This window comes from Oryza sativa, chromosome 4 (genome assembly GCF_034140825.1).
Source record: "Oryza sativa Japonica Group chromosome 4, ASM3414082v1".
NCBI lineage: Eukaryota > Viridiplantae > Streptophyta > Magnoliopsida > Poales > Poaceae > Oryza > Oryza sativa.
Window position 1 is genome coordinate 13,789,534 of NC_089038.1, and position 142,413 is coordinate 13,931,946.

The following is a 142,413-nucleotide window of genomic DNA, read 5'->3' on the forward strand; positions in this document are numbered from 1 at the left end:
CCCTTTACTCCCAGGTAGCGAATCGGAAGGGAGAATCCGGGACTAAAGATGACAGTCTTTAGTCCCGGTTTAAATACCCGGGAGTAAAGCTTCATCTTTAGTTCCGGTTGGTAACGACTTAGCCACGTGGCTGGCACAACCATCTTTAGTCCCGGTTACCAACCGGGACTAAAGATTTTGTTTTATTTTTTTTAATTTGGTTGTGCTGCCTACTGTAGAAATGTATAGTATAGAAATGTATATATTACACATATGTACACTATATGTATCTATACATATCTATACATATATATATAGTGTACACATATATATGCAATGTCAATATATACATATGTAGAAATTCATATGTATATACAAATATTATACACTTAAGAGGCCATATACATATATTAACAAAATATGAGTTTGCAAGTAAGTAAATATACACATATATTACCAAAATAAGTACACAAAAGTAAATGCATGTGTGCATATATAAATATATACATGTATTACAATTCCTTCGGACTTTGTAATCTTTGTTTCTGTTACTACGACTTCCTGGCATTGGAAGAAGAAGGACCGGCTTGATGAATAGGCTTTCTGAACGTGCAGAGATGTAGCCTAGAGGGGGGGGTGAATAGGCTTTCCTGAAATTTTCTCAACAATCGCAGCGGTTAAATTGACAGGGCCCGGAACCTCCTGGTGATGAACACCGGAACTTCTGGGCAGGATGAGTAGCCCGGAACTTCCGGAGTTCTTGAGCCAGGAACTTCCGGGCAGCAGAGATAAATTAAAACTGAGATGAAAAACAGGTCCTAGCAAGGGAAGTTTAGGCACACAGAGGAACAAGATGAAGATCACAAGATATCAGCAGATTCAAACAAAGAACATGCACAAGAGAGACAAAGACGATTTTTTCCCGAAGTTCGGATCACACGAATCCTACTCTCCGTTGAGGTGCTCCAAAGAGCCGGGTCTCGATTAACCCCTTGCCTCACTTATGCAAAGATCTCAGAAGAGGTCCACGACCTTCAACTCAACACTTCTAGGTCATTTTCTAGAATTGAGTGACCACCAAGATCAAACTCAAAATTCCTTCTAGAAAAGGCCACAAGTGCACGTTGCTCTACCTAGGATAACCTCTGAAAACTCAGCACAAGAATCTTTACTCACTTACCTCGTTTCCTTGCGGAGGTGAGGAAAACCTTCACAAACTTTCCCGGGACATCCACAAGATCTTTGGAAGCTCACGGGCAACACATAACTGTCTAGGAGAAGATCTCAAAGAGTAATAAGCCTAAGTGACAGCCCACAAGGTATCCAAAGTGCTCAATCAAGCCTAATCTTCAAGCCATCTCTAAAATACTCCTACACTCTCATCTAATCTCTCAATCTCACAAGATAGGCTCTAGATTTCAGTGGAGGAAGCAAAGGAAGCTTGGGAATGGCTAGAAAATCCTAGAACATAAAAGAACTGAAGTGGAATGGCCAAAGGGTGACCTGGGGACGAAATCCATATATATAATGGCTAGGTGACGTCATCTAGCCGTTACTCACAAGTTTGAACTGGAAACCTGCCAGGAGGTTCCGGGCAAAAGTGCCAACTTCCGGGCAGCACTTAGGAACTTTTTTGCAATTAAACAGCGCCCGGAAGTTTCGGCCAGAACCTCCGGGTAGCCCTCTCTGTCCCGGGGAGAAAATCATTTTTCAAAAATGATTCCAAAAATCTTTTGACTCATGGATATGACTAAGAGCACTTTGTATACCCTAGATCCACACTTGAAACCCCTCTTAATAGTACGGTTTTTCCTAAACTCAATTTCGAAAGTGAAAAACCTAGTCTAATCACCTTTGGTGATTTTTGCACATAGGAACATTCCTATTGGGGGGGGGGTCTCCTTGCATTCTTAGCCATCACAACTTGCTTTTGGACTAAACTCCTGTGAATAAACTTGATAAACACGTTAGTCCCCTTTAACCACCTTGTCATTAATCACCAAAACCCACTAGGGGGTTTAAGTGCATCTTCACTTTCCATCGTAATAGAATTCTCCTGTGGGATCGAGAATCTGCCCGTTGATGAATCTCATCATCTGTTCTTGAACAGCCCTTATGAAATCATCGTGGGTGAGGCTATATATCATGTAAATCATCTGTCATTTGGAAAAAAAATAGGATTATACATATGAAACCAGTAAACAATAATTGACGGATGAATAATTTTACGTACTTCCAGGTCCTGGCCAATCCTGATTTGGTGTGCTAAGCAGTGCATGTAATAGCAGACGTAGTAGCCGCACAAGTTAGTCCCCTATTCCTGCTTTGCACACTGAAAGAGAAACAACGAGAGATTTAATATGCATATCTAATTTATAACAAAGAAGTAATTCAATATAATATTGGAGCATGTACTAACCGGAAAATTGAACCTCTGTGTGAGTTTTTCATTCCAAATCCCGCGGACCAATGTACAGAACCGAATCCATGCCCTATTTACAGTTGTTAGGAAGGATTAATTTATTATCCGAGATCCGTATAGTACTTGTAGAATGATTCATAATGACAGTGCAATATATGACAATACCTATCTATCACTTCGAAAATATGTGCGAAAGTTTTCTCCGGTTTATCCATTGATTCGTAGACATAGATTTTGGATTTCTCAAGGTTGAAAAGAATAAGGACCCAGTGGAATCTGCAATTTGCATTAGATGATACATGTGTGTGTGTCTATATATATATATATATATATATATAGAGAGAGAGAGAGGAAGGAACAAAATTGAAGTTATGATTGTAGGAACTCACGATGTGTTGTAGGGAAGTAGTATGAACATCTTATAATGCTGCTGCACCGGGAAATGGAGGATATTGTCCTCGGTTTGTTTCTCATAGTTTTGTAGCATCAGCGTGTTCACTTTGCGGGGGTCCATGAATCCTGTATTGAATTTGTTGTGCCGACGGCACAACTGAATCTCTATTCTACAACGGGTACAAGGAATTTGTATAAGCTACGTTCAAAGGAGGAACAAAATTGAACTATAAACAATACTTACAAAGTCCACGTGCTGAGAATAGAGACGTCGAGGGCGTCGCGGTGGTATAAGTCGAAGACTTCTTTGTAACGGATCCAAAGAACATCATCTCCTTGATAATAATCTGAGTTTCGCACCCTCGCTCCGAACATCTCTCTGCCCATCCCTGATTTGTCCAAGTACCATTGATGAAACCGGTACATCTGTGTAGGTAGCTTTCTCTTATCTTATCAGGCGTGACTAGCGGTTCACCATGTTTAAACATGTACTTTTACCGGAGCTGTTTCGATAGGTGCGTCCTCTAGCAACTCTGCTCCATCTTTAGTCCAGTTTCTTTCAAGAACTTGCGTATCTCAAGTTGTTCCGGATCTACGAACGGTTCAACCTCTTGTTGTGGCTACAGCCCCAGCTGAGGGACTTCCATTCCGCACTTCACTGCTGCAGGCTTGGCTTTAAGAGCCTTCCTCAATGTTCGATCATAATCAGAAACTACGACCGGTTTGCTCAGTTCAGCCATCTTAATAAAGTGATCCTGAACCACTGGGGATATAGGGATCTTCTTTTCCGGACTCCATGGCTTCAACTGCTCCCTAACTTCCACTCTAACGGCTTCATCGAGCTCCTCCGGAGTCAAGTCATACGCCCTTTTCTTGAGAGCGGGGAGCCTTGGCTCGTCAGATTTGGCTTTCTTCTTTGGTCTTGATGGCATGGGCTCATATGGGCAGGACCTTGACGGTGTAGACTTGGCAGTTGGTGTAGGCTGAGGAGTCGTTGCCCGCGGACCCGACGGTGCAGACTTGGCAGCAGGTACACACGGAGGAGGTGGTGGAGGCAGAGGAGCGGGAGGAGCCGGTGTAGCCGAAGGAGACGGAGGAGGCGGAGGAGACGGTGCTTGCGGCGGGGAAGGAGGAACGGACTAATAAACCACTTTAGTCCCGGTTCTTTTTGGAACCGGGACTATTGTGGAAATCGCCCGACCCTCTAAAGATCACTTCTCCAGTAGTGTGATACCTGACTGGTCGCGTGCATGCGAGGCCACATGATCAGCTACATATGTATATACTATCTACATGTATAATGAGTATGTATATATTGTATATACATACATATATATAAATATATATATAAATATAGTTTTTTATATGTATACATTTTAATGTATAAAAATATACATTTTTAATGTATAAATATATATATACACATATATGAAATTTGTATACATATATATACAAACTTGGTATATGTATGTACATAAAATATACCAACTTTTTATACGTATATATACAAAGTTTATATACGCACGTATAGAAATACCAAAAATACACGTATATACATGTACATAAACTTTGTATACACGTATAAAAAGTTTATATATGTACGTCTTTAAATAACCGGAAAAAGAAGGAAAGAAATAACAGAAAAAAACCAAAAAAGATGGGGACGCCTACGCGTCGGGCGCCCGATGGTGTGGGGGAAAATCGAGCGTGCAAAACCACTTTAAACTATTTTTTCTCTTAAATTATTTATCCAAATCATGATCCGATTGCACCATTAAATTCATTGCAATTAAATCTTTAAAACAAGACCATACATGGATATATTCCAATGAAAAATGTTTTTAGCTTATTATTGAATTATTTTTTAATGTTGCACGATGTTCCGCCAAGTATATCGGATTTGTTTCACTAAGTAGATCGAAAATGTTTCAATTGTTTAAATCGGGTGTTGTTTCACCTTATATAAAATCAATGTTTCAGTTTGTTGCAAAAGAATGTTTCAGTTCACTGCAACATTAGATCTATACATAGTGAAACATTGTGAGTATACTAGGTAAAACATTTTTGGTGGAACAAACAATGAAACGAAATCCCTTAATAGAGAGTTTCTAAAATATGTGGGTAATTTGTTGCAATGGAGTTGTGTGTGTGGACACGTGGTGGGCCCAGGGGGCACCTGCACGCACGCACACGCGCCCCTTGGCATGCACGCGCGCGGGGGTTGGGGGAGCGTCCGATTTTTGCTCCCCCCGCCGGTCGACCGAGCAGAATCATTTTTGAAAAAAGACGGAAAGAAAAAAATGAAGGTACCAAAAAATGACCTTGTGCCATTCGCCGCCCTCCCCCTCTCCGCACGCGCTATGTGTCCATCCGTGCGGGGTAAGGGGCACGCAGATGTCCGAGAAATAGCATTTTCACTGTTGGATCTCAAGAATTCAAATGGATTTTGCAAAATTTCCACACAAAATAGAAAGACACTACTATACGTGTCTTTCGACACATTTATCAGCCTAAATCTGTCAAATTCTGAGACCATATAAGTAACAATAGATTACTAAGATTAATACGATACCAAGCACAAAAATTGTTATAAAAGTTAGTTGATTGAACAAAACGATGACTAACCTTGATCAATTCAGTCATTGATCACCTAAGACATATCAGATGACAACACAGGAACAGACAATATTTATTAACGAAGTTCAGCCGAAGCCTACATGTCTGGGACTTTGATTATGGACGCTCCAACCCAATCAATATAGCACGCTTTTATTCTACAAAATATTTAGTAATACTATTAGGAGTGCAGCGCGCTCCTTAGTATTCCGAGCGCCAAACATGTATTAGTCCAGGCGCACTTCACCCCACGTCCCGTCATCCCGCTCCCATCGTTATCAGAGTAAACGATTTACTTCGATAATAAAAACAACTTCCCTACTCCCGATCCCATCCCATGTCCCGTCATCCTGCGTCCACTATTATCGGAGTAAATGGTTTACTTCGATAAAGACAACTTCCCTGATTCCTGTATATATTTTATTTTTCCCATACCCAACCAACCACTCTCGTCCCCACTTCAATTTTTTTCCCTTTTTTTCGGATCTGAATTGATCCACCATCCCAGCCCACAGATCGGTGACGCACCATGGAGTAGGACGGCGACACCGTGGCGGTTGAGGGCTATTGATGGTAGTTAGCGATCAGGTTTGACCGTCAATATTACCAAAATAGAGGAGAACTAGTTATGCTTGCATTGCATATCCATGTTAGAATAATAATATTCCATTAGTATTTGGTTCACTAACATTTTGCAGAGAATAATCATTAAGTGGAGGAGAATCGACATCAAATCAGATGATAAATCAATCGGACGATGTCGAGAATCAGACTTATGTATGAATGGGCCAAGAACTCAGAATTGACACGATGAATTGGGCCAAAATTCACAAGTCTGCGTATGAGAGCAACGGAGGAGGCCACCTGCCAATTTTGGGCTAGGCCGGCCCGACCCATGGTTCGGCCGAACCCCCCGCAGCGCCATTCAATCCAGGTTTCTCCTGGACGGCATAGATGACTCCCCAATAACGGTTGGTGGGTATTACCGATCTTTCCAACCGTCATAACCGTCATTCTCAAGCTATAAAAGGAGCTCTCATCCTCATTTTACTCACACACCTCAAGCAAGAGTTCTCTCATATTTTCTCAAGTTAGTTTAGTGTTCTCAAGCTAGTGGAATAGGAATAGAGTAGAAATCGGAATCCGGAAGCCTTCGGAAGTGTTCGGGTATGGCTCTAGTAGCTCTTCTCTTCTCTTTTGTAAGCTTTGTACTTTTATTAGAATACTCTTCTATATACATTTATGGTATTGAAATACTTTCCGAGTATATGGATGCCAACTTTACATTATGTTCATGTCATACTGATTATACCGCTAGCTTATCTGGGAGATGCATTGGTACGGGTATAGTGTTTGCTTATGCAATTACTCTATATCATGACGATGATATTAGAGTAGTATCTGATAGTTTAGGCGTAGTGTCTACATTACGGGATATCATTATTTGGGGTTATATGCTGCGGATGACAGGTGGGATGCTGATGGTGACAGCTCATTACGGGTATTCCTCCGCGCGTGTATATAGTTCTAAGTTAATTTTCTGGGGAGGGTACTCCTCCGTATTTAGCCCCGATTGTATGGTCATGACGGGCTGTCGTAAGGAACTCGACAGTTAAGGGTGGCTTCTCGAAGTATCAGGAGGACATCGGATATAGGGAATTAGCTAGTATGTCAGATAACTAGGATGTATGTATACTATGTATACTAGAAGTATAGGAATAGATTCTCTTTCTATTTTGTTTCCACTTAGCTTACATCCTAGCCACGCCTGACATACGTACATCTATACAACCGGTATAGATGTATAGATAGATAGATTAGCAGAAGTGGAAAACGTGAGAACTCATAATTAAAAAGTACTATTAGTATAGGTATAGATAGATAGATTAGCACCATACCATTTCTGTCACGTTTTCCATCCATCTCCCTCATTTTCCGTCTTCTTCCTTCTCTCTTCCTCAAGAAATGGCACCACCCGCACCTGTTGTGACGGCAGCGGCAGACATCCCCACCGGTGTGGCCGCCCTTGCCTCCGCCGGACGACGACAACCTCATCCAGGAGATCCTCCTCCACCTCCCCTCACAGCTGTCGACCATTCGGCCCTCGCGCCTCCCTCGTCTGCAAGCAGTTGCGCCGCCTCGTCTCCCGGATTCCTTCGCCGCTTCTGAGCCCACCACCGGGATTCTTTCCTCCTCGGCGTTTTCAAGAACGAGCTCTGCTACCCCATCTTCAGATCCGTCCTCGATCGCGAGATCTTATCTCGCTCAACCATTTCGCCCTGCGGCTCAACGGCGACCACGTCGCAAGCCTCCTCGGTTGCCACCACAGCATCTTCTCATCTTCAACTACAACACCCGTGAGTTCCTCGTGTGGAATCTCGTTCGGCAATCGCCATAGCCGTTCCGTCGAAGCTCACCAGGGAGGGGTGGAGGGAGAAATTCGTCATGAACGGCGTGATGCTTTGTGTTGCTGCTGTCATCGGCGACGGCAGCCATGTGCACGGCAGCGGCTTCTAGTCCTGCCGCTTCAAGGTGGTCTCTTGATCCCGCACCCGCCGCCGCCATCTTCGCACCTACTGTTACAGCGGCAGGTGCGGTTGGCGCCACCGTTCTTGGGGAAGAGAGAAGGAAGAAGACAGATTGATAGAAAACGTAACAGGAGTGGCACTGTCCCAATTTTATAAAAGTCCAGTGACATTCATCTAAATAGCTGCATATACCATGGCACGGACCTAATTGTTTTTTTAAAAAAAAACGGAGCAATGGCCTAAGTTCACAGATGGCCCACACAGGCCCATGTTCATACATGGCCCACGCTGGCCCATGTGGCGCTGCGTGGAACAGTTGGCCCAATTTCCATCCCCATCCGTGTCAATATCGATACACCCTTCGCGGCGGCGGCGGCGGCGGAACGACGGCGACCGGCGGTCGAGCCGATCGAAAGCATCACCACGATGATGGCCGCATCGAGAACGGCGTTCGCCTCCGGCGACCTACTTCTACTCACTGTCTCCTCCTCGGCGTCAATCCTCACCCTGGCAAAAACCCAAGGTATCATCAAATCCATCTCGTTCAGTTCTGGGCGCCGTCGTCGGCCGCGAGATCCACAGTCCATACCTACACCCGGCAAGCTTCCTCTGATATCTAGTGATTTTTTCGGCATATAGAAAAACATCATCCAAAAAATCCAACATATGTATTGTTCAGGTTTAGTGATAATATTGATATGCAGTTCAGATAGCTAGTAGTAGTTTGTTTTCCAGGATAGGCAATTCAAACATGAAACATATTTGCAGTTTAAAGAAAATGTTATTAGTAAATTATTCTTCCAGTGCATTGTGAAACATACTTCTCACAAGAAGAAATATGATAGATTACCAAAGTAGTTACAAAATATGATGTGCATAGATCGGTGGATTTTCTTGTGCTCAGTAGCCGCCTATTTCATCTTGGACCAGATAGAATCGATGCAGAAAGTGGAGCTGAATATGTGGATGAGTTGTCTTGAGTAGATATCACTGAATTTGCATTGACAAAGCTGTAATCCAGGCAATTTTCCACGCTCACTGCGCCTTCCAATACCTTGACAACCATCGACATCGAAGGCCTTCTGCTGCTCTCATTTTGCAAGCACCACATTGCGAGCTTCAACATTTTAATCACTTCCTCCTGGTGGTGTGAGACCATATCAGTACTTTTCTTATCAATTATATCATTCAATTCATTGTCTTTAGCCTTCTCTCGCAATAAATTGATGAGCTGAACGCTTTCCTCTGGCTGTGAAATATCGATATTTTTCCTTCCACATATTATTTCCAAGAGAACAACTCCAAAGCTGTAGACGTCAACTTTTTCAGTGATCTGTGATGTTAGCCATTCAGGTGCCAGATATCCAGGTGTGCCTCTCATCACGGTCACTACTTTACTTTGATCCCTGTCTATTAGTTTGGAAAGTCCAAAATCAGCCAGTTTGGCATTGAATTTCTCGTCTAAGAGAATATTTTGTGGTTTGATATCCAAATGAGCAATTTTTCGCCTGCATTCCTCATGAAGATAACATAAACCCTTGGTAATATCCAGAATGATTCTGCACCTTGTGCACCAATCAAGAGGAGCATTGTTATGGCGGTAATAGATCCACATATCGAGTGACCCTCTTGGCATATATTCGTATACCAGAAGCCTATTTGACTTCTCGGCACAAAATCCAATCACTTTGACAAGATTGATGTGCTCAATGCTGCCAATAGTCTCAACCTCTGCCAAGAATTCCTTCTTTCCCTGTCTGGCACCTTCCAGACGTTTCACTGCAACTCTCTTTTCACCTATTTTTCCTTCAAAGACTGATCCAAATCCACCTTCGCCGAGCTTTTTACTGAAATCTTCAGTGCGTTCTCTTAACTTTTCAAATGAAAACCGCATTGGCATTCCAGGCAATATATCGAAATCTAATTCTTCATCTAGTTTTTGATACTTCCTCCTCCTTCGTACATAAATGCCAACAATAATAACTAAAACAAGGCTACTAATTGCTGCAAGTGTAGCCCCTAAACTTACCTTGATACGTTTTTGTGTAGGGGCAGAAGCGGAGGGAGGAAGTTGCACTTTGAGGTAAACAGAAGAGTTGTAATGGAGCTTTTCAGGTTGTATTGATTGCAAGGAGAAGACCTCTGTCACAGACTTACATTCTCCATCGGAATCATTATGGTAATACCTGAAGAGTACAGCCCTGCAGGAGCAATTCTTTAAGCAGGCTTGCTTGCAGTCATCTCTACTTTTTGCATTGGTTATAATGCTGCCATCAAAGTAATAAACATCAGTAAGAGTTAAGAATTGATGGTTTTTCATTTCTTGACAAGATATTGGAGTCACTGGTGCACAACCAAGATTAGCCTTCCGCTCGTCAACTGGCTGGAAGTAGCTTGAACTAGAATTAGTCTGAAGAGGACAGATGCATTGCCCACCTGTGCATATCGCGTACTCCCCGCATACTGTGGGGAAAGCACAGTTATCCACGTCGATTACATCATCCATGTGGATTACATCAGATACCATGGTCCACTCAAATCCAGACCACTCATACAACCTCAAATGGCCATCATACTCTAACCTTATGTACTGGGTGGACTTAGCTTCTGGCAGTGCAATTCTTTTATCTGGCTTTCCTGCCTGTGTCGACTGCAGAAAGATGCTGAGGCTTCCATTCGTAAAGGTAACCCTCGTTGGGTCTTTTCTGCTCTTGTTTGTGTCCACCAAATATTTATAGTATAGCTGTGGTGGTTTGGATCCAACATAGGCATATAAACCATCTGGGAGAACAGTCATATACAACTTACTCTCAGTCCAATTTGTGGTAGATGTATTTGCTCTGAGCTTCATGCCCTGCAGCAATGACTGCCCAGGGACCAATACATCGGTTGGATGATCAAATGACTGCCACACTGTCGCATTCCTCTGATCAAACAGCACCAGATTGCCATGCTCAGTGATCTGCATGCCTGCCACGGATTGGCCTGAAGTGTTGCTCGACCAGACGAGTCTCCCGTCGATTTCACGGAGGACAAGATCGCCATCTCCAGTTAACTCAAGGGTAGCATTCTCTCCCAAAGGACTTGCCCGGTTGGCCGACCAGATAACCCGTGCCATATTGTTTTCCTCTAAGGGTAAGCCATAACCGCTATTGAAGTTGGCGATGAAGACAGCGAAGAGGAATGCTTGGCAGGGTGGAGCGCAGAAGAACCCTGCGGCAAAGGAGGGGCCATATAAAGTTTGTGTTGACCGGAGGATGATTGCGCGCACGGCTGACCCGTCGGTGTAGGTGATACTGTGCGGGAGCACCGCGGCGTTGTTGACCTACCGCGTCGAGAGGTTGGCCGTGGGATAGTCAGGGAGCTGCCCGGAGACGGACGGTGCTGCAGTTGCAAGTACCACTGCAACCACTGCCATCGTCGTCACGTCTAAGCAAAAGAGATTTGCTGGACGCATGGTGCTTGAATTGCAGAGGGGACTGCAAGAAGAATCTCTTCTTAATTTGGTTACATACAAGAAGCCAGGCAGCAAGGAGCTGTGGACATTGGAGAGGCTGGCAAAGATGTCCTGACCTGAATCCTGATGATACTGAATCTATGAACTGATGTGCTCTCCGGAAAGATGGCCTCGTCGTCGCAGGCAGAGGGTGGCCGGATTCCGAAGTGGTCAACTACTAAGTCTTCTCTCTCTCTGTCTGAATACAAGCCAAAAGACTACCAGTCTTCCTGGTGCTTTAATTTGGTTTAGGTTCTCTTGGGAAGATGGATTGGCTTGACCACTTCAAAAAGGCTAATACTTGGCATTGCCGACATTGCCATGTGATCGATTTTGCGTGTCAATGTCAATATCGAACAAGTTTCCTTTGTGCTGTCTCGTCGATTTTTCATCCTAAAAAGAAAAAAAAGAGAAGTCGTGCCGATTATATTCAAGCATTCTTAGTCGAAAAAAGATTATATTCAAGCATTGTCAGAGTAGATATTGGCATGGTAGGCATGGTAGTAAGAAGCTTCATAATTAAGCATTGCCACGGCATTCCCTGATTCCCTTGTGCCATTTTCGTTCTGGGAGAGCATGACAAATAGTAGCTAGCTAATGAGGTAAGATCAGTTAGAAAACACCTGAATAATATTGGTTAATGTAAAATTTACATGTTCGGAGAGGGACGGATAATTTGCTTATACTTCAATATGTACTCCCTTCATGCGTAAGCTCTCCTATATACATGAGTGCTTATTATTATTATTATTATTATTATTATTATTATTATTATTATTATTATTATTATTATTATTATTATTATTATTATTATTATTATTATTATTATTATTATTATTATTATTATTATTATTATTATTATTATTATTATTATTATTATTATTATTATTATTATTATTATTCAGATTAGTAAAATGTCCATACGAGTAAAGTGAATTTAATTACCTAAAGAGACTAGTCTCCGACGTTCGAAATTTTTGCTAGCGTCTATTGAGTTCCTCTAGCTGTCATAATTTCCTTTGTGGAGGATCCTGTTTGCGAGTAAATGCTTGTATATCTGAAGACAATATTTTCTCCTCTATCATCCAGCCAGTGAATAACAAGTGCATTCTGCAAGTAAGGGCCCTTTTAAATATTAGGAAGGTAAAAAACAGAGAAATAGAAAAAACATGGGTCCTCTTAAATAGCAGGAATAGAAAAAACAGGGAATAGAAAAAACAGAGGAGTAGAAAAAACATGGGATTCTAATAGAAATGCAAGTGTAGGGAAAACATAGAAAAAATACAGAAATGATCGTTTGATTGAACCACAGCAAAAACGTAAGAATCGGATGAAAGAGATAGACTCGAAGGAATTTTTTCAAGATATTGGACTTCTTACTAATTTTTCTCTAAAATCTCTATAGGATTATCCATTCCATATGAATTTTAAAAGATGGGATATGATTCAATCCTTTGTTTCAAATGTTTTCATAGGATTTTTTTTTCATAGAATTGAAATTCTCCAAAATTTCTATATTTTTCGTATAAATCGAAAGGACCCTAAAGGTTAGAATGGTGAGGTCACTGAACCAATTTGTGAAAGTGATTGGCAGAGTAAGAGTTAAGACAAGTGCAGGTTGGTGATCACGAGGGCTTCTTCCTGTTAACGGGGACAAACTACAAGCATTGCCAGAAAAAGAATGAACCATTGTACTCGAATTTTTTAGCGGATTCAGATTCGGACACTGACAGTATTGGGTGTTCATTTAATTTTCATTTATGTATGCTTCGAGTTGGACAGCCAAGCGGGAAATATCCATCACATTTTCCTCCGTGATGATGTATAGAAGTATTGCTACTCTCATCTCCTTACTGCAAGTATATGTAAGGATGTGTGAATAAATTTCAGTAAATAAACTGCTTTAACAAGCTATTTCAACTGCCAGTTCGTTAGACAATGATTTAAATACGAGAGTACAACATCATATACAAAACATGATATCCAACTACATTACTTTATGGGTGAAAATAAAGCCACATTACAACTTCTCAAAGATAACATCGAATGTATAACTTGCATATATACAAAACTGCACCATGTCACATGTGTATATCAGTATATGCCATGCAATAATCTATATACATTCCATACAAAACTGCACTATGTCACATGTGTATATGCAATGCAATAATTTGACTATTTCCTTCGCACCCAACAAACACTGGTGGAGAAAGCGTCTGTAGTCCCGGTTCGTAACCCCCCTTTAGTTCCGGTTGATCGATCTTTAGTCTCGGTTGGTGTTCGAGCTGACATTTTTTTTTTTTTGCATGGCCCTGTTGCTGCATGGTTTATATATATATATATATATATATATATATATATATATATATATATATATATATATATATATATATATATATATATATATATATATATATATATATATATATATATATATATATATATATGACCAAAATATATATTTACATTAAAGAAAATGTGTACACATGCATATAGAAAAATAGACATGTATTAATTACAATCCATTATGTCCTAGCTAGCTACGATTTTGACGTAGTAGTAGTCGCTATCTCAGAAGCTAAGGACCTATGAATTGTATTTCCGTCGTAGTAGAATTCACCCTTGGGATCAAGGATTTGTTCGTTGATGAATCCCATGAGTTGTTCTTGAACCGCCGCGATAAATTCCTTGTGTGTGATCAGGTTATCCCTCATGCGAATAAACTATATGAATGTATGAAATTAATTAGTAATTAAACAACAAATCGATACGTAATGAAATTTTGAATTTATTTGTACGTACATCGAGCTCTCTTGTGGTGATGATTTGGTCTGCAAGGCAGTGGCAATACTCGCACACATAGTAGCCTCACAAGTTAGTTCCCTGCTTTTGCTTTGCGCACTATAAATAAATGACAAACGGCGAGAGATGTAATTAATATACACTTGTATATATTTGAATCAGAGATTCAATATAAATGTAGAGCATGTGTACTCACAGGAAAATTGAACTTCGGCCTTTCTCTCCATTTGCCGCGAACCAAATGATGGAACCGATACCAAGCCCTACATGGAGTTTAAAGATATGATTCGTAGTAGCAATTAATTAACATAAGAATTTATGACAGTACCTATCTATAAGTTCAAAAACCTTATCAAACGTAGACTCTTTTTTATCCATTGATTCATATACGTTGACGGTGCAGGCCTCCAGGTCAAAGAGTAAAAGCACCCAGTAGAATCTGCAATGTGTGTGGGATGCATTACATATGAAACAGTTAGCATGTTCGTACGGGAATGAAATTTGGTATAGGAAGACAGTAAAATTAAACTAACTCTGTGTTGTACGGCAACAGTATGAACGTCTTATAATGCTGCTCCTTCAAGAGATGGACGAGATCGTCCTCTGTTTCTTGCGGATACTGGTCGAGCATTGCGACGTTTACTTTTCGAGAGTCGATGAATCCAGTATCGAAAACCCCCCGCCGTCGGGCCCTTTGAATCTCCATTCTACAACGATAAAAGGAAGTATATATTATATATAGTCTACTTATATACAAGGACCTATTTAATTAAAGGAAACGTAATAAGAAATCTAACTGAAAGATACTTACAAAATCCAGCAACTCATAATAGAAGCGTCGAGGGCGTCCAGCTGGTATAGTTCGTAGATACCCTTGAAATTGATCCAGAGAATGTCATCTCCTTGCAAGAAGTTCGTGTCCTTGATCCTCGCTCTGATCATCTCTCTACCGGTGGCGCTCATCTCCATGTACAGTTGATGGAACTTGTATATTTGTGTGGTTAGGGACTGCAGCTGCTCAGGCTTGACAAGCGGTTTACCGAGTTCGTACATGTATTTCACTTCCGCCTTTTCGATTGGTGCGCCTTGTAGCAATTGATCCGTAGTTAGCCCGGTGTCATTAATAAAGTCTTGTATTCCAAAATCTTCACCGGTCACCAACGGCTCGATCTCCTGATTTGGTTGCTCTTTAAGCTGAGGGACTGGTTTGGATTTTCCAGAAGATGCTTTCTTGAGTGTTCGCTCATAGTCCGATAGCTCTATGGCCTCCTTGGCAGGTGCAGACATACCCCTAAAGAAGTTCCTGACACTCAGGTCTATAGGAATCTTCTTTTCTGGACTTCGAGGCTTCAATTGTCTCCTGACTTCTGATGCCACAAAAGCGTCAAGCTCATCTTGCGTGCAATCGTACCCCAGGTCCTTGTTCTTGGCGGCATCAACTTCCGCCTTCTTTGTTGCCCTTGTGGGGGCAGGCGGTGGAGCTTGGGGGGCCCTTGACTTGGAAGGTGCCGGACAAGGAGATTGCGGAGGAGTCGGTGTAGGAGCCTAAGGAGGAGTCGGTGTAGGAGCCTGAGGAGGAGTCGGTGCAGGAGCCTGAGGTGGAGACGGTGCTGGAGCATGAGGAGGAGACGGTGCAGGAGCCTGAGGAGGAGATGGCGGAGCCGGAGGAGATGGTGCACGAGACGCCGCTTGTCGCCCAGGGAGGATGATGTACCGCTTGCGCCATAGAATAATGGCGTGGCTTGTGTCTCGTAGATGCGTCTCACCGTCTCCTCCAGGGTAATCCAGCTCGAGGTCCTCGTACGCGCCTTCGACCAACTCAACTTCGACCTTGGAGTATCCTGCTGGAATCGGCCTGCAGTGGTAAGTACCTGAAGGGTCCGTTGGGATGGCCATGCCCGACGCCACCTTCACATGGTGAGAGGTTATTTATTAGTAATCAACATATATAAGCAGCAACTAGCGGAATGGCCAAATCTAAAATCTATAAACTACGAGCTTACATTTATTGATAAGTTCTTGAAGGGAATATGCAGCTCACATGGTGTCCGCTGAGTGATGTCATCAATGGGGCAGGTGGTTTCGTCCTGGGTTTGCATGGTGTCCATACTCTATGATCCTACCTGCCCCGTTGAGGCGCAGCTGCTACGATTTCCTGAAGGGCTCACCATTGTAGGAGGAATGGTCGGCTGGGGATCATGGGACCGATATGCGGCCATGCATTCATCAACCTTCCTTGCCACCTCCTCTTGCATGCTGAGCTCGTAGCTCGATACCCTGAACTCAAGATCTGCAATCTTCGCCTCGGTATCTCTCTTGCTCCTCATCCGACTCCTATACGTGTGGATGTCCTCCTTGAACCCAATCTTCCAAGGAATCACCCCTTTCCCTCGTGTTCGTCCTGAATGCTCTGGAGTCTGCATGGCGAGTGACAGCTCGTCCTTCTCTCTGTCGGGTTGGAACGTGCCCTGAGAAGAGGCTTCCACTGCGTCCGTTAGTCGACGCGCAGCCTCGCGTATCTGATCGCCGAAGACCAGGGAGCCATCAGCTGGGTTGAGCGTTCCACCGTGAGCATAGTACCAGAACTTCGATCGTTCCGGCCAATTAGCGGTGACCGGTTCGATACCCCTCTCCAGCAAGCTAGCCTCCATCTCCTCCCACTTCGGCATCGCGACGCTATAGCCGCCTGACCCCAAGTGGTGATGGTACTTCTTCTTGGCGGCATTTTCTTTGTTTCTTTCCATCATCGCCTGCCCTTGTTGACCTGTCTTATATGCAACGAACTCGTCCCAGTGATCCCTTAGCTTTGGGAATGTGTCGAAGTTCGGTGTCTGCCCCTTCAGGATGTATTTCTGGTACAGATCTCCCTTGAAGCTCTGAAATTGTTCTGCCATTTTCTTCAGAGTCCACCTTTTCACTTTGTCCTCTGTACCTGTGGGAAGGGTGAATGTCTCGAGCATTGTGGTCCACAGCATCTCTTTCCACGAATCTGGGACAAAGCTCTCATGATCTCCGCATGCCCTTGTTCTGTGCCAGTACACCGTACTGACAAGCACGTTATCCTGCACAACCCAACCGCTGTGACGTACGTAGTTCTTAGCGGCTTCCGCCGGGGCACTAGGTCGGCCGTCTTCGTCCACTTCCGTTATGATGTGCCGACCCTCAAGCTTCTTCGCGGCACCTCGTTGCCCGCGTGCCCTCTTCTGTCCAGCGGAGGGTTGACTGCCACTAGCCTCCTCCTCCTGGTTCTCCTCCACATCCCTCTCCACGTGCCCCTCCTGGTTCCCCTCCGCATCCCTCTCCACGTTCCCTTCCTCGTTCAAATACTGGTATGGATCCTCGTTCCCCTCTTCTTCGTTCCAGTATTGGCTGCTTCCCTCCGCGATTGTATCGTACAATATCTGTTCCTCATCGCGATCAGCCATCTGTTCATACAGGAAACAGTTGCTAAGTCATGAGACATTTTTGCTTTAACAATCTTATATGCTAACAATCATATATGCTAAGTCATATATGCTACGTCTAACTATCGTATATGCGAAGTCATATATGCTAAGTCTAACTATCGTATATGCTAAGTCTAATTACAAATCTAATAATCGTATATTAAAACTATAATAATCTTATATTAAAACTATAATAATCTTATATTAAAACTCAAATAGTCATATATGCTAAGTCTAGGTGACGTATATTAGGACCCTAGCTAGTCAATAATTATATACTAAGTCTAATTACAAATATAATAATCTTATATTAAAACTCAAATAATATTATACTAAAACTCAAATAGTGATTATATATGCTAAGTCTAATTGTCGTATATTAGAACCCTACACAATCTTATATGCTAAGTCTAATTACAAATCTAATAATCTTATATTAAAACTATAATAATCTTATATTAAAACTCAAATAATATTGTATTAAAACTCTAACTATAATGCTAAGTCTAAGTGTCGTATATTAAATCTAATAGTCCTAATTGCATTAAAAATTTAACAATCATATATATATATATTTACGTCACTTGCCTGCGCGAATTCCTTTGAGGGCTAGCTACTACTCCGGCTTGAGGGACGACGACGACAACGTCTTTTCTGCAACATACAAAAAGATGTATTAGGATAAACGCGAAGTAGCATATATTGCATTTCACGTTCACACTTCGTTCACGATCGTTCATGTTCACGTTCTCGTTAAGGTCACGTTTCATTCACCTACGTTCGTTCGTTCACGTGCGTCCATGTTAATGTACGTTAAGTAAGGTTCGTTCACGCATGTTCGTTCGTTTATGTACGTTCAAATACAACGTTAAGTTCATGTTCGTTCACGTTCATGTTCGTTAACGTTCGTTCACGTTCGTTCGTTCACGTTCATTCACATTCACGTTCGTTAACGTTCGTTCGTTCGTTCACGTTCAATTCTCGTTCACGTATGTTTCGTTCGTTCACGTTCGTTCGCTCATTCACGTTCTCGTTCACGTTCGTTCGCTCGTTCACGTTCACGTTCACGTTCACATTCGTTCGTTCACATGGCGGCAGCTAGCGGAGAGGCGGTGTGGCGGCAGAGGAGCGGCGGCGGGGCGGCGCGGCGGCGCGCGTGGCATCGGCGTGGCGCGCGGCCCGGTGGCGGCCACGCGCGCGGCACGGCGGCGGCGTTGCGCGCGGTGCGACGGCGGCGTTGCGTGGCGGCGGCGTGGCGGCGCGGCGGTGCCGCGGCGGCGTCGTGGCGTCCCGGCGTGTCGTGCCGCCGCGGCGTCGTGGCGCGGCGGAGTCATGTTCGGCCGCGACGACGTCGGCGTCAGCGTCGGCAACGAGGCAGCCGGCGGCAACCGAGAGAGAGAGATCAAGATCGGAGAGAGAGAGCTAGAGAGGGAGGCGGCGGCGGCTCTCACCCCAGAGATGCGGTGGCGGCGGAGGAGGCGTAGGCGGCGACGACGACGCGCGCGAGACGACGATGAGATACGACGGCGGCGTCGGCGCGGGGATGCCCTAGGCAGTGGCGGCGAAGGAGAAGCCGAGAGAGATCGCTCGGGGCAAAAACTTCTAAGTGTTGGTGGAGAAGACGAGGGCGCGCATCGGGAAAATATATATACCCCTAGATCTTTAGTCCCGGTTGATGAGAACAACCGGGAGTAAAGATATCTGATATCTTTACTCCCGGTTGTTCTCATCTATCTTTACTCCTGGTTGTTCTCATCAACCGGGACTAAAGATATTTTCCCACTATTTCTAAATTCTTTTTAAACCCGGTTAGGGTTAAGAACCGGGACTACTGATAAGCGCACTGAATATTAATTTCCATTACATATGTGTTTTTAAAATAGAAAATAATGCACTAAAATTATTTAAAGTCGAAAAATTAATGACAATTACTTCGAAAAATTATTGTTGGCTGTAGTAAATTAAGTGGATAAAACGTAGTAAGCAAATATATGATTTAAAATTAATAAAAATTCTAATAATCTTATATAATTAGCATATGAATGATATTAAATTAATTGTTAAAAACTCTAATTAACATATGTAAATATATACGACATGCATGATTTAAAATTAATAAAAATTCTAATAATCTTATATAATTAGCATATGAATAATATTAAATTAATTGTTACAAACTCTAATTAACATATGTAAATACATACGACATGCATGATTTAAAATTAATAAAAATTCTAATAATCATATATAATTAGCATATGAATAATATTAAATTAATTGTTACAAACTCTAATTAACATATGTAAATACATACGACATGCATGATTTAAAATTAATAAAAATTCTAATAATCATATATAATTAGCATATGAATGATATTAAATTGATTGTTAAAAACTCTAATTAACATATGTAAATACATACGACATGCATGATTTAAAATTAATAAAAATTCTAATAATCATATATAATTAGCATATGAATGATATTAAATTAATTGTTAAAAACTCTAATTAACATATGTAAATGCCACATGCATGATTTAAAACTTTTAAAAGTTGTTAAAACCTCTAATAATCGTGCGTAATTCACATATGCCAAACAACAATTGATCGGCGGTGACGGTTGACCGCACGTACTTTCTCCTCACTATTGTTCCCTCCTTGTGATCGCTACGTGAGTAAGGGGTGTCTTCATTTGATAGGAGGATGCTAGGGTCAATCGTCACCGTGAAAGGAGGTTGCCCATCCAACTGATCGTAATCCTCGTCAGTCTTGTTCTCAACCCCGACGATTTTTCTTTTGCCTGGGAGAACCACGTGACGCTTAGGCTCGTCAGGCCCTCTGCCCTTCTTTCCTTTGCTAGACATGTCCTTCACGTAAAAGACTTGCGTTATATCATTGGCAAGGACAAAAGGTTCATCCGAGTATCCAACCTTGTTAAGGTCAACCGTTGTCATCCCACTGTCATCAATCATTACGCCTCCACCAGTCAACCTAACCCATTGGCACCGGAACAGAGGGACCTTGAGAGGACCGTAGTCAAGTTCCCATATGTCCTCGATGGCACCGTAATATGTGCCAGTTGTTCCATCGTGTCCCATGGCATCGATACGAACAACGCTGTTTTGGTTCGTGCTCTTCATGTCTTGGGCTCTCGTGTAGAATGTGTACCCATTGATCTCATATCCCTGGAATGTCGCGATCGACCCAGACGGTCCCCTCGCTAGGAAGGCAAGTTGTTGGTTGATCGTCTCGTTACCCATGAGATGTTGTCGTAGCCACACGGGGAAAGTATCAATGTGATGCCGTGTAATCCATGCATCGAACTTACCGATGTTTCTGGCACGAACTAGAGCCAAGTGCTCATCGATGTAAGGAGATACCAATGAAGATTGTTGCAGAACCGTGAAATGGGCTTTACGGAATAAATTATTGTCTACCATCATTATTGCTTTCCTTCCGAGAGTTCCCTTTCCCCGTAGTCTCCCTTCATGGCATGATTCAGGTACCCCGATTGGGCGAAGGTATTCAATAAATTCTACGCAAAATTCGATGACCTCCTCTATTCCATACCCCTTGGCGATGCTTGCCTCTGGACGAGCACGGTTACGAACATACTTCTTCAGAACGCCCATGTACCTCTCGAAAGGAAACATGTTACGTAGGTACACAGGCCCGAGAATACTGATCTCTTTGACAAGGTGACAAAGCAGATGCGTCATTATATTGAAAAATGAAGGTGGAAATATCAACTCAAAACTGACAAGACATTGCACCACATCATTCTGAAGGGCTTCTAATCTATCCGAATCGATGACCTTGCGTTCATGAATGCACATAGCTTTGTTATTGTTGCCCAGACATTGTTTGGAAGGATACCCCTTATTACAACTGGTAGCAGTTATGTCATCAACACGTGACAGTCATGAGACTTTAGGTTTGTGAATTTCTTCTCCTTCGTGCTTATTATTCGCTTGATATTCGTGGATTATCCAGACAGTACATTTATGCTCTCCAAGCATTCAAACATACTTTCCTTCTCTGCCTTGCTAAGAGTGTAGCTGGCTGGACTCAAGTAATGGCTTCCTTTCTCCTTTGGTTCCAGGTGAAGGTTGCCGCGTTGTTCCATATGCTTCAGATCATTACGTGCTTCCAGTGTATCTTTCGACTTTCCGTACACACCTAGGAAGCCAAGAAGGTTTACGCAAAGGTTCTTAGTGAGGTGCATCACATCGATTGCGTGGCGGATGTCCAAGAATTCTCAATAGGGCAACTCCCAAAATATAAAGTTCTTTTTCCACATTGCCGCTTGACCATCTTCACTCTCTATAGGCTGGCTTCCAGACCCCTTTCCGAACACTACTTTAAGATCTTTAACCATAGCAAACACTGTTTTCCCGCTGCGATGTTTAGGCTTCGTACGGTGGTCCGCCTTACGTTCAAAGTGCTTGCCTTTCTTCCGTACCGGGTGGTTTGCTACAAGGAATCGACGATGACCCATGTATACAACCTTCCTACAGTGCTTAAGATACGTACTTTCTGTTTCATCCATACAGTGAGCGCAAGCCTTGTACCCCTTGTTGGACTGTCCGGATAGGTTGCTAAGTGCAGGCCAATCGTTGATGGTTACGAACAGCAGCGCTCGTAGATTAAACTCCTCCTATTTGTCCTCGTCCCACACGGGGACACCTTCCTTCTTCCACAACAGTTTAAGATCTTCGACCAGTGGTCTTAGGTACACATCGATGTCATTACCAGGTTGCTTGGGGCCTTGAATAATAATCGGCATCATTATGTACTTCCTCTTCATGCATAGCCAGGGGGGAGGTTGTAGATACACATCGTAATGGGCCAAGTGCTATGGCCGCTGCTCATCTCTCCAAAAGGATTCATGCCATCCGTACTCAAACCAAACCGTATGTTTCGTGCGTCCTTTCCAAATTCTTTAAATTTTCTATCGATGTTTCGCCACTGCGAACCATCGGCGGGGTGTCTCAGCATCCCGTCCTGTTGACGCTCTTCAGCGTGCCATCGCATCATTCTAGCATTCCCCTTGTTCCTGAACAAACGCCTTAGCCGTGGTCTTATAAGGAAATACCACATCACCTTAGCAGGAATTCTCTTCTTTGTTAGCTGCCCGTCAACTTCTCCTGGATCGTCTCGTCTAATCTTGTATCGTAGTGCTTTGCAAATAGGGCATGCTTCTAGGTTCTCGTACTCCTCACCGCGATATAGGATACAATCATTCGGACATGCGTGAATCTTCTGAACTTCCAGTCCTAGAGGGCAGACTATCTTCTTAGCCTCGTACGTTGTCTCGGGCAATTTGTTTCCCTCCGAAACAATGTTCTTGATGAGTTTCAATAAATCGCCAAATGCCTTGTCACTAACACCATTTTTTGCCTTCCATTACAAGAACTCCAGAGTTGTATCCAACTTTTTGTGCCCCTGCTCGCAACCTGGGTACAACGACGTTCTGTGGTCCTCTAACATCTTGTCCAATTTATGGCCCCCTTTTCACTTTCGCAGTCCTCCTTGGCGTCCTGCAACATCTGACCAAGATCATCCGCAACGTCGTTACCATCAGCATCCCTTTCCTCCTCGCCCGTTTGATTTCCTTCAAATCCAACGTACTGAGCAAAGTCCGGAATATTGTCATCTTCCACTTCATCTTCTTCCATTTCAACACCTTGCTCTCCGTGGGATGTCCAACAATTATAGCTTGGCATGAACCCCGACTCAAACAAGTGGAAATGAATTGTCCTGGATGCAGAATACTCCTTCTGATTCTTACACTTGTTGCATGGACAACAAATAAAACCCTTATGCCTGTTAGCTTTGGTCACTCTCAAAAAATAATGCACGCCGTCAATAAACTCTTTGGACCGCCGGTCAGCGTACATCCATTGCCGATCCATCTACATGACATGAAAAAAAATCGTACACAAATAATTATTCTTACAATAATGACAATCATATAATAATTATAAAATAATTACGAACTCTTTCAACAGTTATACAATAATGACATATCTTTATTCATTTAAAAATCATAAAATATTACACCAAATAATTCTTATTTACTATTTCTAATGTTTTAAACTAATATTAATGTGTTTTACTTCTTTTAATTTTCATTTTAGTTTGTTTTCTATTATTTAAGATTAACTTTCACTATATTTTCCTTCTCAACTATTTTATAAAACCTTCTTTAGCAAATCAACTAAATTTCTATATATTCTTTCTTTCCCACACAAATTTTCTCTCTTATCAACTTACAACTAAATTTTGGAGACAAAAAAGTGTGTAAAACATAGCTCCAAATGTAATATGACAAAAAAAAATATTGGAGGATGAACTTGCAAACCTTTTAGGCACCTCCGATTTGTATGTAATCATCAAAATTAATTCACTAGAAATTTTGGCATGACCTTCTATCTTTTTTGAAGAAATTTTGAAGCTTGCTCGGGCAGCTGGAGGAGGAAGAAGACATATATATATATAGGGGTGGGACTTTAGTCCCGGTTGGTGTTACCAACCGGGACTAAAGATCCCGGGGGGGCCTGACAGGCCCTGACAGCATTTGAACCGGGTAACGGGCATATTTGATCTTTAGTCCCGGTAGCCCCGGTTTTTATTGCATCTAGGACTATTGTGGAATTCGGCCGACCGACGAAAGATATTTCTCCACCAGTGAAAGTGTGAGTTGTACGTATCATCATGGCAATATACGATACATTCGATACGCGGATATGTGCAAAAGTTTCATTCGAAATAGATATATCCATTTGTTCCATATGCGCGTCATTAGAAAAAACTCATTTGGAAACAAGTGGAAATTTGTGGAGTTACGCACATGAGAAAAAAAAAACATACACACACAGAGCAATGGGAAAAATGGGAATTAAATCATGGGGCCCACACTGGCCAGTGTCACGCGAGAAAATGGATATTTTGCCATCCTCAAAACATGGTTTCGTTGGAATGCCATCTAAAAAACGCAATTTGTTAAAATGCCAATATGGACCGCGCGACCACAGCCACTTTGCTATTTTCTCCATTTTCTCTCTTTTCTCCATTTTCAATTTCATTTTCGCTGGAGTAGAGCTTGATGAGACGATTTTGCCCCTGCTTGCCGGCTAAAAGGGGATCGAGATCTCGCGAGCTACCGGCCATGGCTCGACGCGCCGCAGCCGCCGACGGAGAGTCCCGTCGCCGCCTTGCCGCTCCTCATCCTCCTCGTCTTTCTCCTCTCAACTTCACTCGGTATGGTCGCCACACCGGTGCGAGAAACTCGATGTTGGTTTCTTCGCATTCCAGGCTTGTTCTGACGCGCTCGCGTACCGTTGTGTTTGCAGGGGCGTGCAGTTCGGCGAGCAAGAGGGGCGGCGACGGGCGACAGCGGCGGTGCGGTAGCGGATGAGGCGTACTACTCCAGCTGGGAATCGGCAGTGGCGGTGGTGGTGGCGGGGCGACGAAGGCTAGTCCGGCCAGGGTCGTCGCCGCCGACATGCCGGAGCCGGTGCGGTGGCTGCCACCCAAGCTTGTTCTTCCCGGCTGCGTCGCCATTGCTGCACGGACAAGGTTTAGCTGCTACCTAGCTGGAGCAAGAGCCATCGACAATACTGCAGCCAAGAAGGACATTGCTGAGAAGATCAATCACGCAGGCTTCGGCTTCGATGGGTTGGTGTATGTAACGTTGAGTTCTTGGAGATTGAACAAGGGCAGAGAGATGTTAATGCTGCCATTTTGTTTTTCCTCCTCCTCTCTTTCTATTTATTTTTTTTCTGTTGTTTGTTCTTCCCTTGCATTTTTTTTTTGGGTGATTTCCCTGCTAATTTGTTCCATCTTTGCCATGAACTTTGTATTTACTCGTAACGCACATCATCGTCTTGCTCTGTTCAATTCTTGCTATTTAAACATCTTTTAGTAGATGAACAATGAAAAACTTCTCCTACTTCTATCTTCAGCTCTGATGCGTGTTAGTGTTCTTGTGGCTAGTGCACCCGTGCATGCACATTTCAGTACTATAGTATTTCACACAACAATGGACCGGCGATGCAGGTGACGGTGGTGGCGGCACTTACCGACGGGCAGAGAAGCCAGCAACTAGCTGAAATGGCTCAACCAGCTCGATGCACAACGGTTTTCAACATCCAACCGAAGGGGCAATATCATCTCATCAAGGCACATTTTAGCGAAAATGAAATCGAAAATGGAGAAAATGGCAAAGTAGATGTGGTCACGTGGTCCATATTGGCATTTTAACGAATCGTGTTTTTGGATGGCATTTTAGCGAAACCGCGTTTCGAGAATGACCAAATGTCCATTTTCTCGTGTCGCGCTGTTAACGACCAAATTTGGTAATCTAAGTATCGGAGATGAAGAAGGAATCGAAACGGAGTTCGAGATAGAGATCGTCCCGGAAACAGAGTAAAGTCAGCTGAAATCCGAATCGGCTACGATCAGGATCGGCAGAGTCCGAGTTGGATAGGGTTAGCCAATTGAGTTGAATCTGACAATGTAGCACGATATACGTTGTCGGGTTAGGTTAACGAGCTTCATGAGGATTGTCGTGCATGGATAGAGTCCTAAGAAGGCAATTGTATCTATTAATTAGGATATTTTATGTAATTTCCTTAGAGATATGTTTGGGCAAAAGTCTGCCACAAAGACTTATGGTATTTTAGAGTTTGTTAGAGATAAGAATCGTGTCCGATATAGACATATTTTGTAATCTCGGGTATAAATAGACCCCGAGCCCCATGTAATCAAACTAACACACGCATCGCCACCCTTTTAACTTTTGTTTTGTTTCGACGAGTTCTTACTTTCGGGTTGAGCTGCATCGGTTTTGATCTTCAACAAGAGGTAAAACTTGTTATGGTGGCTTGCGTTATTAGGATTAGTGCTTCCATCTTTATGATACTCTAATCTTATTTATGTAATTTGTCGAGTTATCATATATCTTACATAATCTCCGGCAATATCGCTATCTAACCGTCAATCGGCTAACGTCTGGTACGAGAAGTCAGCCGATTAGGTTAAATACTGATGTTGACTTAGATTATATAGGATATCTACTACTCTATGAAATATCCAACGGCTTGATTGTCTAGAAATTGTCCTTCTTTTTATACTTATAGCTGCATCAGTTAGGTTTGATCTTATAAGTCGTGATTAGAATCTCAATCTGCTTTTTGGTTGCCAATTAGGGTAGTATCGGGGTTTCAGCCGATTTTACCTGATTTAGCTTTATATTTCATTATGTTAGGATATCATTACAATAAAATATGTTAGCTTCTGTGTAATGTATTTTACTTGCTTTAATATCGAGTAGTATCGGAGTATTAGCCGATACGTGCTAGATCTATCTGATCGGTTATGCTATGAACAGATATATAGTCTTGTTGTTAATATATATTTTGATCTAAGTGATTTATACTGTCTCGGCATGGCGACCGATCTATCCCAATCACTTGATTTAAGTATATATCGACATAAGGACTATATATTATTAATATCTACAGCCGATCGAGTAGATTTAGTTCTTCCGTACTTATTAACATTTGCCGATCGATTCACATATGACATCGGCTCAGAGATAAGTGATATGTCATCGGCAATTAGTCGATCGGCTATCGTTTATGAATTTAACCGCGGTTTCTTTATCTTTGTTTCTTGTTGATTGCAGGATCAAATCAACTGGCACACTCATACACCTAAAGGCAAGCTTTTAGACCTGCATTGGAGTTAAGCAGATCTCCCAGGCCTTGTGTTTTTACATCAACACGCGCTGGGATGAGACTCCTCTGACTTTGTGTAGTACAACTGCAAACTGCACAAAGGTTGTGTTTAAATCTACGGGTGAAAAGTTTTGGTGCATCACATCGGATATACGGGCACACATTTGAAGTATTAGACGTAGACTAATAACAAAACAAATTATAGACTCCGTCTGTAAACTGCGAGACGAATTTATTAAGCCTAATTAATCCGTCATTAGCAAATATTTACTGTAGCACGATATTGTTAAATCATGAAGCAATTGGGCTTAAAAGATTTGTCTCGTAATTTACACGTAATCTATGTAAGTAGTTTTTTTTATATTTAATACTCCACGTATGTATAGATCTAAACATTCGATGGGCAAAGTCACCGGATATCCGTGGCGGTGCGTGGAACAGTTGGGCCCTTCCCAATTTCCATTCACCCTTTCGCCGCGGCGGCAGCGGCCGGCAGCCGAGCCGCGATCGAAAGCACCACCACGATGATGGCCGCAGCGAGAACGGCGTTCGTCTCCGGCGACCTACTTCCACTCAACGTCTCCTCCTCGGCGTCAATCCCCACCCTGGCAAAAACCCAAGGTATCACCAAATCCATCTCGTTCGGTTCTGGGCGCCGTCGCCGGCCGCGAGATCCACAGTCCATACCTACCACCAGGCAAGCCTCCTCTGCTATCTAGAGATATTTTCCGCCATATTGAAAAACATCACCCGAAAAATCCAACATATGTACTATTGCTCAGATTTAGTGATAATATTGATATGCAGTTCAGATAGCTAGTACATATTTGCAGTTTAAAGATAATATTATTAGTACATTATTGTTCCAGTGCATTGTGAAACATACTTCTCACAAGAAGAACTATGATAGATTACCAAAGTAGTTACAAAATATGATGTGCATAGATTGCGATGGATTTTCTTGTGCTCAGTATCCCACCTATTTCATCTTGGACCAGATAGAATCGATGCAGAGGGTGGAGCTGAATATGTGGATGGGTTGTCTTGAGCAGATATCACTGAATTTGCGTTGGCAAAGCTGTAATCTAGGCAATTTTCCACGCTCACTGCGCCTTCCAATACCTTGACAACCATCGACATCGAAGGCCTTCTGCTGCTCTCATTTTGCAAGCACCACATTGCGAGCTTCAACATTTTAATCACTTCCTCCTGGTGGTGTGAGACCATATCAGTACTTTTCTTATCAATTATATCGATCAATACATTGTCTTTAGCCTTCTCTCGCAATAAATTGATGAGCTGAACGCTTTCCTCTGGCTGCGAAATATCAATATTTTTCCTTCCGCATATTATTTCCAGGAGAACAACTCCAAAGCTGTAGACGTCAACTTTTTCAGTGATCTGTGATGTTAGCCATTCAGGTGCCAAATATCCAGGCGTGCCTCTCATCACAGTCACTACTTTACTTTGATCCCTGTCTATTAGCTTGGAAAGTCCAAAATCAGCCAGTTTGGCATTGAATTTCTCGTCTAAGAGAATGTTTTGTGGTTTGATATCCAAATGAGCAATTTTTCGCCTGCATTCCTCATGAAGATAACATAAACCCTTGGCAATATCCATAATGATCCTACACCTTGTGCACCAATCAAGAGGATCATTGTTGTAGCGGTAATATATCCACCTATCAAGTGACCCTCTTGGCATATATTCATATACAAGAAGCCGATTTGACTTCTCTGCACAAAATCCTATCAGCCTGACAAGATTGATGTGCTCAATGCTGCCAATAGTCTCAACCTCTGCCAAGAATTCTTTCTTTCCTTGTTTAGCACTTTCTAGTCGTTTAACTGCAACTCTCTCCTCACCTATTTCTCCTTCAAAGACTGATCCAAATCCACCTTCACCGAGCTTTTTACTGAAATCTTTGGTGCATTCTCTCAACTTTTCATATGAAAACCTCACTGGCATTCCAGGCAATGGCTCAAAATCAATTTCTTCATCTATCTCTTGATACTTCCTCCTTTGCACATAAAGGGTGATAACTGTGACAGCCAGTACAAGGATAAGAATTGCTGAAATTGTTGCACCTAAAATTGCCTTTGTTTTGTTTGCTGTGGAAGCAGAAGCAGAAGGACTAAGCTGCACCTTGAGGTAAGCAGAGGAGTTGTAATGAAGGGCTTCAGGTTGTATCGTTTGCAACGAGAAGACCTCCGATACCGAGAAGCATGTGCCATCAGAATCATTCTGGCCATACCTGAACATAACGGCCCTGCAGGAGCAATTCTTCAAGCAGGATTGCTTACAGTCATCTCTGTTTGTTGCATTCAGGATGGTGTGGCTGACATCGAAGTATGAAACATCAGTAAGGGCCAAGAGCTGATGGCTTCGCATTTCTTGACAAGAGATTGGTGTCAGTGGTGAGCAACCAAGATTTGCCTTTCGCTCGTCGACCGGCTTGAAGTAGCTTAAACTAGAATTACTCTGAAGGGGACAGGTACATTGCCCACCTGTGCATATCCCGTATTTTCCGCACGCCATTGGGAAAGCACAATCATCAGGGAATACCTTGATTACATCAGACACGACTGTCCACTTTGCTCCTGTATTAGACCATTCATACAGCCTCAAGTGCCCATCAAACTCTAACCTCATATACTGGGTGGAGCTGGCTTGTGGCAGTGAGATATTGCTTGGCTGAGTGGACTGCACAAATATGCTAAGGCTGCCATTGGTGAAGGTAACCTTGGTTGGATCTTTTCCACTCTTGTTTGTGTTCACTGAATGAGAATAGTAGAGCTGTGGTGGTGTGGATTCAACATAAGCAAACAATCCATCTGGTTGAACAGCCATATACACCTGATTCTCAGTCGAATTTGTTGTAGTGCTGTTTGCTCTGAGCTTCATGCCTTCCATCAGTGACTGCCCAGGAAGGAGTGTGTCAGTCGGATGATCAAAAGACTGCCACACCGTCACATTCCTCTGATCAAACAGCACAAGATTGCCGGTGTCAGTGATCTCCATGCCAGCCACAGACCGGCTCGAGCTGCCGCTTGACCAGACGAGGCTACCATCAGCATCACTGAGGACCAGGTTGCCATTGTAAGTGAGCTCGAGGGTGGCATTCTCCCGGACGGGGCGAGCCCGGTTGGCCGACCAGACCACCTGCGGGATCCCGGTGGTCGTCATCGTGATCCCGGCGCCGCTGTTGGTGTAGACGATGTAGACGGCGAAGAGGAACGCGTCGCAGGGGGGAGAGCAGAAGAAGCCCGCGGCGTAGGAGGGGCCGTAGAAGGTCTTCGGTGAACGGAGGACGATGGCACGCACGGCCGACCCGTCGGAGTAGCCGACGCTGTGTTGGAGCGCCGCGGCATTGTTCACCCACCGCGTCGAGAGGTTGGCAGTGGGATAGTCGTACCGCTCCGCAGAGACCGGCGGTGCTATGGTTGCGAGTGCGATGATGACGATGACGATGATGAAGAAGAAGAAGTTGGCCGGAAGCATGGTGCTTGGATGTGAACTGAGAATGCGATGAAGAACCAATTAAGCAAGAAACTTGGGGCATTTCTGCCAGAGATGAGAGAAGATGTTGTCAGTTCTCACCTGATGTCAGCATGGCAATGGTGGAGCTGATGCGGTGACCGGCAAAATGGTCTCACCATCGCCAAGGTCACCGGACTCTGGAGTCTGCAGTGGTCAGCTACTTGTCTTCTTGATCTCTCAGTAAGTTCACACTTCACACCAAGCTGGGCTAGATTATTATGGTTTTGGTTTATCTGTGAAGACAGATTGACTTGACCATTTCTCTTTGGGGGGGGAGGGGGGGGGGTCAATAATTAGCCGTGCCGACAAATGGTAGTCGTTTCCATGTACCAAATTGCTGATATCATCAACATTAACAATTCAATTCAGGCGTTGTCCCTTTCAGTAAAAACAATTGAGGCATTGTCCTTGCATATAAAGAAGGCAATTCAAGAGCAGGTATTGGTACGGTAGTAAGGCTGGTAAGGAAACACGGGAACTGACGAACTGTATTGTTTAATTTCCAATTCACGCGTTCCAGATCTTAAATTGGTTGTAAGGATCAGTTCATATGTAGATTTTTCCAGTTGGTATGATCACAGTATCACACCAATATGATTGTGGGATCTTGGTCAAAGTTTCCATTCGATCCTGACTGCTTGTACAGACTCTAGTGGTTTATATATTAAAAATAACTACATGTACATGTCCATTTATTACAAAATTTCACTCTTTCATCTGTCCATGTAAGGGGTTTTTTTTCATAGGTAAAGAATAAAATTTCTACTGCATGTTTTTATAATTAAAAGGGGTTTCAGAAGTATAACTTTACAATAAATGGAAGGTGTTGATGATACCATAACTTGGAGATGGACGAGCAATGGGAAATATAGTGCGAGATCAGCCTATATAGCACAATTCAACGGAAGGATAAGCTCAGCTGCAGCAAAACTAATCTGGAAGCAATGGGCTCCCTCCAAATGCAAACACTTTGCCTGGCTGTTACTACAAAATAGGATTTGGACAACGGATCGGCTGCAGATCAGACAATGGCCAAACAACTATTTCTGTTAACTATGATACAGGAACCTAGAAACAACTCAACATCTCTTCAAGGATTGTCCTTTTGTGCGGCAGGTTTGGGAGAGGGTCCTAGGGAGGCTGAACTGCAATGAAATTGACCTGACACATGATGAAAATGAATCGCTGTTGAACTGGTGGATTAGGAGAACATCTCAAGGTGGGAAGGAAAAAGCTAAGGCAAAAAAATCAATCCACATGTTGGTAGCATGGGAAATATGGTGTGATCGGAACATAAGAGTATTTCAAAATCAAGAAAAAACCCTGCAGCAGCTACTAGACAAGATTCATGATGAAGTCAAGCTATGGAGAATATGTGGAGCAACAAACATTGCGAGATTATCGGCCTAAGACCTTTTGATTGATTAGTGTTTTTCTTGTTTCTTTTTATTTCTTCTTTTATTTTTCTTTTCTTTTATTTTTCTTTTTCCTTTTCTCCTTCACCGTTTGGTGATCATGTAAATAGTTTCTCCCCTACTTAATATAACACCAACAATGCTGGCTCGGTTTTCAAAAAAAAATAACTTTACAATACAGAAGTATTCATACATTTTAGATTTTCTTTTTTTTTGGAATACGCAAGGAGCACATTTTTTTCCATTATTTACAATGTGAAATGAAAAACAAGCACGGGACTGGTACTGGAGGCTAGGGATCTAATGGGGATATCTCGCGCTAGATTTGGCTACCACGACCTCGCAGAGGTAAAACTGAAGGGACCCCTACATTTGCCGACTTCCAAAGCACGGCTTCTTCCGCCATCGCTTTCGCCAATTCGATCCAAGACTTGCTCTGTTGATTGAAGATCCGGTTGTTTCGCTCCTTCCAAATCGACCAGGCCACCAGCGTTGCAATAGTGTCAAATTCCCGGCGATGCTGCTCTCTCAACTTCATCCGGCTTTCACAGAGCCAGAGGTGGGTAGACAGTCCGGATTGCCTATCGCTCTTAATGTCCAACACCAAAGCTGCCTCGACTCAGGTCAGCCTACCAGAATGTGGTCGATGCTCTCCTCCTGTTGATCGCAAAGAACACAACGGTCTGGGTGAGGCAACCCCCGGCTCCGTAGATGATCAGCGGTCCAACATCTGTTCATTGCTACCAACCACAGGAAGAAGCGGCATCGAGGTGGAGCAAACGATTTCCAGATCGGGGTCAAGAGGAAGGAGATCCGACCAAAGAACAGAGCCTTATAAGAAGATATTGAGCTGTACTGACACGAGCTTTCCCATTTCCAGCTGAAAGAATCAGGAGTGGTAGGGTTACAGGTCACCGATTGGACTAGCGACCAAAGCTTCAGATTCTCCAGGATGGCTTGAATCCCAAGTGCCCCAGCGATGTCCCCGATCCATCAACGATCCGTTAGTGCCTCGGCCACCGTCCGGCGCTGGTGCACGTGAGGCGAAACACGATCGTAGATGTTAGGGGCAATGGATCGGATGCAGCCCTCTTGCAGCCAACTATCCTCCCAGAAGAGGATCGTTTGTCCATCTCCCAGCTGACAGACTGTGGATGCAGCCACGAAGCTCTTCTCCTTTTGCGACCCCGGGATGTCTAGGCCTTGCCATGGTTTACTTAGTGAAGTCCGTTGTAGCCAAGTCCATCTGGAGCGAAGTGCAATACCCATCAACTCCAGATTTGGCAAGTCTAAACCGCCATAGTTCTTAGGAGCACAGACCCTCGACCAAGCGACCCGGCAGCAACCTCCATTGGCTTGCGCCTTGCCTGCCAGAGAATCCCGCGTCGGATCTTGTCGATTCCTTTGATCACCCACTTGGGTGCATCGATAGTAATCAGCAGGTAGATTGGGATTGCACTGAGTACAAACTGAACCATTGTTACATGACCTATCAACGACATTTGGTTGGATTTCCAAGCTGGAAGCCGCCGGGCTATGCTGTCAACGAATGGCTGCAAGTCTTCTTTCTTCAACCTGAAGATGGAAAGGGGTAGACCTAAGTACTTGCAGGGGAAGGATGCAACATGGCAGGGCAATTCCGGCTGTATCCCAGCAAGCAACTCCTCTGAGCACTGAATCGGCAGGGTTGAACATTTTCCAAAATTTGTCCGGAGCCCAGAGGCCTCACCGAAGACGTAGATTTTCTTTCAAAAGAATCATCTGAAAGAATTATGCAGGATCTTACATTTGTAAATGAATCCTGCAATTTGTGATATCCTGCCTGGAAGAATTATGTGCCCTATTCAGGAGTCAGGACACAAAATATGTAGGTATTTTAGCCTAACAAATATGTAGGTAATGTCTCGATGAAAGCACTTAACATTTTCTTTGTCTGTATGTGTTTGGATGGTTGCTTTTTCTTAACCAAATTGCAACAGTAACATAAAATATGAAGGTTAACCCACTAAAGGACATAATTTGTTGCACCAACAATGATTATTTCTCATACTTTGATGACCGGCGTGGTTTACAAAACCATTTGAAGGTTGAAATGTTAGTTCCTGGCGAATTAACGAGATTAAAAAATGCGACTGTATAATTTGTAAACCAAAATCTGAATCCTAGCGGACAGTTCAAGCAAACTAAAAATGGATTTCAAACGGCTTATGGAGAAAACCGATCAGTTTGAGCCAAAAACCAACCTGTGTAAAACCATAGAATAAATGTAAGAACATTTAGAAAATTGAATGGAATTTAGGAAAATCTGGAAAAATGAGAAAGACTAGCAAGATCATTGCTATAATTTGGACAAACTTATGTTGTCTACAACGTTAGAGCATCTCGAGTGTATGAATAAATCAAACCGTCGCGCCACAAAACGAACCGAACACATTGGGGAGAGTCGAACTGTATATGTCAGAAGACTCGAACCAAGCCGAATAAAAAAAATGCACCATTGCATGGTGAGCACATACATACTGATGCGTGGAAAGAAAAATAATACTGCCTCTATTTCTAAATATTGGTTACCGTTGACTTTTTAGCACATGTTTAACCGTTCGTCTTATTCAATAACTTTTGTGAAATATGTAAAAAAAAAACTTTTGTGAAATATGTAAAACTATATGTATACATATAGGTATATTTAACAATGAATCAAATGATAGAAAAAAATTAATAATTACTTAAATTTTTTTAATAAGACGAACGGTCAAACATATTAAAAAAATCAAACGCGTCAAATATTTCAAAACGGAGGAAGTAATTTAGTTGGCTTTCTCTTTGCTCAGAATGAGTGGTGGGAGCCGCAAACCGGTGTTTACACTGTGAAGTTCGAACACTCAGACACGCTACTGATTTTGCACAGCAAAATTGATGGCACACTGGAGATGCCCGTATAGTTGACAAAAATGTTACACGCACTGACAATAACAACATTATAAAGGGCTTTCACAGTGCGGGGACGTAGCGAGTTTCTTCGCACTGCTAGCTAGAAAAATCGCCACCTGTCAACCGGGAGTGCACCCCACTAGAGTCCCTCGTTCCCACGTTGAGATACGCTATTCTTCCCCTCCTAAGTCCACGCGCGGCGGAGAAAGAGCTTCTCGTGTGCACTGTGGAGGGTGTGGCTCTGTCGCGCGCGTTCCCCTCGCGCCGCCTGGGAGAAGAATCCCAAAATTGCCCTCCCGCCCCCACCTATTTCTTCCTCCCGCGCAAGATTTCGTTGCTCCCACGCTCACATGGTTGCTCGGCTCCGTGGGTGGGAGTCCCTCACGCCTCGCCCTCTCCAATTCACGGCCAACTCGCCATAGCCGCTCGCGCCACCGACAGAGTTGTTCCCATGCAATCCTCACCTTCCCCTCCAGAGAAACCCTTGCTCGAGCTCTCCCTCGCCGTCGTTGTCTGCAAGAGGTAAGCAAACCCTAGCCCTGCATGGTTAACGGTGGCGCGCCGCCGAGGGATGGGAGGATAAGAAGCGTGGCAGGATAGGAGAGCGGATCGACGTGGCGGATGGGGAGGAGAAGCGGCGCCGTGGATGTGGAGGAGAAACGATGCGCACGAGTGGGGAGGAAAAGTGGAGCGGCGCGGCGGAAGGCAGAGCGAGCGGCGCTGAGGATAGGAACGCGGATTGGAGTCGATGCGTCACGAGAAGGAAGGGGCAGATGGGGCAGATTATCTGTGGCCCATTCGGCTGGGGCACCGGCTAGGTATGTATTTGTGGGCTGTGTTACCTCACTAATAACATAATCCAGTTAAGCCATTTAAAAGAGGTCGCAAGCACTGTGGGGATGCATGGCCTATGGATGATTCCGGGCCAATTTCGTGGATAAATGGGCTAGAGGCACGTTAGGAGTACCTTGTCCTATGAGTGTCTTAAGGCCACGAGTAATGTAGAGGAACCAAGTAGTATATATAGATTGTCGAAACAAGATTTCGGTAATACTTAAAGGGGGTGGCTATCAAGCTAGAAAAGTGGATGGGTTTGAAAACAAGAAATTTTATACAGGTTCAGGCCTTCTTATTCAAGAAGTAATACCCTACTCCTGTCCGGGGATGATTCCGCCGAGTATATATTGATCGTATGATCTGGGGAAAAAGAAGTGTCCCGAGAGGAACCCGGACCCCTCCTTATATAGGGGAAGGGGTCCGTATTATAAAATACAGTCCATATCCCAAACGGAATATATGATTACAGATAAAATACAATCGTAACCGACTAAGATCCCGGGTATTTCCTTGACATACAAGTTTAAAAACTAACCCGAATCCTCGTAAAGATATTCTATCTATATTTGGTGTCGTGTACCCAACTAAACTATAACTGCCATGTAGATATGGGATATCTATAATCTCCACAGTAGCCCCCGAGACCTTTGCAGTCGACGAAATAGCTTTTTCAGAACAAAAAGCAAAAATCCGAGTGCTTCAATTCCTCTTGCTCTGGCCTGCCGAGTACTAAAATCAAAGACTGTGAAGGGCGAAAATAAAACATGGTGCATCGAGTAGATGCACCTAATTAGGTATAACCCCCGACTATGTGGTTAGTTGAAAAACTAAACGTGTAGTTAAGAACCGAGTGGTTTTACAACCAAACATCATATAGCAAAGCACGCATGGTATTCAGTAAAATACCCAGCCGACTGCTTCTCAACTTGAATATATCAAGAATAAAAATATGAAAAGGGCCCGAGTGATAAACACTCAAAATGTCCACAAAAAGACATATTTGACAAGAATCCGAGTAAGAAACTCTTAAAATGATCTACCAAATATGATAAAAATCATGGTAATTAAGAAGTTTAATAGCCTAGGCTATAACCCTCACCATAATCAAAATAAGCATATAATATGCCAAGAGAATGACTCTTAATAAACTAGTCATCTCGAATCAACCCAAATAGCTTTTGCAGCCTAATAAAGCTTACAAAAATAGTATAACACCTTTCTGTCGGGCACCTTTTTATTTGCATCGTGGTAATTCCAAAGAATTATCAAACTGCGTTAAAAAGGATTTTAACAGCATCGGGTCACATCATTGTGAGCACAAATTGCCAAAGCAAAAAGCGCCTAAGTCCATAGGGATCACAACGGGCCACGCTGGTAATAATATTGGGCTGAAGTACTGTACAGGCATAGGCCCATTAGCACTCCCGATACTCTAACAAAACACCGAAGTCCAAGCGACGCTTCGTCTTCCCCGCCGAAACTCTCGTCATTTCCCCACTCCTTGTTACAGTACAAAGCTGCGCCGACGAAGCTAGGGTTCATCAATCCGCCCCAATCCATTCTCAAAAATCCACGAAACTTCTCCACGCGTCCACCGCACCGATTCCCCATTCCCCTCCAGCAACTTTTCAGACCGAATCTGACTGTTCGACTCGCACCCATGGCGGAAGAGAGAGAAAGTTTCGAGAGTCAGTAGGCGCCCTCCGACGTGACGGAGGAGAATCTGAAGGAAATGGTGGCGCACGGCGTTCTTCCGGCAAAGGAGATCATCGGGTGGTGGCCAGCGTTTGGCGAAGCGTTCCCAACCCCCGATACACACGAGGTCGTGGTATTTTCTCACTTCTTTTATGGTGGATTTTCTCTTCCAACTTCAAGATTCTTCCGAGGAATTCTAAGCTTCTATGGAATTAGCCTGCATCACCTGAATCCAAACTCCATAGTGCACATTGCCAATTTCATTCACGCCTGCGAAGCTTTTCTGGGCATTAGGCCTCATTTCGCCTTATTCCGCCGAATCTTCTTCCTCAAGCCCCAACCGAACAAGAGCAAACCATGCGTGGTTGGGGGCGCCAGCTTCCAACTCAGAGGAACACTAAGCCAAAAGTATTTCTCCATGCCCTTTAAGACCTCAAACAAAGGCTGGCACGCAAACTGGTTTTACGTTCAAAATCCTAAACCCGCACTCCCCGAGTACTCCTGTCTTCCTCGGATTTACCAGGACACATGGAATTCATTGCCTATGGGAGATGAAGCTGCTCAGGCAGTGGAATTGATGGAACGAATGCTAAAGCTGAAGGAACAGGGTTTGCAGGGAGAACAAATCACTCGGCACTTCATCAAAAGTCGGTTAGCTCCAATCAAAGAGAGGTCCCACACGGCTTTTGAGTTTGACGGCAAGCATGATCCAAATCGTGAAGATCTAGACTCTCTTGACTTTAAGGTCATGAAGGAAAGAATATACAAGATCTTCTCAAATGCCATTGTTATCGGCTATTCACATCTGTTGCCAGTTGTGCCATACAATGCATTCAACCCTCCTCCACCGGTATGTACTCAAACACTTCAGCCTTCCTCAAAATATGATCTCGTCTTTTTGTTAAATCAATTGACAGTGGACGATATTATGTCTAGGATTTTGCTCTGATGAAGTCGGATCCCCCAATCGCTCAGCGCCGATCACCTCGCCGTCAGACTGGTCAGGGGAGCGGGGGACCAAAGATCCGGTCCGAAGCCCAGCCCAACACTTCTAATCCAGCCGGCCAGTCAGATTCCTGTAAGAGGAAGTTAGTGCTAAGTGACGACGAAGGCGACGATGCTGAAAAGACTAGAGATAGAGAAACAACCAGAAAACTCCCGAAGCAAGCCATTCCAAAGAAGAAAACATCCAGTCATCCTATGCCGAAGATCAGGAAGTCTTCCAGGTATAAATCATATAACATTCTTCCTTGTACTGATGCTCACTTATCATGAAAACAACGCTGACAGTACAACTCAAACTCGTAGGAAACCATCTGATATAGATCCTTCTGGGAAGGACTCTGATCCGACTAACATGGAGACGAGTTCTTCCAAGGAAACCGGGCCGACTGCTAAGGATCATCCGAGTGACAATCAGCCGGCAATCGACAATGTAGAATCCGGTGATCAACCCCCGACTGGAAACCAATCGGCCGAAGCTGAAGCCGGAGTTAATCAGGAGCCCCCGACTGGAAACCAGTCGGACACAGGGCCAAGCCAAGAGATTCCAGAAGTTGAAGCTCAGGCTGATAGCCCTCGCGGACATGATGCCAGCAACGACCCGAGGCCTGGATCTCCTGCTAAGACACAAGAGCCGACTCGTCCTCGCCCGGGAATCATCACGGGTAAACACCTTGCCTGAAACCGTGTTAATCCAACCGACTTTAATTGATCATCTGATCTTTATCCATGGATACATTAGGACCAATGATTGGTGATGAAGAGGAAGTTCTCCGGATACGTGCGGCTGAAGACTCGCGCCCTTCCATTTTGGTCAAGTGGTGGGATGATGACTTGCAACCTCAAGGAATTGTAATAAACCGGCAAAAAGAAGACGAAGAGGTATGCCTACTGAAAAAGGCGCTCGGCCAAGCGATTCTCATTGTAAACGTAAGTTCCTTGACGCCTGACCTCAGCCATCTTGTTTGCCATCTAGCTCGAGCGCTGATAAAACTGTTTTGCAGAGGATTCACCTTAGGAGCGAGGCGAAGACCACAACCCTAGAGAAATTAGTTCCTCATCTTGGAACCCTTGAAGCTGTCAGAGATCAATTGCACGAAGCAAAAGAGCTTGCCAAGAAAACCGAGCACGATCTAAGGGATCGGATCGCTGAGCTCCAGGAGTCTAACTTCGAACTAAGTGGTTCATCAAAAGGTACACAAAATCCGTCCGACTAACTTGTGCTGTCATCTTTGTAGCTTCAATTAACCGGAGTTAATGTAGTGCAAGCTGCCAAGATATCTCAATTGGAGAAGCAGATTCAGGCTCTAGAAAGCGACAAAGCAGAGCTGGCAAGACAGGGGGACTCGGCTTTGAAGGATGTTGAAGGTAGCATCAATTGATACTCCGAAAGCCATTGCCTTCTGTATGCTGACTCATTAATATGAATCTGTTGGTGCAGACCGCAAGATCAAGTCGCAGGCTCAATTCGACGTCCTGGTTGGCAAAATCAAAAGACTTGAAGGGGCCAGGGATGAAGTTGCTAATGTTGCTACCCCACTCGTCCAAGCGATGTTCATCAATAACAATGGCCCGAGTACACTTGATGCTTCCGAAATCTTCGACAAGCTGAGAGTTGCTCCGGATACATATTTCAAGAATATCAAAGAAGCTGGAAGTATGGGAGCGAGTCTGGCGTTAGCAATGACCAAGTCCCTTTACCCAAAAATCGACATTGATGCCATTGACGGCTTTGCAGACGGGACAAGCGAAGAAGCTGTTCTCGATCTTATCAATGATGCACAGAAGGTTGCTGACAAGATAGCAGTTGATGTAGTGGAGAGATTTCAGGACACCGATCTTCGACTGACTGGTCTTGATGACTCTGATGATGAGAAAACTGATACTGATTGATGTAATGTAATGACAATGATTCTGATGATGATGATGATGATGATGGAGGCACAATTTGTACAATACTGATGAATTTATGCTGTGCCCAATGTTTCATACTTAGCTTCTGATTTCTTAAAAGTTTTTGTCAAGCCTTATTGAGCCTAAAACCCGCAAAAGCTATTTAAAAACTTTCAGTCCTCATGGACTAAGCCAAAAAATTAAGCAAGGCAATGATAAATCGAATAAGCAAATTGGACTAATAAAAATCACACTCCATTATTATGACAATAGCCCCCGACTGATAACTTCAAGGGAAAGCTTGATGTTGTCAGTCAAGATAGGGAGATACAGAAGCAAACTTAAGCATAAAAACGACGAAGATGTTCGATATTCCAAGAGTTGTCAATAGGTGTACCGTCTTCACGCTTGAGTCGATAGGAACCTGGCCGAGTGACTTCAGAGATTATAAATGGCCCTTCCCATAAAGGAGATAACTTGTGCTGATCCCGTGTAGTTTGAATTTTCCTCAAAACCAGGTCGCCGACTAAGAAAGCACGCGATCGGACATTACGATTGTGATAACAACGTAACCCTTGCAAGTATCGGGCTGACTGAATTAAGGCTGCTTCACGGGCCTTTTCCAGTCGGTGTAGGTCATCCACTCGGTCTTCCCCGTAGCGCTCTTCGCGAAAATTACGAAAACGCAATGATTCAAATTCTACTTCACTAGGCAACATTGCTTCTGCTCCATAAACTAGGAAGAATGGCGACTGGCCCGTAGCCCAACTGGGGGTGGTGCGCAAGGACCAAAGTACAGATGGCAGTTGTTCCACCCATTTGCCGGCATAAGGATTCAGTCGGTCAAAAACTCGTGCCTTTATTCCTTGGAGTACCATGCCGTTGGCTCGCTCGACTTGCCCATTGCTCATAGGATGCGCTACGGAGGCATAACAAATCTTAATGCCGAAGTCTTCACAAAAATCTTTAAATACTCCACTGGTGAATTGAGTACCATTATCAGTGATGATCTGATTAGGTACCCCAAACCGATGCACAATGTTGATGAAAAAATCTCTAGCTTTATCTGCCGTGATTGTGATGACCGGTTTAGCTTCAATCCACTTGGAGAATTTATCAATAGCCACAAAGAGATGTGTGTAACCGCCAACTGCCTTTTTGAACGGGCCGACCATGTCAAGCCCCCAAACCGCAAACGGCCAGGACAGCGGGATAGTTTGCAACTCTTGGGCTGGCAAATGAGTTTATCTAGCGAAAAATTGACAACCTTCACATGTCCGTACGATCTTGTCGGCATCGGACACAGCGGTGGGCCAGAAAAAACCTTGCTAGTAAGCCTTGCTGACAATGGTGCGTGCAGCAGCATGGTTGCCACAGATACCAGAATGTATGTCCTTCAGCAATTGTCTCCCTTCTTCTAAGGATACACAGCGTTGCAAAATTCCTGATGGACTTTTCCTGTACAGCTCGGTCTCATGAATAATATAAAGCCTGCTGCGCCTGGAAATCCGCTCGGCTTCGTCTTTATCTTGAGGGAGTTCAGAAATCGTATAAGAGGCTCTCTCCAGTCGGTTTCGACCATAGCTATGTTTTGAGTGTCCGCGGCTTCAACTGTTTCTCTCTTGGGTACGGTTGGCTCATAAAGATATTCGACGAACACATCAGAAGGGGCCGCTTCGCATTTGGATCCAAAATTCGCTAATCTGTCGGCTGCTTCATTATTGTCCCGAAGAACGTGAGTGAGTTCGAGTCCATCGAACTTATCCTGCAACTTTCATACCTCTTGTCGATAAGCGATCATATTGTCGTTGAGGCAGGACCACTCTTTCATTACTTGGTTAACAACTAACTGTGAATCTCCACGAACTATCAGATGCCTGATTCCCAAAGAGATTGCGATCCGTAGTCCGTGAAGGGGCGCCTCGTATTCTGCCACGTTGTGAGATGCAGGAAAATGTATCCATAGCACATAGCTCAGTCTTTCTCCAGTCGGGGAAATTAAAACAACTCCGGCCCTAGTGCCTGAAAGTCTCTTTGACCCGTCAAAGTGCATAGTCCAATACTCCATCTTTTCCTTGGGCGTGTCCTCTTGGCACTCGGTCCACTCAGCGACAAAGTCGGCTAAAGCTTGGGATTTGATCGAAGTTCGCGGTTTGAACGATATATCCAAGGACATCAGTTCTAAGGCCCATTTTGCGATTCGCCCGTTTGCTTCGCGATTATAGAGGATATCACTGAGTGGAAACGATGTAACCACCGTGACCGAGTGGCCTTGAAAGTAGTGGGATAATTTCCTGACGGTGATTAGAACACCGTACAACAGCTTCTGAACTTGAGGATATCTCGTCTTGGAATCGGCCAACACCTCACTAACGAAGTAGATCGGTCACTGGACTTTCTGAACATGGCCTTCTTCTTCACGCTCGACAACCAGGACCGCGCTCACAACCTGAGAAGTGGCCGATACGTATAGTAATAGCGGCTCTTGTGGGTGTGGTGAGGCCAAAACTGGTGGAGTAGTGAGAAGTTTCTTGAAATCTTCAAAGGCTTTCTGTGCTTCGGGTCCCCACTAGAAATTGTCTGTTTTCTTTAACAGTTTGAAGAAGGGCATCCCCCGCTCGCCGAGTCGTGAGACAAACCGACTGAGCACCGCCATGCATCCAGTCAGCTTTTGAACGTGTTTCTAGGAACACGGCGGCTTCATGTTGAGGATGGCGTTGACTTTCTCCGGGTTGGCCTGTATGCCTCTGTGAGACACCATAAATCCAAGCAGCTTCCCTGACAGTACTCCGAAGGTGCATTTTTTTGGGTTTAGTTTCATCCTGAAAGCACGGATGCTCGCAAAGGTTTCTTCCAGATTCGTAATCAAATCATCCTTCTGCTTGGTCTTGATGACTACATCATCCACATAGGCTTCAACATTGTGACCAATTTAAGTCGAGAAACATCTCTGGATCATGCGTTGATAAGTTGCTCCAGCGTTCTTTAGTCCGAAAGGCATGGTGATGTAGCAGTAGGCCCCGAAGGGCGTAATGAACGAAGTCTTCAAGCAGTCGGATTCCTTCAATCGGATCTGATGATATCCCGAGTAGCAATCCAAAAAACTGAGCAGCTCGCAGCCGGCGGTCGAGTCGACTACCTGGTCAATGCGAGTTTGAGCCATCGCGATCTCGCGGGTTTGAGCCATCTCGCAACTTTCCTTGTCACATGTGACAGCTTGCTTGATGTCGCTCCGTAGGAATATGACTCCTCGAGGACCGGGCATCTTCATCATCATGTAGGTATAGTGCGGGACGGCCATGAACTTGGCTAACGCCGGGCGTCCGAGTATGGCGTGATACGCTGTCCTGAAATCAGCGACTTCGAAGCAGACGTTCTCTGTGCGGAAGTTCTCCCGAGTACCAAAAGTGACCGGAAGAGTGATCTGGCCGAGTGGTGTTGCCGATAGCCCTAGGATGACTCCGTGGAAGGGTGCATTACTCGGGTTTAACTCGGTGCGAGGGATCTACATGTCATCCAGGGTTTTGGCGAATAGGATATTGAGTGCGCTGCCACCATCGATGAGAGATCTGCGAAGCTTGACGTTGCGAACCACTGGGTCTAGTACCAGGGGGTACCGCCCCGGGTGGACCACTCGGTCAGGATGATCCGAGCGGTCAAACTTGATTGTTATCTCCGACCACCGAAGATATTGGGGCGTATCGGGCTGGACAGCATTGATCTCCCTTTCAGTCAGCTTTTGCTTTCTTTTAGACTCGTAAGCCAGAGGGCCGCCAAAGATGTGGTTGAGCTCCTTACTGTGATCTTGAAAACCTGTCGGGGGATCATCATCATCATCCTTCTTTTTCGACGTACTTTGTTCTCCGTCAGGGGTCTTCCGTGCATTCTTGGCATATTGCTCTGCAAACTGCTTGTAGACGAAGCAATCCTTAGCTGCGTGGTTGGAGTTGGGATGATGCGGACATTGGGAGTTCATGATCTTGTCAAAAGTGTTGACGCGCGAACGTTGTCGGGAGGAGTGTGTAGTAGTCGCGACGAGTTCCTCGGGCTTACGCTTGCGGTCCTTGTGATTGTTACTTCCACCCCCTCCCGTAGTCGGCACATCTTTCTTTGACTTCCAAGTAGGACCCGACTGCTTGGATGCGATAATGGCGTCTTTGGCTTTGGCATACTCGTTGGCTTTTTCAAACATCTGTTTGACTGTCTTGGGAGGCTTGCGCCCGAACTTGCCAACTAGGTCTTCGTGGCGAATTCCTTTGGTGAAAGCAACGATGATGACGTCGTCGGTAATGTCGGAGATCTTGTTGCGCTGTTCAGAGAAGCGTCGGATGTAATCTCGAAGGGATTCTCCAGACTTCTGAATGACGTTGTAGAGATCAAACTGTGTGCCGGGGCGTTCAAAGGTGCCCTGGAAGTTGGTGATGAAGTGGTCACGAAGTTCCGCCCATGATCCAATCGTGCCACGGGGTAATCCATGGAGCCAGGACCAGGCAGAATCCGCTAGGGCCACAGGTAAGTAGTTTGCCATGGCCTTGCTGTCTCCTCCTGCTGCGCGGATTGCGAGACCGTAGACGGTAAGCCAAGACTCCGGATTAGTGGTGCCGTCATACTTCTCGATTCCAGTCGGCTTGAAGCCGGCTGGCCAATCCACTCGACGTAGGTCGTTAGTAAAGGCAGCTACTCTATCCACGTCGTCGTCGTAGCGATCTGGTGAATGGCGGTGACCTCGTGCTGCACGGCGCTGATTGATTATATCGCGAATATCGACAGGACGCTGGCGAGGTGGGGAGCGAGGCCGTTCAACTCGGCACTCCCTGTGTCGCTCAGGAGGCGAGTGAACAGATCGCTCGTCGTGGCCCCAGCTCCTGCGATTGGATCCTGTGCCGGTGATGCTGAGGCTTGGCTGGTAATAATCATGAGATCGGAGATGGGGAGCTCGACTGCCAGTCGGCGTGCAGACGCTTCCAGAGTTAACCGGGACCGAAGCGGCGATCATGGTCTTGGTCTGGTTCAAGATGTTGACGACGTGATCAGCTTGATTGAGTGCGTCTTCCTTGAAGAGGGTGTCGAAAAGGGTGATCGCAGCGACAGCGTTCTGTTGAAGGGTGCGAAAGACCGCTGTTCCCTCGACGTCTTGCTGCCCGATGAGATCTCGCGCTCGTCGCCCTGCGTCCAAGGCTTGTTGTCGTTGGTCCTCGGCCTCCTTTGCAGCCCGTTCGCGTTCTTGTTGCTCTCGCCGCAGTCGTTCTTGCTCTTGTGCTTGGCGCTCCTCTTCTAGTCGGCGTCGCTCGGCTTCCTGCTGTACGCGTTGTGCCTCTGTTTCTCGGGCTTGGCGTTGTTCTTCCGTCTCGTTGTCGGCCATGAAGACGCCAAAGTAGAGAGGGATGTAATTGTCTTCAAAGCTTTCGTCGAAGTCGTCGAGGTCACGGTTGTCGTAGCGGTAGCCGAATTCGTCGTACTCCACGATCTCTGTTGGTCGTGAGTCGACGCCGGGGGAGCCGAAGTAGCCTTCCAGTTGATCTGTCGAAACCGTGCCGAGTGGCCGGAGTATGACGCCGACTTCCCTGGAGCTAGGCAAGGTCGGTGTTGAAGCCGACTTCCGCCTAGGCCTACGGGGAGAAGACGCCCTTGTAGTGAAGACGGCAGCCAAGTCGTCGGGGAGTTTCATCAGGATTGGCGAGTAGGCCCCATCATCTTGATCTGGTGGTGTTGAAATAGATGGGATCTCGTCCGAGTGGTTTGAAGCCGACTCGATCGAGATAAGCTTGGAGTAAATCTTGGTCGAGTTCGGAACACCGAACGGGGCTGAGACCTAGTCCTTCCCTGACTGGATTGAATCCGAGTCAAGGAGAGAGATCTTGCCGAAGTCGTTGGTGATGAAGTCGAGGCTGCCGAACCGAAACGCCTGCCCGGGAGAGAAGACGAGGTCGTCGATGCCGGAGACGGAACCCATCGCACTAATCGGCGAAGAACTTGACGCTACCCCTACCTGGCGCGCCAACTGTCAAAACAAGATTTCGGCAATACTTAAAGGGGGTGGCTATCAAGCTAGAAAAGTGGATGGGTTTGAAGACAAGGAATTTTATACAGGTTCAGGCCTTCTTATTCAAGAAGTAATACCCTACTCCTGTCCGAGGATGATTCCGCCGAGTATATATTGATCGTATGATCTGGGGAAAAAGAAGTGTCCCGAGAGGAACCCGGACCCCTCTTTATATAGAGGAAGGGGTCCGTATTACAAAATACAGTCCATATCCCTAACGGAATTTATGATTACAGATAAAATACAATCGTAACCGACTAAGATCCCGAGTATTTCCTTGACATACAAGTTTAGAAACTAACCCGAGTCCTCATAAAGATATTCTATCTATATTTGGTATCGTTTACCCAACTAAACTATAACTGCCATGTAGATATAGGATATCCATAATCTCCACATAGATGGGTCCCACAATAAATGACATTAGTTGTGGCAGATCCTATATGTTTATAGGGATAGTTACAGATAAGTGGGTCCCATGGGTAAATAAAATATTTCTAGTCCCACCTACCGTCACCGGGCTCGGATCCAGACAAGTGGACGACCAACCAGAGTGGCAACAGGAGCAGCGAGCGCACGGCAGACTTCAATTTCAATATGAACATATATATATATATATATATATATATATATATATATATATATATATATATATATATATATATATATATATATATATATATATATTCTCTAAATCCAGAAGACAGATGAGATTCTAGGATTATCCTTTTGGGCAAAGACTTTTATGCATACTTCTTCTGGGTTATCTATACCATACTGTATTCACATAAAGATGATACACGCTAGCTAAAGATCCACCGGGTGTAACGTCATAAGCACATTGGAAACGTAAATAATTGTAACCATATACATATAAAATGACAGCAATGGAATCCCAATCCTCTGCTTTTATTTGTAAAGTCTCTGTTCCTCGATGATCGAAGCCCAAACATCTATGAAGCACCTCATGTTTGACTAGCCAATTAGATAACCAACCCTGCTGCATTATCTTGATATCTCTCTCTATGTGTGTGTGTCTATATATATATATATATATATATATTAGAATTCTCCAATGCATCATCACATTTGCTAACCCTAGTGATGAAACCACATGCAAGAATTTAGTAGTATGATTTTAAGAGTGAAGATTTGTCTAGTTCTCCGCACGTACATTTTTTGATAATGCTAAACGATGCGTCTTTTGAAAAAACAATTATAAAAAAGTTTTTTTAAAATCCATATTAATTTATTTTTCAAATTTAATATAATTAATACTTAATTAATCATGAGCTAATAGTTCATTTCATTTTGCGTATCTTCTCAATATTATGTTTTTCTCAAACACGGGAATATGTACGCAAGCTTTACAAAATTTTCCCGTGCAGTACACACCAACTAGCAAATATCACGAAAAAATCAATAAAAAAAACTGCATATGTGCTCTTAATAGTATTGCACATATATTCAAAGTCTCATATTCAAATTCATCATATTTTAGCCGTAACAAAAATTAAAAAAAAAGTTACGGCTTAATTTGAAGATAAAATTTCACACATATGCATAATACTATAGGAAATAGGTGTTTGATATTTTATATAATTTTCCGTAAGATTCACTAGTCGGTGTGCATACGTTCTCCCGAAACACCCCCATATATACGATAACTAGTGGAAATGTAGAAAATTACACAGCCAAGAAAAAGAAAAGAACAGTAGAATTTCAGAATTATTTCACACACATGGACAGATTAAGATACTCTGCAGTAACTGCACCGTGCCTTTATCACTGATATATGTTAACCTTCGGATTTATGTGTACTCGACTGGATCTGATCCCACGTGGGCCACGAGAAAATGGACATTTAGCCACTTTCAAAATATGGTTTCGCTAGAATGCCATTCTGAAAACGCGTTTCACTAAAATGCCAATATGAAACGCGCACTCACTGCCATGCATTTTCGAAATCATTTTCTCTCCTCCACCAGATGATGAGACGAAATTACCCTTCCTGGTGAGCGTGGTGAGCAGGGGACAAAACGCCATGGCCTCGCCGGCATATTGAGTGGCGGCGGCGGCGGCAGCTATTGTCTTCTCCCAACTCGGTCGCCCCATCTCACTCTCCAACCTACTGCTGACCACATCGAGAGAACAAGCATGGGCTGCCTCTTTGGTCTCAATCCCATCGCCGGCGGAGATGAAGACGATGATCATATTCATCACCAAGCCACGGTCGTCCTTGTCCCTTTTGCGTTCCATACTCAACTCATCTTGCCGAACAAACTTTCTTTTGACGCCATCGCGTTTGATCCATTGTAGCAACGGGAACACCGCCGCGCCATCGTCGTCCTGGAGCGCGCTCCGGAGCACCGCCGCTTCGGCATCGTCGACGTCCGGCCATCCTCATCCATCCCGGAGCAAGCCACCGCGCCATCAACTCCTCCTTGAGGTCCTCTTCAAAACCCCTCAAGAACCGAGAAGAATGGAGCATCGAGGAGGGAGATTGACATCGTCTTCTCCAACTTCGGCCGCCGGCGTCAATCTTCGATTCCCTCCGCTCCGGTGACCTCCTCGTCGATTCTTTGCGCATGCACCATCCCTGGGACCTAACCAACCTCATGGATGCACATGCATGGCTTCACATCGAATTGAATGAGTTGGCGTCGTCTCGCCGGAGCTCAGAGCCGCCGCTGAGACGTTTTATTCATCGCTGCCATCAACCAAGCCTCATGGCCTTTGCTCGGCCTCGCCCTGTCCCACACCGTCGTCGCCAACTCGTTCCGCCGCATCCCCGACAGGTCGACGCCCTCGTCAGCAACGATGACGACCACCTCGCCGCGCTCGACCATCTCCGCCGGCAGCACAAAACGAAGGAGAGAAAGAAAGAGAAGAGATGGACCTGCCATTGGCCCCAAGGGCATTTCCGTCTAATCACCACAAAGAAGAGGCAAAATGATTTCGGAATTAAGAGAAAATGAGAAAATGGCAATCCAGCGAGTTGCGCCGCCTTGATATTGGTGTATTCTAGCGAAACCGTGTTTTGAAGATGGCTAAATGTCCATTTTCTCGTGGGCCACCGGGCTGTGCGAACTCGCTACGTGGAATACTTGGGCCCTTCCCTTCCTTTCCCCAATCCGCCTCATCCGATAATACCCCCCACCCCTCTCTCGTTTCGGCGGCGGCGGCGCGCGGCCGGAGCCCGAGCTGAGACCACCACCACGGCACCACCACGAACACGACGATGATGGCCGCGGCAGCGAGAATGGCGTTCGCCTCATGCGGCCGCCTCCTCGCCCCCTCCTCGTCGTCATCCCTCCCCGCCCTGCCAAGAACCCGGGGCAGCGTCGCCGCCAGCGGCAAGCATCCCGTCTCGTTCTTGGCGGCGGCGAGATCCGCCTCCGTCCTCTGCTACTGCTCCGACGCCACCGTCGCGCCGGCCCCGCAGGCGGCGGCCGCGGAGGGGGAAGGGGAGGAGGGGGAGAAGAAGGCGGAGGTTCCCCCCGTGGAGGAGGTGGCGGCGCTGCTGGACATCCGGGTGGGGCGGGTGGTGAAGGCGTGGCGGCACCCGGAGGCGGACACGCTGTACGTGGAGGAGGTCGACGTCGGCGAGGAGCAGCCGCGCACCATCTGCAGCGGCCTCGTCAACTACCTCCCCATCGACCAGCTCCAGGTCTAACCATACACACAATCCATCCAAGATTTCTTATCATTTCAATTCAACATTAGAGATAATTCAATGTAAGAGTAAGCACTCACCGCGGCGTATTTATGCTTTTGCATAGCATATGGATCACAAAAATGTCTCATTTCAATCCATCCAAGATTTCTCATTTCAATTTAGCATTACAGAAAATTATTTGAGAGAAAACACTCACTGTGGCGTAATTAAGAAGCTTTATTTAGACTCGGTTAATTACATCGAGATGATCAATCGAACTGAGTCAACCCCGGCCTCTGCATAAAATGCACACAACCAAAAAAGAAAGAAACAACTAGAAACATCTCCCAAGCACAAAAGTTTGACAAAAACATATATCCAAAAGCTTACGCACTACATGGATCGCAAAATTTCTTCATTACAATCCATCCAAGATTTCTCGTTTCAGTTCAGCATTACAGAAATTCTTTGAGAGTAAACACTCAGCTGCGGCGTAATTATGTTTTCACATTTACATGGATAAAAAGAAACCTCTCATTTCAATCCATCCAAAATTTCTCATTTCAATTCAGCATTACAGAAAATTCATGTAAGAGCAAAATTATGTTTTAGCTTGGCATGGATCGCATGATTGTGCATTTCAGAACAGCAATATGTGCCTTCCAAGTGTCGTATATCGGTATATGGACCAAGATGTATGCTGGAGGGTATGCATCAGAGAGCGGAGCAAGATAATCGGTTATAATCATTTTTAATTTATCAGGAAATGCATGGATTGGATTAACCTGGCCCAAAATCCCGATGCTTTACTCTGCAAAGTTAGCACTCTATTTTGGTCAAGATTCAATTCGCACCAAATCTGGCTGCGCATGTACAGCCCTAGTGTTAACAGAGTTCGGGAACGAAAACTATGCTAGTCAAATAATGTGTAGGTCCTTTTGGTTATTTCTTTTCGTACTACTGATGACAACTGCTATTGTTTGTGACACATGCAGGACAGCAATGTGATTGTTCTTGCGAACCTCAAACCGAGGAACATGCGGGGGATAAAGTCAAACGGCATGCTTATGGCTGCATCTGATGCTTCTCATGAAAATGTCGAATTGCTTACCCCTCCTGAAGGATCTGTTCCAGGTGAAAGGGTATGGTTTGGTACTGAAGATGGAAAGGATCGCCAATCAGAAGCTGCTTCACCAAATCAGGTAACACTTTGGGTAGTTTAAACTTAGATTAACACATTGTTGTTTTAACAATTGCATTTCTTATGAAATTCAAGAAAATTGATATAGTTTAATGTAGAATTTAAGAAAAATATTTTAGTTAACAGACCTCACCTGTATATGTATTGATAAACTATGCTACAGTTTTATACTATACACATCCCAAACTAAAGTATTTTTCAGCATCGCAGTTAATTGGATTGTTGTGTTCTTTTAGGTTCAAAAAAAGAAGATTTGGGAATCAGTTCAGCCTCATCTTAGGACATCAGAAAACTGCACAGCATTTCTTGGCGAGCACCCGATGCGTACCTCAGCGGGTGTGGTTTTCTGCAAAACTTTGCAGGGTGCAAGAGTGTCATAAGTCTCTTTCAAGAAGCTTTTTTTTTTTCTTCTTTGGTATCCATATTGTGTACCTTACTGAAAATAATCATATGGTATGAGTAAAAATCTTAGAGCAAGATGGTTTCTGAGGCTTTATGGAGGTCGTTCACAATTTTGTAGCTTTCTGATGTCAAAGCTGGAACATTTTACTTCAATTGGAGATTGATTTATAATTTGATCATGAGAATTCGAAATGTGATTAACTTTGTAAGGAAGTTATGTGGTACTTTGATAAGGTGATTTCTGCTCTTAAGGATCCATGTGCACTGCTGCCAAATTACTCTAAACAAACAGTAAACACAACCCATTAGCCACTATATAGTGGATATTAACCACTATATAGTGGATATTCCGGTCGCCTTTCGGTCTGTTTTCCTCAGCAAGTTCTATGATGTATGCAAATGTTGTGATTTCTAAACATTTTTTTGAGCATATCTCGATGTCATAGAGATCAAGGTTTCCCTTACCGTTTTTGGCGCGGTTACCGCACCCCCACGGTAAGGTGGTTACCACGGTCCACTAAAACCGAGCGGTAGCCGCGAGACATACCGTGGTTTTAAAAACTGAAAAGGTTACCGTGCATGGTAACCGTGGTAACTGTGCGGTTTTGTAAACCCTGATAGAGATTACCATAAGCCGAAACGATTTTAGCGCCTTAAGTGTCCATATAAACTGGTTGACAGTTGCTTCACATGTATTCATCATAAATTTTGAGGAACAATGAGATCGGAAACTCATGAACTGACTAGTTTCTCTTACAAATGCAGTAAATCTTGGATTACCCATCGATCTAATGCCATATGGTAAATTGAAGATGCACATATATACTACATCAACATAGCTGCTACTTTGATTTCCGTGATTTGAATATGTTTTCCTTGTAGTATTGTAGCTCCTTAATGCTTTCTCTAATGTCATCCATCGCCCTGTGGTTCTTCTCCTTCCTTGGAGCATGTTTCCTTTCTGCGGACAGTAAACAAAACAAAGCAAGGTTATGTTTTGTGGAGATTCTGTAACTTTTTGGTCTGTAAATAAAGGAAATTAAAACTGCTATGGAGAAAATAAGTTGATTTCAATCAACTTCGACTTTTTAAAACAGCTACCTACGATGTATATGGATTGATATACATCGACGATATTTTTTTCCTCAATTACAACGTGATTCTCTTTTTCAATTCCACAATAATGTGTGGGAATTCAGTTGTTAAAGAATAAGTCAGCCAGCAGCTTGGTCAAGTGCAGAATTTGTTAATTCACGGAGGAAAATCACATCGCACACACCCAAAAGTGTAGCAATCAGATATTAAACTGTTGAAGCAGAGGACTACAAGCACAGCACAAGACTGAAAGCAAGAATTAACATTACATTTATAAATACCGGAGTAATTTTACCTTTGGGGAACCATCGGGAGCACAAAGCCGATATACTGCTTACATCAACTATCACATGAGAGAAAATGGCTGCCAGATGTGGCATGTACTTCTATAAAACAAAACAACACAGAAAATTGTCATTCAAAAAGTGTTTCAAAACAAAATTCATAATGCTAACTATCCTATGCTAGCTCATAAGGATATTGGAATACTTTTCACAACATTCTTTGAGGTTACATAATTTATTTATATAATGCTGAAGGTGAAATCATTTGGCTACTATAGTGATGTCAGTTGGACAGAGGTGACCTTTGCTTGCTAGATACAAATTCAATATTACCTAAACTGAACATTTTCAACACGATAATAAAAAAAGTTATGTAAATATACAAAATCTCAGATGCAATTACTGATAGAAGGGACATTGAATATTGTATCAGAATACAATTTTTCATATACCAAAAGAAGATAACAAAGTTGCATATGGAAGGCGGCTTAAGGAAAGTCCGTAAGTTTTATTTGAGCAATATATGCTCTATGCACAAATAACACTGCAGTGCAATTGGTATGCAGATAAGGTAAAGTCTGCAAAGTGTTGCATTAACTTGAGTTCTGCAATATTAAAAAAAAAACGCTTTCCAACTTAACAGCACAGATAATATTTTCTGATCTCATTCTTTACCAATAAATCTAGGATAAACTAAATCGAAATCGCACACTGGCCTGCCTCACTCCAGATTTAACCAGTTCAATAAGGCCAAATAAGGACATAATAAAATCCAACGTAAAGGCATTTCAAAATTACAGCCTGGCCATTTGCCTAACCATTTCACTTTTAACTGAGGTTAAGTGTATGCTTTCTCTTACTAACCTTCAAAAATAGTAAATCCATATAGACAGAATTCCCAGCTATCAGTGGAGTGGCTGAGCCTATATACTTCCTAATAAAATCTAGCACCTGAAAATAATTGACAAAAGGAAACCTTCATTAGGAAATTTTACATTGGAAAGAGAAACATTCAGAATATGAAAACATGCATTGAACATTTGTCAGAAATGTACAATTGACCAAAAAATAGAAATAGAAAGAACGCTTGTATGCAACAGTAACAACACAGACAGAGACACACACATGCACAAAGGTAGTTCTACACACACAACTTGGTAAAGTTTCCATAGAAACTGCAATCGAGGAGAAAAAAAAGGTAAACATAAATGGCAAATGGTGCAGTAATATAATGTATTATTGTTTGCAAGCAACAAAATCACAACAGATATCATAAATATCGTTCATCTTACATATGTTGGCAAAATACATTAACTATCAAAAGACTGAAAGAGACCTAGTTTACACATAGAGCAGCACAACAATAGAACATGATTTCACTAAAGCTATACTACTTAAAATGTTAGTAGTGGTGGTGTCCATTTCCACACCACCGCTATCACTAACATCTGGGCCCCACAATCTATACTGTTATACCACTTTTCAACAAGTCTACTATTGGCTCCCCCCAAATTTCAAAATCACCTACTTGTTCAATAAGAAAAATCATGGTATTACTTATACTAAATAAGTGCTTATTAATTGATTTAATAAGCTAGAAATTCAATTTGTTTTCCATTGCAACGCACAGGCTAGGCTAGTATATCAAGATGATTGTACACTGTAGTCACATGTACACTGCACGTATACAGTATCCTCATTTGCAAAACTCATGATTGTAGTTGCTGTCTAGCAACACAACAAAGTTCCACCTAGTCATCTACTCATCTTGAACCGCGATATGTGGTGGATAACGCCATTGAACACTGGTAAAGGAGTTCGATACAATACATTGGCCAGTAGGCGCCTCTTTCTATCGGACAAAATTCTGCTTAACTATAAGGGCACCTTCAGAGATTCAGATGTACTAAAAGAGAAGAGCATACTTGTTTCTCAGCATCATTCTCAGAAATGTCGCTCTGCAGCACCTTTTCCTTCAGCCCTGAATTGGTTTCATGAGTAACAGATTTTTGCTCACAAGTATATCATTTTGAGGAAGATAAGCTGTTTACCGCTAGCGCTGTGATGAACTTTGCACCATTCATTCATGTCATTTACACATTCCTTGCTCTGTCTTATAACCAAGTCAGGACCCTGCAAAGAAGTGACTAGCTATGTTTAGCAATATCTCTGGATTTGAGATACCATCACTACCCAATAAGGTAATCAGATTGCCTATGCCAGTTGTGATCAAATTGCAGTATTGATCAACTGATATAGATTAGAAACTTGATATACAAAGTTAAATTTGCCAAACAACATGGTTATCCAGGATCATAATGGGATTAATAGAATTGGAAAAATAAGACATAGACTAAACCCCAACTTATCGGAATCTTATGGCATATCTCCTTGCATCTTTCCTATACCCTAATATTCGTAACATAACAACATCTTGATTCAGAATATATTTGTTTCTATTCTTAGATTTACATTGAGACATATCGAGCTAATTAGTACTAAAAACAAAATAACTCAACATTCCGATAGTCCTGATGGATTTGTAGCCTTATTTAGCAGTTTTTAACATCTTTATAGACCATGAGCTTGGATAGACCAGTTTCAGTATATGCTACTACGAGCAATCATTGCATAGTGATTAAGAGTCACATATTGCACAGCCATATAAAAATAAACTGTTAAGGAGCATCGTAAATACCAATGAAACATATTATTATAAGAAACTGTTCACTTCCTAAATTCAAAAGTCAATGGTGCACTACAAGTTAGGTATTTCTGAGCAAAGAAAACTATTAATATAGAGCAATCAGAATTGCAGAAACACTTAGTTTCAATAGACACCTCTATTCGTTTGGTAAGTTTACCGTCTGTTATAATACAAGCAATCTCCAGTATGCGATCTTTGGTGATATCCAAACCTAAACAATTAAAAACCAGCAGGCTCCCAATTAGTACACTGTATAGTTTTGGTTTAACGCATCTACAAATTTAACATAGAAGAGAACAATAACAAAAATGAGAGTGAAATCAAGAAACCACAGTTCAGAATGGAAGACTGAAATAACATGGGAAAAGTTCCTTTTTAACAAATTAGGAATATCAAGTGAATCAGTAATGACCTGTATATTGTTTAGCAACAGTACAAAGCATACAACCCACCATTATGTGTGCATGACACCAGAATTCAGATCAACTTTAGAAATGTAGTAGTATGTATCTTTACAAAGAGTGAAAAAATTTATCAGTTGTAAATCATGGCCATAATTTATTGATAGAGATATAGCATGATAAATATTTCATTGCAAACTCAAACGCTTAATAACCAATTTGATCAATATTGTGTAGAAAACTGGAGATAACACAGTTAAGGCTTTATATATAAATAATGGAAATATAGCTCTCATGGTTGAGGAATAAGTTTTATTAAGCATATTTAAAAAAATCTAATGAACTCAAAAGAAACATACAGCTTATGAAAAGAAGACTAACCAGTCATTTCCAAGTCTATCCACACTAATGGCTTATCATAATCACTTGATGATGAAGCAAGGTTTTCTCCATCGTGGTTTACAATCATTGTGTGATTCAGCCTGATTTTATCTGCAAAGTAAAAGTAATTTTAAATCTCATCCTGAGGAGACAGCAATTAAGGATTGGTGCTATGCCTACAAGACAAAACAACTAAAATAAAATATTTATTCGTCACTGCAGAAATCAAGTTAGCATGTTAATGCATAGGTCATTGATCTATTGTTAGAGGATAGATTTTTATGGACTTTCGTGATTCTATCACTGACCTAGGAGATTAGATCAAGTCCCCTAACAATACATTATTGCTTTCTGATACAGTGTAATTTGGACTTCTATAACAAAAAATGCATTGGAAGAATTGACTTTAGTTTTCAATAAGCCACCCACTATACATTGAATAAGACTGCATGACTATTTAGAAAGCTTCACAAACCGGTGAATGGAATAAAAGCCTCTGATTTTATGCTTTGACAAACAATATTTCAGGATTTAGGACTATTGATCTATGAGATCAGACATTCATGTTTCAATTTTTTTTTCAATCCAATCTAAAACTGGCAACATAATATCATATTTGGTTATGATGAATCGATATCATGAGAACCAGTAGATTATTTCACTATGAAACATCATGGTTGACAGCAGCGCATCACTTCATTGACCCAGCACCGAAATACACCGCCACCACCACGGGATCAACATTTAGCAGCACATCACTTCATTGACCCAGCACCGAAATACACCGCCACCACGACAGGATCAACATTGGTACAAACAGAGAGCATCAATTCAATTCAACAATGCAAAGGATGGAACAGCAATAGAGCGCTCTTCTTACCAATCTCCGTGCTGCTAGTAACAGCAGCAGCTTCGGCCTTGCTGGATGTTGGTGGTTCCGCACCTTCCTCTCTATCGTCCTCAGCATCCAGATTAAGAACAGAGAACATATTCGCGAGTTTGCTCATCTTTTCCCCCAAGAAAAGAGTGACGGAGCTGTAACCTGGAGCATGCGGGGGGTACAGTTGAAACCCCCCAGATTTGGGGGGGAAAGGAACTGCTATTAGTATTAGGGTTTAAGAGAGAGACAGAAGAAGCCTTAGCTTCCATCCAGATCTAGTAGAAGAGAAAGATAAGGTTAGGGCGAATTGGAAAGAAAGGGTGGTCACTCACCGGAGGCGGAAGCGGGATGGATGGAAATCGGGCAGCGCAGGAGAGCGGAGTCGAGGGCGAGAAGACGCGGCGGCGGAAGCAGCAGGACGACGGCGGCGCCGCTGCTCTTCGCAGTCGGCACGGCAGCAGGTGTGACGGAGTCGAGATCGATCGACTCGTCGTCACGGCTCACGAAGGCCCGCGAACGTGAGGGCCCATTAAGCTCACATTGTCCTAGCTCAAGCAAAAGTTTTTATATTTTTTTTAAAAAAAAATACGAAAATGCTCACTGCCGGGCTACCCCTGCGCGCCCCTCCCCACGTGCGTACCTATTCGGCCCACCCACTTCTCTCTCCTCTTTTTCCACAAAAGATATTTCACCTAGTGTATTTTCAATGTTTCACTATTTATAGATTTATAATGTTACAGTGAATTAAAATACTCTTTTGCAAAAAAAACCACATATTTTAGAAACTCTCTATTAACGGAATTTGATTTGTTTTTTTCAAAAAAAATGTTTCATCTAGTGTACTTACAATGTTTCACTATGTATAGATCTAATGTTGCAGTAAACGAAACATTCCATTGAAAAAAAAACCCACATATTTTGGAAACCCCCTATTAAGGGAATTTGGTTTATTTTTTTTGTTCCACCGAAAAATGTTTCACCTAGTATACTCATAATGTTTCACTATGTATAGATCTAATGTTGCAGTGAACCGAAACATTCTTTTGCTATTTGCTGAAATATTGTTTTTATATAAGGTGAAACAACACCCGATTTAAACGAGTGAAACATTTTCGATCTAGTGAAACAATTCCGATATACCTGGTAGAACATCGTGTAACATTTAAAAATAATTCAATAATAAGCTTTTTTTTTGTCAGAATATATCCATGTGTGGTCTTGTTTTGAAGATTTAATTGCAACGAATTAATGATGCAACCGGATCATGATTTGGATAAGTAATTTAAAAGAAAAATTGGTTTAAAATAGTTTTGCACGTAAATCGGGCTGACGTCAGCGCCCGATTTCCCTCGCTCCCCGTCGGACGACCGACGCGTAGTCGCGTATGTTCTTTTAAAGTAGGGCGGAACACATAAATCCTCTTAGGATTTTGTTTTGTGGCAGACGATGAGAGGGTTACACCATGACAATTTCACAGGCAGCCCCTTCTCATTCTCCTCTAAGACGATTTATCATAAGAAGATAACTACCTACCATCTGCAAAATACGGGTGGGGTGTTGCCTGCAAAATAACCATTTCCCGATCCAGAGGAAGGCGATTTATATGGCCCGGCTATGAAAAGCCTTCCCTCCCTTTGTAAATCATTATTGTATTCCTCAGAAATCTAGAAAATAAAAAAGAAAGAGGAGGTAAGGGGGGATAAGAAGGAAGCGGCGGTACTCAATAGAAGATAAATACTTTTAGCCATTGACTTTTCAACACATTGGTACTAGTAATGACATTATTATTGCAAGTTACTCCCTTCATCCTAGAGGCCTAGAGGGGAGAGGGGAAAGAAGAAGAGTGGGCAATTTAGTCATAAAAACTTGAAAAATTTAGTGAAGGAGTAAATAGTAGTATATGGCCTGGAAATTTATGATGGTATGGTTCCAATTAACCCTTTAATTACATATTCACAACCACTTTTTTTCTCCATTTACCTATTGTCCATCCCTAAAAATTCTTAGTAGTACGGACTACTCACTGCATAAAAAAGAAACCATTCTGTTTCATTTACTTCACCAGATTATTCAAATATTTGCTACACCCTATTAAATTTAGGTTTTCTCAAAAAAGTTTTGGTTTCAGCTATTGGTTAAGTTTATTTCTTAGGATATTTAATATATCGTGTATTAAGTAGATAATTTGTAAGAATAATCTAGTCGATAATCTAAATTATACAGGGCCAGTTAAGCGGAGATTAAGTTTCAAGAGGAAAGAATATGCTACCCTTTTTGTAAATGACGTGTGGTTGAAAGTATAATATCAAGAAATTTGAATAAGAAGTGACCTTTGAATAAGATGAATGGTTACATGTTATAATGTTATACCAAAAATCAATGACATTATTTATTAAAAAACAGTTGTAATATTTTGTTTCATTCGACCGAAGAAGATAATTAATTCGTACTCCCCGTACTCATTAAGGAAATCGTTTTAGACAGTAACACGGTCTCCAAAACACAACTTTGACTTCTTGTTTCTATAAAAAATATTTATTGAAAAGTGATATATTTCTATAAAAATATTTATTGAAAAGTGATATATGTATATTTTTATGAAAGTATTTTTCAAGACAAAACTATTCATGTAATTTTTATATTTTCAAATTATTAATGATTTATATATCTAAGGTTTAACTTAAACATTGTCCTAAACGACTTCTTTTATGAGTACGGAGGGAGTATACTCATTGAAAGGGCAACATCAGTTCTGAATTCCGTACTCTTTGTGCTTCAGAAATACTGCAGTTTAAGAACTCTATTCTACCTCTGTAACGAGGGCAAAACTAAAGCAATTTGATGACTTCTGTCCAGCTAAAATGTTTTTTACATGCCGTAGTCAAAAACTAGTTAGTACAGTATAAATTTAGTATGTTGCATCTCAAACTTTTGGTATCAGTCTCTCTCAGGGAGGCAAAATGCCTGTAAATTTTTCTTGGACTCTTCCCTTCAATTTCACTACCTTTGGGCAAACCTTCCCAGGACGATAAAATAGGACAGAGCAATGCAGCATCTCAAAATTCCCGGATAAGCTTATGCATGGTTACAGACTGAAGGTGAACATGACTTGTCCAAACCAAACCAGTAAGCTTCTTTGTGCATAAAATTATCTGCATAAACATTTGATATATCAAAACCATCATATTAAGAGCATTCAATCCAGTAAATAGACATACTGCAGAACACAGGACATCTAGCAACATCATACACATGTTGAATGGTCCCAAACGTAGGTGCAGTGAATTCATGTGTATTACCTGTTGCTCCAAAAGATCCAACACAGATGGCCATCTTTTTCCATGCTTTTCATGTCAGCTCCCTTATGTCCTTCAGCAGGTAGGCTATTCCTCACGCTGCCTGCCTTCCAGTGTAGCATAATCAAGCATCACCAGACCTACATAATGCACACCATCATAACACAAAGCAATCAGTGTAACACGATTTTTTTTCACGGTGAACATAATTCACAAAGCAATCAGTGTAACACGATTTTTTCATGGTGAACATTATTAAGAACCGTTGACAGCAAAGCACATTATTTTACAAACAGTTTGCCAGGACTGATTCACAGAAATAGCAAAAGTTCAAATCACTTGACAATCATCATCAACCCAGGGCAGACAAAGGCAAAGCTGATTAAATGGAGCACAAGGTGGAAAATAGAATGCCTGGAAAAATGTAATGAATGCACCCACATCACCCCAGTACAGTCTCCTAAACATAACATAAGATCAATGCAAAGTTAAACAAAACATCATTCAGGATCTGGTTCATGTTCAGAAGAAACAATGAAAGGTCAAGTGTTTCTTTCTGCTGTTTGAGGCCTTCTTTTAAAGCAAAACGAAAAGGTAAAAATCTATAAAAGGAAGAAACAAGCAGCCTTTGGCATGTATTTCAAGGAAAATGGTATATCATGTATTTCAAGTCACGATAGTATTTAAAAATAAATGGAAAATAAAAACTTGTGGTAACTTATGTCAGAAAACTCTATAGTTTACAATATTCAGAGTTGTTGGTCTAAGTGTCAAATGTAAAAGTGAAACATGGAAACTTCACATTTTGATACAGATCTGATCAACTCCATGTCCTCCGATAGACAAAAATGAGCAGTGACTGTGTTGCGTAAGTACATACTGCAGATAGTGCAAACCACATCACACATATATGGTATTCTTTTAAGAGGAAAATATGGTAATTTGACACGCTCACGTATTTGAGGAACTTACACTTGAAAAATCTCTACTACTTTAAAATTCCGTAGTGGTGGCGGTGACTCCAACCCTGGAAGACACGCGGAACATGAGCTGTTGGATCGCCATATCCAACGCTCCCAGTTATCAGTTATCCCCATGTGCTTGTGCTTCCCCCCTCCGCCCGCAACCCAAACCCACGTCGCTCTCCCGATCCAACCGCCTCCGTCCAACCGCCGCCGCCGCCGCCGCTCCATCCCCTCGTCGCGCCTCGCCGTCGCACCACGATGCGCCGCCGCCGCTCCATCCCCTCCCGCTCCATCGCGCCGCAACGCCAGATTCATCGCCGCTCCCCTCCCTCTCGACCGTTTCTCTCGGCGCCATCTCCGCACATCCCCGCCAGCGCCGGATCTCCCTTCTCGCCCTGTTTCCTTGCTGAAGCATTGTCGTGATATTCAGTTTGATCTGCTCGTCATATCGCTGCCGCACAACTCGCCGAATACCAAGGCTCGTAAACAAGCGCCGCCGCTGCCGCCAAATCCACCGAAACCAATCTACGCGGCCACCACACGATGGATGCATCACCGTCAATTCCGCCCTCGCCGACTCCGCCACAGCCGCCTACTCCACCGCCACTACAGTTGTCAACGACTCCGCCGCCGCCACTCCCGTCGTCGCCGGCTCCGCGACCGCCGTCCGTGCTGCCACCGCCCTTGCCGTCATCTTCGGCGCCAAGCATTGTCAGCACAGATATCGATCCGGTAAGTTAAGCACCTAGCTTAATTAGTCCATGAAAACTATCGATATATATGTGTGCGCTGTATTGCGATTTGGGTTACTTAGCTAGGTAATGTTAATGCATGGTACTGTAGATTAATGCAAGGCACTGTACGTTAATTAATTATTAATTGAAGCACCTAGCTAGCCATCCACTATTATATTATAAAATTATTACTTATAATATATCAATTGCATTAATATATACTCCTACACTAGCTTGTGCGCAGTTCTCAGGCTTGCTTCTTTACTTATATGAGGAACTCATCTCTCGCACTCGCAAAACTGAGGGACTCATTAACGCATGATTAATTAAATATTACTCCCTCCTTCCCAAATTGATAATCATGTAATAGAATCCAAAATTTCTCAAATTGATCATCATATTACTGCATGGACACAGATTTCATCTAAATACAATTAATGCAGTATGAGAGAATGTGTGCATGCTATGATGTAATTGGCATAGGGTTTTAATCGATGCATGCATTGTGGGAGAATACGTGCATGGTGTCTTGATTGATGTGATTTAAATTGTCCTTGGTCTTGGTACATAAACTTATATGATGATCAATTTGGGAAGGAGGGAGTAGTTTTTAATTAGAACAAATAGATTTTTATGGTTTTATACAATAACTCTAACAACATAACTCAGCATAAAATCAACCTGGCCATCAGCTCATTTTACGAATATACAATACTCTGTGTGGCATGATTCACCAAGAAAAAAAATAATTGATAGCTATGATCGAGCAAAATAAAGCATTGTACCAACTAATGCTACACTAATATTGACCTCCCTGCCGACGTGCTTTTTTCCAGTGTTATATATAATCTCCATGTGCAATATAGATATCCTTGCTTAATCTCATGTGGTACTCAGGTCAATCAAGACGCCATTCGTGCTGATATGATTACAACCTGACCCTCGAATAAAGCAAAAAATTCGGAATCCGAGGAGCATGGAAATTTTCAGTTTGAAATAAGTAGCACAGCCTGAAATTTCTTTAACTGGGAAGACCATTTGTACAGGTTTGGTTTCAATCGAAGCTACAGGTTTAATTTGGAAGATCATGCAGCCATGATGCTACAAATATTAATCTTGATGGTTTAAATTAACCTATTTCATCTATACAACTTGATTCAGCTTAATTTAGTTCCTACATTAGTGCACAGTTATTCTTCATTTATTTGTGCGTACAGGATCTATGGAAGAGGGCCATTAGGTACTAAGAGACCTATTGTGCCATTATATTCATGAATTTTTTGGCTGTTTGTAACCTGTGAAAACTTATAAGGATGTGATGAAATTATTGTTCGTGCCATAATAAGGTTTTCATCATAATAAATTTAATTATTCAACATCATTTTACTGTGATTTTAAATTGGTGTATATTTTTTACCCGTTGCAACGCACGGGCACCTACCTAGTAAGGAATAAAAACAACATGGAATAGGGGAGCTGAACAATTACTTCATCAGATATTTATTGTTGTGGCATGATTAATTGTGAAATGCACTATTTGAATGAGAAATCCCCATCCATATACATCAGGAAGCTAAACATCATTGAAAGACTATGACCGTGGATATACTATAAAAATTAAACAGAGGTCTATTTGTCAAAATTGAATGACAATTCCAAAGAGGAAATTATATCATTGACTATCAGAATAATATGACATGGCTAACTACATATTTGTAGTTTCCAAGGCCTCATGCTACTCACAATATTTAGCGTGCACTACTGTCACAAATGTAACAAAAAACAATTGAATAGGCACTATCAGGCCAATTAAAATATGCCAATATGTGGCTATAGAATGATATATTACTGTATGAAACTATGAATAGCAATAAGACAGACTCACCTAGAGGATTCACCCAATAAATTTGTAGGTTCAAATCTTCCATCTTGTGTGAATAATCCATGTGCCTTTTGGTTTGTTGAATGTCCAAATGCATTAGTGTCATCAATACTGCGTAGTTTTGCTTCCAGAAGGTTGAGAGATGAGTCTAGTTTCACTATTTTCCTAGAAATGGATAGTCTATTAGTCCATAGTTTCATCAGATAGGTACAAGATGTAATTCAGAGAAGTATTTATGCTGACCTACTTTTAGTAATAAGCAAGCAAAAGCTTAGTCAAGCATTAGATTTTCTACAGCAATGGGAAAGCCATTAACTTCTCTCAAAAACAGCATGATTCATCTTTTATATTCCCTCCGTACTCGTAAAGGAAGTCGTTTAGGACAATGTTTAAGTCAAACCTTGGGAATATAAATCATGAATAACTCTCAAGTTGTTGAGTTTGAAAATGTAAAAATTATATGAATAGATTTGTCTTGAAAATACTTTCATAAAAGTATACATATATCACTTTTCAATAAATATTTTTATAGAAACAAGAAGTCAAAGTTGTGTTTTGGAGACCGTGTCGCTGTCCAAAACGACTTCCTTTATGAGTACGGAGGGAGTATATGCTAAATCTGTGCTAATTGCCAAATCGCCAACAATAGCTTCTCATATCCTTCTCTCATTGATTTGCAAAAAGAAAGACAGAAGTACAAATTTCAAAGTAATCAATACAAAAAATAACAACTTCTACAACACAATTTTCTCTAGTGTCGTACACCAATTCATAAGTTTAGAGGCATAGGTTGTGAAAGCACGTTCCTCGCACTTAGCAAACAATGACAAGAGATATCCTTAATGCTCAGCATGAATTGACTTGTAAAAAATCTTAAAGAAGATTTATGCAATCCAGTTAAGCATGTCATTCTCCAATACAACACTTATTCCACAAACACGAGGAAATCCTGAACAGGCTATTATCAAATTTTACTCCAATAGAGAACTAAATGGATTCATAAGAAATTAATAGTGCAAAAATGTGCAAGCCTCCTACAAAGGTATTTTCCAATTCACACTTTTTTGTGATGGTACTAGCCCTCCTAGAAAAAAATAGATAGGTACCATCACAAAAAAGTGCAAGTTGAAAAATACTATTGTACTTTTTTGCGATGCTACCAAGTAAAAATGCCCTTCTGAAAAATACAAGGATTGAACGTTGTATCCCTTTTAGAGTCTTGCAGGTCAATAATTTTGTAAAAACCAACTCGTTCCCATAATTCCGGTGAGTTGTGAGTTCCACACGATATTGCATCAAAATAGCTTAAACATTTTCCAAGATACTATTCAGAAACAACACATGATTCCGGTAAGAAATAATTTCCCATAATGCTATGAGATTGTGATCCTGAATCATTGAACTCTAGAGGCAATGTCCGCTTCCCTGTATTGTACACATATACTGACTTCTTTTCATGTGCCGACGTATATAATTACCCTGGGTAATTAACTATTTGCCACTCTTACGAGTGGTGATAAAGGATTTACCACTAGACCCACATGTCATAGATATATGAGGGTCCACATGTCATAGACAACGAGTAGCAAATCCTTAATTAGCACATCTTAAAAGTGGTAAAAAGTTAAATGTCCCTAGTTACCCATATCTTAGCACAACTGTAACACACAAGCAGCTATAGCGATATCTAGGAATACACAAAAGATTTGGGATTTTTTATTTTTTATTTTACCTGTGGAGGAGGGAAAGCTTGTCATTGCATTGCGCCGCGAACGAGTTGAGGAACTCCACCGTGTTCGCTATGAACATGTTCACCTGCAATGCGGAGAGAGAGACACACACACACACGCAGTCAGAGACGCCAAAAGACCAAAATCGTTTGCTCACCCCGAAGGTGGAGCACCACCAGATGAGATCGACCGTGGAGATCGGAGAGGGGGTGAGGGGGCGAGTGAAGGCGGGGCGGACCAGGTAGATGGTCCTCTGGTCGGAGACGGCGATGGCCCTCGCGCTCTCCTCCTCCTCCTCCTCCTCCTCGAACCCCTCGTCCCTCGGCGCCGGTGCGGAGGGAGGATGCGGCGGCGGCGAGCGCATGGGGCTCCTCGCCGCGGCCGACTTCAGGTGGCGCAGCATGGCGGCTTCCGGATCGAGCCGAGCCTTGGAAGCTGGAACTTCACCTTGCGCGGCAGACAAAAATCAAGAACACGGCGGCGGCGGCGGCGGCGGCGTAGAATCGCCGACGAGCGAGCAGAGCAAATCTCGTACTGTGTCCGTGTGGGATCTAACCTAAGAGCCCGTTACGAACTGCCAAAAAGGCCCATCATGGCCCATGGGCCGATGGTCACCTTGCTTTAGGCTGTGTTTAGATCAGGGGTGAAAAATTTTGGCACGTTAAATCGGATATACGGACACATATTTAAAGTATTAAACGTAGTCTAATAACAAAACAAATTACAGAATCCGTCAGTAAACCGCGAGATGAATTTATTAAGCCTAATTAATCCGTCATTAGTAAATGTTTACTGTAGCATCACATTGTCAAATCATTGAGCAATTAGGCTTAAAAGATTTGTCTCGCATATTAGTCGCAATATATGTAATTAGTTATTTTTTAGCATATATTTAATATAGATATTCAAATGTTCGATGTGACGGGTGAAAAATTTTTGGGTGGGATCTAAACAAGGCCTTACTCATTTTCTGCAGAGTAATCGATGCATGGGGTCCCATAGATATGATGATCCATCATGGCATCATTTCCTCTCATGGGAGATGAGAGGACCTCCACCTCTAACTTTTTAGGTCTGTTTTCGAATGCCGAAATCCAAACCGCTGGACAGAAGGAAAAGGGGTTGTTATACTATGGGATTTTGTTGAATGATAATGGTACATATAAGGTATTAGGTGATACTTGACGGGAACAGATGAAACAACATATATATCGACCGATATCTGTTGGTATCAAGTCTCGCACCATCTAGTATCAAATCTGATATAAGATCGATTCTTAAATATCACGCAGTACTATACCTCTACTTCTCTCTTTCTCCACTTCAATTCACCACCAAACAATTCATCCCCAAATTTATCCCCTTCCCCCTCCTCCTCTAAGAAAGTGAAGAACAAGAAATAAAGAGAAAAATAGTTTGTGGTTAGATCTATGAACCTGTGGATGAAAGATAACACCTCCATGCCTTCACCGACCTCGTAGACTTACTTCCATGTTGTCACTGCTGCAAGTGGTGCTGACCAGCAGTAACGCCTCCTCTCCCTCATCGTTGGCATCGAGGCAGCACTGAATGAGGTTGTGGAGGCCACAAGTAGTGCCGACTGCCGACCAACAGTAACGCCTCCTTTCCCTTATCGTCGGCATTGAGGCGGCGCCGAACGAGGTTTGTGGAGGCCGTAAGTGGTGCCAACTAGTAGTAACGCCTCCTCTTCCTCATCGTCAATGTCGAGGTAGTGCCGAACGAGGCCGTGGAGGAAAGGGAAGGGAAAAGGGCGAGGTTGTGGAGTAAGGGGAAGGGAGGGAGCACACAACGGCAGCGGCGCCACCCACTCTTCATCTCACCTCCTTCCTCAAACCATGTGAGTTTCTCTTTTTACGAAAGAATGGTATCATGCGGGGTGTGGGGTAAGCATTCCCATTCCGAGCTAGGTGGATAGCATTTTCGTTATTGTTTGGATGCTTAGTAGAAGAGGACTTTTAGATATAGGATTTCAGGAGAGAGATAGAAACCAGAAAAGTTTCCCATAAGGTATAGGCCTCTTTTGGATAGAAGGATTTTAACTTTAAATGCCATATGGATTTTGTTTCATATGTCTCATTCCAAATGAAAATAAGAATGAGCTCATAGCTCATGTTTTGTTTTTCTTTGAGAAGTCCCATGCACTCTTTTCCTTTCTCTCTCTTACCCAAACAAACTTCTTTCAAGATTCCATGTTGACACTAGTTATAGTAGTCTTGTGTGTTTGGCATCCAATTTGACAAGAGCATGATATTCATCAATTCTTAGGTTCCAAAAGAAGCCCTCAACCTCATCTTAATTAAATATCCTTCCAAAATATCATGAATTAATTCATTCCAAAGTAATATTATAGGAATTACAAATGCCCATTCCTTTGTTGTAAAAGAGCACCTAGAAAACTTTTCTATGGGATTTCAATCCTTCAAAAGCTATTTTTCTTTTGTTCCAAAGGAACCCTTAGACTAAGGCCCTGTTTGTTTCAGCTTAAGATTACTGTAATCTAGATTATTAAACCAGATTACTCTAAGCTGGATTATAATAAGTTGACATAGAATAAGCTGCGAGCTGTTTGTTTCTCTATATTATTGGAGGCATCTAAGGATAGTGGGTCTTTAGCCACCCAATAATCTGAAAAAAGCTCCTCCAGAGGAGATTATTAGATTATAGTAATCTAGCTTATAGATCATAATAATCTACTTGTTTGTTTCAGCTTACTCATAATAATCCAGATTATAATAATAGTAAGCTGAATCAAACAGGGCCTAAGTTCGTATATACCTTTAGGAGTTAGCTACTCCCTCTTTTTCTTAGCATACATTTTTTGAACTGCTAAATGATGAACTTTTGGCAAAAATCTTCGATATAGAAGTTTATTTAAAAATCAAATATTTTTTAAGTTTATAATAGCTGACACTTAATTAATCATGCATTAATGACCCATCTCAATTTGCGTGCCGCTAAAAAGATGAGCTGGAACCCACGTTAGTAAAGATTGATACCTATGCTCTACACTAAAAGTTGGGTCTACTAAGGCTTAGGCCAGTCCCAACCCAAAACACTAGATATAATTTTCATAAACTCCACATCATCAAGAAATTAGTACTAGACACCACTCTTTCAATTCAAACACCACTTTTCCATATTTAAATTTAATGTTACTTATCTCACATGATGTCTTGAATGTTGTGTAGAAACCATGTCTCATGCAAGACCTGGTTTCCTTCTTTTTCTCATTTATTCACTTGCTACATCATTTTTTTTAATCCTAGGTGGCAACTTATTTAATGCTATGGACACTGTCGGTGATATGGGACCGGGAGTATCATGACCAGAGGCTTGAGGCAGACACAATCGCCCACGTAGCCTGGCACCTTCGGGGACGTCGGGCCCGAGGGTGAGGTGTCCGCCCTCCTCCTGATTTCCCCCGAGGGGGGGGGGGGTCGGGTTGCGCTTGCCCCGGCCCCGAGGGCCGAGGCACCCCGACCCCTTAAGGAAATCTGCGCCATATATATATAGGATAAGTGAGCACAGCTGTGCTCACCTAACAGCATTTATTGCAGTCTGGTCAAGCGCGTCACGCTGCATGCAGCGCAGTACAGCGCGTCCCTTTATCCGGTCTGTGATCAGTCACAGACCGGTCAGATCACGGGTTAGGTGGCAACTGGCGGTCTGGCGCACGCCTTGCCCCGTCCCGTCAAGACGAAAGCCTCTATGCACTCGTCTCAAGCCGGAGTTAAGCGTGTTATCTCTTAGAGATGACACGTTAGCCCCGGTCGATATATGCCAGGCTTCATCCTAACCATTACAGGCAAGATGTTGTGTGAAGAAGGGCAAACATGCACGTTGCCAAGATTACACGCGGTGGACAAGAATGACCGATCTGTGACCGGTCTGACACTAATCATATCGTCAGCGCACAGCCGTGTTCCCACGACGCGCTCACCCCCGGCGGAAGTGGAGGTAGGTATGGGCAGTCCCATCGGAGTGTCATTCGAACAGCAACCGTGCTGATCTCCGCCCATTCTAGAGAAAAAGAACAGTCCAGTTTGGAAAGAGAAGGGTGCATGTGGTATCCCCTTGAAGTATAAAAGGAGGACCTTGCCCATGGGGTAAAGGGGATTGATTCTTTTCAAGATTAGGAACTTAGAACGGGGGAGAAGAGAGCTCACACTTGTAGCTCATTCATACATAGATCCACCAAAACACAGGAGTAGGGTATTACGCTTCTGAGCGGCCCGAACCTGTATAGATCGTCGGTGTCTCGTGTTTTCTGGCTGGCAGACAATCTTTCCATATACAGAGAGAGAGAGAGAGCTTGAGATTTCACCCTAAGCCCCCGGCCGGACTGGCAAAGGGGGGCCTGCGCGGTCTCCCGGTGAGGAGCCACGAGCTCCGTCATCTGGCGCGCCAGGTAGGGGGCTCAGCGTGTGCTTTCTGAGCTCTCAGACTCTTCCGTGTGCCCCAAGTTTTTCTTGTTCAGCCTAATGGCCGAGCAAGGAAAAACGCACGACCTCTCGCCGAGTGTGAGCGGCGACGACGGGGAGCCGAATCCACGCCGTCGAGCTCGTACTCCTCCACCTCCTCCGCGCCAAAACCCTAAGCAAGGGGAGGCGCTTGAGAGGGTCGACAAATCCGCGGCGTCACCAGCCGCAGGTGATGCAGGGGAACAGCGAGATGGGGAGCGTCGCCTCCTCGTCTACGGCGACGGCAGCACACCTCAGGGTGCGCTTCAGGCTGCTGGCGCGCTCCTACGACACCCGCCTGTCGTCCATGACCCGGAGTCTCCAGCCCAACGATGGCTGGAAGACGTGGCCAACTTGGTCATGACGGCACAGCAGCGCCTGGGTGCTGGTGGACGGTCCGCCACCCCCACCAAGACCTCCGGCGCCGCTACCACCGGCTCCGTGTCATCAAGGCGGAGGGCGCGGCGAGCGGCGGCGGCTGCACGTCATTCGGCTGCCACTCCCTCGTCTACACCGTCGACTCGGGAGGATCAGCATGGGGAGCCGGATGCCCGCCTCAACATCGGGCGCCGGCGTAATAGCCGGCGTACTCCCCGTGCAACGGAGGGAGCCTCCTCGTCCAGAGTGTCACCTCGACATGGACGTGAAGATCAGCCCTCCGTGCCCCCGGCCGGTGGTGTTGGCTGTAGAGCCTTTGTGGCGAGTCTTCGGAATGTCCGTTGGCCCCCAAGGTTCCGGCCCACCATCACCGAGAAGTACGATGGGAGCGTCAACCCCACCGAGTTCCTCCAGGTCTATACGACCGGGATTGAGGCCGCTGGGGGTGACGACAGGGTCATGGCGAACTTCTTTCCCATGGCCCTAAAAGGACAGGCGCGGGGTTGGCTAATGAACCTGCCACCCGCGTCGGTCCACTCTTGGGAAGATTTGTGCCAACAGTTCACCATGAACTTCCAAGGCACATATCCGCGCCCAGGCGAAGAAGCGGACTTGCATGCAGTACAGCGAGGCGATGATGAGTCGCTTCGCTCGTACATTCAGCGGTTTTGCCAAGTCCGCAACACTATACCATGCATCCCTGCACACGCGGTGATCTACGCGTTCAGGGGGGGCGTGCGGCACAACCGCATGCTCGAAAAGATCGCTTCCAAAGAGCCCCAGACTACCGCGGAGCTTTTTCAGCTCGCGGACCGAGTGGCTCGTAAGGAGGAAGCGTGGACCTGGAACTCCTCCGGTTCCGGAGCGGCAGCTTCGGCCGCCCCCGGATCCGCCGCTCAGACAGGGCGGCGTGATAGGAGGAGGAAGAAGAGGTCGGACCGTTCCGGCGACGAGGGTCATGTCCTCGCCGTCGAGGGCGCTCCGCGGGCCACCCGAAAGGGGAGGCCTGCGAGCGACAAAAAGAAAGAGGCCGGAACTCCCGGCAGGGAGCGCCCCGCCGGCAGGTGGTGCTCCGTCCACAACACCTCCCTCCACGATCTCGCGGACTGTCGTGCAGTCAAAAACCTGGCTGAGCGAACGAGGAAGTGGGAGGAGGACAGGAGGCAGGAACGCCGTGAGGGCAAGTCCCCGGTGGTTCCATCCGGCAAACGGCGAGGTGAGGCCAAGCAGAAGGCCCCCGTTGTTGACATCGATGATGGTGATGATGACCTAGGTTTCCAAGAACCTGGGGCCACCATTGCCACCGTCGATGGAGGAGCGTGTGCTCACGTCTCTCGCCGGAGCTTCAAGGCTATGAAACGAGAGCTTCTGGCCATGGCCCCTACCCATGAGGCGATGCGTCGGGCGCGGTGGTCGGAGGTCGCTCTCACTTTCGACCAGACTGACCACCCACCGTGCATTGCCCGGGGAGGGCAGGTTGCGATGGTGGTTTCCCCCACCATCTGCAACGTGAAGTTGGGACGTGTCCTCATAGATGGAGGAGCGGCTCTCAACATCCTTTCCCCCGCGGCCTTTGATGCTATCAAGGCCCCGGGGATGGTGCTCCAGCCGTCTCAACCGATCATCGGTGTGACGCCGGGGCACACGTGGCCATTAGGTCACATTGACCTACCGGTCACCTTCGGTGGACCCGCCAACTTCCGCACGGAGCGGGTGAGCTTCGATGTGGCGGACCTCAGTCTGCCCTACAACGCGGTCCTAGGGAGACCCGCGTTGGTGAAGTTCATGGCGGCGGTCCACTACGCCTACCTCCAGATGAAGATGCCGGGCCCCGGTGGCCCCATCTCTGTCCGTGGCGACCTTAAAGTCGCGCTTGCTTGCATTGAGCAGCGCGCGGACCGCCTCGCTGCTGCGTCCAAGCCCGAGGGTGGTGACGAGAGGCTTGGCCCCTCTGCCCCCACCGCCCCGAGGCAGCGGATGGCCACTTGCGACGAGGTCCCGGTCAAGGAGGTTGCCTTGGGCGACGGCCCATCCAGGACCACACGGATCGGTGGTCTTCTGGATGGCAAATAGGAAGACGCGCTCGTCTCCTTCCTGCGGGCAAACGCTGACGTCTTCGCATGGAGACCAGCGGACATGCCCGGGGTCCCCAGGGAGGTGATTGAGCACCGTCTCGCCGTGCGGCCGGGTGCAAGGCCGGTCCGGCAGAAAGTGCGGCGGCAAGCCCCGGAACGTCAAGCCTTCATCCGCGAGGAGGTGGCTAGACTTTTGGAGGCCGGGTTCATTCGTGAGGTCATCCACCCGGAGTGGCTAGCGAACCCGGTGGTCGTTCCCAAGGCGAACGGCAAGCTTCGGATGTGCATCGACTACACCGACCTTAACAAGGCATGTCCTAAGGATCCTTACCCCCTGCCTCGCATAGATCAGATCGTCGACTCCACTGCGGGGTGCGACCTTTTGTGTTTTCTAGATGCATACTCTGGTTACCATCAGATTCGCATGGCTAGGGAGGATGAGGAAAAAACTGCGTTCATTACCCCCGTAGGAACCTATTGTTATACATCAATGCCTTTCGGGTTAAAAAATGCAGGTCCTACTTTTCAGCGTACTACTCGAATTTCTTTGGGTAGTCAAATAGGACGTAATGTTGAGGCGTATGTCGATGACTTGGTTGTAAAAACGCGCAACCAAGAGACCTTACTTTCAGATCTAGCGGAAACTTTTGAGAATCTCCGCTCCGCCCGCATAAAACTGAACCCCGATAAGTGTGTGTTTGGTGTACCTGCGGGCAAGCTTCTCGGGTTCTTGGTCTCTGCCCGAGGCATTGAGGCCAACCCCGAGAAAATTCGAGCTATCGAGCGGATGCGCCCCCCCAGCAAACTTAGGGACGTGCAATGCGTCACCGGTTGCATGGCCGCCCTAAGTCGTTTCATATCAAGGCTGGGAGAGAAGGCGCTACCCTTGTTTAAGCTCCTCAAGCGCTCGGGGCCGTTCACTTGGACGGAGGAAGCTGAAAATGCCCTCGCCCAGTTGAAGGCGTATCTCAGCTCTCCTCCGGTTCTAGTCGCCCCGGAGCCAAATGAGTCCCTGCTACTTTACTTAGCGGCGACCCCCCAAGTAGTTAGTGCAGCGTTGGTTGTGGAGCGCGATGAGGACAATCCTCATTCTGCGCACCCCCGCTCTGTGCCGACTTGGCCCGGGAGCAGGCAGGGAGGAGAGGCCCCCGAGTCGAACGGTGGCCTAAGGCCCCCGACGACCGGAGTCGGCCCTCCACCCGCTTGTCAAACGGTGCTGGGTGCCCCCGACCCTCAGGAAGGCCCCGAGGCCACTGAGGGAAGGCTGCACTTAAGGCCCTTTGGCCCCGAGGCTAACCCTGTGCTGACTCGACCCGGGAAAGAGCAGGGAGAAGAGGCCCCCGAGCCGAACGGAGGCCAGAGGCCCCTGACGACCGGAGTTGGCCCTTTGCCCGCTTGTCCGACGATGCCAGGAGTCCCCGACCCCCAGGACGGCCCCGAGGCCACTGTGGGAGGGCCGCTCCTGTCATCCTCCGACCCCGAGGTCATCAGCGCAGAAGACGAGTGTGCCCCGAGGGGCCACTTGGACGAAGAACGCCCCGGGGGTACGGCCCCTAGCGAGGAGGATCGGCCCCGCCGAAAGGTGCAACGGCCTGTCTACTTTGTTAGTGAGGCCCTCCGGGACGCCAAGACCCGATACCCACAGGCCCAGAAGATGCTTTACGCTATTCTGATGGCCTCGAGGAAACTGCGCCATTATTTCCAGGCGCATCGGGTCACTGTGGTTACGTCTTACCCCCTCGGTCAAATCTTGCATAATCGAGAGGGTACAGGACGAGTGGTAAAATGGGCAATCGAGCTTTCTGAGTTCGATCTGCACTTTGAACCACGCCACGCTATCAAGAGCCAGGCCCTCGCCGATTTTGTGGCAGAGTGGACCCCGGCTCCAGAGACCGTCTCAATACCCGAGGCCAGCACGGACCCCTCACAGCTGCCTCAAACCGCCCACTGGGTGATGCAGTTCGACGGTTCTCTGTCACTTCAGGGCGCCGGTGCAGGGGTCACGTTGATCTCTCCGAACGGAGACGTCCTCAGATATTTGGTCCGTCTCGACTTCCGAGCGACTAACAATATGGCAGAGTACGAGGGACTCCTTGCCGGACTCAGAGTGGCGGCTGGACTGGGGATCCGCCGCCTCTTGGTATTAGGCGACTCCCAGCTAGTCGTTAACCAGGTCTGCAAGGAGTACCGGTGCTCTGACCCACAGATGGACGCCTACGTACGCCAAGTGCGGCGTATGGAGCGCCATTTCGACGGGATAGAGCTTCGGCATGTACCCAGAAGGGACAACATGATAGCCGACGAACTCTCAAGGCTCGCGTCCTCGCGAGCCCAGACCCCACCGGGCGCCTTTGAAGAAAGGCTTACCCAGCCGTCGGCGCGACCCGACCCCTCAGGGGAGACGGATGCGCCTGACCGGCACCCGAGGCCCGTCGGAGTCCAGGCCTCGGGACCCGAAGAGAGCGTTCCAAGCTCCCTTAGATTGATTGCTTGGATCTCTGAGATCCAAACATACCTCACAGATAAGACTCTACCTGAGGACCGCGAAGGGAGTGAACGCGTACAACGCATTTCCAAACGCTATGTGCTGGTAGAAGGGACCCTCTATCGGCGCGCGGCTAATGGAATCCTCCTGAAGTGCATTCCTCAGGAACAAGGCGTTGAGCTTCTTGCTGACATCCATGAGGGCGAGTGCGGAGCCCATTCTGCCTCGCGCACCCTGGTTGGCAAGGCCTTTCGTCAAGGATTTTATTGGCCGACAGCTCTCAATGACGCAGTCGATCTGGTCCGGCGATGCAGAGCGTGTCAGTTCCACGCCAAGCAAATTCATCAGCCGGCCCAGGCCCTGCAGATCATACCACTGTCATGGCCATTTGCTGTCTGGGGGCTTGATATCCTGGGACCGTTCAAACGGGCCCCGGGCGGGTTTGAGTATCTGTATGTTGCGATCGACAAGTTCACTAAGTGGCCCGAGGCTTATCCGGTTGTCAAGATCGATAAGCACTCTGCTCTTAAATTTATTAAGGGCATCACGGCCCGTTTTGGAGTGCCTAACCGTATTATTACGGATAATGGCACCCAATTCACTAGTGAGCTCTTCGGCGACTACTGCGAAGACATGGGCATCAAGCTCTGCTTCGCCTCACCTGCCCACCCCAGAAGCAATGGCCAAGTGGAGCGCGCCAATGCAGAAATCCTCAAAGGCCTTAAAACCAAGACCTTCAATATTCTCAAGAAGCACGGCGATTCATGGATCGAGGAGTTGCCAGCGGTGCTCTGGGCGAACCGAACCACACCAAGCCGAGCGACCGGGGAAACGCCTTTCTTCCTCGTCTACGGCGCAGAAGCGGTTCTCCCATCTGAGCTCACCCTGAGGTCTCCTCGGGCCACCATGTACTGCGAGGCTGATCAAGATCAGCTTCGTAGAGATGACCTCGACTACTTGGAAGAGCGAAGGCGGCGCGCGGCCCTCCGAGCTGCGCGCTACCAGCAGAGCCTGCGGCGCTACCATCAGCGCCACGTCCGGGCCCGATCACTCTGCGTCGACGACCTCGTCCTACGCCGCGTCCAAACGCGTGCTGGATTGAGCAAACTCTCACCAATATGGGAGGGTCCGTATCGAGTGATCGGTGTCCCCCGGCCGGGCTCGGTACGGCTGGCCACGGGCGACGGCACGGAGCTGCCAAACCCGTGGAACATCGAACACCTTCGTCGCTTCTACCCCTGAAGGGGGGGGTCGGGTGTCAGGTTTTGGCTCGGGCTAACCCCGCACCCCCCCTCGGGTGTGCAGGGTTAGCCGGGGGCTACCACACATGCACATATATTCCTTTCAGCATTTCAATAAAAGCAGTTTCAATTTCCTAAAGGTTGTGTCTGTGCCGTTTTTTCCTTTTGAAGAATCTTGACTTGAAATAGGGTCACTCGTGCTCAACCTTGCCCTCGGGGGCTCGGTTCGGTCAGCTAAAATCGCCAAACGGGGCCCAGAACCGAGCCGTGCCCCGGGGCGTGGTGAACTCCGGGGGGGAATCGGCAAAAACCCACAATCGGGTCACCCATACCCCTCGGTCACCACGTTCCCGGCCTGGCCAGTCTCGACATGCGGATCTCCCCAGGCACTAGCCCCGACCCGAGCCATTCGAGGACCGGGACTTGGGCGTGAGCCCTTATTTCAAGCTAAGGCGCAAAAGGACCATGGCACAGATCATCCTCAACTCATATATATAGCAAAATAAAACTAACACAAAAATTTTTCATCATTTCTCATTGCAGATTAAGTTAGATTGTACAAAAAAGAGGCATGAAGGCCTTAGAAGAAAGAACAAGAAAAAAAAAAAAAAGTTAAGAGTGGCGGGGGCCTGGGGGCTCATTCATATGCGCCCGGGTCGCCGGCCTCGTCGCCACCGCCGTCCTCGCTGCTGGTGTCGCCTTCCTCGTCGGAGCTGGGGGCGAACGCGAGCCGAGGGGCCGAGCCCTCGAAGCCGTTGACGATGTGGTCAGCAGCATCCCCGACCCGCGCGCGCGCCTCGTCCTCGGTCCCGGGAGGGAACTCCTCCAGCGCCATCCATGGGGAGAAGTTGGGATCCCGGGCCTGGTAACTCGCCAGCACGAGTTCGACCGCCCCCCGGGCGAGGTCCCTCGAGGATGCCTTAATGGTCTTCTCGAGCTCCTCGGGGAGTCGCTCGAGAACCCAAGCCATCCTGTTGAGGTGCGGAGCGAGGCCTTCCAGATTGGTGGGGGGCACCGTCGTCTGGCCTCCCCAGAGGCCTGCTTGCCGACCGGCGCGCTTCATGCGGGAGACCGCGTCCCAAAGCATGCCGGGCCCAATCTCGCCCGCCAAGCGAAGGGCCTCGGCCTCCCCGGTGGAGGAGTCCAGCGCGCGCTGCATGTCAGCGACGGTGTGTTCGGCAGCCGCGAGGCGAGCGGCTAAGTCGCTTTCGCCCGCAGCCGCCCCACCGATGCGCGCCCCCGCGGCCAGCTCTTTCTCCCGTGCCTCGAGGTTGGCAGCCCGCTGCTCCAGCGCGGTTCTCTCGGCGCGGACGCTTTCAAGGTTGCGGCGCGCCTGCTCCTCTTGCGCCGCCTCACGGAGGGAGAGGCTGTCCGCCAGCCGTCGCGTCGTGGCCTCGGCCTCCTCGAGAGCCCGCTCCCGCTCGGCGAGTGCATCCTCGCGAAGGCGGAGCGCGGACTCCTCCTCGACGCAGGCGGCCTCGTGCGCCGCCAGCGTCGCCTCCCGGAGAGCAGTGGCGGCCTCGCGGTCCATCAAGCCCCTCTCCACGGCGCCGGCATGTTCTTCCAGCGCCATGGCACGGGCCTCAAGGGCCTCCTCGCGCCGCCGGGACGCCGCTTCGGCTTCCGTTGCCCGCCGCTCTCGGGCGGCAGCGGAGTCGAGAACCCCTTGGGCGGCGTCGAGCTTGCTCTTCAGCTCCGCCTCCCAGCTTGCGTGCTGAAGACGGAGGGTGTCTTGCGCCTCGACCATCGCGGTGGTGGCGACGAGGGCGGCCTCTCGCTCCTCCTCCACCTCTCGGGCGATCTCCGCCAGCGCCGCCTTGCGGGCTTCGAGCTCCGAGATGTGGCGGCGGTGAGCCTTACGGCCCACCTCCACCATGGCGTCCACCGAGCGCCGCCCCTCCTCGACGCGCGCCCATGCGGCCTCGAGCTCCGCTCGTTCCGCTCGCAAGGCCTCCACCTGGGCGCTAAATCCGTCTAGTACCGCGGTGTTTGCGGCGGCCAAGGCCTGCATAATGGGCTCGGCGCTCACCGGGGCGACAGAAGAGGAGGAGAAAAGCCGCCTTGGAGAAAAAGCGACGCGGCTTGGCCCCCCGGAGGATACGCTGAGCTCGGGGATGTCCCCCGGGCCCGTTTGGTCCTGGGCGTCGCCCGGTGAGGTAGGCCCAGGCGACGCGCCCGCGGCCTCGTCGCGAGCCGCCTCGGAGGATGTCGCCTGAGGGCCGCCCGAGGGACTGGGCCCGAGTGACGCGCCAGCAGCAGCTGCCGCCTCAGCTTGGCGAGCCCGGGCGGCCTCCTCCCAGGCAGCTTCTTCGGCTTGGCGAGCCCGGGCGGCCTCCTCCCGAGCAGCTTCCTCCGCTTGGCGAACCCGGGCGGCCTCCCGGGCGGCCTCTTCAGCTTCCCGAAGGCGGGCTGCGGCTTCACGCCGGTCAGACTCTCGCCTCCGCTCCTCTGCGGCCGCTGGATCCTCGGCCTCGAACTGGCCGGACTTGGGGTGGCGGGAGGAATGCGACGGGACGTCTCTGAAGCAGAAGAAAAAGCCAGAAGACGAACAAAGTGAGCAAGAAAAAACTTCTTTTTGGAGAAAGATGGTTGCAATGAGAGTAAGACGAACCTGCGAGGGGGTCGGTTGAATGACCACCTTGGGGGGGAAATTAGGTTTCCCCGGGCTGGTTCCGTCTCCCCCATCTTGCGGAGCCGCTTCTTCTTGCGCTCCCCCTCGGGCTGAGACGTCGGCGCGGCCCCCTCCGGGCGCCGGCCACTGGTACGCACCGCCCCGCCCCCTCGGGGGGGAGATGGGGGAGGTGTTCCTCCCAGCTTCCTCTTCCCCGGGGCGTCGGCAGGGCGGCTGCTCCCCGAGCCCCCGACGCGGGGCCCAGAAGCACGACCCCCTCCCGGGGCAGATTGTTTCCCCCGGCGGCGCTCGCCCGCGCCGTCGTTGCCCTTAGGGGCTCTCTCCTCTGAGGCCCCGACCCCCAGCATAATGGATAGAATGGAGACGCGGTCGGGATCGATGCAGAGGGGGAGGATCTCCTGAGGAAGGTGAGACGCCTCCGCGGAGCTAAGGTTCAGCACCCTTTGGACCACGATCTTGAAGTCCTCGGGAGCCCAATCCCATCTGGCTCCCTGGTGGGTCCGCATGAAGTCTTCAGGCCCAGTGTACTCCCAGGCGCTCCGAGCGCGCCGTTGGAGCGGCGCAATCCGGCGACGGAGGTAATCGCCGTACACCATGGCCCCGGTGAGCCCCTGGGATCGCAGGCCCGCCAGGCGGTCGAGGACGGCGTCGTACTCCTCCCCCAGATCTACCGGCGCCCGCCAGTTAGAGACCTGCGCCGGGGGCTGGCTTGGAAGGCGGAGGCGCGCTTCGTCGGCGAGGGGGGTGTAGAACCAGTCGCTCTTCCAGTCGTCCCACTTCTTGCGGAGGACGCAGGGGATATAGCGGTTCAGCACCGGCCCCCGCGGCTGGAAGTAGCAGCCGCCAACCACCGACGGCGGTGACACCGACTGCACGGTGAAGAACCACCGGAACAGCTGAAGAGAGGGGCGCACCCCAATGAACATCTCGCACAGGTGCGCGAAGATGGCCAGTGTCATCACCGCATTGGGGGTGAGGTGCGCCATCTGGAGATTGTAGAACTCCAGAACATCCATGAAAAAATGAGAAAATGGCGGGACCAGCCCAGCCATCGCGAAGGGGAGGAAGAAGATGGACCGCCCCGGGTAGTCTGGTGCCGGGCGCCCCTCGCCCAGCATCACAATCTCCCGACCGGTGGCGGACTCCGGCATGAAGCGGCGCGGCAGTCCGGCGTGCCTCTCATTCACGATGCGGGAAGGCGGCAGTACACTGCCGTCGAGCAGAGCAGAGCCCCGTGCCATGGCGGTGGAGGAAGAGATGATTGGGAACGAGCGCGTGTGGCGAAAGTAGGGCGTGGCAGAGAAAGAGTTAGAGCTCAGGCAGCGAAGGCAAGAGGAACAATGGCGAAAGGAAGGGAGCAAATCCTTTTCTCGATGCTTTTATACCCTTGCCATCGCTGGGCCTGGCTCCTCGTTTCTCGCGCCCACTACCTCGCTCCCTCGTATCTCGCTATCTCGCTCCCTCGTTTCCCGTGCCCACGCTTCCACTAATCCCATTCGCCCGCTTACGGCGCTTGAAGTGGATATGCGGTTGTGGCAATCGAAACGGATTGTATCGTGCGCGCGTTAATTACGCTCGCCAACCGAAGCGGCGTTACCGTATCTCCGGGCGAGACAAATCTGCTCACCCAGATTCGCGCGCTGCTCAAGTGGTGTGGCAGTCTCGAATAGACCGCCCATTATGGACAACCAAAGTTACCAATACCAATGTGCATGGATTGAGACCGTTGGGTATTTTGCCCAACTACGGAAACCGGTCCCACCTGTCACAGGGTGGCGTCACACCTGACCGCTTCCCTTGGGAAGGGAAATTGTTCTGGCACAACGCCGGGGGCTACTGTCGGTGATATGGGACCGGGAGTATCATGACCAGAGGCTTGAGGCAGACACAATCGCCCACGTGGCCTGGCACCTTCGGGGACGTCGGGCCCGAGGGTGAGGTGTCCGCCCTCCTCCTGATTTCCCCCGAGGGGGGGGGGGGGTCGGGTTGCGCTTGCCCCGGCCCCGAGGGCCGAGGCACCCCGACCCCTTAAGGAAATCTGCGCCATATATATATAGGATAAGTGAGCACAGCTGTGCTCACCTAACAGCATTTATTGCAGTCTGGTCAAGCGCGTCACGCTGCATGCAGCGCAGTACAGCGCGTCCCTTTATCCGGTCTGTGATCAGTCACAGACCGGTCAGATCACGGGTTAGGTGGCAACTGGCGGTCTGGCGCACGCCTTGCCCCGTCCCGTCAAGACGAAAGCCTCTATGCACTCGTCTCAAGCCGGAGTTAAGCGTGTTATCTCTTAGAGATGACACGTTAGCCCCGGTCGATATATGCCAGGCTTCATCCTAACCATTACAGGCAAGATGTTGTGTGAAGAAGGGCAAACATGCACGTTGCCAAGATTACACGCGGTGGACAAGAATGACCGATCTGTGACCGGTCTGACACTAATCATATCGTCAGCGCACAGCCGTGTTCCCACGACGCGCTCACCCCCGGCGGAAGTGGAGGTAGGTATGGGCAGTCCCATCGGAGTGTCATTCGAACAGCAACCGTGCTGATCTCCGCCCATTCTAGAGAAAAAGAACAGTCCAGTTTGGAAAGAGAAGGGTGCATGTGGTATCCCCTTGAAGTATAAAAGGAGGACCTTGCCCATGGGGTAAAGGGGATTGATTCTTTTCAAGATTAGGAACTTAGAACGGGGGAGAAGAGAGCTCACACTTGTAGCTCATTCATACATAGATCCACCAAAACACAGGAGTAGGGTATTACGCTTCTGAGCGGCCCGAACCTGTATAGATCGTCGGTGTCTCGTGTTTTCTGGCTGGCAGACAATCTTTCCATATACAGAGAGAGAGAGAGAGCTTGAGATTTCACCCTAAGCCCCCGGCCGGACTGGCAAAGGGTCGCCGGCCTCGTCGCCACCGCCGTCCTCGCTGCTGGTGTCGCCTTCCTCGTCGGAGCTGGGGGCGAACGCGAGCCGAGGGGCCGAGCCCTCGAAGCCGTTGACGATGTGGTCAGCAGCATCCCCGACCCGCGCGCGCGCCTCGTCCTCGGTCCCGGGAGGGAACTCCTCCAGCGCCATCCATGGGGAGAAGTTGGGATCCCGGGCCTGGTAACTCGCCAGCACGAGTTCGACCGCCCCCCGGGCGAGGTCCCTCGAGGATGCCTTAATGGTCTTCTCGAGCTCCTCGGGGAGTCGCTCGAGAACCCAAGCCATCCTGTTGAGGTGCGGAGCGAGGCCTTCCAGATTGGTGGGGGGCACCGTCGTCTGGCCTCCCCAGAGGCCTGCTTGCCGACCGGCGCGCTTCATGCGGGAGACCGCGTCCCAAAGCATGCCGGGCCCAATCTCGCCCGCCAAGCGAAGGGCCTCGGCCTCCCCGGTGGAGGAGTCCAGCGCGCGCTGCATGTCAGCGACGGTGTGTTCGGCAGCCGCGAGGCGAGCGGCTAAGTCGCTTTCGCCCGCAGCCGCCCCACCGATGCGCGCCCCCGCGGCCAGCTCTTTCTCCCGTGCCTCGAGGTTGGCAGCCCGCTGCTCCAGCGCGGTTCTCTCGGCGCGGACGCTTTCAAGGTTGCGGCGCGCCTGCTCCTCTTGCGCCGCCTCACGGAGGGAGAGGCTGTCCGCCAGCCGTCGCGTCGTGGCCTCGGCCTCCTCGAGAGCCCGCTCCCGCTCGGCGAGTGCATCCTCGCGAAGGCGGAGCGCGGACTCCTCCTCGGCGCAGGCGGCCTCGTGCGCCGCCAGCGTCGCCTCCCGGAGAGCAGTGGCGGCCTCGCGGTCCATCAAGCCCCTCTCCACGGCGCCGGCATGTTCTTCCAGCGCCATGGCACGGGCCTCAAGGGCCTCCTCGCGCCGCCGGGACGCCGCTTCGGCTTCCGTTGCCCGCCGCTCTCGGGCGGCAGCGGAGTCGAGAACCCCTTGGGCGGCGTCGAGCTTGCTCTTCAGCTCCGCCTCCCAGCTTGCGTGCTGAAGACGGAGGGTGTCTTGCGCCTCGACCATCGCGGTGGTGGCGACGAGGGCGGCCTCTCGCTCCTCCTCCACCTCTCGGGCGATCTCCGCCAGCGCCGCCTTGCGGGCTTCGAGCTCCGAGATGTGGCGGCGGTGAGCCTTACGGCCCACCTCCACCATGGCGTCCACCGAGCGCCGCCCCTCCTCGACGCGCGCCCATGCGGCCTCGAGCTCCGCTCGTTCCGCTCGCAAGGCCTCCACCTGGGCGCTAAATCCGTCTAGTACCGCGGTGTTTGCGGCGGCCAAGGCCTGCATAATGGGCTCGGCGCTCACCGGGGCGACAGAAGAGGAGGAGAAAAGCCGCCTTGGAGAAAAAGCGACGCGGCTTGGCCCCCCGGAGGATACGCTGAGCTCGGGGATGTCCCCCGGGCCCGTTTGGTCCTGGGCGTCGCCCGGTGAGGTAGGCCCAGGCGACGCGCCCGCGGCCTCATCGCGAGCCGCCTCGGAGGATGTCGCCTGAGGGCCGCCCGAGGGACTGGGCCCGAGTGACGCGCCAGCAGCAGCTGCCGCCTCAGCTTGGCGAGCCCGGGCGGCCTCCTCCCAGGCAGCTTCTTCGGCTTGGCGAGCCCGGGCGGCCTCCTCCCGAGCAGCTTCCTCCGCTTGGCGAACCCGGGCGGCCTCCCGGGCGGCCTCTTCAGCTTCCCGAAGGCGGGCTGCGGCTTCACGCCGGTCAGACTCTCGCCTCCGCTCCTCTGCGGCCGCTGGATCCTCGGCCTCGAACTGGCCGGACTTGGGGTGGCGGGAGGAATGCGACGGGACGTCTCTGAAGCAGAAGAAAAAGCCAGAAGACGAACAAAGTGAGCAAGAAAAAACTTCTTTTTGGAGAAAGATGGTTGCAATGAGAGTAAGACGAACCTGCGAGGGGGTCGGTTGAATGACCACCTTGGGGGGGAAATTAGGTTTCCCCGGGCTGGTTCCGTCTCCCCCATCTTGCGGAGCCGCTTCTTCTTGCGCTCCCCCTCGGGCTGAGACGTCGGCGCGGCCCCCTCCGGGCGCCGGCCACTGGTACGCACCGCCCCGCCCCCTCGGGGGGGAGATGGGGGAGGTGTTCCTCCCAGCTTCCTCTTCCCCGGGGCGTCGGCAGGGCGGCTGCTCCCCGAGCCCCCGACGCGGGGCCCAGAAGCACGACCCCCTCCCGGGGCAGATTGTTTCCCCCGGCGGCGCTCGCCCGCGCCGTCGTTGCCCTTAGGGGCTCTCTCCTCTGAGGCCCCGACCCCCAGCATAATGGATAGAATGGAGACGCGGTCGGGATCGATGCAGAGGGGGAGGATCTCCTGAGGAAGGTGAGACGCCTCCGCGGAGCTAAGGTTCAGCACCCTTTGGACCACGATCTTGAAGTCCTCGGGAGCCCAATCCCATCTGGCTCCCTGGTGGGTCCGCATGAAGTCTTCAGGCCCAGTGTACTCCCAGGCGCTCCGAGCGCGCCGTTGGAGCGGCGCAATCCGGCGACGGAGGTAATCGCCGTACACCATGGCCCCGGTGAGCCCCTGGGATCGCAGGCCCGCCAGGCGGTCGAGGACGGCGTCGTACTCCTCCCCCAGATCTACCGGCGCCCGCCAGTTAGAGACCTGCGCCGGGGGCTGGCTTGGAAGGCGGAGGCGCGCTTCGTCGGCGAGGGGGGTGTAGAACCAGTCGCTCTTCCAGTCGTCCCACTTCTTGCGGAGGACGCAGGGGATATAGCGGTTCAGCACCGGCCCCCGCGGCTGGAAGTAGCAGCCGCCAACCACCGACGGCGGTGACACCGACTGCACGGTGAAGAACCACCGGAACAGCTGAAGAGAGGGGCGCACCCCAATGAACATCTCGCACAGGTGCGCGAAGATGGCCAGTGTCATCACCGCATTGGGGGTGAGGTGCGCCATCTGGAGATTGTAGAACTCCAGAACATCCATGAAAAAATGAGAAAATGGCGGGACCAGCCCAGCCATCGCGAAGGGGAGGAAGAAGATGGACCGCCCCGGGTAGTCTGGTGCCGGGCGCCCCTCGCCCAGCATCACAATCTCCCGACCGGTGGCGGACTCCGGCATGAAGCGGCGCGGCAGTCCGGCGTGCCTCTCATTCACGATGCGGGAAGGCGGCAGTACACTGCCGTCGAGCAGAGCAGAGCCCCGTGCCATGGCGGTGGAGGAAGAGATGATTGGGAACGAGCGCGTGTGGCGAAAGTAGGGCGTGGCAGAGAAAGAGTTAGAGCTCAGGCAGCGAAGGCAAGAGGAACAATGGCGAAAGGAAGGGAGCAAATCCTTTTCTCGATGCTTTTATACCCTTGCCATCGCTGGGCCTGGCTCCTCGTTTCTCGCGCCCACTACCTCGCTCCCTCGTATCTCGCTATCTCGCTCCCTCGTTTCCCGTGCCCACGCTTCCACTAATCCCATTCGCCCGCTTACGGCGCTTGAAGTGGATATGCGGTTGTGGCAATCGAAACGGATTGTATCGTGCGCGCGTTAATTACGCTCGCCAACCGAAGCGGCGTTACCGTATCTCCGGGCGAGACAAATCTGCTCACCCAGATTCGCGCGCTGCTCAAGTGGTGTGGCAGTCTCGAATAGACCGCCCATTATGGACAACCAAAGTTACCAATACCAATGTGCATGGATTGAGACCGTTGGGTATTTTGCCCAACTACGGAAACCGGTCCCACCTGTCACAGGGTGGCGTCACACCTGACCGCTTCCCTTGGGAAGGGAAATTGTTCTGGCACAACGCCGGGGGCTACTGTCGGTGATATGGGACCGGGAGTATCATGACCAGAGGCTTGAGGCAGACACAATCGCCCACGTGGCCTGGCACCTTCGGGGACGTCGGGCCCGAGGGTGAGGTGTCCGCCCTCCTCCTGATTTCCCCCGAGGGGGGGGGGTCGGGTTGCGCTTGCCCCGGCCCCGAGGGCCGAGGCACCCCGACCCCTTAAGGAAATCTGCGCCATATATATATAGGATAAGTGAGCACAGCTGTGCTCACCTAACAGCATTTATTGCAGTCTGGTCAAGCGCGTCACGCTGCATGCAGCGCAGTACAGCGCGTCCCTTTATCCGGTCTGTGATCAGTCACAGACCGGTCAGATCACGGGTTAGGTGGCAACTGGCGGTCTGGCGCACGCCTTGCCCCGTCCCGTCAAGACGAAAGCCTCTATGCACTCGTCTCAAGCCGGAGTTAAGCGTGTTATCTCTTAGAGATGACACGTTAGCCCCGGTCGATATATGCCAGGCTTCATCCTAACCATTACAGGCAAGATGTTGTGTGAAGAAGGGCAAACATGCACGTTGCCAAGATTACACGCGGTGGACAAGAATGACCGATCTGTGACCGGTCTGACACTAATCATATCGTCAGCGCACAGCCGTGTTCCCACGACGCGCTCACCCCCGGCGGAAGTGGAGGTAGGTATGGGCAGTCCCATCGGAGTGTCATTCGAACAGCAACCGTGCTGATCTCCGCCCATTCTAGAGAAAAAGAACAGTCCAGTTTGGAAAGAGAAGGGTGCATGTGGTATCCCCTTGAAGTATAAAAGGAGGACCTTGCCCATGGGGTAAAGGGGATTGATTCTTTTCAAGATTAGGAACTTAGAACGGGGGAGAAGAGAGCTCACACTTGTAGCTCATTCATACATAGATCCACCAAAACACAGGAGTAGGGTATTACGCTTCTGAGCGGCCCGAACCTGTATAGATCGTCGGTGTCTCGTGTTTTCTGGCTGGCAGACAATCTTTCCATATACAGAGAGAGAGAGAGAGCTTGAGATTTCACCCTAAGCCCCCGGCCGGACTGGCAAAGGGGGGCCTGCGCGGTCTCCCGGTGAGGAGCCACGAGCTCCGTCAGACACCATCCTAGTCATTGGGTTAGGAATGGCCTTAAATCCCATTTGAAATGTACAAGGCCAACGTTTAGTGTGCAGTGTCATGCTTTTGTGCTTGAGGTTATCCATTTCTTAGAAATAATTTTTTTAAAATAAATTCTTAGAAGTGTCTAAATAAAAAAATATTCATATGTGGTGGTAGGTGCACAGATGGAAGAGCAACCTATAAGGTAACAACAATTTGAGTATTCTCGATTTTTTGGTGCCACACGGTACACCCCTTTAGCTTGGAGTTGCTATAGTTATGACAGGTTGCCCTTGCCATTAGTGGTGGTATGCAATCATCCCAAATATTACGAAGAGTTAACCTCTAGAACTAACAAACATCCTTAAAAAAAACAAATTTTGCTAAGAACATTCAAAGTTTATATAGTTTGCTGGTAGATATCGTAAAAACATGATACGATTGGAGGACACACTCAAAATGTGGTAATTTGTTATAGAATACTTTCGGCCAATTAAAGAGAGAAAGTCTTTAAAATATAAGCTTAGCTTCTATTTGAAAATTTGAAAATTATGCAACTCTAAATCTTCCATCACCCAAAGTACATTGCTTGCATACATCATATTCCATCACCAAAGTCAGGTTAGAAGCTTTTGGCTCGAAGGACATTCTCGTCTTTTTGAATAATCTCTAGCCAATTAGGCTGAATGGGTCCTCTAGCAAATTATTAGCTTTTTACAGTGTTCTCCAATTGTTATACATTTTTCGATGTCTACCAACAAATTACACAAACTTTGAGTATCCTGTAGCAAAATTTGTCAAAAAAAAAAGGTACAAACAAGCATTGATTTTCTCATAACTCCGCATATTTAGCTTTATTGCAAAAAAAAAAAGAAGACAAAGAACCTTCAAAACTTTCTAAAATATATTATAAACACTACTACTTTATTGAATCATCTCCAAGAAAAGAGTATAAGCTTTACAAGAATATATCCTATTTATGTGAAGTACTAAGATCTTTACCTAACCAAAAGAATAATCATGTACACGATTTTGAGGCAGCTCAGACTGAAAACACTCAACAATGCTAACATCACATGAAGCCTCTTATTACTATACAGGAAAAAGAACTGCTCCAGTTTGATCTACCCTGCAAAAATCAATACAATCAGTCTACCAATTGCCAACAAACATAGTTAAAACATAACGTCTGCAAAGAAAGGAAGGAAGGAACAGGAGAGAAAACGGTCATAGAAATTCCCGATCGACCGAGCGCCGTTTCCGTATAAGGGATACCGTTTCTGACCGTACCGTTTTTGGCTATCTTAAAATTTTTTTTCTAATTTCTTTCTGCATCGTATTAATATCGATATTGAGTAGTTAAAATGATAAATATGGTCAATTACCGGCCGATCGAGCATCGTTTCTGAAGAGATGCTACCGATTCCGATCGTTTTCGACCGTTTTCACCCCTAAATAGGACGACCTTGTTCTATCTAAATAAAATGGTAATAAGCTCTCCCCCTATATGGACTAGAACACTTCAAAGTTGCCTCACCTTAAAATGTATCAAGATTTAGGGGAACATCTTCATCAGGCTTCGCTTTTGGTTGAGTTTCCTTGCCAATTAGTTTCAGAGGAACATCTAGTTCAGGGGGGCTCTGCACATATAGTTATTTAGATAATCAGTGATGCACTAAACAAACTATCTTTGTCGAAATGTCTTGATGCTCGAAACATTCAAAGTACCATGCAACGTATGAGTGGCCAATTGATGTCTTGAAAAAAGGAATGTTGCTTGATGTCATTTGCACCAGCATTTGAACCTATACGATTTGAAGGATCTCTCTGAAGTAATCCATGGATTAATTGCTTTGCTGCAAGACTAACCTGGAGAATCATAGTGATATTAATAAATGAGAACAAATGAAAACTAAAATACAATAACGAAGTGTAAGATAGGCATAAACATTTTCTTATCTAACACATGCTAACACATACCCTTAACATGATATCTTACAGGCTTGCTGGACAGATTGTAAATTGGACTCAACCTTTGTAGTTGCAAATTGAATACAGTATGCAAAAAATATTGGCCTGCATGACAGGAAACTTCACTGGCCATTTCTCTAAAAAAGAAGTTCTTACCGGAATGCTACTGGGAAATGTAAGGTCTTTGTGCAGTATGTTATAAAATGTCTTTTTCCTGTTCTTTCCTCGGAAAGGTGTACGCCCATACAGCATCTCATACAATAGAATTCCTATAGCATGGGAATTGATGTTAGCTGGATGTCATCTTATTATTAGCATAATGCATATCAAACAATATAATAATGCCATATCAAACAAGTTCTCATGGTTAGGTACTTAGGTGTACCTGAAAACACATATCTAGTACTTACACATCTTATAATTATCTAGAGAGACTAGGGATGTATTGGTGTGGTAGATACATATACAGATCTCAGAAATAAACACATACGGAGGGCAGTGTACCTTCGGGTGCTTCTAGGCATTTGACATCTAAGCAGCATGGTTCAATTGACACATGGAGAATTTGGATAGGTTGGAGTCAGCACATAAACCCACATGTTCTAATCATAGCACCTACCGGTACCTTTTACACGGAGGCCACTTCCATGGAAGGGCTAGGCATGAGAGGATTTTTAGAAGGGATATTACACCATTCAATTTTATGTTTGTTTTGATCCCTGTTATCTAGTTAAACTGACTAACCTACTTAATGTGATGTAAATTAAAAAAGTGTGATATAGATCAGTTATAGCAGGCAAAAGTTTGCTGCAGTGCAACTTGTGACATGAGTTTTGTTTAATTATGCATAGCAGTGTAGCACAAAACAATTAACTTAACCGCTAATTATTTAGTCAAAGTGGTAATATGGACTATTCTCTGGGTGGAAACCCATGTTCAAAATCTTGTTTGAATGGCACATGGATTATTATGAATAATTTGATGAGATTTTAGTTGAACCTCAAACATCTTTTAGGTGATTGCTATAAGACTATACCAACTACCAAGAAGATCGAATAAATAAAACTAACTCTTTTAATCCATTCTGTGCAATTCTTGTAATCAACTAGTTCATAAGATGACCCAAAAAAATATATTAGGTTATTGCTTACCGAGAGCCCACCAATCGATTGCACTTGTATGCCCTGCACCCGTTATAACCTCCTAAAACGATGCAAAAGTTAGACAACAATCATGCTACTTGCTGAGAAAGAATCAGAGACCAACATTGACAACAAGCGGTTTCGTAAGATGAACTGAAAAATGAAAAGCATACATGTAAAATTAACTAAAAGATAAAAAGGCTACACCTGGGTCTTATGATAATGCATATCAAGTTGAAATTAAAACAATTACTCCAACAATAAGCATAAAGAAAACACAAGGATCATTCTTACTGGAGCGATATACTCTTCAGTACCAACAAATGAATTTGATGGAGTGGAAGGTTCTGAGACAAATGTTGGGGGGAGAAATTCTTGTGACCTTCTTCGTTTTAATGATGTGGAATTTTTTATCACCTGCAGGAGATTTAACCAACATCAGGGCAATATCAAGTGTTTTAAGTGCGATAGTTTCTTATGAACAACAAAAACACATGCTGGAAACCACCAACAAGTACTCAATATAAACATGTTCTTGACACCATTACTGACTTTGAATACTATGCAAGTGGAAAACTCAAAGCTCATTACTCAGGAATGAAGTATATTTTTGTTTTAAAGTTTGCGATCACACATTCTAGCATACAGACTATAAATGACCAAAAAAAATGAAGGTAAATGGAATTAGCAAATATTCTATAAAAACTGCAGCAAGCCTGAAAGTTTATTCCCTCAACTTACGTGGGGTTTTGAAGTCGTCAAAAATGAAAGATCAAAATCAGTCAGTACAATGTGCCCATCTGCTTGGAGCAAAATGTTTTCTGGCTTCAGATCACGGTATATAATACCTACAGCAGGAATAACACATGCAGATTAGCAATCTTTGATCTCATAATAAGTCCAATGGCAAATCAGTATCTTTAATGAAATAGAAATAGATCGCCGATTGTTAACAGTAAACATTATTAATACTTGGTTTCACTCAATGAATCTGTTCAAAAGATAGGAGCACTAAATTATGTAAACACATCTATACCTAGGCAATGAAGGTACTCGAGACCAATTACAACCTCTGCAGCATAAAACCTACAGAACGGATCAAAATAATGTTATATAATAAAAGAGAGAGTAGGTGAGTCGAATGATATAGTTAACATAAGATGATAAGGATTCATGGCAAGAATCTCAATTATCTTATTTTTATATTTCTTTACTCCTTTAAATGTTCCTTGTGGGGGTGGTGGTGAGTCTGCCTCACATAACTAGTCAAAAGAGAAGACTGAAAAGAATGGATATCGAAGACTTCTGGTGGGTGTTCGAGAAAAAGACTACTGGTAGTATTCTGTTACATTTCTTTCTTCTTTTTTTTTTTCATACATGTAGTTCTTCAATCCTACACTACATGTATGTGACAAAATTATTTACTAGAAACAATTTCATTCTATTGAGCCTCAGAAACAGTATATCACAACAACTGAACTCAACAGCTGTTTGCAAATAATCATTCACAAGTTAGCAAAAGCTTCAAACATTGCAATCCATGCAAACCCAGCATAATTTATTAAGAAAAAAGCAACTTTATCATCATTATGGGAAAACTACATACTTGGATAGTTTCTACAACAGAACATAATTGTTTGTATCAAATTTGGGGGAAGGAATAATCTGGCTGGCAGATCCAAGTTCAATCAAGTAGTTCATATTTACTTGTTTGTCTGCCCATGGGGTTTACATGGCAGTAAAAGCAATGCAGTAGTTCCCCAAATCAGTTTCCACAGTTTTATTTATCATAAGCTAGTAAAATAGATTAAAAAATGTAATAATATGTAAGATGTAAGTACTTTTGATGACACATCTTTAGGTGGCCAAACCTATTACAGGAACAAATATTATTTGTAAAAAAAACTATATTCCATACTTGGGAAATTATGTAAGAGATACACTTCAAGAATGAAAGAAAAGGTAAATTTTGAAAACATCATGATTTTCAAATAGTGGTATGTACGAACTGACCCAGATGCAGGAAATTGGAACAGGTACCTTGCACATTCTTCCCTGAAAATTTTCATGGGTTGCCTATCAAGCACTGCAAAGAGTTCTCCTCCCGGACAAAAGTCTGTTATGAGACAAACATGTGTTGGCGTCTGAAAATAGACAACATTAGTAAAGAACCTTGTGGTTTTTAAATTAGCTGGATAATGAAAAACTAGTATGGAAGTTAATACAAAAACTACTCTCTGATGTTTGTGAAATGATGAACACCTTACAGAAGCCATATTTAACTGAAACTATGAGTAATTATTTTATTTAACTAGCAATACAAAATATCTGGGATAAAGCATTGGTCATAACAATGTCAGTCTAACCTGAAATGAAGTATACAATGTTGGGAGAAATGGATGATCCAATAGTGCGTATATTTCTCTTTCAATACAAGCTCGATGTACCTGCAAGAGAGAGGGAGTTGAAGTAATTCTTGCACCTTATCGTACTAGCAACAGCAGGAAAAAGGTTGATCACATCCAGCATGGATGGAAATACAATAACAACATAACAGCATGCTCATGTTCATGAATTAAAATTACCTTGTTGCGGTTCAACATCACTGACTTGTCCATGGCCTTCATTGCAAATAATTCACCACTTCCTTGTAGCTCAACCAAGTGCACACTGAATTCAAAAACAAAGAGATGGTATAGAGATACTTAAACAGGGTGGTATAGAGGCACTATAACCTAGACATGCACCATACAGAAAAGAACAAGGGAGCCTAAGAAATATACTCTATCCAATTAGAAAAAACCTAACATTAATATTATACTAGTTGTATCCAGTCCTGCTAACTTGTAGCCACATAAAAGAATATTTCTGGTTTGTCCTGTTAAGGCCATTAAAGAATTTCAAGATCCCGTCGAACCACTTAGTGTCATGGTAGTGACTATTTTTACTAAAAAAACATTTTAATTAATCCAAACTAGACAAAACTATGACTGACGTTACCAGTTTTTTATGATGCAGTCAAAGTAAACATTTTGTTTCTGACAGCATGCTTTCAGAAGATATAACAACCATCTATCAGTTAGCAAAAAGACATCGTATAGAAGATTGTTCAGGACATCTTAGTACCTGCCAGTGTCACCACAGCCGAGAGGTTTTACAGGCTTGAAGTGTTTCAAGCCAATCTTCTCCCCTAAATTTGTAGCCTGCATGCCAAATAATAATAAAAAATTTATGGTTTCATAGAATTTAATTTGGGAGTTTCAGTTAATATGTTTCCCATTCAATTTTAGGATGCACATTATCATATTTTTAAAAATCAGAGACTATTAAGAGCTTAGGGTGCTACCAGCGTCCAGCCATTTAGTACAATCCAGGGGTACACATTTGCTACTTTGGAACATGTGTGATTACAGTCATTACTTTGCATGGATTCATGTACTAATTCACTGGAACATGTTTATAGTCATGCGGACAGCACGCTCAAACTAACCTGGGTGCTGGTTAGCGCTTTTGACGGACCATATATAATATAATGCATAAACTTTTTTCTTGAATATGCAAGAGAGTTGCGTATCATTTCATTATGAAGAAGAGAAAACGGAGGAACGGGGAGGGACCCCTCTCCTCACCAAGACCCCACAGGCCTAGGCCTTAACAAACTCAAAACCTGAAACCGACCTCATCCCGGCAGAGCTAGCGACCTATCTATATAATGCATAAAATGTCTAAAGCGTTTGCATGTTGAGCATCTTTCTGGATGATCTGTACATGTAAACAAAAATCGCAAAAACAGAAACTACATGATCTATCGTGAAACTAATATTATACAGAGTGCAAACGTACATATCTAGTTATGAGATACACACTACACATCCTCGTTATTCACATCTAGATTTACTAGGTGGCAAAACATCGCAAATAATGAGACCATGTACACTTTCAATAAGCTTAGTTATGAACTAAGTTACTGCCTGAAAATGGGTGAAATGCAGCATCATACATAATATGTGCTCTCAATTACCTCCATCATGTTCTACAGTAGTCCTACTTTCAGCATAATAGTAACAAACATATAGGCGCTGGACAACACACCATCATCCCTTTTCTGCCTTGCTTTCTATTTAACAAATATTAATGCATTCTTGCCAGGAAATCTGGTTAAAAAGGATAACATGAGACACTATTGGCGTTAACCTCCAAGTTCACTTACTCAGCTAGTCAGAGGAATTCTTTTGCTATAAGCCTAGCATTATATATTATAGAGTATTATCTAATTTGGTACAGTTTGACTCATTGCTGCTGCAGTAATAGAATTTGCGCACCAAACAACAAAATTAACGTACCTTTTCTATAGCTATCCAAGAAGGGTTATTCCGTTTGTGAGGTTTTGGAGAAACACGCATTGAGTGAATTGCCCACAAATCCTCTGGTCTCTGAGACAAAGATAGATTGTGTTATGCCCCAACATAACAGAGAAAAGTTAAATAAAATACTTCTCTAACTACAATATTCATATAAGGTACATTACCATTTTTTCTCTTTTATAATTTAGATATTAGTTGTTTACAGTGTGCTGCACAATGGCCAAGTGCAAACAGATGCGAGGAGCAAACCAAAACAATCATTTAAGTGTGAACGTCAGCGTGCATACACACGGTTTGAAGTTCTATATCTCTGTTGAAAAATTTTATTTAGGGCCACAAGCCATCGTATCAATTTTCACATTAGTCACTTATAAAATGTTTCTAAGGTTGCTACTAGGACCTGGTGGTTATTGTGCTCCTGTTGGTATTTCTTAAATATTTCATCACTAAGATTGAATGAGGTTTCCATTTCGCCAAATAATCTTCAGTTCTTTATGAAGATTGATGATGGTACAAATTATTTGTCACCATTAAGGATTTAATCCATTATTGCATAGTCTAGTATGGGCCCATACTATTTTTCATGTCTTGTTTTGAACTGAGCAATTATTGTTGGTTCTACATTTTTTTTTTGGGCGCAAAGTTGGTTCTACATTTTCACATTGCTGACAACTTCCATCAAGAACTAACTACTAATAAAGTGAAACAACAAAAAGCAGATGTACCTTACCAAGTTGGCATCAGGAAGCTCCCTGACTGCATCATCCACATTCTCTGCTGTAGCTTTGACCTAATTGGACACCGTATGAAAATGAATTAGCATATTTCAAATCTTAAAGCAATGCTACAACCTACAAGTCTGCTCGGCGTTTCCAAGTTTCAGTATATGTGAATCTGAAGCAACAATAATATACAGGGAATTATTATACAATTTACTGGTATACTGAAGTATGAAACTAAGCCATCCAAAAACACAACATGTTATGGACCTGAACCAACTAAACAGTATCCAACTGATTGAGACGTAACCAAATCAAATGCTATCCAACTGATTGACCCAGTCTCTAGATTCATCTCATCTTATTCCTAAATTAAAATATTATACACCAATTTATATTTGAGATCATTGAAATGGAAATTAATACAGTAAGCTGGCCTACCAATTTGGCACTCTGTATCTCAGTATTCTCCGAAAGGCGGTTCCTGAGGGGTTCAACATGATCACTTCCATCAAGTTGCACACCAATGAAGTATTGAAGCTCCCCCTGCACTCACAGATGTGCAATCACTACCATGTAGTAATCATACCCACTACTAGTTAAAAATTGCAAGCTCCAAAATACTTGGGAGTAGCATTTGGCACAGATTTTTCAGATACCTTCTGGTCGCGCATGGGTTGAAGGTGGAACAAGTTCCAGAACTTCTTCCCTGATCACACAACAATCCAAAATCAGACAAAATCATCAGAGCTTCTACATCATCCAACAGTACTACTGTATATCATCTAAAATCTCAATATCTATCCAGTTCAAGAGAGGGATTCGTGTCCAGAGTTTGGAGCATTACCGCTCTTGGTGTAGTTGATTAGCTGGACCGTGATCTCCTTCTGCTCCCTGATGGCCTCCCTGATCTTGTCCACCGTGCCCTGGTCGGTCTCCGGCCCTTGAAGGAATCTGCCACAATCAGCAAGACCGCAACTATAAATTCAAATGCGGAGGAGAGGAAACAATTAAATTCACCAAGCAACAAGGCCATGGGAACAGAAGCACAAACGTCGAGAGTTACATAGCACGACCGCCGACCAGCCATGGCGGCGCGTGCGCGCGACGCTAGTAGCCCACACCACCATGGGGGGCACGGTCGCGGAGATAACCTCCTCCGCCGCCGGCGCGCGCGACGGGAGGATGCGAGGTTAGCCGCGGCAAGGAGGGGTGGATGCGGCGGCGGATCGCCGTCGGGGCTAGGCTTACGCAGGCCGCGGACGACGGCGACGACGGCGGCGGCGGTGGGCAAAGCCGCTCCGCCGTTGCGATTGGGCTGGGCTTGGGCTTGGGCTTGGGCCTTGGGATATGAGCCTAGTCTGACCCAAGATCAGATGTCACGAGTACCGTGTTTAGTAGGTCACAAGTCCAATTTCTGTCACATGTTGCCTGCCTTTGTAGTGTGATTTTTAGTTGCACTGTCTAACTTCAGTCACTATACTACTATAAATATTTTTTAAACCCTTTTTGTTTTTTATTTAGGCGATAAGTTTAGAAATGCTATAGAATTTTCTTAAATTTCACAAAAGAGAAAAATAACATTTTTCACGAAAGGTAATATGCTTTTTTTTAATCAGCACAATCTCTAGGGTGGAACTTTCTAGAGTATTTTTTATCTAGAGAATTATGCTATCGTATTTATCAGGGTTATGGATACCACATACCTAATAGTAGTTGATTAAATCTCGGCAGGACCCACCACATACCATGTCTTATACGGAAATAATCTTCGAATATAGAAGGAGTTCCGCATAAGGAAGGATGAATAGAGTTCTACATGGAAACGACAAGGACTACTCGGGTTGTATCCATATTGGTTTTCCTAGTTCTACATGGACAAGGGGACACCTATTGGTATAAATACAAGACCCCCTAGGAAGAGAGGGGAGACAATCAACATACACGGAACAACAGAAGCCACAACATACAAGCCAACATACGCCAAGACAAACGCCAGATATCGACAACAGAGATATACCTGGATCGACCCTATCCGGTTCCTACAGAGGCCGACTGTAGGGATCTAGCGTTGTCTCTGATCTCGCCGGACACGAACTCGAGGAGGAAGACTGCCTTGTTGTCGACTACGAGTCAGACCTTCAGACCGCCATATCGACAACAGTTAGATAGGCTACCCCAAATATTGTATTGGTGTGATTATGATGAATAAGAGCAATACCGGCTTCGGCCAACAGGATGTAGGGTTATTACGTGACAGCCCGAACCTGTATAAAAATCCCTGTCTCCATCTCTTTTACTTCAGTTTCACGTATACCCTAGTACCAACGATCCCCATACTATGCAAATACCGGAATCGCGACATCAAACATCGACAGTACTGTAAAAGAGTTTTGGCACCGCTTAAACTTTTGAATTATCCATAATCCTCACGTTAAGATATCTATAATAAAAAACATATGCCATACTCCCTCCGTCCCCTATATAAGGTATTGTGATATTTTACTTATACTGTTTGACCATTCATCTTATTTAAAAAAAATTGAAATTATTATTTATTTTATTTTTGACTTACTTTATTATCCAAAGTATTTTAAGCATAACTTTTTGTTTTTATATTTGCACAAATTTTTTAAATAAGACGAGTGGTCAAACAGTGTAAGTAAAATGTCAAAATCTCTTATATTAGGGGACAGAGAAAGTATATAACATTAAGTTTATCTACTCATGCTTAAAAAAATGCATATTTATGAAAACCAATTTACACCATCAACCAAACATAGGCGGACGAACATCAAGTTTTTTCTTTATCCTAACCACGACAATTAGGTTGTGTGTGTTTGGCTCAAAGGGATGGGAATTATCCTTCACACACACAATACACAACGACTCATTATCATATGATTTATTAAATATTAACTAAAATTTTGAAAAATAATTAATATAATTTTTTAAACCACTTTTCTATAGATATTTTTTTTTAAAAAATATACAGTAGTTTGAGGAGCATTTGCGTGAAAAACGAGAGAATAGAGTACACCAAAGAAACACAACCTTACAAATTACATAAACCAACTCATAGGCAGGCATGTAAATATATTATAAATATAGATATGGATTCTAATCCCTCGAGACAACACTTTGCCTCTATTCGAGAACCCAACAGAGGGGAGATAAAGTTTCGGGTATTCGTGGCACGCTTCTTAAACTGTTAAAATGTGCGATTCGTGCGAAAATTTTCTATATGAAAGTTATTCTAAAATATCAGATTAATTTATTTTCCTAAGTTTGTAATAATTAAAATTCAATTAACTACAAGTTATTATCACCTCGTTTTACGTACAACACTAGTTGATTCACTTGACAAACAATAAAAAGATGTGAGCAAGGGGGTTTTGAACTCCCGACCTGCAATTCCTTCCCAGGATCTCTTCCCGCGTGTACTCCGTCAGCTCCAGGAAGCTATCCGACGCGAAGATCTGCACAACCCCCCCACACCACACCCATTCTGTCAGTCACCACCAGCACACGCAAACACGCCGGCGACCGGCGAGAAGAAGAGACCGGCGGCGGCGAAGTGGCTGCTTACGATGGGGTTGTCCGGGATCCTGGGGTCGGTGATGACGAAGTTCTTCTCGATGCGCTCCAGCGTGGTGGCCAGGTCGATCCCCTGCCGGATGTCCTTCTCCCGCTCCGCCCGCTCCCAGCTGTCCGTCCTCTCCACCACCTCCGGCGCCGGCGGTGGCGCCGGCGCCGGCTCCTCCACCACCGCCGGCGCCTCCCTGCTCCCCACCGAGCTCCTCTTCCCGATCTTGAACCTGCCAAAGCATGGACAGACACAACTCTCAGTGTCACTGCCGTCCCGGCAATCTGTCGAACAGGTGGGGTGCGAGAGTCTGACCCCATGAGGGAGGAGCGGCCGGACTTGCGGCCGCTGGCGAGCCGGCTCAGGCGGGACTCCTCCTTCTTCAGGTCCCAGAGCGGCGACTTGAAGGACCCGGCTCCTCCTCCTCCGCCCGAGGGAGTGCCGGGTGCCACGACCGGCGACATGGCGGCCATCTTGTCCGCGTCGCTCATCTTGGGCGGCGTCAGCAGCGCCGCGTCGGCCGGCGCGCGCGCCCCGCGCGGCTGCTTCACCGTCTGCACCACCTCCGTCATCGACGACATCGCCTTGTCCTTCTGCCTCTCTGCGCTCCACACACGCCAATGGCGGCATTGGTAAGACAAGAGAATTAGAGAAACATCGAGGAAACAGAGGATTCCGCGGCGGCGGCGGCGGTGCTCACCGTCGTAGCGGATGAGCGACACCGGCAACTCGTTCGGCCGCATCCGCTTGTCGCTGAGCCCCTCCGTGTACTTGCTCACCTCCACCTGCATCCTGTTCGCTCATACCCGAATCAGAATCGCAGCCCAGAACTCGAATGCAAAGCTCATCTCATCTCATCAATGGCGACGAACGACTAGTGCTTCGCTTACTTACCCGATGAACTTGATGACCTTGCCGTTGTCGTCGCGGATGGGGGTGACGGTGAGGAGGTTCCAGAACGGGGCGCCGTCCTTGCGGTAGTTGAGCAGGCGGCCGCAGAAGCTGCGGCCGTGCTTGACGGCGTCGCGGATCTTGGCCACCTCGGCGGCGTCGGTGTCGGGGCCCTGGAGGAAGCGGCAGTTGCGGCCGACCACCTCCCTGGGGGAGTAGCCGGTCATGGTGAAGAACCCCTCGCTGGCGTAGATGATGGGGCAGTCCGGGCGCGTCGCGTCGGACACCACGAACGTCTGCTGCAGGCTCGACAGCGCGTCCTTGAGCTCCTGCGACACCCGCGGCAGGGAGTCGTGCGACGCGCGCCCGACGCCGCCGTCCACCGACGACTTGCCGCTCCCCGTGCCGCCGCTGTCGCGCCCCGCCGTCGCCGGCGCCACCGGACGCCACGCCTGCTGCTGGTGGGCGCCGCTGCTTCCGCTAGGCGCATCCTCGGCGACGATCTCCAAGCCGGCGGTGGCGCCGCCGCCGCCGGAGGTGGGGAACGCCATCCACTTCTCCACCGCGTCGACTATCTCCTTCGAGCTGCTGCTGCCCGCCATGGATGCCGATGAGATTGTCCTCGGCTATTTATCAGCGAAGGTGTAGCAATCTTGGCCGTGCAACCATCGATTCTTGCTGCAAACAACACCAAAAAAATAATAATAATCAGAAAATTCATACATTACACTCACATCCACCCAAAAAGGAACAAATTAATCATCACAAAACCATGCAACCAACCCTTGCTCCAACAAATCTAGGACACCACGAGAAAGGCAAAGATACCTAAACAGAAGGATTCTTTTGCTTATCTAGGGAGTACTATAAAAAAAACCCATCCATTTTTTTCACTGTTCAAGTTCAGAAATGTAAAGAACAGCAACCTGACAGAAGAATGGTACACCAATCAAAACACCCCTCTCTCTCTCTCTCTCTCTCTCTCTCTTCACTGTTCCATTACCCTATCCACTTCCTTATCTGGGCTACTGGTCTACCACTTCTTCCAACTCAACGAGAAGCCACATAAAAAGGGAAGTAAGACGAGAGAGAGACAAATTAATCAGCAACCTCTCTTCAGGCAGCGAGCGAGTGATCGATCGATTCAGATTCAGGCAGCAGACAGCAGAGTACTCAGGTCACTAGCTAGGCTGATAGGCTTGGATCGATACCAATCCAATCAGTCAGGTGGCGCCGGGGAGACGAGGGAAGAGGAAGAGGAAGAGGAGGAAGCAAGTAGGCGACAGAAAGAATGGCGGGCGTAGCAGCAGCGGCGGCAGGTGAGGATAATGCAATCCGCGAGCCCGTGAGCGATCGAGCGACTCACGGTCGTCTCGCCGGGATTCTGTGGCCGCGGCGCGGCCACCTCGCCCCCCGGCCGGTGACGGCATCTCCGCGGCCCTCCCCCAGAAATTATTGCTCGGGTGGTGGTGGTGGTGGTGGTGAGAGGGGTGTGACGGCGACGGGCGGCGACGACGATCTTTTTGGGGCGGGCCTGCGGCCACGCGGGTGAGCACGACGGTAGCTCCGACGGATTGAGATACTCTACATTAAAGCCCATGTTTAGTTTTCACGCAAAAAATTTTCACCCCGTCATATCGAATATTTTGACACATATATGGAGTATTAAATATAGAAAAAAAAACTAATTACACAAATTAGGTGTAATTCTTTTAAGCCTAATTACACCTTGATTTGATAATGTGGTTATGTGGTGCTACAGTAAACATTTGCTAATAACATATTAATTAGATTTAATAAATTCGTCTCGCAGTTTACAGGCGGAATCTGTAATTTATTTTATCATTAGACTACATTTAATAATTCAAATATATATCCGTGTATCTGATGTGACACGCTAAATCTTTTCACCCCTAAACTAAACAAGGCCTAAATCAGATAATTTTAAGTCATTAATATGTGGAGCTCATAGTAAAGAGGTCCCACATATAAGTAGCTCAAAGTCATGTAGTAACTCAATCCGGCTCCGACTGCCTGATCGAGGTGGGCGGTGAAGAGAGGGGTTAACCGAAATCAACGCGGCGCAGGTGTGGGAGAAGATGACTGGAGATGACGTAGTACGGGACGACAGAGAGCAATCGGTGGTCCTCCGTACCGTCGCTGGATGAATGAAAGCTGCACACGTTGGTGTAGTTTTTCTTCTTTTCTTTTTTTTTTTATCGCAACTTGCTGGTACAAGTTCGATCTCCAGGACAAACTGTATCATACAAATTTCATTACCGATTGGAGTCAAAATGTCAAACAAACACTCACTTGGGTCTAACGAGTGTAAACTGGAACAAGCACAACTTTAGAAAAAAAGGCCAACCACTAACGGCTAGCGCAAATTATTTTTTTAGCGGAAAACAATTTTCGTTGGTGGTAGTGTAAAGAGACCCATTAGCTAAAATATTTTTGAGTAAAATAATCCACTACTTCCGAGGCCCGCCAGATGCCTATCTGGGATGCCCAATTGAAATAACACTGTCCGGCCCAATTGTGCAACTGGGATGCCCATCTTTAGATGTGGGATTCGAACTTAAGATCTCTCACTGCAATCCTCACGCACGTTACCATCCCACCTACTACACACATCTGATTTGGATATATATGCTTCTTTTTTAAACTAACCCTGGAAGCATCTTTAGTCCGTGTTGGTAACACCAAACATGACTAAAAATATCTTTAGTCCGGGTTGGTGTTACCATCCAGGACTAAAGATCAATGTTTAGTCCGAGTTGGTATTACTAACCGGGACTAAAGATCCCTCATCTTTAGTCCAGGTTAGTAATAGCAACCGGAACTAAAGTGATGATCTTTAATCCAGGTTGTTAACACTAATCAGGACTAAAGATCGTTAGGGGCCTGACACGGTCTGATAGCTATTGAACTGTGGCTAAAAATGATCTTTAGTTCCGGTTGGGGGCCTGACATGGCCTGATAACTATTGAACCGTGGCTAAAAATGATCTTCAGTTACCAACCGGGGCTAAAAACCATAAAAGTGCCGTTGGGCTTTTGAACCGGGGCTAAAGATATTCTTTAGTCCCGATTCCTATTCGAACCGGGGCAAATATGATTTTTGCCATCCAAGCAAAGATCAGTTCTCTAGTAATGTGTCACTGAGGCCACTTGATTTGGATCGAGCTGCCTCGTCCCCTACGTCATTGCCACAATCGAGCCCTACCACAGTCCCCATTCCGCCACCCTGCCCTTTGCCACCACCGGTCGCTGGCCGCCACCACCACCCTTCTCATCAAATCGAGTGAAGGAGATCAGGTGAGGGAGGTATGGATTGAGAGGAGAGGTGTGAGAGTTGAGGATTAAAAGAGGGAGGGGAAAAGAGACTTCATGATTTGGTTTGGAAGCATCTTTTTATGCCTTTTACGAGTTTTTAGGTAGTGTTCCTTAGACCCCACTTGGAAAAATCGATTTTTATAAGTGAGGTCTTAAGAGAACCGCACCCCCACCAATAAAAATCTATTTTTTCTGAAGGGGCTAGGATTTCAGGGCCTCTCGTTATTTTTACAAGCATGACTTTTTAGTCCTCCGGTGAAAATAAAACCCAAGTGTCCTGAAAAATCATCTTTTAGTAGTGTAAAACACGTACATAGACCGAACTTGATTACGAACAAGCTGAGGTATTACACTCCCCATCCTCCTTGCCCCCAACCCCTTCACAGGCCGATGCCCTTAGTAGCATATCACTAATCGGCATACGACTACCCAATATCTCCCATCGGTGCTACGGTACTATGTGTGTTCCCTCCATGTGGCCAACACATACACACACCATACCCGTGCAACGAAGCAACTACCTAGGATATCCCCTTGGTTCTACAGTGATGCATTGTGTCCCCTCCACAGGCCAACATGTACGCACACCCATGTAGCTTCAGTTGAAGCTCTGGTACCAACTATAATACCCTCGCCTCCAATAATCGTATTAGGTGAGCTCCACATGTTGAGTGGGCTCATATTCGGAGGTACTATGGTTGGAGTGACATGGGTGTATAAGCTAGCCTTAACCTATTTAAACTTTCAATGCGAGACTATTCTCACCAAACGAACAGTTGGGACTAAGGGCATCCACAATGTGACGCAAAAGTAGTCCATAGGGAATATAATATTTCATTCAGCCACCTATTAACATTGTGCAACTAGTCCATATAAAGAAAATAACAAAAGGTACCTATATGCATATGGACTACCCATATGGAATAAATAATATTATCTATCTCTATTTCTCTCTCATCTTCTAATGCTATCTTGTATCCACATACATTGTGGAGATTGCTATATTAAAGTCTATTTGTGTGGGTCCCATCTATATGGATCACTTTAGCTATATACATTGGTGATGCCCTAATGGGTCTAAAATTGGAACTAGAATACGCACATAGGCCAAACCTGATTGTGGAAGTGCTAGGGTATTACTGCTACTTTGTTGTATAATCGTGTACGTTGGCTAGACCGTTGGATGTCTTGATATTTGTTCTCGCAATCCCAACTTATCGTGTGCTTTATTCCTATCTGCAATTTAATTAGATCACTTTTATATATCATTCTTGATTGTTCTTTGACTGTTGGCAAGTAGGCAATAATAAGGTTAATTTCTGTCTGCAAGATTAACAACTTTATGAATAGATATATCGATTGCTACAGTGCAACACAACATCTTGTTTGCTTGTTATTGAATTGTTAACATTTTCTTCACAAAATTATAGTTATCTCTCCTCATCAGAAGATCAAGCCACCATAAGTTACATAACTCACCTCTCTTCCTCGTCTCCGATCTATTGTCTTTGCCCCCACCTCCTAACCACATAGACAAATTTCTCCTATGTGAGCAACGTTGACAAACCAACCTTCTCTTCTCCCATGGCTGAGCCGGGGCCATAACCACCTCACAGTGACCTACCGTGGTCACCTCCTATTGCAGGGATTTCAAGCCATACAGCTTCACCCTACCCCAAACCCTCTTCCCGCCTCTGCTCTTAACCCTGCTGAACTAATTCAGCATGCTTTTTGGAGTAAGTCATTGCCAATGTCGCATCACCACTAGAGGAAATCATGCATCGTTGCTAGAAGAAGCCGCAGGTGAGTTCTACCATCAGTATCCCGCTTCTCCCTCTCCCATGGCTAGAGGTTGAAAATGGCACCTTGACCGTCAGGGAGCAAAGTCGATAGCAAAAATTGATCTAATAATTACCCTTTTTCCTTCGAAAGAGAAGTTAATGATTAGTTTTTAATGAATGAAAAGAGAAGTTCATGATTAGTTTTGAATGAATTGATTCTAGTTTTGTAGATACCATATTGTTGTACACTTGAAAGATGTGGTACCAGTCGTTGTACATGATGGACTTGTTTTTGGGAGATCTTGCGATCAGACTCTTGTATGGACCATTCGTTTAGTGTAACTAAACGACACATAAGATAGATACAGTGGGGGTACAATGTTCAAAGAAAGCCGTGTATCTTGGAGCTGTGCTCACTGTCAAGCCTTAATTTGTATACTAGAAAACAGTTGTAAATTTGAGAATATCTCCTTTCAGACTTTGCCACAGATAGAGAACTTGTCGGGGGAATGATTTCCCTTGTTAATGCATGGACAGCCCAACATAATGACCTAATTAGCTAGAGCCAAATCGAGAATGAACAAATCTATAATCTAGAGTCTAGATAAGCATAAAAGCATATACATGTGGTCCTATGAAAAATATAAAACATCGCATGCTAAAACTTGCAATTTCGTATTGTTGTGCAAATCAAATTAAATTTAGATGATTGATAGAAAAATTAGGGGACTGGAAAGTATAAACAAAGTGATCTCATTGCAAACTTTGAATTATTTTTTATTACCTTTATTGATGGTGAGTATGGAAAATTTTTTGCAAGAATTTTACTTGAAATAAATTGTTTTCACTACAATTTTTGTGAAATTTCTCGCGTTTTAAAGGAATCATAATTATTATATTATTCCTCAGGGTAATTAACTTTAATGATAAGTTTTTATGAAATTATTGATTTTAAGTCTGCATTTTTTTAATCATGTGAAATATGGACACCTATGATTGCAACGATGATATGGACATGCTTTTTGGCAGTTTTGTCACTACAGAGTCTTTTTGCAGACCATTCGTTAAATACTAATTATTATGGCACTTAGAACAGACACAATGGAGAGCACTGTTCAGCGACAGCGGCTTATATTGGACTGGAGCACTACTCCTTGAGCATTGGTCTCGTGCTAGTTTGCATGCCTCAAGAATTTGAAAATTATCTCCTTTAAATCGGTTCCTGATTCCCCTAAAAAAAAATCGCACTACAAGAAAAATACTCTGTATAGACATTTTTCTAGTACTGTAGAGGCACTTATCAAATGCCTTTACAACAATGTAGAGGCATTTTAAAAAATGTCTAATAAGTGTCTTATGGTGAATTGTCTCTACAAACGAAGAGACATTTTATAAAATGTCTATAATATGGTAGAGGCATTTTTTAGAGACACTAAATTGTACCGCAAACATATAAAACCAGTCCAAAAAAGAGAATAAAATAGTTTCCTTGCTTTTGATAAGTCTTGAACTCATGATCTTTTGGTTAAATCATTTTATTCTTCGATACACTAACCAACTCAACTCCATGTCATTACTTGTATACTTGTTCCTTTAATTACTTATATTTAGTCGTTTAGTACACATTATCATTCTAAAAAGTGTCTCTATATAGTTTAAAATGTCTCAACAAAATGCCTTTACATATTAGACGCATTTTATAGTGCCGAAAGAATGCCTCTACAAGATAAAATCTAACAAACTGATATAAAAATGTCTCTAGAGTAAAAGTTTTCTAGGCAATTTTTAAAGTGTCTCTATAAAGTGTCTCTACACTATAAAACTTCTGATTGTAGAAGCAATTTACAAAATGCCTCTACAAAAGTGCCTCTATACGAGGTTTTTGTTGTAGTGTAAAAGTGCCTCTATACGAGGTTTTTGTTGTAGTGTCGGTTCCTGACTGATAAATTGTTGGACAATAGTTTTCTTGGCCGACCTGTTCATGACAAACCTGCTCCAAAAAAAAACATTATTTCAATGAAAATAGAAAAATGTATTGGGTTTCAAAAAATATGGCAAAACTATATAGCGCCATGTTGTCCATTTGGTATTGAAAGTCCATATTTTCAAGTTGAAAGTCAGACATTCCGTGTTGAAAGTCGAACTACCTGAGCATCAATTTTGGTGATTTGTGCAAGTTTATGATTTTGAAGAAATTGCAAGACAGGTTTGATCAGTTGAATATTTCCATGAGTGTATATAAGAATTCTCAGAAGTTTCAAAATGGTCTTGGGATGTCCTAAGCTTACCATTAATTATCGACATCATTGAAGAGATAATGCGATGTAGAAAGATGTCTGATTCTTGAAACAGTAGGTTCTTTTGTCTGAAGACCATGACAAACTGAATTAACACCTAGAAATCCAATTACTACATCATCTAGCATTGGATACGAAGGTACGTTACTCAGAAGATTGAGTGGATCCACCACGATGGTAATTGATGAAACCTACGTAGACAATGCTTATCCAAATGAGTGCCTTCCATGAATTCTGATCCTTTGCAAAATAGGTCCTCCAACGGTAAAACTAGATTTGGATTCTTAGCAAAAATTAGTTCCACATCGTTGTAGTTCGCGGCTTTTGCTGTATATATATCGACAAAGAAAATCGCTATAAAATTATTTTTTTAACATGATATAAATGCATGTGTTTATATAAACGCGCGCGCACTCACCCTATAAATAATTAGCCGTGAATGCGAGCACCCATACCAAGTTTAGAATTTGAACCTAGGTGGTTAGGTTCTAGCACAAGAAACCTAACTAATTTAGCTACGCTCATTTCACAAATCACGATACACTTTAAGACTATTATTAGGCGATATTACCAAATACATTATATGTAGCATGTTGACATAGTCTTCATCTGACATGGCGCTTACGTGGAATCACATACAGAAAAAAACTAAATAAGACCTACATATCATTGACAATTTTTTTTAAAAAAATCTATGGCCCATATGTCAACCATAGTGTGAGGCCCATATGTCATCTTCTCTCTCCCTCGCTTCTTCCTCCTCCCTATCTGTGTCTTCCTCCTATTCCATCTTCCCCCTTTCTTGCGTTTGACTGGCTGGCTCTCTCCCATCCCCACTTCTCCACAGTAACGAGGATGCATTGGCAACCTCGACCTCTTCGGGCCATCAGTGAGCTCGGGTGCTCCAAATTCTGTGGCTCTTGGCTAAGAGACAGAGGCAGACGATGGAGGTAGGGAGGCAGTGGCCAACGAAACCTAGACGCCTCTGTCACTAACTTCTTCCTTTGAGCTCCGTGACTCTTAGCGTATAGATCGAGGCAGACGCAGAGAAAGGGAGGTAGTAGCCGGTGAACCCCATCGATCCCCCTCTATCGTTGACCTTCGCCTTTGCCTATACTCCGTACCGAAGCGGCATCCACCGGGGGATGACACTTCATATGATGCACTCCCCGTCTTGACGCTCCTCTGGCTCCCCACCGCTACTCTCATAGGTTGTGAGCCAATGGGCAAGGAGCAGCACGACGCGACGGCCATCGGTAGGGGAGATGAAAGCAGTATGATGCGTTGTGGTGTGGAGAAGCTTACGGTTGTTTGGCAGCGGGGGTGCATATCTGGTTAGCGTGGTTAAGGTCATGGGCAATGTGGCGGAGCTCCGTCATCGGCGTGCCCTGGACCTCTTCTTCCCCTCCCGCGGCCAAGTTCTCTCTCCCTACCACCTTGACTCTGCTGTCCTAGGTGCCTTCTTCCAGCCGCTCCCCACCGTCGCTCTCTCCCTACAGCTGCCTGGCTCGACTCGTCGCTCATCTTGAGAAAAGAGCACCGGTAGAGATTGACGGAGCGTGGGGCTCCTCACCGGAAGACCGCGCAGGTCCCCCTTTGCCGGTTCGGCCGGGGGCGCTAAGTGAGGTTCTTCACCCTCGATCTGTGGAATGTTCGCGAGAGAGCCAATGCACAAGACACGGGCGATGTAGACAGGTTCGGGCCGCTGAGAAGCATAATACCCTACTCCTGTGTTATGGTGGATCTGTGTGTGAAGGAGTTACAGAGAGCTGGAGAGCAAAAGAGTTCAGGCTCTAGAACCCCTCTTCCTCTTTCTCTCCTCTACGAGCTCAGGTATTCTCAGAGTCGTCCCTCCTATTCTTGTTCTGGATCTCGATCCTCTTCTTCGGTGGGCAAGGTCCTCCTTTTATATCTCAAGGGGATACCACATGCACCACTTCTACCTACCCTTCTTTTGGGTGGGGATCCACCCTATCTTAACCATAACTTGGCTCGCGCCTTTGCTTGGAAGCTAAATCACAGCTTGTCCTTGAGTGAGGCCCAGCGCCGTCACTCGCCTGACACAGGGGATCACCCTGTCATTCCTCCATTAATGGGCGGAGATTTGCAATGGCCGCTGTCCGAATGACCCTCCGATGGGATGGGTCATACCTACCTCCAGTTCGCCGGAAGCAGATGCAACGTGGGAGCACGGTTTGTCTGCTGATGACGTGACCAGCGTCAGACCAGTCACAGACCGGTCATTCTTGTCCACCACGTGTCAGTTTAGCATGCCGCACGTCTGTCCTTCTTCATACAATGACTTCCTTGCAATGGTTGCGATGAAGCCTGGAATGTATCTGGCCGGGACTGGCGTGCTAACTCCAGGAGTTAGCACGCCGGCTCCGGCTAGGGACGAGTGCCTGGAGGCTCTCATCATTCCGACGGGACGGGGCGAGGCGTGTGACAGGCCGCCTGCTGCCACCTAACCCGCGATCCGACCGGTCTGTGACCGGTCACGGACCGGATAAGCGAGCGCGCTGCGCTGCATTAAATGCGGCGTGGCGCGCTCGTCCAACCCGTAATAAATGCGGTTAGGTGAGCGCCGCTGTGCTCACCTAACCCGCACACGTGGCGCTAACACCACAGGGGGTCGGGGCGCCCCAGCCCTCGGGGCCGAAACGGGAGCGGCCCGACCCCTCGGGGAGACAGAGGGAGGGGTGGCCACGTCACCCTCGGGCCCGACCCCCCCCCCCCCGAGGGGGTCAGGCCACGTGGGTGAGCGCGGCTGCCCAAGCCTCTAGTCACGATACTCCCGGTCCCATGTCACCGACAGAGATGAAAAAAAAGAAGGGTAATGATATCCCACTGAAATGTGGGTCCATTGTATTTTTTCTTTTTATTTTTATTTTTGGTGCCACGTGTCCTACACTCAATCGGTTTGACCAGGGTCAAACATGCCACATCAGTGAAACCACTATAAATACTGCCGTGGGAGTTATTTTGCATAGTTTCAGTAATAGGAGGCGGTTGTGGGGTAGGAATCATATTTGACCTACAGTTGGGGGAGTTAAGTTAGACTTTTTACAAGTTAAATCACAAGCCCATCACAAGCTCATCATGGTTCCCACGTGATAGGCCTTAGGTGTAGCTCGGTCCGGTGGTCAAGAATTGGCCCATTACATATATCCCTTCTCCTTTTATTGTTTTTCTTTCACTAATTAAGGCGGTGAGGTCGGGCTGGTTTATTATGATGCGGAGAGATAATGTGGTCATGGTTAATTGGAGTACCCCCAAAGTGAACGGAGAGACGCAACAAAAGAAAAGGGTGTTAGGGTACATCGAGATCTTCCGATTTCGATAGTAAATTTATCTTTACTTCTTTAGGTTTGTTTTGTGGACGCTCCTTACCTACTGAACACCGATGACAGTTACTGTCAATGATTTTCATTTCTGGTGAGAGATATTCAGTCGTGATAGTTGGACTTGTAGTCGATATTTTGAATTTGTTGCTGAATACTCACATGTGTTTTTACAGGAAGCGCGGTGAACAAGTTCAAAATTAGCTTCTACTACAAGGGTGCACATGACTGGAAAAGTGTTTTCATTATCTGAAACGACGTTCTCTGGTTTCTTTGATGTCATCTAAATAGTTATAAAAAAATAAAAAAAAATCATGTCATCTAAATAGTTATTATTATCTTTTAAAATATCAAGATAAATTAATATGAGATATATCATTTGACTTCTAAAAGTTATAAAAAAATAACAAATATGATTAGGAATGTCTAGTTTCAGTTTAATATTTTCTTTTTAATGCAACTTGTAGTCGAATTTTACCTTGCATTTTGTGAAGTGATATACCTCATATTAATATAACTTGTCAAAAAAAATTTCAAAACTTTTTCATAACTATTTATGTGGCAGATAAAAATCAAGCAGATGTCTACTCAAGATATGAAAATACATCACCATGATGATTGGGAAGATGATTCAACTATATTCCATCAATTTAACTATTTCTCAATATTAGGTATCGCAATTATCCAAATATTATTTTTATATTTACCTTTTTTCCCTTACAAAGAGGTGGTTACTCAACAATTTACCACTTTTGCCCACGTGGTATACCACCATGGCAACCCAAGGTAGAAAATAGCGTGGGACCCATAAATGGCAACGACGAGCACCTCGATACCAAGGTCGTGGTCCCTTTGGGCTCATCACCTAGTGGACGGAGCAATGATGCGAATGGAGGGCGTCATCCGCGGCAACGTGGACGGAGGAGGCAGCGGCCCGACTGTTGTGGCAGGCATGGGCGCCACGGCGGTTCTACTTGGCCTGTGCGAGGTTGGCGTCATGGACAGAGAGCGGGAGGCATCATGCACCTCTAGTAGCACCAGGACCCCACCTCGCCCGCACACACCACCGTCCTCGCCACACTCCTCCGCACCCACAGTCTCGATGACTTCTTCGTGCTTCACCGATCTCACATCATATCGGACTCCCCGATGCCGCATTCACCACCTCCACCTCATCTCGCGTTCCTGGACTGGCATGGCAATGGGAGGTCTTTTGTTTAGTTCGATGGTGTAATAGCGCTGGCAACAACGTGGTAGCATGGCTTCTATGGTATCATGGTGGCACGACGCTTTGTGTGAGTGGTGCACCATGCAATGAGGGGTTCGACTAGGGAGGCTTGGATGGCCTCAGAGAGTTGGAGCTGAAAGGCGAGCCGACGATAAAGGAGATGACTGAGGAGGATGGTAGGGCTAGAACTTTATGCAAAAGTTGACAGTCAAATTTGGTACTTAAGGATTGTCAACAAGATCATATCATTTTAAATGTATATACTTCCACATATGTATTGTATGCAATATTGTTTTAAATTATTGACTGCACACATTCATTCTAGTAAAAATAGGACAGTTAGGTATCAACAAAATGTGCTACAACTTGCAAAATGATGTGAATAAAAATTTTCACCTACACTCTTTGTCTAAAAAACCTAATCCTATCTATATTCAAACCAAGGATTGAATTCTCTTTGGATAGAGGAAATATATTTATAGTATTTTATAGTACTTTAAAAATAGAGTAGCGGTGGACTGGTGACGGTGGTTCTACGTACCGCCCCACTACCAACTGCCTACTTCTTTTTGAAAAAAAATGAATAGGTAGGGCTATAGGGCCCATATATCAACTATCCCACAGACTATCTACCTTTTATAAGAACAAAAAAAAGATAATGTAGGCCAAATTGTCTACATATCAGTAATAAATATATATAAAATGATTAGGAGATAATATATAAAGAAAATGATGATAATAACGCATTTGATAATTTTCTTTAGTTAAAATCTTGTTGCAACGCACGGACAATATGCTCGTATTTGTAGAAATCTTGTGAACCCTATTGAAAGGAAGACAGCCAGACAGGGCCGTGCTATTGCAGGGTTCCAAAACCTCGTACAATACAAACAATCAGCACTCAGTTGCAACTTTTTATATGAATTGTGTTAGTGAAGGCCAATACTGGGATTGCCCTTTCACACAAAGTAGTTCAGAGATCGATGAATCGACTATTCTAATTTAACATGAACCAACTTGCAACTGAGCTCATGCATCAACATTTACATTTTGTCTTGCAACTAATTAAATTTAACTAATCAAGCCATCGACTCGCGCACACGAGCCCATCTCACGCGCGCACAGATTTGCTGCCGCCAGTTTCTTCCCCCTCGTCGCCGTCATTGCCGCCTCGTGGCGCACGGTTCCGCCTTCGCCATCACCAGAGAGAAACTCGGTGATAGCTGCGGGAGAAAGAGGAAGAAGAGGAGAGGAGCGAGGAAGAAGGGGAGAGGAGCGAAGAAGAAGCAACGACTGACATGTGAGACCTCAGTGTCATAGAGTTAAAATAGGGTGGGTAGATGGTGAGGCTGTTGGAGCGAGTAACTAGTTTGACTAGCCAAATCAGATGGAAAGTTAGCTATGTGGGTGTTTGGAGAGTCCGATTTAGATATGCTGTTGAAGATGCTCTTAATCTTTGTCAATTGGGTCAATTAACATGCATGCCAGAAAGAAATTAAACCTAAGGTTTTTTTTTGTTTTATTCGTCCTAATGAGCCGACCTAAAACTTTACCAAAATGAGGAGGTGAAGTACTAACCACATTGGGGAGAACAAACTTTTCGTAAAGGGCAAAGAAAAATAATGATTCGTGAATAATCCCAGGTCATATGAGATCTCTCTTTTTTTCCACTCATCTCCTAAAAGACACCGTGCAATCGTGCATGCTACGAAAAAGATCTAAAAGCTAGATAACACTTTGCTGCATGTATAATCCACTATATAGCAAGAAATAATTGATGTGTGGCTCTCTGCTCTCTTGGAACAAAAGACGAACTCACTAACACCATAACATTGGCACAAAAAGATACTATACTACCTCCATTTGAGGTTATAAGATTTTTTTAACATTGTCCATATTCATATAGATATTAATAAATCTAGACACACATATATGTCTAGATTCATTAACATATATATGAATGTGGGCAGTGCTAGAAAGTCTTATAATATAAAATGGATGAAATGGAGGAAGTATATATATATTAATCGATCTTGAAACTTTTGTTTTGCGAATCTATAGTGCAACTACATCTGGAAATCTTCAATGGATTCCTGAGCTAGAAGGATTTAATAATTACACACCAAGCACCACTTGGATTATTGATTGAATTAGCTTTTGAATAATATGCCTTTTCTTCGATTTTGATGCAAGAGCAATACGAGGTTGATCTGACACATTGTCCATGAAAGCACACCATACACCAAATAAAAGATAGAGTAAATTTAATAAATCCTAAGTTTTGAGGCATCGGTAAAGTAAAATCAAAATCTGAGGTATTACCATTTGTTTCATAAAACTCTAGGTTTTGGAGTAAAATGTTTAAAAAAAGCATTTGTTTCATGAAACTCTAGATTTTGGAGTAAAATATTTTAAAAAAGCATTTGTTTCATGATCGAAACTCTAGGTTTTGGAGAGTAATATGTTTCAAAAAACCATAGGTACAAACTTATATTGTTCCTTCGGCTAATATATTTATCCATAGTAACTGTAAAAAAAAAGGCATGAGATATTTTTCAGCACATATGCACATTACTTGTATTTTCAATAAATGTTGGTTGTCGACAGTTCGATCATTTCTATGTATATTAACCCGTTAATGTGTCATTATTAGTGGGGTATTGTATTGAATATATTTGCAATAGGGAAATGAGGATGTGAAGAAAAAAGTAAAGTAGATGAGAGCGATGTGTATTTAGTATACTATGAGAGCGATGTGTATTTAGTCTACTATGTGTATTTAGTCTCTCGCACCGCCGCCCGTGAGAGAAAGAGGGGAAGAGAGAGGCGGGGGCGCCGCCGTCTCCATCATCCCCACCTCCACCACCGCCGCCCACCGACCATCCGCCCCCGCGCATCGCCGCTCGCCGCCAGCCGCGCGGGCCGCCGCTCGCCGCAGCCGCCTCCGCGTCCGCCCCCGCGCACCCGCGCCGCCCGTCCGCCCCCGCGCACCGCCGCTCGCCGCCAGCCGCGCCCGCCGCCGCCGCCTCGGCGCCGAGGCCGGCGCCCTCAGCCGCTGCCCGTGAGAGAGAGAGGAAGAGTGAGAAGAGTGAGGAGAGTGAGAGAGAGAAGAGAGAGAGAAGAGCGTATGACATGTAGGCCCCACATTTTTTATATAGAATGCTGACTGGACTGCCACGCGTACGCCACGTAGACCAAAACCACCGTGGATTGGGTCGAGGGGGGTAATTCGTCCAGTTTGTATAGTTCGGGGTGAAAAATGTCCGGTTTTGTGGTTTAGGGGGGTAATTCAGATGACCGCGATAGTTCGGGGGTTAATTCGTACTTTTTCCCATATATAATGATGAAATACATGCATTTTACATAAATATGGAGTTTCTTTAAACGTTTTACCCCCAAACATAGGGTTACATGAAAAAAAATGGCAATTCACAGGGATTACAATACGGATACCCTAATTAAAACTGGGATTTTATAAAATTTACTCATAAAAGTAAAAATAAGCTTGTACATGTGCGCCCTTTTTAGTGTGGGAATGCTGCGTTTAGGCCTTGTTCGGTTTGGAGGGCATTGAAGATGATTGAAGGAGATTGAAGGGGAATAATTCTACACCATAATAGTTGTGAATAAATCTCCTCCATTCCCTCTCTCATTGGGATTAAACGAATGATGCCTTAATTGGGCACACACACCATCATACGCAGCATAGCAAACATATACACATATAGATGTTCTCGATGTAACCACGCTTACAAAGGCCTGGTTTAGTTCACCAAAAAATTTCCAAAAAACATCCCATTGAATCTTTATATACATGCATAGAGCATTAAATATAGATGTAAAAAAACTAATTGCATAGTTAGGGGGGAAATCACGAGATGAATATTTTGAGTCTAATTAGTCCATGATTAGCCATAAGTGCTACAGTAACCCACATGTACTAATGACGGATTAACTAGGCTCAAAAGATTCGTCTCGCGGTTTCTAGACGAGTTATGAATTTAGTTTTTTCATTCATGTCCGAAAACCCTTCCGACATCCGGTCAAACATCCGATGTGATACCAAAAAATTTCTTTTCGCGAACTAAACATGCCCAAATTATCAAAGGAACCAAAGATCCTCCTAGATCAGGCGTGTGTCAGACGTGCCCATGCACTAAATGACATACAACATACATGTATATATGTGTACTCTTAACTTTGAAATTATTATATATGTAAACATGAGATAGAGTGTCAAGTTTAGGACAATCTATATAAATACTATAGAGAAGGGAAGTACTGCAACTAGCTAGTGATCATAGAAAGCCGTCATGGTTGATCTCATCACATGGAGTAGCACATGCTTATACAGGTTGTAGCATCTGCGCCGAGATGTGTATCATGTGAGCTTAATTAGCTCTTGAGGCTTTGCAAAATCAAGTATATAAAACCCATTTTTTTAAGTGACAGTGCAAAAGCACCACATGCATCGATCATATACACACACCAGTTTAATTATCTTGGTCTAGGCAATGCATGTGTGAGCTTGATAAGATGTTGGGCGTATATATGTACAGATATGATATCCTGGAATTTAGAAAAACAATGGATGGGAAAAGAGAAGATAAATGGTGTTGCCGGCTAAGCGGCTAATTAAGCCACAATATGTACCTAGCCTAGAGAAGGAATGGAGAATTATCAGCAAGAACATATACATAGTGTGTCAACACAAAGGAGGGAGAAGATATATATATGTGCTGTAATGAAAATAGATGCACAACGGAGACACGAATTTTACGTAAAAACCCTTGCGGGAAAAAAACCACGGGCACCAACCGACAATGATCAGTATAGAGGAGTTGGATACAAACGCAGGGGATACATTGGGCTATCGCACCCTACTCATGCGACTTTCAAGGGATATATAAAGGAGAAATATATGAGTCCTAATGGGAAAATACTTAAGAGTCATATTAGGAAACTAATCCTAATAGTCAAGTTCTATTATGAAACTTATCCGAATATATTGCAGGCCAAAAATTCGAATCACATATTTAACATGCACACATGTGTACATATATACAGTATCTGCAGTTTAATTTGTGTATAGAGCTGTAAACATACATGTGGCGATTGTTTTTTCCCTAAAAACAGAAAAGAAAGGAACAATACATCAACATTAATAAATGCATGTAACTTTAATGTATATTCAACAAAGATTATGTAAATTATATCTCTTAAAACAATATATAGTGGCAAACAAAACAATAGCTACACAGAAGTTATGTTTGGCAAGCAACTAGAAATGTTTAGCTTGAGAAACCAACATGGTAAACCTTACATTCGAAAAATTTATTTATATGACTAATCGCCTTTCATAAAGATTCATATATCATATAACACAATATCCCTGCACACGCATGGTTCCTAATAAAGTGTAATACCCCTTGAAATATAGAATGGATTCAAATCACATGCATATATACTATGCTAGCTCTGTTCTCAAAAGGATGGCGTCCTGAAATGCTGTGTCAGTCCATCATTTCGTCTACAACTAATTATAAGCCATAATGCTCATTAGCAACAAAAAAAATTATAGTAAAACTTTTACATATGTGTTCTTGACGACTTAAAAGTCAATATTGAAAATAAACTGTGTTGAATAAACATTAAAATCAATTCTAAAATTAAGTTTTAAAATATTTAAATTTTGGTTGCAGCAAAGCTGAAGAGCAAACCATGGAGCTAACAAACACATGTATAATTGACTGGTTGCCAATTTACATTTTCCGCCTCCTAATAAGCTAGCATTTAATATTGTAGCACCCACAGATAGTCATCCGGAAAGCAGTAAACCAGAAACCAGACACATTTTGTGGGATGGTGGCAAAATGTGTATAAAACCAACGGGAAGCACATAGCTAGCACACGAATTTAGGTACCTATAACCTGCCCTCCTCATATCATGTCATATGCGAGATACCACCAAATAGAAAAATAAAATGTGTATTTACATTTCTCGCTTACTAAGCTAGCATATTATTAAGAGAAAATTGTGTGCCCCTGAGTTTTTACTCATCCCTTTCATGCCCTTTAGTTTTTGTTTTCAATCACCTTTATAGCCATTCCTTAGACTACATATAACAGTCAACTTAAAAAGCCTAAGTCTTGTGTTGAAAGCAATTTCAACTCAAAAATTAACATCGAAAGGGATAGAATTATTTGACACCCAAATTAATTTGAAAACAAAAATTCAAATTTTGAAATTAATTCTAGTTATGTTTGATGAAGTTTTCAATGATAATTTCACTTGTATCTCTTCATAGAAATTTGTTCAAATTTGTTTGAAGTTGATTTTAAATTAAAATACAAATTTTAGTTTAAGATAGAAACAGTGATGATATGTGTCATTTTCCCTTTTGTAATTTCATCAAATTTTATTGCAATTCATTTAAAAAATTTAAATTTTATTGTTCAAATTCGGGGTCACTCAACTTTCTCCCTTTAAGTTTTATAACTAAAGATTTTCTTCTAGATATATTATGTTCTTATCTATGAGTGAGAGACAATATAATCATTAGAAAAGCTCAATTGAGATGAACTAACAAAATGAGTATATACAGAAAAGCTCAAAAGAAAACTTAGGGCTATGTAAGGGATAAGACAAAACTCAAAAGCATGGAAGAGATAGAGCGAGAACTGCAAAGGAAAGACAAAGATTTTTCTCTATTTAATAATAGAGCGCACACAGTTTATCATTCGGAAAGCAGTAAACCGGAAACCAGCCACACTTTGCGGGATGGTGGCGAAACGTGTCCTAAACCAATAGGAGGGACATCACCAGCACACAAATTAAGGTATCTATAACCTGCCCTCCTCGTACCATATCATATGCGAGATACCGCCAAATAGCTTTAGATAATAGAATAGCTTAATAAAACAATGTACTTGTTGCAGAAGTCGAGGAAAATAATACTGTTGGTTCTCACATTATAGTAATGCTCTCTCTACTTAATTTATCAAGTGTGCTGTCAGGGATGACAACACCATGGCACCATCAGTCATCAGGACAGCCCACCACCTTTGCAAATAGAGAGAAAACGGTACAATGACAGGTATAAACAAAGAACGGATAGCTTGCCGATGTTACCATTTAGACTTCTGGCCAACTAAATTATACTTCACTAATTAAGCTCTAATAAGAAGCCCTGGCTGCTTAAACCAGCAGCAGCTACCTTAGACATCTATTTTGGAGCAATAGATCCGCCATACATATATTAATTATCTACTCGATCTCTCCATTAGTCTCCAGCTATACGCATCTTCCCTAGCTTGCTAAGCTAGCTAGTCTTCTCCTTCCTTTCTCCTCTTCCTCCTCCTCCTCTTCTTCTCAATCTTGCTCAGCAAATCTTGTCGGGGAGAGAGAGAGAGAGATCAGCAAGGAGAAGAGGGAATTAAGCTAGATCGAGGTAGTCGTCGATCGATCGATTGAAGATGGGGAGAGGGAAGATTGCCATCAAGAGGATCGACAACACGATGAACCGGCAGGTGACCTTCTCGAAGCGGCGCGGCGGGCTGATGAAGAAGGCCCGGGAGCTGGCCATCCTCTGCGACGCCGACGTCGGCCTCATTGTCTTCTCCTGCACCGGCCGCCTCTACGACTTCTCCAGCTCAAGGTTGGTGATTATCATCGTCGATCCCCTTCTATAGTTCTATATGTATATAGCTGCTACCTGCTAGGTCATGAAATATATCCCAATCCTTCAGATTTTTGTCTATATATCTCGATGTGTCCAGCTATCTAGCTTTTGCTTTACTCTAGCTTAGGGTTTTCTTTGATTCTTTGGATGATCTTAAGGTGAAAGACTTCTGTTTTTTTTAGAAAAAAATAAAGAAAATCGATGCATCCATTTAGATCACTCCTTCTCCCATCTAAATAATCTCTATACACTATTAATTTGATGAATTGTGTATGCATATATTGACTCTTTCTGTTTAGTCTGGAGCATTATTCCTGAAAGAGAAGGAGATGCGCAGTAGGAGCTGGTATGCAAGGGGCTGCCAGAATGTGAGAATATATTTCTAGAAATGGTGTATACGATTTTTCTAAGTTAAATAACTCACAAGTTATCTCTAGATATATATTTATTTTGATTTGTATATTAATTTACCTCGTTTCTTAGCTGAAAATTTAGGTTAATTTCCCCTAGATGCATAAAACATTTGCTATATATTGGATCGTAATGGTATAGTCTTCCTTTTTGTTAGCATGAAATCAATAATAGAGCGGTACCAGGAGGCAGGAGAGGAGCATTGTCGGTTGCTGAACCCAATGTCAGAGGCTAAGGTATGCATTCTAATATAATGGTAGCAAATTTGAGGTAAATTAAAAATTCATTTCTTGAGGTCATCTGGTTTTGCATACAGCTACAAAAGTTGTTGACTAAATTGCCGCACTTTGTCGTCATAAACTCCATTTTCCCAATTCTTAACTAAAATTCCTATATATTCCAATGTCATTATTTGCAATTATCCTGACATTTCTACTTATGTATTGGCAGTTTTGGCAGCGGGAGGTTACAACTTTGAGGCAGCAAGTGCAAAACTTACACCACAACAACAGGTAAAATCAAGTCCAATGTCAATGATATATTACACATACAACCATAGCTAATTACACACCTCTTCTCAAGTTTTTTTTTTACCCAAATCTTAGCATAACCAGATGAACTCAAGAAATGAAGTCCCCCGCCTGGGAAAATGCTTTCTCTAGTAGTGATGTTGACCTCACTTTCTCTCTAAATTAGTTTTTACTTGTCTGCAAACTATTTAAACGAAAACAGTGCATACTACTTTATTAGGATCAACCAATATGAAGGTGAAAATGAAATCTTTTTTAAGGCCCATGTGGAAATTCATGTTTCAAATAAAAGGTGAAAATACCTTTTAATGCATGATTAATTCTACGTGCTATCAATTCTAGTCACATTCTTATATGACGTACACTGATAGGCAACTTTTGGGAGAGGAAATCTCCAACTTCACAGTTAGAGATCTGCAGCTTCTCCAGAACCAAGTTGAGATGAGCCTACATTCCATAAGAAATAAAAAGGTATAATATTGATAATACCCTTTTCTCGACTAATAAATAAATAATCTTTTCCTAATTAAATGGCGATATATCTATTGTCTCTTTACTAGGATCAACTTTTGGCAGAGGAGATTCTAAAACTCAATGAAAAGGTTGTACTTGCATCTTCTTCTTCTTGATGAAATAGCTCATGATTTAATTGGTATCAGTTCTTACATCTATACACTGTTCATGATTGAGGTAAAATTACACGAATATATATCGCTCTATACTTTTAATTGTAGGGGTCTCTTGTTCAAAAGGAGAACAGTGAACTTCGCAAGAAGTTCAACATTGCTCATCAACGCAACATAGAATTACACAAGAAGGTAAAGTTTCTATTCGATCTACTCGAAACATACAAAAATGTCGTAGAATATTATTGATATATAAATATACAATTTACATCATCTTGATTAATTAATTTCAGCTTAACTCTGGAGAAAGCACGTCAAGTGAGCAAGTTACCAGAAGCTCAAAGGATCCCGGAGAATCGAGTACACCCCGTGATTCACGTGTGTGTATTGACCTTGAATTGAGTCAAAAAGAAGTTGAAGATGAATAACACATGATCAAGTGTTAAAAACAGTGAGTTTTCAAATCTTTAATTACGTAAACCGTAAAACCTCGCTCTTGTAACTAATATATATTTCTTCAATGTTTAATCAAAGTTGTCAGAGTTCCTTACCTTTTGCTAGTATCACAAAACAAGTAGCTATTTGTTTGTGATACTAGCTAGTAATTTGTGTTAAGCTAGCTAGTAACTTGTGTTAAACTAGCTATATAAATTAAGTCACAAAATACCCATAAATTAAGCTAGCTAGCCCTTCAAATTTTGTTGTTTTTCTCTGATTAGTTAATACTATGGTTTCTAGCTAGCTAGCTAGCTAGCCCTTCAAATTAAGCACTGTACAGAACTTGTTAATTTTCTACTCATCTTTACTAGTATAAATTATGCCACTAATTAAGTTCCTAGAGTTACTTTTCATGTTCAGAAGTTGCATGCATGCATGGCAAGTTACTTTAATTACTGTGCTCTTGTTTAAAGAAAAGTGTTAACTTTATTCTAAAAAAAAAGTGTTAACTTTACAGTTACACAGATATGTCCCTCATTAGAAGGTGTAATAAATCTGTTTGTTTGCAGACATGATGGCCAGTAACTTTTGCAGCATCACGCCTACTACAAGCGCAAGAAAAGCTAGCTACTACTGGAACAAGGGATCTTAATCATGTTTTGAAACTTAATTAGTAATATTTTAAAAAATCGTACTATACTAATCATGATGTGTAGCGTATTGCACCACTGAATTTATTACTGTAATTAACATGGTGAGTGTTAAAATATTTTGTGATATCCATATTATATTGCAACTCTTACGTGTCATATATGTCATGTTATATTTAAACATTATGTGCAAAGAGATCACCCTCAATAATGTTCTATGGTATGTACATATATATTCATATATGTATATAAACAAGATGATATCCACTCCACACCTCCCTCCCCCTCCCTCACGGCCGCTACAGCATGGTGTCGTAAACTGTGTGGCTGCAAAGATAGCTGTGACGAGGCCTTCCCTTCCTTCCCACATGCTCCCAGAGGCATATTTCAAGGCAATGAAGGTTGCGACTACACTGAGGTGGCCAGATGGGCAGAGCCACAGAGGTCCGTACATTTCATCAAGCAAAAGCCAGTTTCATTTAAAAAATCCGTTTGAAGAGAAGAGAGGTGAAGAAAAGCGCATTTATAAAGTGGTGTGGCAAGAACTTCGGAGGTAATTACCATTAAAGTGGAGTCGCATGAGATACCAATGCCTACTGGAGATGAAACTAAGGTGGCCAAGGCGAGAAGACCGCAGTTGGAGCCAACGCAGCTCACCACGCTGGTTTGACCGAGCCCTCCAGGAGTCGTGTCACCTCAAGGGGCCAGTCTGACTGTGCAGAGAGGTCGGTTTGACCAGGGTCATCCAGGGAGCTCGAGGGCATCATCTTCGTCGGTCAAAATTGCTAGAGGTCACTATATTGCCCCCGGAATAGAGCCAAAGCTAAGTGGATGCCCGCGGACTTGACCACTACTCAAAGAGGAGGTTGCAACATCTTCGTGCTTAAGAATTGAAGAAAAAATAGCTGAAAAGTTGAGAAACAAGATTCAATAAGTTGTGGTTGTAAAATCAAGGAGTTAGAGAGACTTGAGTTGAGAGAAAGTTAGGGTTTCGAGTTTAGTTTGAGATTTTGGTGAGGAGTGCTATTGGTGCACTTTGTAAACACTAGTTGATGCAATAAAGTCGAGAATTCTAATCTACATCTTCGAGTTTGTCATCTACCGGTGCTTCTGGGTTCTGACAGTCTAACCGCAGGTGTGCACCTGGTTTGACCAGTGGGATAGCGGCGGTCTGACCGGCGAGGTTTTGGCGGTCTGTCCGGCGGTGAACATGCGGTTCGACCGACTGTGACAGGGCTTCGTCATCTACTCCGTTCGAGGTAAATCTTTTATTTCGCAAAAGATTTTGGGTTTTTGGTTTTTCCTACCATTCACCCCCCTCTGGTAGGTTTGTTTGGTCTTGTGCGATCCTACAGTGGCCGCCTCCAAGACAATAGTAGAGGCCTAAGCCAATGGAGATTGAGAAACCGATGATAGATCAAGACGATGGTGAGGACAAAAATGGAGGTGGGTTACTGGTTATTAGCAATGATTCGCTGCCAAGACAGAACATGGATGTCAACATGGTGTTTGCATTGCCGATGGAATTTTGTGTCATGGATGAGGCTGAAATTTCTCAAGATGTGGTTTTTGAGAAGTCTAATGAGTCTAACCATCATATGAGGCCACTCATCTCAAAGGGCACATTGATTGGAAAATGATCTCTAGAATGTTGGTGGTTGGAGGTGTCGTCGTAAATTTGATGCCACACTCCTTATTCAAGAAGTTAGGGTGTGAAGTTGTGGTGAATTGAATAATACCAACATGATGCTCAACGGCTTCAATGGTGAACCAACGAAGGCGAGAACGATCTTTTTTTGTGAAGCTTACCGTGGGAAACAATATGTTGCCAACCAATTTCATCGTCGATGTGCAAGATAACTATAGCGTTATTGGATTCATACCAATTGTTGTGTTCCTTCTACCTTGCACCAGTGCTTGATTTAATGGGACAACGATGAGATTGAGATCGTTCAAGCAGATACATCGGCCGAGGTTGCAATAGTTGACGCGTCAATTGAGTGGTATGGGATTATTCAATGCTTATTAGGGTTAGATATTTCTAACTATAATTTTATTAGTGTTTCTAAAGATCGTTTTGTACCCATTATTTGGAGTGGTTGCAAAAGAGAGTGCAATAACATCAGTCTACAAAGAATGACATTGGTTTTGCATCGGCTGATCCACTATAAGAGGGAGACATACATAATGGATCTATTGCATGGAAAACATATGAAAGTTGATTACTAGGTTAAAGAATATGTTGATTTTTTTGAATGGGAATATCATGAAATGTCGGGAGTTAGCCGTGAGCTTGTTGAGCATCAGCTTCCAATAAAATTGGATTTAGACCTTATAAGCAATTGCCTCATCACTTTAATTCAAACATATATGATCGTGTCAAGGAGGAGATAGACCGATTATTGAAGGTGGAGGCCATGTAGGTATTCGGAGTGAGTGTCCAATATTGTCCCCGTTGAGAAGAAAGGGAGTGGTAAGATTAGAGTATGTGTTGATTTTAGAGATTTAAATAGAGCTACTCCTAAAGATGAATATACTAGACCTATTGCCGACATGTTGATTAATGATGCTTTGGGACATAGAGTCATTTGCTTTTTGGATGGTAATACTTGTTACAATAAAATCTTTATGGCCGAAGAGGACATGTTCAAAACGGCCTTTAGGTGTCCCGGTTTTGTTGGCTTGTTTAAGTGGGTTGTCATGACGTTTGGTTTGAAAAAGGCCGGTGCAACATAACAAAGTGCAATGAACTTGATCTTTTGTGATTTGCTAAGTATAATATTAGAAATTTATGTTGATGATATTGTTGTCAAATCGGATGGTATGGATGGTCATATAGCCTGTTTGCGTTTAGCTTTTGGGAGGATGCGTCGGTATGGTTTGAAGATGAATCCACTCTAGTGTGCTAATGGTATGTCATCGAGGAAGTTATTAGGCTTCGTTGTGCATGAGAGAGGTGTTGAAATTGATCCTAGGAAGATAGAAAATATTAGATAGTTTAAAGCGTCAGCATGCAAGAAAAAAGTTCAAAGATTGCTAGGTCAGGTGAATTATTTGAGGAGGTTATAATCGATACTTTTGTTCCCATATTTCGTTGGGAAAAAGAAGCCGATTTTACATGTGAAGCAAACAACAAGAGGCGTATGAGGAAATTAAAAAGTATTTATCACCTCCACCCATGGTGCTTGCGCCTAAAGTTGGAACTCTGTTTCGGCTCTACATTGCCAACTGAGGACAATGTCATTGGTGTTGTGTTAACACAAGAAGTGGATTGCAAGGAGCATATCATCACATAGGTGGGCTGTCATCTTTTGGATGCCAAAACAACGTATGTCTTTATAGCTTTGCTTATGTTTATATTATGATTGTACCAAATTACAGCATTATCTATTATCTAGTACTTGCACTTGTCAAACTGATATTATTATATACATGTTGCAAAGGCAAATTCTAAGTGGGAGAATTCACAGGCAAATACTTTGATTGAATATGATTTGGCTTATGAATCGTTCAAGTCTTTGAAAGGCTAAATCATAGTTAATTTTATAATAAATCATCTTGTGGATATTACTTATGATAGTGAGGTCTATTTACGTAGTGTTACACCATGGAAACCTTATTTTGAAGGTACTTCTTGCGAAGAGGGGTAGGGTATATGTGCAGTTTTGTTTTCACACAATAGAGCTATTTTTGAAACATCGGTTTACTTAGAGTTTTCTTGCACAAATAATCAAGTATATGATGCTTTGTTATTCGGCTTACAAGTATTGGAAGCTATAGGAGCAAAACATGTATAAGTTTTTGGTGGCTCGGAATTGATAGTGCAACAAGTTGCCGGGGTGCATAAGTGTTTTGATGGGTCATTAAATAGATATTTAGATCAATGCTTAGACACATTATCACCAATTTTTATGATTTTGTTATTAGAACATGTTGCTAGAGAAACTTTAAGGCAAATGATTTGGCTCAACAAGCATCTGGTTATCATGTTAAAAAAAAGGAGTATTCTTCATTTAGAAAAAAACGGTGCTTCAATTCAAGAGTTTGGACAAAATTGGCGATGGGCCGTCTGACAGACGCACCGGGGCCAATCTGACCAGGGAGGACCGGTGGTCTGACCAGCCTGGCATAGCCGGTCTAACCAGAGACCTTACCTGACCTGATCGACCTATTATGGCTAGTCTAACCAGATTCCAACAATCAGCTAGGTGGCACGAGTTCATGAACAAGTTGGAGGCCGAATTAATTGTAAATTCGGACGTTTGTCCCTAGGAATTAGAAAATGATTGGAGTGTCCCTTTGATAGATTATTTGAAATATCCAATTTTTAGGGTTGATCGGAAAATTTGGTGTCAAGCTTTTAAGTATACTTTGTTTGATGATGAGTTATATCGCCGAAATATAGATGGGGTGTTATTGAAGTGCTTAGATAGTGATCAATGCAAGGTTGCTATGAGAGAAGTTGATGAAGGGATTTGTGGAACTCTTCAATCAGCCCACAAAATGAATTGGCTACTTAGGAGGGTTGGGTTCTATTGGCCGAAGATGTTGATGATAGTTTCAAGTACTATAGAGGGTTTGAACCTTATCAATGGTTCGACAATGTTCAATTGGCGCCCACCGCCTTGTTGAAACCAATTATCAAACCATAGTCGTTCTGAGGTTGGCGTTTGGATTTCATTGGTCAAATTTACCCTTTATAGTGAAAAGAACATCGGTTCATGCTAGTTGCAACGGATTATTTCACCAACTAAGCTGAAGTTGTACCGCTCAATAATATAACTCACACAGAGCTAGTTTTCTTTATTTTCAAGCATATTATTTATAGATTCGGTATACCTCAAATTTTCACTACGGATCAAGGAGCTTCTTTTATGTCTAAGAAAGTAAAATAACTTTGCCGAATCTTAGTATTAAATTGTTAAATTCTTCTCCTTACACTACGCTCAGGCTAATTGACAAGTCGAGTCGAGTAATAAGGTTTTCTTGAAATTAGTTAAGAAAAAGATTGGGGAACATCCAAAGAGATGGCATTAAGTGTTCTTTGAAGCATTATGGGCTAATAGAATATCTAGGTAAGGTGCTAACATGTTAACACCTTTTGAGTTAGTCTATGGACAAGAAGTTGTTTGACTTGGCTCTCTTAGATATATCAAGTAAGATGATTTATCGGTGACGGAGCGTGGGGCTCCTCACCGGGAGACCGCGCAGGCCCCCCTTTGCCGGTTCGGCCGGGGGCACTAAGTGAGGTTCTTCGCCCTCGATCTGAGGAATGTCAGCGAGAGAGGAAGTGCACAAGACACGGGCGACGTAGACAGGTTCGGGCCGCTGAGAAGCGTAACACCCTACTCCTGTGTTCTGGTGGATCTGTGCATGAAGGAATACAGAGAGCCGGAGAGCGAGAGAGAGAGAGTTCAGGCTCTAGAACCCATTCCCCAGAGTCCCAACCCTCCTTCCTCTTTTCTTTCCTCCCTTTTTTTCTCCCTCCTTCTCTTTTTTTCTCCCTCTTTCTCTTTTTTTCTCCTAGGCCTGGGCCTCCTTTTTATCTGGTCAGGGGTCACTACATGGGCCTCTAGCTGCCTAAGAAGGGAAACATGCTTTTTACAATGAGGGCTAGTCTACAGCCGGAAGTGACCTCTGACAAGCAGAGCACACGCCTCCTGCCCCGCTCGCCTGCTTTCCCGGTGGACGCCCATTTCAACCTTCATTTAATGGCCAGCGACTTCCTTGCCATACCTGCGCTGAAGCCTGGAATGGATCTGACCGGGACTGACATACCAACTCCAGGAGTTAGCACGCCGGCTCCGGCTAGGGACGAGAGCCAGGAAGCTCTCATCATTCCGACGGGACGGGGCGAGGCGTGTGACAGGCCGCCTGTTGCCACCTAACCTGCGATCTGACCGGTCTGTGACCGGTCACACACCGCGACTGGTCACGGACCGGATAAGCGTGCGCGGCGCCGCATTAAATGCGGCGTGGCGCGCTCGTCCAACCTGCTATAAATGCGGTTAGGTGAGCCCCGCTGTGCTCACCTAACCCACACACGTGGTGCCAAAACCACAGGGGGTCGGGGCGCCCCAGCCCTCGGGGCCGAAACGGGAGCGGTCCGACCCCTCGGGGAGACAGAGGGAGGGGTGGCCACGTCATCCTCGGGCCCGACCCCCCCCCCCGAGGGGGTCAGGCCACGTGGGTGACCACGGCTACCCAAGCCTCTAGTCACGATACCCCCGGCCCCATGTCACCGACAATCGGTCAAGGAGTATAAGACATTAATGGAAGATAATCTGGATAATGTGTTCGATAAACGTTTGAAACAACTTTAGAAGAGATAGAAAAGGATAAAAAGAGAGTAGCAAAAACCTATAATAAGAGAGTGAGCAAAATCGTTTCAAGTGGGAGTTTAGTATGTAAAACAATTTTCCCATTAGAATCTAGATCTAAGGAGTTCGGTAAGTGGTCACCTAGTTGGAAGGGTCCTTATCGGATATTTTGAATCATTCGAGGGAATGCATATTTTATTGAAACTTTACGAGGAGAACGGTTTCAAAGAGTGATCAATGGGAAATATTTGAAGAAATTTTTCCTGAGTATCTGGTAAGATGCTTAGGAGGTAATAAGGCCAGTAATTAGATTATCACCCTAAGATCACGTGTTCTATGTTTTTCGGCTCACAATTCGACAAAAGGCAGGGTGGCATGTCTTACCGCCCAAATTTGGCACCTAGAAAAGAAATATGGAAAATATGGCTGAATTTGGAACATATCGGGTCTCTTCCGTGATGACGGTCTGACCGCCACCATAAGGCCGGTCTGACCGACGGCATGGGGCTGGTCTAACCGGCAACATGTGGCCGGTCAGACTGGCCGAGTCTGACTTCGAGTCTAATTTTATCGAGTCTCGGGTTTCCCCAATTTTATTGGGTCTCGGGTTTCCTTGTAATTGGTCTCTACCCCCGAGTAAGACATGGAGAAGGCCCTGTACGAGATAAGACCAACCCATTTATAAAGGCTATGATTGGTGCAATTGAGCACACAATCTACTTCCAACACTTTTAGCCAATTGAATTGCTTTTTCAATATGGCATTTACTTTTTGCCTAGTTTCTAGTCTAGTTCATCCATCTTTGTTGATTTGTATAGTAAATCGTCTGCCTTTGTTGTAGGAGTGTGAATCATCTTTATAGGTTTGTCCCAATAACCTTCCATTCCACCCACGAGATAGGTGTTTATCTCTATTTTATCTAAATGAGCTCCGCTAGCCGGTTTTGATTTACAAAACTCATCTTAATTTGGATTTGTTCAGATCAAGGTGGTTGGCGACTCCCAAATTACAGCAAAGCATTGGTTGTCCGGTCATGATTGGCGATGTGATCAAAAAAGTTTCCAATAAGACCATACTCGTCTGAACATGCCCATTAAAACTATGACAAAAAGTAAGATACATATAGGGTGGAGCTGATGTGAATAGGCGCCTGATCTTCTCACATAGATACTATTGGTTTGATTTATCTACGTGAAGACGTGTCATGAGTTCTTCCCATTGATTGTTTTTCTTCTGTTGTTCATCGAGTGATACAATTAAATTAAGCACATTTGGGATGAAATTACATGGAGAGGTCTAGTGCGTACTATATAACTAGCTAGGACCCCATGCATTGCCGCAGGCATATGATGAAATTAGAAGTTATTTCAATCTTTTGCCAATCAATGAAATATTCTTTATACATGTATCGATTGTTACACGGGTTTATATATACATGACCTCTAATCGTTTACTTATCTACCTAAAGTGGGCATAACTCAATCATCATAACATAATGGAGGCATTGAATTTGTGAGAGAACCATTTCCTCCATTAGCTAATTAAAGAGGCTAACAGAGCATGCATACTCAATTCACTTCAAATCCACTGAAAGATGTACTTGCAGAATATGGATGAACAAATTCCTTATACTTGGTAGCACCAATAGAAAAATCTCTTCATAGAAGCGGCAGCACCAGCTTAATGAAATACGTATTTATCCTACTCACTAATTGGTGAGCTGAAATAATAGACCTGGAGGCTATCAAAATATAATATACCCAAGCAAGTACATTGGTGTAAAATCAAAGGTGTTTTTGATTATTATTCTGTGATGAACAATTGGCATTGGAGATTATTGGTTTTGATATTTGGAATTTATTTGCGAAGTGATTTTGGAGATGATCGGGATTTTACAGGCGATCTACAGGTACTGCTGATTGGGTCCGGTCAGACCGGGCACGGGTTGCCGGTCAGACCGGCAGTGATGGAGCGGTCAGACCAGCGCAGCCCGCGGTCTGAACGGCCGACTCTGTGTCGTTTTTGATTTTGGGTTGTTTGTTTGGATATCCGTGATTGTTTCATGATTAAGGATTCTAGATGGATACTATGCGTATGTAATACTGTCGTTTGCTACTAATGAGTCAAGTTGGGGATAGCTTGGTCTTGGAATATGGTTTCTTTGTTTGTTCTATGTGTAGGTGACTCGAGATGCCGAAGAGTATTTGAGGTGATGGACCGGGAGTCGGCTTGGGGATAAGCGACGTACGTGGTGGTCAGAGATCATGCGGGATACTAAGGCTAGAGTTCAATGCACGTGGTTGGTGAAGATTCCATATGTCATACGATGGAGGTATTGTGTGCGTATGGGATGCGCAGTCGAATTTGGAAGGAGTCCAAATTTGGTATGATTGGTTATGTAAAGTTTGTTTCTTGTACTAGAGGGTTTCCTAGGGTGATTAGAACTTCTAGTATGAGTTTGGTTCATGGCTTTTGGCTGCCTACCTCGGGTATAAATAGAGGGGGAGCGTGAGGCTTCCCAGTATCGCTTTCGAGAGCAAATGAGTTGATAGTTGAGTTAGGGCTTCGAGTTTAGTCGAGATTTTTTGTAAGGAGTGCTGTTGGTGCACTTTGTGAACACATAGAGAATTAATAAAGTCGTCATCTATTTTAAGAGTTCTTCGATTTGTGTTTCATCGGGTTTCGGCGGTCTAACCGGCATCACACTGGCGGTCAGATCGGCGGCAAGCAACGGTCAGACCGGCGGTGGCAGCAGGCGACGGGAGCTGATCCAGGCGGTCAGACAGGAGTTACTACCTCGGTCAGACCGGAGGTATTTAGGCGGTCAGACCAGCGCATCTACTTCGGTCAGACCGCAATCCATCGAATTTGAGGGTAACATTTATTTCCGCTAAAAGTTTTCGGTTTTTGGGTATACCAACCATTCACCCCCCTCTGGTTGGCTTAGTTATTGTGATTCGATCCTATAAGTGGTATCAGAGCTTTGTTTTCTTCTTTGGATTTTAACCGGTCTAGAGTTTTTGCCATGGCTGCTAGGTTTTCAACTAAGCCTCATGTTTTCGATGGAACTGATTTTTCTCATGGTGTAGTAGGATGCAATCTTACATTATGACTGAGGATTATGATATTCGGAGAAAAGTCAAATCCTTATGTGATTCCTGAACAAATTAATACTGCTCCTTTAAAAACTGAATTTGAACAAAATTACAAAGCTCGCAATATTCTTTTGAGTGGGATTTCTCGTTCGGATTATGACCGTGTTTCTCATCTTCAAACTGCCCATAAGATTTGGATTGCTTTGAGTAATTTTCATTAAGGAACTAATAACATTAAAGAACTTCGTCGAGATCTTTTCAAAAAGGAGTACATTAAATTTGAGATGAAATCTGGAGAAGCTTTGGATGACTATCTTTCTAGGTTTAACAAAATTTTGAGTGATCTTAGATCTGTTGATTCTTCTTATGATGTTAATTATACACAATCTGAGATTTCTCGCCACTTTTTGAATGGTTTTGACATGTCTATTTGGGAGATGAAAGTTACATCTATTCAGGAATCCGTTGATATGTCTACTTTGACTTTGGATTCGCTTTACACAAAACTGAAAACACATGAGATGAGCATTCTTTCTCGTAAAGTTGATTTTAAGTCGAGTGCTTTGGTTTCTTCCTCAACTTCTTTGGATGTTGATTCTTCTTCATCGAAGTTTCCGCAATTGCTTTGTGTAATGCCATGTCCGATGATCAACTCTAACAATTCGAGGAGGAGGACCTGGTTTTGTTATCTAACAGACTTTCTCAAGCTGTGACTAATGTTAGGTACAGGAAAAGAGGTGGTCCAAATCTTTGCTTTGAATGTGGTGGTACGGATCACTTTCGTTCGCGTTGTCCTAAGCTTGGGAGAGCAAGGAGGGAAGATAATGGTGATGAGAAGACCAATGATAACAAGCCGAAGGGTACAGTCAAAGGGAGGAAGATCAAGGAGACTCTCAAGAAGGCTTTTGATCAAGTCTACGCCGTGTTTGAGCCACTAAGCGATGTAGATGGTGAGAGTGGAGATGAAGATAAGGGAAAGAACATCTCCGGTGTTTGCTTCATGGCGCGTGGTGAATTGGATTCAGAGTGTGAAGACAATGAGGTAAGTGCTCTTAAGGAAGCTATTAATATTTTGAGTGCAAAAAATATGAAGTGTGAGAAGATGTATAGAAAACAGGAGTTTATCATTGAATCTCTTAATTCTGAAGTTGCTAGATTAAAATATCTTATTCCTAATGACGATGATTGCACAAATTGTGAGGTTTTAATGAATGAGATTTCAAAAATTAGAGATGTTAATGCTGCACATGATTTGAAAAATAGATCTTCTCTAGCTCTTGGATTTGCTTTGCACACACGCACTTTGGATGAGTTGTTTTTGACTAAAAAGTTGTTGCAAAAATATCAAATTGCTTTTCATGCTAGTTTGATGTTTAAATAATTTGTGCTAAAAAGTTAAAACAACCTCATGATGTTTTGGATTGTTCAACATGTACTTTGAATAAGTTGAAATTAAAAGATGCTTTTGGTCATGTTGAGTACATGGAAGATGTTGTGAAAACCAATGAAGTGCTTTCTTGCCCCAAATGTCGTAAAAGCAAAGGTGTCATGGTAGATTGTGAAAATTGTGCTAATTTGGAAAAAGAAATTTCTTATTTGAAAAATTCTTTGCAAAGATTTTCTGATGGTAAAAAGAACCTCAACATGATTTTAGATCAATTTAAGGTTTGCACACATAACCGTGGTTTAGATTTTAATCCTTATGCTCATCATACTAGACATCCTCCTGTTGTGTTAGGTGTTGGTGCTAGAAGTGGTGAAATTTTGGTTAAACCTGAAGATAAGAACATTGTGTTTAAATCTGCTGGCATCATCTCTACCTTGAGTGCATCATCTTCAAAATCCAATGTTGTGCATGTAAAACCTTCATTTGTTGCTTGTGTTGCTAAGCCATCTGAGTCTACCAATGTTTCTAATGATCGTGAAAAGTATACTTGCTTGTTTTGTGGGAAAGATGGGGCATATTGTTGGTTTTTGTTTCAGATTGGCTCATAAACAGAAAAAAGAGAGAGAGATTGCTTTTGCAAAATCAAAGTGGCAAAAATCTGGTTGTCCCTCAAGGAAGCCGGTCAGACCGCTGTGGGTCCCATGGTCAGACCGGCGACCGGTCAGACCAACTACTGAGCGGTGGTCAGACCGGGCACCGGTCAGACCGGCGGTATAGCAGCGGTCAGACCAGCAGTACCACCTCGGTCAGACCGGACTCGGAGAAAATTTTCTGAAAATTCTCAACCTATTTTTGCACGTGGATATATGCCTATTGGATCTTCTGGTCATGTGTCTCAATATTGGATTCCTAAATTTTTATTATCATCTAACCCCAGTACTGAGGCTTCGACTTCTGCTGGTGTGTATCCTTTGGTGGCAAGGAAGGAGAACGTGTGGATCGTGAATTCTGGTTGTTCGCGGCACATGATTGGTGATAAAAATTGGTTCTCCTCCGTCAAAAAGGCATCCAAGACTGAATCGATTATCTTTGGTGATGCTTCTACTAGTGCCGTTCTCGCTACAGGTTTGGTAAAGGTAAATGAGAAATTTGAATTGAAGAACGTAGCTTTAGTTGAGGACTTAAAGTATAATTTACTTTCAGTTTCATAAATTGTTGATGAAGATTTTGAGGTTCACTTTAGGAAAACTGGAAGCAAAGTTTTTGATTCTTGTGGTGATTCTGTGTTGAATATTTCTCGCTATGGAAGAGTGTTTAAAGCTGATTTTGATAATCCTATTTCACCTGTGATAACATGTTTGGTTGCTAAGTTTGATAAAGATGTGATGTTTTGGCATTGTAGACTTGGACATGTTGGTTTTGATCATCTCACTAGGTTAAGTGGTTTGGATCTTGTTCGTGGTTTGCCTAAACTTAAGAAAGATCTTGATTTGGTTTGTACACTGTGTCGTCATGCTAAGATGGTTGCTTCTTCACATGCTCCTGTTGTTTTTTGTGATGACGGATGCACAGGGACAGCTATTACATATGGACACTGTTGGTCTAGCTAGAGTGCAATCTGTTGGAGGAAAGTGGTATGTGTTGGTTATTGTTGACAATTTTTCTCGATATTCTTGGGTTTTCTTTATGGCAACTAAGGACGAAACTTTTCAAATACTTTCGTGATTTGTTTCTTCGATTGGATCTTGAATTTCCTGGTTCTTTGAAAAGAATTCGAAGTGATAATGGTGGTGAATTTAAATATGCTTCATTTGAACAATTTTGCAACGAAAGAGGTTAATTAACTAATTTGGCAATAAAACAGCAAAAGTAAAACAATAGGAGCAATAATGAACAAAGACCTGCACAACAGCAATAGTTGTCACATGGTATGCACCGTGCACAGCAAAATAGGGGGAATTGCAGGGGACAAAGGAGAGAAAAACCTAACAAGAGATGAAAGAAAACTTCTTGGACAACAAATATTAGCTCGTCAATCTAGCAGCAATTATGTTCCAACTCGTCATCCCTTCAATGAGAATGAATCTTATAAAAATAGCTCCCTCCATATCCCTATCGATCCCTTAAATCATCATATGGCTCTATTGGACAACAAAAGCATATAGCAGAGTATATCAACGAAACAGAGCAGAACACAAGGGATGAGGAGGCAAGAAGTATAATAATAGAAAGAATATATGCAGAGAGAAGTAAAGAGCAATTACTATTGTCCTCGTCAGATGGAGGAAGCAGTACACGGTGGTGGTGCTGACAACCCTAGCAAAGTTAACCCGTTCACCCTCACCGCCAATAGCCAGACAGGAGCGACCAATCGCTGCCAGGAGAACCTCGCAGCGAAGATAGAACTCCATGGCACCAGATTAAGTCTCAACTTTGATCTCTAGTAGCACGCCACTATATCAAAGAGTTGCGCACCGGATCGGCCACCTCGCCATCGGCCGGTTCACCAAATCAAGCACACTTCACTGGATCGACCCCCTCGCTGTCGTGCTAGAGCAACTCGAAAGGCAGGAGGCGGTGACGTATGTGTAACAAGAGGGAGATTGAGAGGAGAGGAGGATGGGAAGAAAGATGGCGGCCGTCGTAAGGCGCTGTGGAAAGGCAGGATTCTTGATTTCTCTCCTCAACTGGAATGAGCGGCGGCAGGGATCGGGAGTTGGAGGTTAGGGCGACGGGATGGTTGTGGAGAGAATATACGTGGACGAGTGGATGGAAGCGGTGTGGGAGCATCGGACGGCGCATGCACAGCCCGACACTGTTACCCTGTAGCAACACAAGGTGCGCTGAGATAGCTAGGGAGCTTGGTTAACTAAGGATTTGCTGTAATAACATCCAAACCATTGACTAGCTAGTGGTACATGTGGTTACGTAATATATACAGTAGTGATCAGAGTTGTACATCGGATATCACGATATACTGAAGTAGAGGGAGTAATCTTACTTCGTTTTCAGTTACTTTTTTTCTTGTGACGTCGACCGGAGTATGGAAACTATATATATGGACAACAAAAACGAAGGTTCAGAAAATTATTATACCTCCCAGGTGCTGACAGACACCACATTTCTTGCAAGGGTCGAACTAACCATACAAAGCAATAATCGTGCTAGAAATGTTCTTTCCGATCGACCAGACGAGCAAGCTTAGAATTGATCATGCATAACTTTATTCCGTATGGAACAATAATGTTCCAGGCGTCCACACAATACTTCAGCTGGTTCCGAACCCAACATCTAAATTAACCGTGCAGTAATAAGCAGCAGTTAACTGGAAATAATTTATTCGTGTAACATGTAACAGCACTGTACTGGTAACATGTAGAGTACCTTGGTGCTTAATTTATTCGTGTGCTGGCCGATTTCACACGTTAATTGCGTGGCATCGCGCGGAGCAGCATGGTTTCCACGGTGAGTCCAGGGCCGAAGGCCATGAGCATCCCCCACTCAAGGCCTTCCCCCGCCGTCGCCATCCCTCGCTCCTCCGACCTCCTTCGCATCTCCTCCATCGCCAAGAAGATGGTGGTGCTACGCGTGTTGCCGTACTGCCTCATCACCTCCCTCGTCACCGCCAGCTTCCCCTCTCCGAGGCCCAGCCTCTCCTCCACGCCGTCCACTACCGCCCTTCCGCCGGCGTGCAACAACCAGAACGCCTCGTCGTAGCTGGTGACCGTCGTGCCTACCCCGCGGAACGCGCTCTCGACCACGCCGCCGATGGCGTTGGAGACGTGGAGCGGCAGGTCGCGGTGCAGGGTGATCACCACCCCTTCCTGCTGCACCTTCACCACCACAGCGTCGTCCGTGCCGGGTATCACGTCCTGCGACGCCCGGACCAGCTGGAACACGGGGCGCTCGCCGGTGGACGACGGGTGGCGGCAGCAACCCACCACGGCGGCGCCAGCGGCGTCGCCGAACACTGCCTGGGCAACGAGGTTGCCAACGTGGGACTCAGAGGGCCCACGGATGATCAGCGACATCACCTCGGATGTCACCACGAGCACCCTGGCGTCCCGGTTGCTCTCGGCGATGTCCTTGGCCACGCGCAGCGCCGTGGTGCCGCCGAAGCAGCCGGACTGGTAGAGCATGACGCGCTTGGTCGACAGCGGGAGGCCGAGGAGCTTGATGAGCGTGACGTCAGCGCTGGGCAGGCAACCGGTGCTGGTGGTGGCGAACACGACGTGCGTGATGCTCGACGCCGGCTTCCCCCAGTTACCGATGGCGTTGCACGCCGCCTCTGCGCCGAGCCGAGGTATGCCCTCCTCAGCAACCTGCTGCCGTACGTTGAGCGAGGTGGACATGTACGCCGTCACCGACGGGTTGGCCCTCAGCCACTCGTCGGAGATGTACATGTGCCGCTTCTCCGTCGTTGTCTTCTTGCCTACATTGCAATGCAATCACATTATTACTATATAATTACTTGGGCACCATGAAAATCTAGCTTATCTCTCTCATATATATGTGTGTGTGTGTGTGTTTGATGATTTTATGGCAGTTAAGTTTATGGATCGATCGTGACAGATACAGAATGGTAGTTTCGCATGCACTTACAGATGTTTGCAAACTTGGCTTTTAGATCGACCAAGTGATTGCTATTGGTAATCTCAAAGTAATAATCAGGGAATGACTTCTGCTCATACACATGCACCGGCACAGCCGTGCCGATTCCCAAGATTGTTGGCTTGTTGCTCTCCCGCCGGCACGAGGATTGTTGCTCAATTCATGTGTCAACTCCGGTGCCCCCGAGGATCCCATCAGGCAGTATTGGAGTGGACGGCAACTACTCTAAGAGGAAATGATGTAGCTATAGCTTTGAGATCTCTGGCTACCAAAGCTCGGTCTTATATAGGCATTCTTTGATGATGACGGGCTACTGTATATCTTTTTTACAACTAGCTAGGACCTCGATGCTACAAGAAACCATCTATAATTAAATCGTTTTGATTAAGACGCTTTAGAGCAAGTTTAATACTATAGCTAACTACTAACTCTAAATTATCTATATTTAATTTAATAGCCAATTTATCCAATAGTTACCTATAACATATAGTACACAATTAATACCTAGTCCCACGTGTCATACATATATTTATCTTAGAGCACATGTTGCACAGCTGGCTGTAACCCACTACTTTTCTCTCTCATCATTTATCTTCTCAAAATATGTTTATAGCTGGCTTATAGTCTGCTATTGTACCTGCTGTTATATATTCCCCCTCCATCTAAAAAATTTGTTAGAAATATTATTTCAGTCGCTAAAACAAAAAAAAATAAATTAATTAACTTACTATGTGGCCATATTCTTTTCTGATTAATTAAGATTTAGATTTTATCTCGACTTTCGTTAGCACGTTTTTTAAATTATTAAACGGTGTGTTATGTGCGAAGACTTTTTATATAGAAGTTGTTTTAAAAGAATTAAATATATCAATTTGTCAAGTTTGTAATAGTTAAAACTTAATTAATCGTGGGCTAATTGCTTTCTATTTTGCCTATACTAATTGCATACGCGTCAATCAACCGATCCGACACAAAATATAAAATCTTAACAAAAACGAAAACAACCCGATAAAGAAATAAAGTAAAGACTATCTCCGATAAGTAAAGACTAGTATCTCCGATAAGTAAAGACTAACTCCAATACCACGCGCGCCGCTGCATGCGCCCACCATATATACAGGTCTCAGCTCTTCCATGCAACTAGCAAACTAGTACCAAATCCATTGTCTAATCACATCCTGCACATGGCTCAGAGAGTATCTCCACCAAGCAAGAGCTCGAGTACCAAAACTCTGCACAGCAAGCTTCTTTATCACAGCTACAACCACATCGAGACTGCATATGCATCATCTTTCTTTTTAACGACCCGTACGAAACTGTGCGAAGTTATATTGATAGAGCAGAAAAAAATTATAAGATTACAACCCTGTAAGGTCGTAACCAGGAAAAAGGAAAAAAATATACCACCACCCACACACCGATATCGCCAACACACCAGCCCAGAAGAAGGCTAGCATCGGACCGGCTGTCACTAAGCATGACTGACCGCCACTAGACCAATAAAGGGACACAGAGGAGATCGCCCCCTAGGGGATGCCAAAATGACGTCTTCAAGAAGAAAGGCGACGGAAAAACCGCCGCCGCCGTCCGTCGGGACTCAAAGGAGCTAAGACTGGGCTTTCGCCTGGCAATCACCCTTAAGGGGTGAGATAGCACGACAACGCCCTCAGGAGGGGGATGACATCGTTGTCGGTCCGGCCAAGGCCGGACTAGGTTTTCACTCGCCGCTCACCACCTGCGAATCCACGTCTGACACACCGATGCTCCACCACCACACAAGCTCTGCCGACATGTGGGACCCCTACACTGGCGTCCCCCGCCGGCTAGCCTTCGGGCACCGAAGACCGCACCACACCTACCGCCAGCTCCTCCTCACACCTAGGTAGCCTTCTCCACTGTCAGCCGCGCCTCTCGTGCTAAGCCGGCCTCCTCCACCGGACGCGCCTATCGCGCCAATCTGGCCTCCCTCCATCGGCCGCGCCTCTCACGCCAAGCCGGCCTCGATCTCCGCCGCCCGCGCCTCTCGCGCCGAGCCGGCCTCCGCTGCCATCGGCTGCGCCTCTCTGTGCCAAGCCGGTCTCCGACCTCTCCACTAAACGATGCCACGCTGGCTGTTGACGGTCGTTATCGATCAATTTTGATCGTTAATATTACCAAAATAGAGGAGAACTAGTGATGCTTGCAATGCATATACATGTAAGAATAATAATATTCCACTAGTATTAGGTTTACTAACCTTTTGCAGAGAATAACAATGAAGTCAGACGAATTGGACGATGTCGATGATCAGACGATAAATCAACTCAGACGATAAATCAATCGGACGATGTCGACGATCAGACTTATGTATGAATGGGCCAAGAACTCAGAATTGACACGATGAATTGGGCCAAAATTCACAAGTCTACGAAGTGAAGCAACGGAGGAGGCCACTAGCAAAAACTTGGGCTGGTTGGTCCGGCCCCTGGTTCGGCCGAACCAGTGGGTTTGACCTAACCTCCCGTGGCGCTGATGGATGCAGGGTTTTGATGGACAGCTGGGATTGATCACCAATGACGGTTGCAGGATATTACCGACCATTCCAACCATCATAACCGTCATTACCTGCCTATAAAAGGAGTTGCCATTCTTACATCACACACACACCTCAAGCAAGAGCTCTCTCATATTCTCTCAAGTTAGTTTAGTGTTATTAAGCTAGTGGAATAGAAATAGAGTAGAAATCGGGAGTCCGAAAGCCTTTGGAAGAGTTCGGGAATGGCTCTAGTATCTTTCCTTTTCTCTTTTGTAAGCTTTGTACTATTATTAGAATACTCTTCTTTATACATTTATGATATTGAAATACTTTCCAAGTATATTAATGCCTACTTTAAATTATGTTCATGTTATACTGAATATGTTGCTAGCTTATATGGGAGATGCTTTGGTGCGGGTATAATGTTTGCTTACGCAATTACTCTATGTCATGACGATGATATTAGAGTAGTATCTGGTAGTTTAGACGTCGCGTCTGGATTACGGGATATTATTATTTGGAGTTATATGCTGCGGATGAGAGGTGGGCCACTGATGGTGATAGCTCAGTACGGGTATTCCTCCGCGCGCGTATATAATCCTAAGTTAATTCCCTGGGGAGGGTACTCCTCCGTATTTAGCCCCGGTTGTATGGTCATGACGGGCTGTCGTAAGGAACTCGGCAGTCAGGGGCGGCTTCTCTCCACATGATCTTCCCACGGGATAAAATAAATACGATACCCTTGGAAAACTCTCGGGTGAAATGCTACAATGGTATATCCGTGCGCTTGCGGATGAACTCTGTAACCATAATATACCAGGAGTAATTCTGCGCCATTGCTGGGAATTATATTTCTAGTAATATCATTAAGAAATACTAACAAGCTTTTCTGGCGCTGTTGCCAGGGAAGATTCATAATAGAGATTACCTGACCTAATACTTTCTAATTACCTTTGTATAATCATTTCCCTTTGCAAGCTAACCTTGGTTGTTTTTACTTTTGTTGTGAAAGCAGGGTAGTACATGACTGATTTCAACTTGCCGGAAAATTTCAAAGAAAATCCAGAAGCTTTCTTCCAGAGCGTCAGGCCGTGAGCCACTGCTCTGCAGAAAACTCTACTGACAAAGAAACCAGCCGTACCAGCGCCACCGACTTTCAAGACTATAGCTGACAAGACTCTCCATGAGTTCGCTGCTCCCTCTGCTGAGAATGTGGCCATTGGACCACAGATCAACATGGGAGACATGGATTTCGACTTGAAGTCCAGCCTCATCACTATGGCGTAGGCTAGCCCGTTCTGCGGCAAGCCTAACGAGGATGCCAATGCTCATCTACAGCAGTTCCTGGAGAACTGTAACACGTACGCCATAAAGGGCGTCAGTCCAGACACCGTCAGGCTAAGGCTGTTCCCGGTTTCCCTCCTCAGGAGAGCGAAGCAGTGGTTCTACGCTAACCGTGCTGCTGTCAACACCTGGGACAAGTGTTCTACGGTATTCCTCTCGAAGTTCTTCCCGATGGGCAAAACCAAGAGTTCTTCCAGCAGACAAGGGACGAGGCCATTCCTGAAGCATGGGAACGACTTCAAGAGTATGTGGCCGCCTGTCCTCATCATGGGATTGACAACTGGCTAATCATGCAGAACTTCTACAATGGACTCCCATGTCCCGCGATCACCTGGACGTGGCAGCTGGAGGAGCTATCTTCTCTAAATTGGTTCGAGGAGCCGCTGATTTAATAGAGAAGATGGTCTCCAATATGGGTTGGAGCGAGGAACGACTCCAGACCCGTCAGCGAGGCATGCACACCGTCAAGGAGACGGAATTACTTGCTGCCAAGCTGGACCTTCTCATGAAGCGATTGGACGACCACGACAAACGGCCTCAAGGCACCATCAAGGCCTTGGACTCACACGTTACGTGTGAGGTCTGCGGCAACATGGGTCATTCTGGGAATGATTGCCCAGAAACCTATGAGGAGGCGATG

At 44.8% G+C, this 142,413-nt stretch overlaps 9 protein-coding genes, 1 long non-coding RNA gene and 1 other non-coding gene across 18 annotated transcripts; 4 read left to right on the top strand and 7 right to left on the bottom strand.

Moving 5' to 3' along the window:
* Positions 1 to 8,699: 8,699 nt before the first annotated feature.
* LOC9268465 (G-type lectin S-receptor-like serine/threonine-protein kinase SD2-5) lies at positions 8,700 to 11,056 on the bottom strand. Its single transcript, XM_015781755.3, has one exon. The coding sequence runs from the start codon at positions 11,054 to 11,056 to the stop codon at positions 8,855 to 8,857; it is 2,202 nt and encodes a 733-aa protein (XP_015637241.1). The 3' UTR covers positions 8,700 to 8,854.
* A 13,720-nt stretch (positions 11,057 to 24,776) lies between these two features.
* LOC107280689 (uncharacterized) lies at positions 24,777 to 25,592 on the top strand. The gene is made up of 2 exons (XR_001545250.3): positions 24,777 to 24,953; positions 25,046 to 25,592. It is a non-coding gene; the product is annotated as an uncharacterized lncRNA (long non-coding RNA).
* A 2,278-nt stretch (positions 25,593 to 27,870) lies between these two features.
* On the bottom strand, positions 27,871 to 32,548 carry LOC4335423 (G-type lectin S-receptor-like serine/threonine-protein kinase SD2-5). Its single transcript, XM_015778555.3, has 2 exons — positions 31,034 to 32,548; positions 27,871 to 30,950 (listed from the first exon to the last, which is right to left on the bottom strand). Exons 1-2 carry the CDS (start codon positions 31,090 to 31,092, stop codon positions 28,418 to 28,420), a joined length of 2,592 nt encoding a protein of 863 aa, XP_015634041.1. The 5' UTR covers positions 31,093 to 32,548; the 3' UTR covers positions 27,871 to 28,417.
* Positions 32,549 to 35,538: 2,990 nt separating this feature from the next.
* LOC107280796 (uncharacterized) lies at positions 35,539 to 40,811 on the top strand. Its single transcript, XM_015781091.3, has 7 exons — positions 35,539 to 38,701; positions 38,788 to 39,077; positions 39,160 to 39,518; positions 39,596 to 39,783; positions 39,858 to 40,047; positions 40,117 to 40,221; positions 40,295 to 40,811. The coding sequence occupies exons 1-7, from the start codon at positions 37,889 to 37,891 to the stop codon at positions 40,744 to 40,746; spliced, it is 2,397 nt and encodes a 798-aa protein (XP_015636577.1). The 5' UTR covers positions 35,539 to 37,888; the 3' UTR covers positions 40,747 to 40,811.
* A 9,114-nt stretch (positions 40,812 to 49,925) lies between these two features.
* LOC4335424 (uncharacterized) lies at positions 49,926 to 52,301 on the top strand. Its single transcript, XM_015781093.3, has 3 exons — positions 49,926 to 50,459; positions 51,443 to 51,649; positions 51,885 to 52,301. Exons 1-3 carry the CDS (start codon positions 50,031 to 50,033, stop codon positions 52,026 to 52,028), a joined length of 780 nt encoding a protein of 259 aa, XP_015636579.1. The 5' UTR covers positions 49,926 to 50,030; the 3' UTR covers positions 52,029 to 52,301.
* Positions 52,302 to 52,680: 379 nt separating this feature from the next.
* Positions 52,681 to 58,300, bottom strand: LOC9270337 (oligoribonuclease). 2 transcript variants are annotated; one of them, XM_015778400.3, is made up of 9 exons: positions 58,131 to 58,300; positions 57,799 to 57,953; positions 56,919 to 57,029; positions 56,271 to 56,347; positions 55,481 to 55,562; positions 55,355 to 55,410; positions 54,294 to 54,380; positions 53,441 to 53,531; positions 52,681 to 53,011 (listed from the first exon to the last, which is right to left on the bottom strand). In XM_015778400.3, the coding sequence occupies exons 2-9, from the start codon at positions 57,923 to 57,925 to the stop codon at positions 52,893 to 52,895; spliced, it is 750 nt and encodes a 249-aa protein (XP_015633886.1). In that variant the 5' UTR covers positions 57,926 to 57,953; positions 58,131 to 58,300; the 3' UTR covers positions 52,681 to 52,892. The 2 variants fall into 2 exon arrangements, with proteins under 2 accessions (XP_015633886.1, XP_015633885.1); XM_015778399.3 differs by having other exon boundaries at positions 57,799 to 57,960.
* Positions 58,301 to 60,530: 2,230 nt separating this feature from the next.
* On the bottom strand, positions 60,531 to 66,958 carry LOC4335425 (uncharacterized). 2 transcript variants are annotated; one of them, XM_015778743.3, is made up of 5 exons: positions 66,644 to 66,958; positions 66,408 to 66,490; positions 64,679 to 64,840; positions 61,098 to 61,234; positions 60,531 to 60,950 (listed from the first exon to the last, which is right to left on the bottom strand). In XM_015778743.3, exons 1-4 carry the CDS (start codon positions 66,806 to 66,808, stop codon positions 61,219 to 61,221), a joined length of 426 nt encoding a protein of 141 aa, XP_015634229.1. In that variant the 5' UTR covers positions 66,809 to 66,958; the 3' UTR covers positions 60,531 to 60,950; positions 61,098 to 61,218. The 2 variants fall into 2 exon arrangements, with proteins under 2 accessions (XP_015634229.1, XP_025880310.1); XM_026024525.2 differs by having other exon boundaries at positions 66,596 to 66,958.
* A 21,374-nt stretch (positions 66,959 to 88,332) lies between these two features.
* Positions 88,333 to 101,603, bottom strand: LOC4335426 (phototropin-2-like). Of its 6 annotated transcripts, none has more exons than NM_001419201.1 (23): positions 101,293 to 101,597; positions 100,186 to 100,860; positions 99,992 to 100,083; positions 99,607 to 99,892; positions 99,295 to 99,523; positions 99,114 to 99,184; positions 96,553 to 96,659; positions 96,365 to 96,414; positions 96,147 to 96,251; positions 95,717 to 95,776; positions 94,966 to 95,055; positions 93,749 to 93,825; positions 93,208 to 93,292; positions 92,989 to 93,069; positions 92,663 to 92,766; positions 91,659 to 91,708; positions 91,364 to 91,470; positions 90,917 to 91,039; positions 90,632 to 90,683; positions 89,637 to 89,749; positions 89,238 to 89,378; positions 89,047 to 89,149; positions 88,333 to 88,633 (listed from the first exon to the last, which is right to left on the bottom strand). In NM_001419201.1, the coding sequence occupies exons 2-22, from the start codon at positions 100,782 to 100,784 to the stop codon at positions 89,048 to 89,050; spliced, it is 2,724 nt and encodes a 907-aa protein (NP_001406130.1). In that variant the 5' UTR covers positions 100,785 to 100,860; positions 101,293 to 101,597; the 3' UTR covers positions 88,333 to 88,633; position 89,047. The 6 variants fall into 6 exon arrangements, 4 of the variants coding, with proteins under 4 accessions (NP_001406130.1, NP_001406129.1, NP_001406132.1 ...); NM_001419200.1 differs by having other exon boundaries at positions 88,333 to 88,638; NM_001419203.1 differs by lacking the exon at positions 101,293 to 101,597 and adding an exon at positions 101,109 to 101,220.
* Positions 101,604 to 119,457: 17,854 nt separating this feature from the next.
* Positions 119,458 to 122,632, top strand: LOC4335427 (MADS-box transcription factor 25-like). Its single transcript, NM_001419204.1, has 8 exons — positions 119,458 to 119,822; positions 120,415 to 120,493; positions 120,708 to 120,769; positions 121,159 to 121,258; positions 121,348 to 121,389; positions 121,522 to 121,605; positions 121,707 to 121,864; positions 122,421 to 122,632. Exons 1-7 carry the CDS (start codon positions 119,641 to 119,643, stop codon positions 121,839 to 121,841), a joined length of 684 nt encoding a protein of 227 aa, NP_001406133.1. The 5' UTR covers positions 119,458 to 119,640; the 3' UTR covers positions 121,842 to 121,864; positions 122,421 to 122,632.
* Positions 122,633 to 136,572: 13,940 nt separating this feature from the next.
* On the bottom strand, positions 136,573 to 137,785 carry LOC107275767 (chalcone synthase 3-like). Its single transcript, XM_066309354.1, has one exon. It carries the CDS (start codon positions 137,704 to 137,706, stop codon positions 136,729 to 136,731), a length of 978 nt encoding a protein of 325 aa, XP_066165451.1. The 5' UTR covers positions 137,707 to 137,785; the 3' UTR covers positions 136,573 to 136,728.
* A 4,159-nt stretch (positions 137,786 to 141,944) lies between these two features.
* On the bottom strand, positions 141,945 to 142,047 carry LOC112938872 (small nucleolar RNA R71). Its single transcript, XR_003242192.1, has one exon. It is a non-coding gene; the product is annotated as a small nucleolar RNA R71 (small nucleolar RNA).
* Between the last annotated feature and the right edge of the window lie 366 nt (positions 142,048 to 142,413).

What these genes read in the sequence shown, in the direction of transcription:
- LOC9268465 (XM_015781755.3), bottom strand. Translation starts at nt 11,056, where the DNA reads ATGGCACGGGTTATCTGGTCGGCCAACCGGGCAAGTCCTTTGGGAGAG.
- LOC4335423 (XM_015778555.3), bottom strand. Translation starts at nt 31,092, where the DNA reads ATGGTGAGACCATTTTGCCGGTCACCGCATCAGCTCCACCATTGCCAT. An exon ending in CATTGCCATGCTGACATCAG is followed by an intron (nt 30,951 to 31,033) that starts GTGAGAACTGAC and finishes TCGCATTCTCAG; the next exon opens with TTCACATCCAAGCACCATGC.
- LOC107280796 (XM_015781091.3), top strand. Translation starts at nt 37,889, where the DNA reads ATGGTGGCGCACGGCGTTCTTCCGGCAAAGGAGATCATCGGGTGGTGG. An exon ending in ACTAAGTGGTTCATCAAAAG is followed by an intron (nt 40,048 to 40,116) that starts GTACACAAAATC and finishes GAGTTAATGTAG; the next exon opens with TGCAAGCTGCCAAGATATCT. An exon ending in GGCTTTGAAGGATGTTGAAG is followed by an intron (nt 40,222 to 40,294) that starts GTAGCATCAATT and finishes CTGTTGGTGCAG; the next exon opens with ACCGCAAGATCAAGTCGCAG.
- LOC4335424 (XM_015781093.3), top strand. Translation starts at nt 50,031, where the DNA reads ATGATGGCCGCGGCAGCGAGAATGGCGTTCGCCTCATGCGGCCGCCTC. An exon ending in TCCCCATCGACCAGCTCCAG is followed by an intron (nt 50,460 to 51,442) that starts GTCTAACCATAC and finishes TGACACATGCAG; the next exon opens with GACAGCAATGTGATTGTTCT. An exon ending in AAGCTGCTTCACCAAATCAG is followed by an intron (nt 51,650 to 51,884) that starts GTAACACTTTGG and finishes GTGTTCTTTTAG; the next exon opens with GTTCAAAAAAAGAAGATTTG.
- LOC9270337 (XM_015778400.3), bottom strand. Translation starts at nt 57,925, where the DNA reads ATGAGCAAACTCGCGAATATGTTCTCTGTTCTTAATCTGGATGCTGAG. An exon ending in AGAATGATGCTGAGAAACAA is followed by an intron (nt 54,381 to 55,354) that starts GTATGCTCTTCT and finishes AATTATTTTCAG; the next exon opens with GTGCTAGATTTTATTAGGAA. An exon ending in TGGATTTACTATTTTTGAAG is followed by an intron (nt 53,532 to 54,293) that starts GTTAGTAAGAGA and finishes TTTGTTTTATAG; the next exon opens with AAGTACATGCCACATCTGGC.
- LOC4335425 (XM_026024525.2), bottom strand. Translation starts at nt 66,808, where the DNA reads ATGCTGCGCCACCTGAAGTCGGCCGCGGCGAGGAGCCCCATGCGCTCG. An exon ending in CCCCCTCTCCGATCTCCACG is followed by an intron (nt 66,491 to 66,595) that starts GTCGATCTCATC and finishes TCCGCATTGCAG; the next exon opens with GTGAACATGTTCATAGCGAA. An exon ending in AAGCTTTCCCTCCTCCACAG is followed by an intron (nt 64,841 to 66,407) that starts GTAAAATAAAAA and finishes ATCCATTTCTAG; the next exon opens with GAAAATAGTGAAACTAGACT.
- LOC4335426 (NM_001419201.1), bottom strand. Translation starts at nt 100,784, where the DNA reads ATGGCGGGCAGCAGCAGCTCGAAGGAGATAGTCGACGCGGTGGAGAAG. An exon ending in GTCGCTCATCCGCTACGACG is followed by an intron (nt 99,893 to 99,991) that starts GTGAGCACCGCC and finishes TGTGGAGCGCAG; the next exon opens with AGAGGCAGAAGGACAAGGCG. An exon ending in GGCCACTCATACGTTGCATG is followed by an intron (nt 89,150 to 89,237) that starts GTACTTTGAATG and finishes CTATATGTGCAG; the next exon opens with AGCCCCCCTGAACTAGATGT.
- LOC4335427 (NM_001419204.1), top strand. Translation starts at nt 119,641, where the DNA reads ATGGGGAGAGGGAAGATTGCCATCAAGAGGATCGACAACACGATGAAC. An exon ending in TACGACTTCTCCAGCTCAAG is followed by an intron (nt 119,823 to 120,414) that starts GTTGGTGATTAT and finishes CCTTTTTGTTAG; the next exon opens with CATGAAATCAATAATAGAGC. An exon ending in ACCCAATGTCAGAGGCTAAG is followed by an intron (nt 120,494 to 120,707) that starts GTATGCATTCTA and finishes ATGTATTGGCAG; the next exon opens with TTTTGGCAGCGGGAGGTTAC.
- LOC107275767 (XM_066309354.1), bottom strand. Translation starts at nt 137,706, where the DNA reads ATGTACATCTCCGACGAGTGGCTGAGGGCCAACCCGTCGGTGACGGCG.